Source organism: Littorina saxatilis, linkage group LG9 (genome assembly GCF_037325665.1).
Source record: "Littorina saxatilis isolate snail1 linkage group LG9, US_GU_Lsax_2.0, whole genome shotgun sequence".
In the NCBI taxonomy this organism is placed as follows: domain Eukaryota; kingdom Metazoa; phylum Mollusca; class Gastropoda; order Littorinimorpha; family Littorinidae; genus Littorina; species Littorina saxatilis.
Window position 1 is genome coordinate 22,434,301 of NC_090253.1, and position 144,179 is coordinate 22,578,479.

At 42.7% G+C, this 144,179-nt stretch overlaps 4 protein-coding genes across 4 annotated transcripts; 2 read left to right on the top strand and 2 right to left on the bottom strand.

The window, feature by feature from the left end:
- Positions 1–898: 898 nt before the first annotated feature.
- LOC138975605 (TRAF-type zinc finger domain-containing protein 1-like) lies at positions 899–21,507 on the bottom strand. Its single transcript, XM_070348328.1, has 13 exons — positions 21,097–21,507; positions 18,923–19,115; positions 17,840–18,458; positions 16,520–16,777; positions 15,013–15,080; positions 14,535–14,695; positions 13,777–13,909; positions 12,291–12,441; positions 11,150–11,374; positions 8,962–9,057; positions 8,250–8,337; positions 6,829–6,943; positions 899–5,198 (listed from the first exon to the last, which is right to left on the bottom strand). The coding sequence occupies exons 1-13, from the start codon at positions 21,138–21,140 to the stop codon at positions 5,169–5,171; spliced, it is 2,181 nt and encodes a 726-aa protein (XP_070204429.1). The 5' UTR covers positions 21,141–21,507; the 3' UTR covers positions 899–5,168.
- Positions 21,508–27,866: 6,359 nt separating this feature from the next.
- On the bottom strand, positions 27,867–38,395 carry LOC138975606 (transcription elongation factor SPT4-like). The gene is made up of 4 exons (XM_070348329.1): positions 38,221–38,395; positions 35,553–35,659; positions 29,957–30,012; positions 27,867–28,199 (listed from the first exon to the last, which is right to left on the bottom strand). Exons 1-4 carry the CDS (start codon positions 38,287–38,289, stop codon positions 28,078–28,080), a joined length of 354 nt encoding a protein of 117 aa, XP_070204430.1. The 5' UTR covers positions 38,290–38,395; the 3' UTR covers positions 27,867–28,077.
- Positions 38,396–41,266: 2,871 nt separating this feature from the next.
- On the top strand, positions 41,267–107,185 carry LOC138975607 (ATP-binding cassette sub-family C member 9-like). Its single transcript, XM_070348330.1, has 35 exons — positions 41,267–42,609; positions 45,350–45,724; positions 46,264–46,443; positions 50,803–50,859; positions 52,222–52,425; positions 55,662–55,814; positions 56,381–56,536; positions 57,381–57,515; positions 58,597–58,759; positions 59,157–59,197; positions 66,019–66,273; positions 75,808–76,094; positions 76,562–76,758; positions 77,089–77,194; positions 77,639–77,734; positions 78,660–78,744; positions 78,999–79,079; positions 79,754–79,891; positions 80,853–80,977; positions 81,832–81,925; positions 83,148–83,280; positions 83,766–84,085; positions 85,618–85,784; positions 86,286–86,355; positions 87,214–87,371; positions 88,906–88,998; positions 89,564–89,666; positions 90,424–90,537; positions 91,123–91,246; positions 92,960–93,090; positions 93,683–93,870; positions 94,342–94,445; positions 104,779–104,828; positions 105,137–105,286; positions 106,803–107,185. Exons 1-35 carry the CDS (start codon positions 42,421–42,423, stop codon positions 106,995–106,997), a joined length of 5,217 nt encoding a protein of 1,738 aa, XP_070204431.1. The 5' UTR covers positions 41,267–42,420; the 3' UTR covers positions 106,998–107,185.
- Positions 107,186–128,377: 21,192 nt separating this feature from the next.
- LOC138975609 (beta-1,4-galactosyltransferase 4-like) lies at positions 128,378–140,274 on the top strand. Its single transcript, XM_070348331.1, has 7 exons — positions 128,378–128,531; positions 133,928–134,141; positions 135,936–136,171; positions 136,842–137,032; positions 137,757–137,879; positions 138,378–138,473; positions 139,535–140,274. The coding sequence occupies exons 2-7, from the start codon at positions 133,931–133,933 to the stop codon at positions 139,758–139,760; spliced, it is 1,083 nt and encodes a 360-aa protein (XP_070204432.1). The 5' UTR covers positions 128,378–128,531; positions 133,928–133,930; the 3' UTR covers positions 139,761–140,274.
- The last annotated feature ends 3,905 nt before the right edge of the window (positions 140,275–144,179 follow it).

The window sequence follows — 144,179 nt, forward strand, 5'->3', positions numbered from 1 at the left end:
TGCTCGGTCGCGACTGCGGTGGTTTAGAGGTCGCGATTTTGTGTTTTGATTCTATTCATATTAATTTGTATTTTTTCTTATGGTTTCCTTTGTTTACATATGTTTCAGTCTTTTACCTTCACTTTACATTAAAGAATTTGGTAAAACTACCTGGGGCGTGATAAATGCAAGAATCCGCGAGCCAGGACAGTAAAAGAACTTCGTGGGCCACCAGTTCACCAGTTATGAAGAGGGTCGGCAGTAAATTTTTCACTGTGATCAAATAAAAGAGAAAGGCCAGTCACCACGCACATCCTCGGCTCGCATGCAATGTAGTTATATAGCAAAGGGAATGCCTGTAATTCACACAGAGCAATCACTTGGTCTTAAACGTGCACAAGACAAAAACTTTCAAACTGGGGGAGCGAGCCAGTCTGAAGAGTACTCGGGTCCAGCGTGAGCGATTTTTATTATCACACACTTTGTGTACTTTCTTATCTCTGTGTTTGTGTTTGCGTCAGTGTGCATAAAGTATGCAACTATGCAGTGTGTGCCTGTGACTGTGTGTGTGCATGTGCCCATACACACCTATTTTTATGTAGTGTGAGAACATTTATTATGCTGTTTTTTTAACTTTGTGTGTCTGTCTGTGTGTCTGTCTGCATCTCCTAATATTGAAACTGACATGTACATATGTGTGTGCCCACACATGCGTACATTTCAGTTTCAATATAAGTAAATGTGTGTGCGTGTGCCGTGTACGTGCAGGCATGCATATTCTTATATATATATATGTGTGTGTGTGTGTGTGTTTGTGTGTGTGTGTGTGTGTGTGTGTGTGAGAGAGAGAGAGAGAGAGAGAGAGAGAGAGATAGAGAGATGAACACAAGCACATTCAAAACAGAAAAAGGACACAAACTTAAAGAAATAGGTTCCCTTTATTACTAGTGTTGTACCTTCACTCCTTGCATGTTAAGGCATACTCCAAACAGTATTATTTTTCAAAGTAAAAAAAAGACGAAAAAACTTGACAATTTCACTTATTAACATTACCATTAATTTAAGAATTTGGCTACTAATTTCAATGAAAACATACTTACATAAACATATAAAATGCACACATTACAAATTTGAATTTGATAAACAGAGCCAGTGCATTTTATTATTTATAGCATTCAGAGAAGCTGATCAATTAATCATTTGGAAATGGCACAATTTTTGTTATAATTAATTTTGCCACTGATTCTGTTCCCAAAATCTTATCTGCAACATACAAGTACAGAGACAAAAACTATAAATAAACAAACAAAAACAAGCCTTTTCACAGTCCTTTACTTGAGAAATGCACTATACCTTCCATTGTTAACAATTTAACACAGTTGGTCCAATGGCAGGTGCTCTGTGTACAAAATGCCAATAACATTGTTTTACACGCCACTGAAGTGTCATTAACTCTGCCTTATTTTCCTTGCCCCATACTTCAAACTTCTTCCTAGCGTTATCTCTGCTTTCCCAGTTGAAGCTACTAAAAATTTTAAAAAGTGCCATGAAATGACACTGGGATTTAAAATTACATGTATGTACACAATCCTTGCTCTGGAAACCAGTAACAACCAGACAAAACCATTAGTTCATCTTTCTCAAGTTACATCAAACCAAGCACAGCATCATGCACTAACTAACTTCTGGGTTACCAACTCCTTTCCACTCTTTCACTAAACAATCCAAAAACATATCATAGAGACAATGAATCAGAGTCCCACTGATCCACAATACAGTAAGCCGTCAATAGAACACAAGTTTCTTTCTTTCTTTATTTGGTGTTTAACGTCGTTTTCAACCACGAAGGTTATATTGCGACGGGGAAAGGGGGGAGATGGGATAGAGCCACTTGTCAATTGTTTCTTGTTCACAAAAGCACTAATCAAAAATTTGCTCCAGGGGCTTACAACGTAGTACAATGTATTACCTTACTGGGAGAATGCAAGTTTCCAGTACAAAGGACTTTACATTTCTTACATACTGCTTGACTAAAATCTTTACAAAAATTGACTATATTCTATACAAGAAACACTTAACAAGGGTAAAAAGAGAAACAGAATCCGTTAGTCGCCTCTTACGACATGCTGGGGAGCATCAGGTAAATTCTTCCCCCTAACCCGCGGGGGGTGAACACAAGTTTAATGACAGATGAGACCTTGACATTCAGATTCACTGTATTTACATTAGACATATTGCACTACAGCGGTACGTACTAGTGGCAAATAGACACCTTTTTGAACCATCCAAAGTGTCCCTACATTGTAGATGGCTTTTCATGGGAGGGATTTTATGGGTTACATATCAAAATCAGAGGGGACAACACTAAGTGTCCTTTATTGAGAGGTGTCCTCTCATTCCAGGGGCCTGACATTACCAGACCATTATAAAAAAACACTTTAAAAAAGCATAGTGCTTATGATAATGATATCAATCCTGGGAGTTTTCTTTATTTTCACAAAATCCTGTGGGGGAAAATTAATGACAAATCAAGCAAGCAAACCTTTTCTGGTAAATTCATAAAATTACAATCAAAGAATATTTTCTCCAAAATCCATGACAATTAACAAACAAAGAAATATATTCTGCAAAATCAATGTAAAACTAAGAAAAACAAGCCTTTTCACTGTCCTATGCTTGAGAAATGCACTATACCTTCCACTGTTAACAATGTAAGCTAGAACATTCAAGGAGCATTTTCAAAAACAAAACAAACATAACAATCAAGAAGTATTTCAATGTTCTGCAACAATGACTGACCGCAAATGGCGAAGTCTTCACAAGAAAAAGTCCTGTGAAATCTTTACTCTCTTTTCAGAAGTCATAGCTGTGACCCTAAAGAGGACAAACAGCAATCTACCATACACATATTCTATGACCTGCTTCTATTTCTTGAAGCAACAAAAATGTCTTGTATTTGAACTGCAGTCCAGACGGGCGCTGTGGCGGGGTGGCAAGACGTCAGCCTCTAAATTGGAAGGTCGTAAGTTCGAATCCCGGCTGCGGCCGCCTGGTGGGTTAAGTGTGGAGATTTTTCCGATCTCCCAGGTCAACTTATGTGCAGACCTGCTAGTGGTTTATCCCCCTTCGTGTGCACACGCAAGCACAAGACCAAGTGCGCACGGAAAAGATCCTGTAATCCATGTCAGAGTTCGGTGGGTTATAGAAACACGAAAATACCCAGCATGCTTCCTCCGAAAGCGGCGTATGGCTGCCTAAATGGCGGGGTAAAAAACGGTCATACACGTAAAAATCCACTCGTGCAAAAACACGAGTGTACGGGGGAGTTTCAGCCTCGAACGCAGAAGAAGAACTGCAGTCCCAAATTCACCTCCGACAGGACTTTATCAGGTTATAGCCCTTTGTACACCAACAAAACGTACATGCATTAAAAGAGACTGGTCTTTTTATGACTTGTTGAAGCTGCTGTGTCCGTTATTTTTAACAAAAAAGTGAAGTCTATGACCCAGACATTCTTTTTTTCAATAGATAACTGCCAAAAATTGTGTTTAGCTGATAGCATGTGAAGAGCATATCCCCAATGATGGTTCTTCTGGTGTTAAACGCATGTCTTGATAGTAGGTAAAAACATGAATGATATCACTCAAGACCTTGAGCATTTACTTTCCTATTTTTACATACAGTGGTACCTGCCATGCGAGGCACCTCTGATGAGTGGACACCTCTCATGAAAGGATCCCTTCGTCTATCATCTTGACCAAAATAGACCTGTTATGACAGGCCACCTGCAATGTAAGGGCACTTTTAAACGGTCCCAAGGGTGTCCTTTCATCGCAGGTACCTCTGTACTAAATTCAAACAGGGATATACTTTCTTTCTTTATTTGGTGTTTAACGTCGTTTTCAACCACGAAGGGTTATATCGCGACGGGGCAAGGGGGGGGATGGGATAGAGCCACTTGTTAATTGTTTCTTGTTCACAAAAGCACTAATCAAAAAATTGCTCCAGGGGCTTGCAACGTAGCATGGATATACACATGTAATTCATAGTAAATGTCATCAGGGATGTATTCTTCACATACAATGCTCATACAGTACTACAATGCTACTGATTCGTCATGAGTATGTATCTCAAGATCAAGTCAACATAACATTATTTACTGGTACATGGACACCTCTTGAGCATGACAATAAATTATGATAAAATATAGAGATTTGTATGTCTTTGTACAAACACTTCCCAAAGTCATGAACACCTTACATTTGCATTACTGAGTTGTTCACACAAAAGGAAGAACTTAAGCTCCTGTTTGTATATTATGTACAAACAAAATGAAGAAAAACAAATTGTAGTTGGCACCTAAAATGTAATATATACATCAAAATGCACAGTGCAACAAAATAGTCATAAACTGCCATCTACTCTTTACACACACACACACACACACACACACGCACACACACACACACACACACACACACACACAAAATTTCTCTTCCTCATACACACACACGATCAATTAATTATGGATCACAGATTAACACATAATGATAAATATCAAGCCCATTGCATGGACAGTGGAACCCCCCTTTTAAGACCCCCAATTTAAGACTTCCTCCCTTTTAAGACCCTGTTTTCTCAGACTTTCTTTTCATAACCTCTGTAAATTTACCCCCATTTTAAGACTCCCTCCTTTTTAAGACCTAATTTTCTCAGATTTTTGGAGGTCTTAAAAGGGGGGTTACACTGTACTGTAATTGATAGAAACAGGGACAAATAACACGACAAACAACAACAAAGTCACAAACAGCAGAAAAACAGCCATCATATTACTGACATTTCATTGCTTTTATTGTTAAGAAAACAGGAATATCTTTCTGTACATCATTTCTGACAAATCTAGGGTGAGTTAAAAAATAAAAATTTACAAACCAGCAATGATATTCGTATCGAAATGTGTTGACAAATGAAAAGAAGAAAATATAAAAATGTATCGTGACAAAAAATTCAGAATTTCTTATGAGCAATATGATCAACAACACATGAACAATGCACACACACAGAATTTTAGAAGAACAAAATCCAGTATAAGACGACAATGTAAAACAAACAACAACAAAAATACACATGAAACTGTCACAGCATTTGATACACACATAGCAGAAAACCTACTTTCAACTACTGTAGCTCTATTCCGGTTGCTGTCGTTTTGAAGGCCTCTGAAATGATAGAGGATAACATTTATAATAATGATTAATTTGAAATTGATCTATGATAACCAGTTACATCAATTTACTGCAAATCTTTACATTAACAAGAAAAAAGTACAAGAAAATTAGACACATGTCAATTCAGCTAGTTAAAAAAATTCCCTAAATCTGCAATTTTGTTTAACATATGTGTGCATGTGTGTGTGTGTGTGTGCCCGTGCATGCATGTGTGTGTGAAGGCAAATAAGAAATTCATAGCATATTTAAATCTAGCTCTTCTACAGTGTCACAAAATTTGGTGTTACTCCAACATAAGCATGAGTCATACAGCAACAGTTCAAAAGGCTAGAGGAAGCTGGTGATCTTTAGTGCAGAAGTTGTGAGGCACAAATACTGAGACTGATCAAAGTTTGTTTTGTGACAATGGGTCCTGCATTGCAAAAGTTTTGATTATTTGTGAAAAGATGCAGTCCATGAAGCACTCTCTCTTTCTTGTTCTCTCTTACACACAGTCACACAACAGGTGCATGTTCAACAGCGAGCCAAACACTGATTATAGAGGGCCCCAAAGGGTTTAAAATCGTGATCGTGATTCGCGTTTTTTGACCTTTCTGTGACCGTGATTGCCGAAATTTCCATTTCTGTGATCGTGATGGGACTTTGCCCGTGATCCGTGATGACAAAAAAATCAAGTCTCGTGATCGTGATCGTCATTTGTTTTCGTGATCGTGATGGGAAGTATTGCAAAGCATTTTATTTTCAACGTACATTTTTCACAGCTGTTTCACTCTATGATCCTCTATTCGTCAAGGTGTTTGTGATCGTGAAAACAAAAATCAAGGTAACTGTGATCGTGAAAGCTAAAATTTCCCTTCCCGTGATCGTGATGATACCCCCCCTTTGGGGCCCTCATTATAACCAAGACTTGCTTGGAAGCACGCTATTCAGTTCAAATCTAGAAAATATGGATGATGTTGGAAAAGACTCTCTCTCTCTCTCTCTCTCTCTCTCTCTCTCTCTCTCTCTCTCTCTCTCTCTCTCTCTCTCTCTCTCTCTCTCTCTCTCTCTCTCTCTCTCTCTCTCTCTCTCTCTCTCTCTCTCTCTCTCTCTCTCTCTCTCTCTCTCTCTCTTTTTTTTTGGTACGTGCGTCCGTCTTTACGTGTTGTATAAAGGACAGGTTGGAAGAATAGGGTTTGCCTAAAACCTTTATCCTTTTGTAATAAAGTTCTGAGTCTGAGTCTCTCTCTCTCTCTCTCTCTCTCTCTCTCTCTTTTGGTACGTGCGTCCGTCCTTACGTGTTGTATAAAGGACAGGTTGGAAGAATAGGCTTTGCCTAAAACCTTTATCCTTTTGTAATAAAGTTCTGAGTCTGAGTCTGAGTCTGAGTCTGAGTCTGAGTCTGAGTTTCTCTCTCTTTCTCTCTCTCTCTCTCTCTCTCTCTCTCTCTCTCTCTCTCTCTCTCTCTCTCTCTCTCTCTCTCTCTCTCTCTCTCTCTCTCTCTCTCTCTCTCTCTCTCTCTCTCTCTCTCTCTCTCTCTCTCTCTCTCTCTCTCTCTCTCTCTCTCTCTCTCTCTCTCTCTCTCTCTCTCTAGCACAACCACAGGTAAACACTGTAGACATTCTGCTGAAAGTGTACATACCCGAGGTCTGTTTTGGGTGGCAGGATTTCGAAGATTGCCCTGGCTGTTGAAAAGGTGGTCCCCTCTTTCTCTTCTGTTAGACGTGTCTGCCTCTCCTTCCCTGGTGCTGTCATCTCTACAACACGCCCACAAACCAGAACAAGTCGCGAAAGGCGAAAATACAACATTTAGTCAAGCTCAGTCGAACTCACAGAATGAAACTGAACGCACTGCATTTTTTCACAATGACCGTAGTCCGCCGCTTGTGCAAAACGGAGTGAAACTGACGAGCCTGTTCAGCGCTGTAGTGGTTTCGCTGTGCTGCATAGCACGCTTTTCTGTACCTCTCTTCGTTTTAACTTTCTGAGCGTGTTTTTAATCCAAACATATCATATCTATATGTTTTTGGAATCAGGAACCGACAAGGAATAAGACGAAATTGTTTTTAAATCGATTTCGGAAATTTAATTTTGATCATAATTTTAATATTTTTGATTTTCAGAGCTTGTTTTTAATTCAAATATAACATATTTATATGTTTTTGGAATCAGAAAATGACGAAGAATAAGATGAAATTGTTTTTGGATCGTTTAATAAAAAAATAATTTTAATTACAAGTTTCCGATTTTTAATGACCAAACTCACTCATTAGTTTTTAAGCCACCAAGCTGAAATGCAATACCAAACCCCGGCCTTCGTCGAAGATTGCTTTGCCAAAATTTCAATCAATTTGATTGAAAAATGAGGGTGTGACAGTGCCGCCTCAACTTTTACAAAAAGCCGGATATGACGTCATCAAAGGTATTTATCAAAAAAATGAAAAAAACGTCCGGGGATATCATTCCCAGGAACTCTCATGTCAAATTTCATAAAGATCGGTCCAGTAGTTTAGTCTGAATCGCTCTACACACACACACGCACAGACAGACAGACAGACAGACAGACAGACAGACACACACACACACACACACACATACACCACGACCCTTGTCTCGATTCCCCCTCTATGTTAAAACATTTAGTCAAAACTTGACTAAATGTAAAAATGAATTCCCTCCTCAAACCAATGACAGAATAAATCTGAGTTAGAAAACTTCAGTCATAAGAATATTCTTGTGAATAAAATTTTACAACCATCTGTATGTCTTCCCTTTTTTTGTCTTGTAAATCACCGTGTTAAAATCCAAAACAAACAAAGGATTACAAAGGATTTTTCAACGTTCTCCTTAAAAAGTAACAACACGAGTTAAACAAAAGCACCAGGTCATATTTCACATCAGCACCTCCCCAGGGTGTATGAGCTTCTTACTGATTGAATTTTTGTCAAAATGTCTTGGAAGTAAAAGCAACTTGTCCTGTAAGACATTCCTCAGTCGAAAACACACACACACACAATAAAAAGAAAGGAAGGAACACAGAAAACAGACATTTGTGCTTCTAACCTTTGCTGCATAGATCTCATCACAGTTCTGGTTGATACCCCAGAAGTGGTAGCAGGTGCCCCTCTGTTGGCTGGCCTCCTACCGGAACCTACACAAGAAAAAGATTGCTTGTAAGATCTATAAGCATTTGCACATGTACAACACACAGGCTCACATAAGCTTTCACTCATTCAACACAGATGCATTCAAGCTCTACCACTGTCCAAATGTTTGAACACTGACACAACATAAAATGCTCACACACACACACACACACACACACACACACACACACACACACACACACACACACACACACACACACACACACACCTCATAAACTAAGTCATACATACGCTCCTCTGTCTCTGTCTGTCTGTCTCTAAAACACATACACCCTCAAAGAGTAAGGCATGCACAAACTCTCCTTATGTAAGTGGCCCCACAAGTGTTAAAGCATGACCCACACACGTTTGGGCCAAGATTACAGCCAAGCTCAACAACAATAACACATCCACCCTACCCCTCCTCAAACATGCGGATTACCCCCCCTCCCCCCGACTTCTCAAGAACACTCACCCTGCGAGCCTTGACTGTCTGTCACACGTTTGGGCCAAGATTACAGCCAAGCTCAACAACAATAACACATCCACCCCACCCCTCCTCAAACATATGGATTACCACACGCCGCCGCCCCCCCCCCCCCCCCCCCCGACTTCTCGAGAACACTCACCCTGCGAGCCTTGATTGTCAGTCCCTTCATCCGTCAGCAGAGCATCCAGGGTGTGTCTGGTACGGTTAGCGCTGTCTTTCCGCACAGGTCTCGACCCTACAATAGCAAATGAGATTGCAAGACTTAAATAACATGACAGGGGAGAAAAACAAACAAACAGTTGCAATGGCTATCTTCTAAATTGATCAGCAGCTGGAGGCCATGAGGTGTGCTGATACAGCAATGTCCGAACGCTTGTTACATCTCTCATTGTTTCCATTTCATTTCTGTCTTGGTTTCAGGGGAAGAAGAAGACTGGCAGATGGATGATGTTGATGACACACAGGGTGAGAAAAATCTCTGTATTTTTCTCTGCGGAAATAATGTCACATACTGAAAGGAGAATGAGCATGATGAGACTCATGCAACTTGACAAAGAAACTTACCTGCAACTAATTCTGGAAACTGATCGCCAAAAAGCAGAGTCAGTGGCCAGAAAAAAGGATCTAGAGTAGAAAGCAGACACAAAGACACACTTTAAGAGATGGACACACAGCTTTGTCAAAGAGTGACAATTTATATAAGTAAACAGAGGGACATATTTAGCCTTATTTGACCTGTTAAGTAGAAACATGTAGGATAAAAGGAGAACCCTCATTGGCAAATGGAATTACTTCCAAGTTTGCCGTCTCATTTCACAATGCAAAAAGATTTTTTTTTATAATCAGACAGTTCTGAGCGTTTGGGATTTACAGTACTTTAAAGGTGCCTTCTTTCCATGTGGACCATCTAGTGAGTCAACATGGATCTGTCCATTCTTTTATTTGTAATAAGAGTAGCATTACACACTCCAAAACTCTACAGCCTAACTTCTCTTGGTATTTAAAAAATTCACTCAAGGAAATCCAGGCTGCTATCCCTGGGGAATGGCTAGCATGTAGGGACAGAATCGCACGACACAATTTTTGGCTCACGTAAGTGTAGCCTATGCGATGCTAACTTTTGTCTGTCTGTGCGTGCGTGTGTGCGTGTGTGATAGAACTTTAACATTTGACTGAACACCGAAATACTAGTTTTACCGGGTTATTATTTAAGCAACAGCTTCAAAGTGTTGAAGCAATGATCAACATTTCGTCGGCACGTATGTAGATAAAGTGTGTATCCAAAGAAAACGGGTGGTGGTGGTGGGTTTTGGGGGGGTAAAAACAGGTGACTGGTTTGTGTTGTGTGTGGTATGTAGACCAGGTCAGGGGTCAAGGTTAGGTCAGATCGCGTGAAGGATTGTGGTATAGATACAGTTCTCACCCAGCTGCAGTTCGCTGATTCGGGGAAGACGATTTCACATTGTTCGGTTTCGTAGCGGCTCCAGAAAAAATAGATAAAGAAGATACCAAAGGAGATTTCCTACAGGTTGATCTGCACAGCGTATTTTCAGTGTCTGCGCGAGGAAGCGCTGTCGAAAGGGCAGTGTCGATCTCAGTGGCAGTCGTGTCCCCGTAAGTAGGCTACAGACAGACAGATCTAGATCTAGCGTCTCCCACTCTTGCACCGTGTCTATGCTTACTGTGTGTGTGTATGTGTGACGGAGTGATTGAGTTTGTGTTACTGTTTGTCGATTTCTGACGGGAGCCTTGAAGGCTTCGCCTCTTGTTTTTCATGCATGCGTGTATTTTTGTTTTCCAAGCCCTCAGACTTTCGCTGTAAGCTTGGGATCTTTATTGTGCGCATGCGGGCACAAAAATACTGAGCAATCTCCCCGCCCTCTCTGAGCAGAGAGGGAATTTCCTGTATTCTGAATTCTTTCCATGACTGAAACCTATGTCTCTCTGCAAAATTAATTCAGCAAAAAAGACTTTTTCTGGACAGACAGCAGCAGTGTAGAATTTTGGTATGTCTCTTAGTGGACCGATATGCTCTTATTTCAGGTGAAAGTGTGGAAAGATCATGATCAATTACATAAGAAGGAGGGCAATGTTAAAACTGGGCTAAAAAAATGTAGCGTGGATGACGTCACTAACACTCATTTCATGCAACTTTCTTCAAGAGAAAATCCACAATGGTGGCACCCATGTCGTAACTTTCACGAACAACTGTCCCCCCAAAAAGCAACCAGTTCTGACAATTCTTTCGGCTATGTGAAAGATAAACCTTGGAGGTCAAAAAGAAGTCCACACATTATTTTAATTTAGGTTCCCGTTGGAAAGCTCACCTCTGGGATTATGCAAAGAAAAATCCTGTTCTTCCTCAGCTGCTCTGCCAGAACCTCCACGGGCTTGCAGAACTCTCGAAGCGCCGGGGCGTGTCGAGTTTCCAGGCCTGCCAGACGCTGCGTCGATTGGGTTGGTTGGTCTCGGAGCGTTGGGTCTCTTCTTCGGTCTGATGTTACCCCCTTCGTTCTCTTGCTCCGCTCCCATGATCACGTTCCACAAGGCTTCTGAAATGGTGCAACACGAAGGCAGTCTATGAAATGACTGAAAATTTCAAACATTCCACAAGGCTTCTAAAATGGTGCAAAATGAAAGCAGTCTATATTTCTTCTTCTGCGTTTGTGGGCTGAAACTCCCACTCGTGTTTTTGCACAAGTGGAATTTTACGTGCATGACCGTTTTTACCCCGCCATTTAGGCAGCCATACGCCGCTTTCGGAGGAAGCATGCTGGGTATTTTCGTGTTTCTATAACCCACCGGACTCTGACATGGATTACAGGATCTTTTCCGTGCGCACTTAGTCTTGTGCTTGCGTGTACACACGAAGGGGGATAAGCCACTAGCAGGTCTGCACATAAGTTGACCTGGCAGATCGGAAAAATCTCCACACTAACCCCACCAGGCGGCCGCAGCCGGTATTCGAACCCTCGACCTTCCGATTAAGAAGGCCGACGTATTACCACCCCGCCACAGCGCCCGTCAAAGCAGTCTATGAAATGATTGAAAATCGAAAACATTCCACAAGGCTTCTGAAATGGTGCAAAATGAAAGCAGTCTATGAAGTGACTGAAAAGTTAAAGTGCATGATACAACAGTATGAGATGCTCCTGATATTCATACATGATGCTAATTTATAATAAGTAGAAACACAAGAGATGACAGTTTTGTGTACTGCTTCTTAAATATTAAAAAATATATGACTCAAGCTGATAAGCGTTCTGAAATGACAGCAGATGATCCATGACTGACTGGTCTCTGTAGGAGAAAAGCTCCACGCTCGTTTCTGGCATCTGGTTTGTAAAATGGTTAGTGTGAATACTGGAGTAATAACACACACACACACACACACACACACACACACACACACACACACACACACACACACACACACACACACACACACACACCATGCAAACACTGTACCTGTAGGATCTGGCTGTGGACGCCGGGAGCTGGGTTGAGCAGTTGGAAAGAAGTGGTTGCGGACTGTGGTTGGTGAAGTGGCTGATGACGGCTGAGCGGCAGCTGGTGTCAATACCCTTGGAGTCGCTAGAGGGTTTGACTCGCACATGGCCTTAAATCAGACAGCAGGGAAAGAGTCAAAAATCATATAAGTTACAAATACTGGTATAAATGTTATTCACACACACACACACACACACACACACACACACACACACACACACACACACACACACACACACACACACACACACACACACACACAATAAATGACAAATCCTTGTGGCCAGATTCACCTAACAAGACACCAAGACATCTGCCAGCAGCACTTTGTTGCAGAACTCACAAGCAGAGATGTTGTTTGGATTTGTTTTCTTTTGAAAATTTGCTTTAAAAAAAAGAGAGTTTAAGGCAGTCCTTGATTTCATCTTTCTCCTAACTTTCTCCCAAATGTCAGGAGCTCTGCTGGAATGACGTCAGAGTTTTGGACAATTTGAAAGAAGTTCTTGTTGTTTTGCAGACTGCCAATGCCAAATGAAATCCCAACACAAGGCAACATGATGTTCTGTCACACCAACTCTTTCTCTCTCTCTCTCCCCCCACTTTTCTTGCTCATATCCCACTGCACACACCTCTGTGCAAGGGCCCACCTGATGTTGTACATTTTTGGGGGCAGGCCGCAGCTCATTGCAGAACTCGCACAGCAGCACGATGTTCTGCCTCACCCTCTCTCTATCTCTCCCTCTATATATCTCCCTCGCTTATCCCAAAGCACAGAATGTTCAATCAATCAATCAATATGAGGCTTATATCGCGCGTATTCTGTGGGTACAGTTCTAAGCGCAGGGATTTATTTTTATTTTTTTATTTTTATTTTATGCAATTTATATCGCGCAGGGATTTATTTATGCTGTGTGAGATGGAATTTTTTTTACACAATACATCACGCATTCACATCGGCCAGCAGATCGCAGCCATTTCGGCGCATATCCTACTTTTCACGGCCTATTATTCCAAGTCACATCATCATGGGTATTTTGGTGGACATTTTTATCTATGCCTATACAATTTTGCCAGGAAAGACCCTTATGTCAATCGTGGGATCCCCAATGTAGTGTACACGAAGGGACCTCGTTTTTTCGTCTCATCCGAAAGACTAGCACTTGAACCCACCACCCAGGTTAGGAAAGGGGGGAGAAAATTGCTAACACCCTGACCCAGGGTGGAACTCGCAACCTCTCGCTTCCGAGCGCAAGTGCGTTACCACTCGGCCACCCAGTCCTTGTTCTTGCAATTAGACCCACATGATGCTCTTCAAGGCAATCTGCAAAACAGCAGCTCACTGCAGAACTCACATGGCAGCACACTGTTCTCCCACACTCTCTCTCTTAATCTGTCTCTCCCTCTCTTATCCAAAAGTACAGAATGTTCTTGCTATTAGACCCACCTGATGCTGTACAAGGCAATCTGCAGGCAGCAGCTCATTGCAGAACTCACACGGCAGCATGATGTTCTCCAGGCTGTTCAGCATGTGGTCCCCGTTATCCGTCAGATGGTAGCTCAACTCCTCTTCCGGTTCCCTGTGCAGAGAATGCAAGGAAAGCTTACACAAAATCTCACAGAACGTCAACATGTAGGTATTTGTGAATTTTGTGTCTAAAACCTCATTTAACTCTCTGCCACCCCAAAGACAAAATGACACAAAATCTCACAGAACATTAACATTTTTGTCTCAAACCTCATTTAGCTCTACACCACTCCAAAGACCAAATGACACAAAATCTCAACAAACAGCATGTTTGAAGACGTGCTTGTCAGTTTTCACCACCACTCTAACCCAAATGAATCCCAGAACACTTCCTGAACCTCTCTTCTTGTTTTGATTCCCCTCTTTCTGCTTCTTCTAGTCCCCCTGCAGGCTTGTACAGTGTATGCATACATTCAGTTTGATATGTACACACGTGTGTGTGTTTGACTAAGATCTACAAACAACAAAGCTTTCAAAATGGAGTTCTATGACTATGAGTCTCACTAGCCTTGCAATATTGCTAAATCACATGTGATTATTTTCATGATGATGCTGCTGCTGCTGCTGCTCATGATTATATGATCATGATGATGACGATGATAATGGTGGTGGTGGTGATGATGATGAAGAAGAAGAAGGAAGGGATGCCGATGATGAAAATAATATTATAAACTCACTCTGCTGGAAATGCAGAACCCAAGTTGTTGATGACCGGGATAGCTGGGGGTCGCACCACAGCAGGGGTCCACTCGTTTTCAAACAGGGTCTCGTTGTTACGACCCGCAGCCGGGGGAACGTCCTGACCCCACAGTCCTGACGCTAAGGGGTCACACACACTCTGAAAACAGTTTTTTTTTCAAACACTCACTTATGAAGACATAGGTTGTACAAATAGAAGAGTCATGGTGACAAGAAAGAATGAACTTCCAAACTGGAAAATGGAGAAGAAAAAATGAAAGGAAAAATGAAGACAGAATGACCCAAGGATAGGACTCACATGAGAGAACAACTTCAAGGAGAAATATTCCATTCTGTTCCTTCTCCTCATCCCTACCCCCCCCCCCCCCCCCCACACACACACACACACACATACACACACTTCCTTTCTGTAACAATTCCGTAATAATGACAGTGAATGCAACATTAATACCATACCTGATGATGCACAAGCGCAAAGGCAGGAAAGTTGTCACCACAAAACTCACAAGGAATCATGTCCTCGTCTGAAACAAACAGGAGCACATTGTGTCAGTGTCACTGTTCGTGCTGTCCATTCAAGTATATTTACACTATGGTCACAATGACCACTGCGAAGGATCCCAGATGAGTTTTTCTTCTGCATAAGTTACCTTTCCCTAATGACCTTCTGTCCATAATGACCACTTTTGGTCGGCCCTTTATTGTTTGCTTGTTTGTTTGTTTGCTTAACGCCCAGCCGACCACGAAGGGCCATATCAGGGCGGTGCTGCTTTGACATTTAACGTGCGCCACACACAAGACAGAAGTCGCAGCACAGGCTTCATGTCTCACCCAGTCACATTATTCTGACACCGGACCAAACAGTCCTAGCACTAACCCCATAATGCCAGACGCCAGGCAGAGCAGCCACTAGATTGCCAATTTTAAAGTCTTAGGTATGACCCGGCCGGGGTTCAAACCCTTGACCTTCCGATCACGGGGTGGACGCCTTACCACTAGGCCAACCGTGCCGGTCGGCCCTTTGTTGACTGTATATAAAACCCAACAAAGATTTAACAGAGTACAGGGGTGCCTGCGATTTGAGACCCTACAATAAGAGGAAACATCCAAATAAAAGGCACCTGTTGTCCTTTGGCATACATGTATAAACTTGACCAAAGTATATCTGCCGTGAGTGGACACTTGCAATGTAGGGCTAGATTAACTGGCTAGTCTCAAGGGTCTCCTCTCACCAGAGCTATCACTTTTCCTACAAACAAGAATATATCCTCAAAACAGGACTTGAACACTGATTTTACCCAGGCAACTTGCAAGACATACAAAATCTAACAAATCCTATCCAACTAATGAATAACAAACAAGTAAAATTCCCCTCCGTCCACTCCTCCTCCTCCTCCTCCCCCTCCCCCGTACCCCCAAACCAAGAGATTACCTTTCTCACACACAAGCAGGGATGTTGCTACAAATTCATACCTATAGGACAAATGTCCTAGCTCTTCAGCATGAATAGGACATTTGACCGCTTTCAGGAATTTCAATAGGACGTCAGAATTTTTTTCATTTTCAAGAATGACGCTCGCAAGACTTAGTCAGTTGGAGTTGTCTTCCATACTCCTAACTTTAATGTGCTGCAGACGGGTGTCACCCAAACGCAAGATCCACACTGTACAACTTCAGTGCACCTGTACGCGAGAGTGCTTGGTCGCTTTTTGAAAATGTGTATCTTGAAAGGAAAATTAACGAATATCACGCTGTCCGAAGGAATTGAGTTCTTATTGGACAATGCCAGCGCTCATTTCAAAACAATAGGACATCTGAGCGGCTATGTGAATCGGACATTTGAGCCTCTTAATCGGTCTATGTCCGATGCCTAACGACATCCCCGCACAAGTACTCACTTTCTCTCCCTCTCTTCCGCACCTCTCAAATTCACCAACATAAAAAAAAACTAATAAAAGTTCACCTGCAGCAGCGAATTCATTATAAGCAGGTGGGGGTGAGGAAGGCACAGAGGCATCATTGTCCAAATCCATGGGGATGGGTCTGATCGACAATGGCCGCGAGCGCTTCTCATAGTTGCTGATGAGTTGGTTCAGGTCAGCATCGGGGTCAGGGTCAATGTTTAGGATTTCATGTATATTGTCATCATTCTCTCCAGCCAGCTGCATGGCCAACATGGTGTCGTAATCCACATCAGGTGGAATGGGTGGTGGTGAGGAAGCTGTATGGGTGGAAGCAAGCAGAGATTAAGATAAAGCAAGTGTTGTGCTATTTATTTGAGTGTTTCCCCTTCCCACCCCTACCCCCAGACATTTACACAGAGTAAAGCATAGACTGATAATGATATGTCTCCAAACAACCCGAAACTATCCCACTTCTTCCACAGTGAAAGACAAAAAGAATGAATGGGTGTGTGAGGGATGGGGTTGGTGTGGTGGACTCTGGTCACAACAATTAATATCCACAGCCATGTGTGTCTTCTGCCTCTGAACACACACGCTACAGAGCTCGACTCAATGTGCGCAGTTTCGTATAAAAATTATCTTCCAATTTCCCCACTGTGTTTTATAAAATAATCATATTATGAAAGCACACACATTCTTATCTTAGTTTTTATGTATTCATTGTTAGCAAACATCGGCATTATTCATGTTTATTTTAAACGCAATTATTGTTATTTATAGATCACAGGCACCTGATGTAAAGTAGGTCACACACGTGTAAATGTTGTGCCCAGGTTCTGTTTCTGTCTCTGTTATTATTTTAGTTAGCAGGTCTATACTACTTATTTGCATGTGTGATATATCTGTAGGCCTAGGCTATACTAGTGATTACTGTGTGTGATACATGAAATGTGATATGAATGCTGTTTTTATATGTTATACTCTTACTTTCTGCCTATGTCTTAATCCCAAGCGCAAGACAAATTCTTCTATGTGAAAATTGAAGCCAATAAAATTTGAGTTGAGTTGAGTTGAGTTGAGTTGAGTTGAGTTGAGTTGAGTCTGTGCATTGGGGGTTGCTATAACATGAATCAACATTTGAACTCAGTTGATATGTAGTGTGCAACATTCATAATGTACTTGAACATGTTTATGCACATATATACACACATACATGCACTCTCTCTCTCTCTGTCCCACACAGATACTCACATGAAAAAAATGTACTTATCTTCTAACAGAACAAAATTGTAGCAAAAACCGTCTGCTGTGGCAAATCATACAAACTTCTTACTGAATTGAACTGTTCAATGATGATAGACACAGCAAGTGAAACTGACCTCTCTCTCTGTGGCGGTTGACCTCTGACCTTCTGTTGGTGGCAGCTTTGCGAGTTCCACCCCCAGTGTCGTTCTTCTTCTGTCCAGGTATCACAGGGGCGTTCCTCCCAGTCCCACCCCTTGCACCTCTCCCCCTCCTTCCCCTCTCCCTCTCTCCTGCAGCAGCAGAGGCGTCCGAATCCGTGACGACGGCACTTGGCATGACACGACCTTCATCAACCCCTCCTGGCATGCCACGCCCTTCACTGTCCCCTTCCAGAGCTCTCCGGATCGCCTCAAACTCAAAGGGATCGAAAGAGTCATCCAAATCTTGGTACATGACTCCGAACCCAGTATGACGAGGTCGGCCGAACTCTCTGAGATGGGGATTAAACATGTTGTCGTCTCCTCCTCCACGATCACGGAATCCGTTAGTTGTGTTGGTGGGAGGCTTGACCTCCGGATAGGCGCAGTTGCTGTCATTGTGTCGCTCCAGATCTTTGTGCATGATGAAGCCGCCGCAGCGGGGACAGGCTTCTGTGCGAGTGCCGCAGAACTCGACGTGAGGTGCCAGGTCGCTGTGTGGCACCTGAAGCTCGCAGTACTCGCAGGACACCTGCCTCTTAGAACACTCATTCTCCTGTGGACAAAATAATCAAGGTGTGTTTATTCTGGACTTGAAGGACTTCCCCTCCCCTTGGGAACAACAAAAAGTGTTCAACAGAAGAAAACATGTTAACTTTAAACAGTCCTTCTCAGTGTTTTCATTCAAAATTTAAAAAATCTCGACATGGAATCAGCAGCCAATTATAAATATTATCACTGTATACTTTTATCAATCCTGACAGTTATGCATGACAACATGACATAGAGAGATAATTCTCAATAGAAACTCATGTTGCAGTCGAACTTGTCTCTAGTATGATCATCTAAGGGACCGGCCAAAAGTGGTCAATATAGACGGACGATACCTATGGAAAGGCAAATTATAAAATCTCCTTGTGATGGTTGTTGTGGATAATTGGTTGTTATCGAGAGGTAGAGCAGATTTGACTGTACCATTATTGTAATTTTATGACAGTATACATGTACGTGTACACATACCAGGTGGCCATCAAGTTGATCCTTTTCCACTTCTTGAGTACACTGAGTGCAGGCAATTTTGGCATGGACGTCATTAAAGTGCTGGTCCAATTCTGTGCGAGGTACTGGTTCCTTGCAGTGATCGCACAACACCAGATGGCGCCGACAATGCACTTCATGCATCGTGAAGTTAGCAGCTGCAATATCTTTTTTGCTGAAACAACAAATGTTAAAATTTACATATATAATTTGATTTCGGGACAGTAATGCTCAGAGAAGATCAAAATGCCACAATACTGAGTGTGCTTGCCTCTTCTTTTCTCCAAAGATTAGTGAATGGTGTAATGAATGTAACTCTATGTGAGCTTTCTATGTGTGTGTATGTCTGTGTGTGTGTGTGTGTCACTATACAGTGTGTATGTGTGTTTGTGTGTGTGTCAGTGTTTGTGTGTGTGTGGCTGCTCAAGCCAGTGTGCACGCAAGAGTATGCACGTTTCTATTCATGCCTGTGTGTGCGACCACATGTGTGTCTGTACACCTTTGCATTTTTGGCTCACGTAAGTGTAGCCTATGCGATGCTAACTTTTGTCTGTCTGTGCGTGCGTGCGTGCGTGCGTGCGTGCGTATGTATGTATGTATGTATGTCTGTGGTAGAAACTTTAACATTTGACTGAACACCGAAATACTAATTTTACCTGGTTATTATCCAAGCAACAGCTTCAAAGTATTGAAGCAATGATCAACATTTCGTCGGCACGTATGTAGTTAAAGTGTGTATCCAAAGAAAACTGGTGGTGGGGGGTTTTGGGGGGGTAAACACAGGTGACTGGTTTGTGTCGTGTGTGGTGTGTAGACCAGGTCAGAGGTCAAGGTTAGGTCAGATCGCGTGAAGGATTGTGGTATAGATACAGTCATCACCGAGCTGCAGTTCGCCGATTCGGAGAAGACAATTTCACATTGTTCGGTTTCGTAGCTCCAGAAAAATAGATACAGAAGATACCAAAGGATATTTCCTACAGGTTAATCTGCACAGCGTGTTTCCAGTGTCTGCGCAGTGTCAATCTGGCAGTCGTGTCCCCGTAAGTAGGCTACAGACAGACAGATCTAGATCTAGTGTCTCGCACTCTTGCACCGTGTCACCTATTCTTACTGTGTCAGTGTGTGTGTGTGTGTGTGTGTATATGTGACGGAGTGATTGAGTGTGTGTTACTGTTTGTCAATTTCTTACGTGAGCCTTGAAGGCTTCGCCTCTTGTTATGAAATTATGTTTATGACAGTGAAAGGAAAGGATTTGTTATTGTCATCAGTCAAGTTATAATAAAAGGTGTTTTTTTCCCTCTAAATTTCTGGAGAAAACATGTGACCACAAGTTTAACATCATTGGAGTTTTGATGATTCATTTTGACATCTGAAATATTAATTTGCTTCCCAGATGAGTCATTGTCTGAATGTTTATTACTTTATATGTATCACTCCTCTTGTCTGTTAAAGGGCTGAACTCCCATCATAAGAGTAATAATCATACATTGTTAACTAATCCAGACCTAGACTTGCCCGGTGGAAATCACAGATCTTTTTTTTACCGGAATGCAGCCATAAGGATTTTACATTTTACAGCCTGCTGAAAACCCACATAGACTATATATATCTATATAGTAGTAGGTGCATAAAGTAGTTCTTCTTCAGTTTTCATCTAAACTATCCATAGCTATAGGTCTTTTCTCTTTTTATCACCTGTTTTTTCGACGTCAAATCCTTAACGGGGCAGAATATTTAATTGATACAACGATTGTGGCCGCCTAACGGATGACGATGTGGCCGCCTAACGGATGACGATGAAGACAAGGGAGTTGAGGGAAACTTCCACAAAACGGTAGGACTCGAGCTTAGTTTAACTTCAACTTGTTCAAGTAACATTACTACTAACAATACCCCTTCAAGTTACATAAAGTTTCACTCTTTATATGTTCTAGGAAACAAACATGTAGACTGTAAACAATTAATTTTATTAACTCACCATGCTGTAAGTGTAACAATCATGGTCTTTGTGGTTAAAATAGTTTGTCAGTACATGTACTGGGACTTTGGTATGGCAACAAGGAAAGTACAAAGCAATCAAAAATGCACACCCACACAAATCATGACTCAAATCAAAGACGTAAAGTGGATGCTAAAATTAGCTAAAAGTGACTTACCAATTACTGCAGTATTTGGTTTCAATGGCTGTTCCTGACGACATTTTTACTCTTTGGTGTGTAAATCCAGTCGCTGTCTTGTTTATCTTTTGTTGATTCAGCCTTAAACAACGACGAGGGCTGAAAGATCAGATGTATTGTTACTGATCTATAATTACAACAGAAAAACCCCTTCTTTTTACTTTCTGTTTCTTGACTCGCGTTGAAGTAACACTAACAGCCCGAAATGTGATAGTTAACGACGAAGATACAAGCACAAAACAATCTATATAACTTCTGGTCCCAGCCTGCTGAACTTGGTAAGTGTCGGAGACATGTTTCTCCACGATTTCAACAAATCTTAATCGATCATTCCTGAGTTGACAACAGAGAAACTTTACAACTGGAATCCCCACAGTACGTCCGTTTTCAACAAGTTGATTGGCTGATATTTGTTGAAAGGATCTAACTCATTGGCCCATTTGTTTTCAAGGGGGAATTACTCCTTATTTCCTGTTTCCACACGTGGGTTCGGTTTTTCTGCTAGGGGTCATAACTGTTTATTTTCCGAAATCGCTTCTGCGAGCTCTAACAAGGCAAAATGGCACAACAGATGAATGAAGCACAAATGAAGTTCGTCCAGGAACTGGAAATGGAGATGATGGCAGACATGTTTAACAAGTAAGGCTGTAAACTCTGAACGTTTTCTTACATTTTGTTAGGTCACGGTTGTCTCTGGTAAACTACATAAATCTAACTTGTGGTGAAATATGCTCACAGGCATTGGGGGGAATGCACCGTTTTCTTCACTATGATACATGTTGGTCATACCTTTGTCTTTGTCTTTCCATTACTGCCCACAATCAACAGTAGTGATTATTTCGGCACTTGATGGGATGTTGCGCAAGTCCAGTAAAGCAGCGTTTCCAGCATCCAAAAGTCCATTAAAGTTCACAGGTTGGGGAGTATGGGGGGGAGGGGACATGAGTCACAGTGGCTGCTGGTTTGCAAATGAACTTGTCAATAGAGTCGCGTAAAAATAATGTTAGTGGTTCTAAAAGTAAAAGGTAAAACTATAAAAATATTTTGTATAATTTAACAGGAAAAAAGTTTCTTCTGGCTCGGGTTAAGTTTCTCTTTCTAAACCAGAAAATAAGTTTTAGGTTTAACAGGGTCCTTTATATGCCTTTATTTAAAGGCATACTAACGCACTCCCGTGTTTACAAAGTGTAATTTGCCCACAATCGATGTCAAACGCACCATAAGACCATATAATGACGATACGTCACCATGCGCGGACCATAATACATGCATTACAGCTTGTTCTAGCCTCTGAAAAAGTGAGGATGTCAACAAAGCCGCGGTGTTCTCTCCCTTGCATCAACGTTACATGTGTTGCCAAATCTATAAATAGGACGATCCAGATCAAAATGAAAATTCAAATATCTCAACATTTAAGGGGTCCTAGACCACAATATTTTGCAGGGAACTTAATTTAGTCTGTCTCCAGCTGTTGGTAAAGCAATTAGCGTGTAGAGTCATCGAGTACATATGGCTTTAAGGAACAAAAGGGAATTTTCACATATATCATATATATTATATTATATCAATTATCATATTCATATATATATATCAGACTCGAGAGTTTGTTGTACATCTTCCCAAGAGTTTGTCACATATCTTCCCCAGCTACATGCACTTACATTCACTGATTCAGACGCGTGTTTCTTTAAGGCGAGATATGCTTGCGGAAAGGCCACTCGTGGAGCTAGAAAGTGAGAGTGTATGAAACGGTTTGATGGCCAGCTACACAAGAATAATTTAAACACCATTGGTTGATACCAAAAAGGTCGTCTGCACTGGTCGGTAAAGAGCCATGCGTGGACAGCCTATTTATAAGTAACTGCGTTGTCGCCATTTTTTCTCCCGTAGCGAGCAACCCGAAGGCTACCAAGCATTCGCTTGCCAAATCCTAGCATTCCTCGCAACAAGAATTGCCCAAGAAACGGTACTTCCTCACCCCACTCACCAATTCTCACCTTGAAAGAAACGGGGGAGGGGGGGGGGGGGGGGCTGATCTTGCATCAATGACCTTCACATGTTGTAAATCAATCATATTTTCCGATTTGTGTGTACAGAGTATATCTGACTTTCCAGCTAGGAAAATGAGTTAGTTTCAGAGGCTTTGTAATTAATCTGCACTTGGGTGGTTGGTAATTATTAGCATTATAGCAATCATTTTCTCATTTGTGTGGGTGTACGTTTTTTTAATTTTGTGTATTGTAGGTGCTGTAAAGTGTTACTTAGATAGGAGCACTTCTGAAAATAAGGTGGCCTGGTTCGCAGATTGTCAAGTTTCTTTACCTTATTACAACATATATTCATTATTATGCAACTCAAAATTGACGCTTCTTCCAGGCCTTAAATATGACTCGTGATTTTTTCATGATAATTTCATTCACTTCAACTTCCTGTCTTTCAGAATGTCCACTACCTGCCAGAAGAAGTGCATACCACCCAAGTACAGAGAATCAGAACTCACCAAGGGGGAGGCCGTCTGTTTAGATCGGTGTGTCGCCAAGTACCTTGATATCCACGATCGTATTGGGAGGAAACTGACATCTCTTTCCATGGCTGACGAAGATGCGACCAAAAAACTACAGACACAGTTACAAAAATAGACAATGTAGCTGGTTTTACTGACTGAAAGTGCAAGATGGTTCGTTTTCTGTGATGAAAGGACGTAAATGAGTATCGGTGTGTGTCGTTGGATTTGCGTGGTAGTCTAGCTGTTTGATTTTTACTGAATCTGGTGCAACTGTTGGAATACTAGATTTATGTGTACATGTATAAATGTATGGTGACAAAAGCTTCGACTGCCAGTCACACTGCAGTTTGTTGTGGTTCAGTTGATGTGTTTTTGGCATCATTAGGTTGTGAATGCATTTAATTTAAATGATTTCATTGTAGATGTGTTTCTTCTGGAACTACATTGCTGTAGATTTTGCATAGGGAAGAAAAGCTTTGACTACTATGTGTGTGTGTAGCTTGACTTGAACCTGTAGCGTAAACATTGGAGCACATGCAGATATATATTCTCCAGATATATATCTTGCAGCACTTTTATTTTCATTGTGACACTATCAACTGTCAGTTCAGAATTATTATACTGTACTCTTTGAACAAAGAATTGAGAGACAGCAACTGCAATGATTGTATTTGTTCTACATGCACACTGCGACCACTGCTAGTATTTAAGATCGAGTTGGAAGTTTGTTCTGTTTTATCCCTTTTGAGTTTTCTGTTAGGTACTCAGGTTTTCTCTTTCATTTTGTAAAATGAAGTTGTTCCTGCTTTGTTCAGTTATGTGATGGCTCATCATTCAGTGAGAGCTGCTTATTGGTTGTATATATTGTTAAGGGCACACTTACACTTGCCATAAACAAATACGCGTACCTTCTTGAATCAAAATGTGTGACAGAGACTGAGAATGATAAGTACATGTATGCAAGTGCTCAAGTGTTTTGTGGGATTTTCATTTCTCATGCTTGTGCGGAACAGGTAACAAAGGGATGTAAGAGCTTGGAACACAGAACAGAACATGTGAAGGTTGTGCGAAACCAGTCTGCACCTTAGACAAGAATAAATGTCGCATCAAAGCAAGTCTGTTCTGCCATTTTCCGCAGCTTGTGATTTTGAGTGGCAAGAATGTTGAGCAAGTTGAAAGTTACTGTAGTTTGAAATAGAAGTAAACAAACACAAATTAAAACAAAAACGCTAAAAAGATTATATTGTTATTGCAACTTTTAATCAAGGCAAAAACGAAACAATGTTATAATTACACGTTTCAGTATCTAACCTGTCTTGATTTTGGAATACCCCCCGCGGGTTAGGGGGAAGAATTTACCCGATGCTTCCCAGAATGTCGTAAGAGGCGACTAACGGATTCTGTTTCTCCTCTTACCCTTGTTAAGTGTTTCTTGTATAGAATATAGTCAATGTTTGTAAAGATTTTAGTCAAGCAGTATGTAAGAAATGTTAAGTCCTTTGTACTGGAAACTTGCATTCTCCCAGTAAGGTAATATATTGTACTACGTTGCAAGCCCCTGGAGCAATTTTTTTATTAGTGCTTTTGTGAACAAGAAACAATTAACAAGTGGCTCTATCCCATCTCCCCCCTTTCCCCGTCGCGATATAACCTTTGTGGTTGAAAACGACGTTAAACACCAAAAAAAAGAAAGAAGAAAGAAAGAAAGATTTTGGAATGTTAGCAGTCTATCGATTTCAATTTTTTTGTGGGGAATATATTATTATATTATAACTCAGTAGACTGTATGTCTTGTTAAAAGTTGTTGACCTGTTCAACCAGACAGTTGAGCTTAGCCCCACTTCAGCATGTCTTTCTTTCTTTGTTTGGTGTTTTACGTCGTTTTCAACCACGAAGGTTATATCGCGACGGGGGAAGGGGGGAGATGGGATAGAGCCACTTGTCAATTGTTTCACCTCGTACAAAGAAGCCAAGACTCTTCTACAACGGAAGAAGAAAGAAAACTGGAAAAAGAGAAACGGAGACTACAACCCACAGGAAGACCCCATCAACAAACTAGATCGGAGAAGCCAAACCACCATTTTCCGTCTAAGGACAGGGCACTGTGGACTGAAGAAACACCTCAAGAGACTGGGCCTTGCGGATGACGCACACTGTGAATGTGGCTCGGAAGAGCAAACTCCGGAGCACATTCTCCAGAACTGCCCCCATCTAGAGACAATACGCCAGAAGTTCTGGCAAGAAGAGACCAGTGTTGGAGCCAAACTCTGGGGTCCTGCCGACGAACTGCGCAAGACTGCGGACTTCCTGGCAGCCACTGGTCTGAGGATCTAGCACGGCCACCAACATCGAACGCAGAAGAAGAAGAAGAAGTCAATTGTTTCTTGTTCACAAAAGCACTAATCAAAAATTTGCTCCAGGGGCTTGCAACGTAGTACAATATATTACCTTACTGGGAGAATGCAAGTTTCCAGTACAAAGGACTCAACACTTCTCACATACTGCTTGACTAAAATCTTTACAAAAATGGACTATATTCTATACAAGAAACACTGAACAAGTAAAAGAAGAAACAAAATCCGTTAGTCGCCTCTTACGACATGCTGGGGAGCATCGGGTAAATTCTTCCCCCTAACCCGCGGGGGGTACTTCAGCGTGTTGACCTGAATGAAAAAGGTGTGTGTAAAGAAGGTACGTAGGTCGAAGCAATTGTACAAACTTTTTTTCTGTCTTTAAAATGCAGTAACTCAAAAGTCCAATACCATTTAGTGGGTGGTTTAAGCTTATGTGCGACAACTTGTACATCTTAAAACCATTATCCAATGTTACACTTGATTATAAATGCAGATTATGTTAATTTATTTTGGAATGTTGCAAAGTTGAATGTTTCGTAGTCATAGTTGAGTTAGGCTTTGTTTGATAATGATAAATGGAAAACGCTTCAGCTTCATAAGGTAATTTAATTATTGTTTCAATATTAATTGTACACAATATACATGCTTCTTCACCAAGGACTCAGTGCAGAATTACATGTACTAGTTTAACCAATAGTTGTTACCGATTGCAAAATTTGAGTTAGAAAAAAAGCAGAAATTACCTCTCTGGTGGTTGATCCCTTTGGTAGGACTCTGCAAAACCTGTCTTCCACAGGATATTTTGTAGTGGTATAACAATAACCACACTCTTTGTTGGACTACAGTACATGTTTTACTTTAGTGGAATCCATTCATCAAAAACTTTCTCCGAACAGGACAAAATATTGAAGTATGCAGTAACTTAAGTGGACTTTCAAAATAAGCAGTTTTTTTTTTTAGAAAGGTCAGGCATTTCAGTTGTACATGTACACGTACACTCACATTTTCAGTGAGTGGATTATCCCCTGACCCCCCGCGGGTTAGGGGGAGTCCCATATTGGTTGGGACGAGAAAGAATTTACCCGATGCTCCCCAGCATGTCGTAAGAGGCGACTAACGGATTCTGTTTCTCCTTTTACCCTTAAGTGTTTCTTGTATAGAATATAGTCAATGTTTGTAAAGATTTTAGTCAAGCAGTATGTAAGAAATGTTAAGTCCTTTGTACTGGAAACTTGCATTCTCCCAGTAAGGTAATATATTGTACTACGTTGCAAGCCCCTGGAGCAAATTTTTGATTAGTGCTTTTGTGAACAAGAAACAATTGACAAGTGGCTCTATCCCATCTCCCCCCTTCCCTCCGTCGCGATATAACCTTGAATGGTTGAAAACGACGTTAAACACCAAATAAAGAAAGAAAGATTATCCCCTGTTTGAATTGTATTTTGGGTAAGGAATGCTTTCATGGTGGGTCTAGCGCCATCAGTCATTTGGATGTAATAATCATTATGACAGTTTGGTTGACTTCACCACAAGATGTTTTGTGCATTCCTTATATTACAGTCGGTGTGCATGATTGAAGAACTGCAGTATGTGTTAGATGACAGATCTTTTGGTGTACATAGTTGCTAAAATAAATGTTTTTAATTTGAGTTTACATGCTGATTTTGTGTCTTTCTTTGAGCATCTGCGAAGAACCGTGGAAATGTGCCTCACAGTGGTGACACTTTAGCTTTCAAAAATCTCCAAACACACAGCCACTTTGGTTATCTTTTTGATGGACATGACAAACACATACATACTTTCTTCACTGTCCACTTACTCTCTGGCTCGCCAAAATATTCCAGTCATGCGCAATGTACTAGTGACACGCAGAATTTTCTGAAGACACATTAAACTCCATGACATTCTTTTTATTTCTGACACAACACTCACAGTATTTAAAACCCATTTCAAATCGACTCATTCATGATAAACAAACATTCTTCACACACACTTGACTGTCACCATCACTCATTCTTCTGACCCTTAAAAAATGTGTCTTCTCCACCTTGTCCCTATGATTTTTGAATAAAAAAATAAAATGATCAACGACTTTGAAGATCATGATTTTTGGCTGGTATCCCTCTGTCTGTACTCGATGCCTCTGCTGCGCAGGTCACGCACGACCCCTGGGGGAAGTCGGCCGGTCACTGACACTGCGTAGACACCTTTTGCAAAACGCTCTGAAACAGATCAATAGAATGGCATGAAATAATGAAGGCTATTATCTTCCAAGGAGAGAAATTTATTTAACCTTTACTGTCCTTCCTGGGACTTCCCACGGCCTAGAGCCTCACAAGAGTGTCTGTTGGGAGATTTTGTTTTAAGACTTCATGTACATTGTAATTCTGAAACACCATAGGACCTTTTCAACCACTACGTTTTAAAGGATTACCTTTGTAAAACAAATAAATCACGCAATTAGAATTACACAGTTCAGATGATGTGGGTTGTGTACGACCCATATGGAATGTGAGAAGGAGTTTTACTGTGTTTATCCTTATTCGAAATCTGTAAAGAGGCAGTAAAAAGTTAACATTTATTTGGATGGCCTGGGTCGTGTGTGACCCATACTTTTTACGTTGAATCCTTCTTTAGAAAGTACGGGTCGTACATGACCCACATCAAACCCGACTGTAGTCCATAGCGTGATCCGGTGAAAATTAAAGGCATCAGCTTATTACTCAGGATATGAACCTGACTAATCACAGCTAATTACCATCATTTCTCAGCCATTATTAGTGACTATAAACTCATTATTAGTGACTATAAAGCCATTATCAGCAACTTTATCAAAGTTCATTAAGCTTATTTCAGGCAAAAATTCCCATGTGTCCAATTGAAAGGATGCTCTTGTGCCATGCAATTCAATGCAAGCCCACTTTTAAGACACCCCCCCCCCCCCCTGCAATTTAGGATTTCCTCCCTTTTAAGACCCTGCTTTCTCAGTCTGTGTTCACAACCTCTGGAAACATACCCCCATTTTTAGACTCCCTCCTTTTTAAGACCTTGGTATGATATTTTAGGTATGATGTTGGCCCCCTACAAAATTAATGGAAGGAATGGACCTTTAACACTTCCTCATTCAAGCACCCTGCATTGATTAAGAGACACAAAACACTTCTACAAGCAAGGATGTCCTATTCAGGGCTGAGATGGTGTGCAGAAAAAAACACTTTCTGTGCTGAAAACACACACGATTTCAACAAGCAAAAAAAAGTCAACTCATTATGGCTTAGAAATTCAAGCTGAGGCCATACATGCACATCTGCCCCTAACCCTATCTTGGTCCCAAGCAATTCTAAAATTAGTGTTGAACATTTTTGAAACAAACAAAAAGGCTGATGCACAGCAGCACTACTGCTAACAACTACAATTGAAGAGCAAACCATTAGCACCAACAGTGTATCTGTTACAATGTCCTTTTTTTGCTTGAATACATTACTGATGACAGTGAAATTTGCTAACACACTCCATCTAACACAGCTGCACCTGCAATGAAAGGACAACAGACGATTTTCAGAATTAACTCTGCCGGGTTTGTATGAGTTGTGTAAGAGTGACCTTTTCTTGCAAAACCTCTGCCAAATATTGGAGGGGCCAATCACTTCGGAGGGGTGTGTGTGAACTACGTGGACGGGATCACGTGTTTACGACACTCCCGTCACTAGTGATTGGCCCCTCCAAGGTTTTGCAGAGGTTTTGCAAGAAGAGGACACTCTTCCACATTATACATGATATACAAACCCGACGGAGTTATTTTTGTAATTCGTCTACTGTGACCAACCAAACGTGTCCCTGCATCGCAAGCGCCCCGTCAATGTCACATCAGTTATAATTTTGTCAAGACAATGGACATAAGGACAACAGACAGTCTCCTTCCATGTGTGTCTGCACTACAGAATGTATCAAACAATATTATACAAGCGTTTCTTCTCACCTATTCTCTGCCACTTTGCTACCCAGCTGTCCTCTGGGGATATCATTGCAATCATCCTGAAATCAAAGCAAGCATCTGTGATCAAATATATATAGGAAGTAACTCATTACACAAGAGAAGGAAGGATTAAATGCCTTCCTACTGATTAAAACTTCTGCATTAAATGCATTATGAAGTGTGCATAGCACTTTACTCAATGCACGATCAAACAAGTGAATACACAGCTGTGGCACATGAATACATTCGTTTGCACATCAATGCAAATGTAATTTGTATGTGATTTAGAAATTGTTGCTCATCACAATGACTGTGCATGAAGGAGTGGGAGACACTGGAACACATGGACTGTCAAACATACACATGCACATGTACACAGACACATACAGACACACCCACACAAAGACAGACATGCCATTAGAATGCAATTGTTTATTGACACACAATCTTCTTTCTTCATACAGTGTGATCCTGGAGCCCAATGCATAGCCCCTCCATAAGAGCCTAAATTGATGACGTCACTGGGCGGGGATGTAGCTCAGTCGGTAGCGCGCTGGATTTGTATCCAGTTGGCCGCTGTCAGCGTGAGTTCGTCCCCACGTTCGGCGAGAGATTTATTTCTCAGAGTCAACTTTCTGTGCAGACTCTCCTCGGTGTCCGAACACCCCCGTGTGTACACGCAAGCACAAGACCAAGTGCGCACGAAAAAGATCCTGTAATCCATGTCAGAGTTCGGTGGGTTATAGAAACACGAAAATACCCAGCATGCTTCCTCCGAAAACGGCGTATGGCTGCCTAAATGGCGGGGTAAAAAACGGTCATACACGTAAAATTCCACTCGTGCAAAAAACACGAGTGTACGTGGGAGTTTCAGCCCACGAACGCAGAAGAAGAAGAAGAAGATGACGTCACTGCAATAAAGTCTGTGGACTCCATAAAGTCTCTTATTTCTAATGCATGGACCGCGCATAGAGCCTTATGCCATCCATAAAGTTTTAGCAGGCCCCTCCTTCCCATAACAGCTATAGCAGCGGCCATTCTTGCTATAAAAATGGCGGCTGTTATCATGCGGAATTACAGGATGCGAAGGAATTTGAGGAGAAACCGGATTTTTCTGCACCCACTAGAACAAAAACCAAGACCTACATCTACATGGGTGGGACTGAAAAATGTCATGCATCCTGAAGGCACCAAATGTTATGTAGTCTGCTATTTCGGACTTGAGTGCACCAAAGAGAAGAGAAAAACAAAAAGGCCATAATCGAATTCTGATTTCCGGCATACACCGGAAGAATCCCACCCATGCATTTAGACACCAGGTCTTAGCATTCACTTCATACATACGGCTGAGTAACAATCATTTTATGTGTCACATTTTACCCTATAATTATAGGCACCAATTGCACTTTAAGTTAAACTAATGAGCAAACGCCTTCAACATTTTTCACATGTGCTAAAATCCAAATTCCTCCACATGCAACTGCTTGTAAAAATCAGACGTATGATTCAATTTTTCTCTTTAAATGTAGGCTGTTGATTTAAAAAAAACAACCTGTTGCTCAATATTCACCAATCAAAAAACACATAATATACGTTATTTATATTTTTACCAAAATATGACATTTTACACAGATGGAGACAGTCAGTGTTCCTCATTTCTTATTATTTTTTCGATTTTTGTGTGATGCTGCTAATGAGAGAAGACACAGCTGTGCCTTTGCGCACATCTACATAAGCATCAAAGGCGTGTAGGAGTACAATTCAGCGAATCAATTAAATGAACACAGCAACACTATTGATCTCTGCTTGTCGCTGCATACATAAATCTTCAGCTTCCCAAACAAGAAAGGAATAAAGATAACGCCTTTAATAAATGTGCAAGTTCAAGTATTGATTGCACAGTCACCGGGAAATGTCACCGGCAAGCTTTTCCTCCCTCCATCATTTGCGCCGAGGGCTAAAAACGGCCCCCTAACAATCCCAAGCACATTCCTCTTTCAGATAAGGCAACAAAGAATCACAGGATCTGAACTTTGCCATTCGAGTTGCGTTCAAGCCAGTCTCTAAATATAACAGAGCTAAACAATGAAGCAAAATCAAAAGCAGGCGTCCTCACAACAGTTAAAAAGAAACACTGAAAGTAGAAAGGTCAAGCGTTTTTAATGGAAGACACTGTACTGCACACAGTTCTCACTTTCACACGGTTTATTACTTCCCACAACTGTATAATCTACACAGTAAGTACTTTGTTTTCAAACGGATTCTAAGACATGTTTTTTCCATGTCTTTGAGAAGCGGTCATCAGAAAGGTCGGAAGTTCAACGCCCTCACCGTCGCCTGAATCAGCAGAAAATCCAACCCTGTTAAATACATATGATTTCAGCTCCCTTCATTACTTCAAAGGAGCTGTACAAAATGACCTGTTATTAAGACGGGCGCAGTGGCGTAGTGGATAAGACATCGGCTTCCTAATCAGAAGGTCCGGCCGCCTGGAGGGTTAAGGGTGGAGATTTAGAAAGAAATAAGAGCATCTTTCCCTTTTGACATTTAAAAGCCTAGTGGTTTGTTTGTTTGTTTGCTTAACGCCCAGCCGACCACGAAGGGCCATATCAGGGCGGTGCTGCTTTGACATATAACGTGCGCCACACACAAGACAGAAGTCACAGCACAGGCTTCATGTCTCACCCAGTCACATTATTCTGACACCGGACCAACCAGTCCTAGCACTAACCCCATAATGCCAGACGCCAGGCGGAGCAGCCACTAGATTGCCAATTTTAAAGTCTTAGGTATGACCCGGCCGGGGTTCGAACCCATGACCTCCCTATCACGGGGCGGACGCCTTACCACTAGGCCAACCGTGCCGGTTAAGCCTAGTGGTAAGGCATGACCACGGTTTTGGGTTCAAAACTATGCAGCGTCCGGTGTGTTAAGAGTGAAGATTTCTCCAATGTCCCTGGTCAACTTATGTTCATTCGGTGTACACGCAAAAACAAGTCCGAGCATGCACGGAAAAATCAGTGTTATCAATGTCAAGGTTAGTGGGTTGTAGAAACACAAAACCACAAAGCATACATCCCCCGAAAACAGAGTATGACTGCCTAATTGGCAGTAAAAAAATGTTGATGTAAAAACATGAAGGGAGATGCAGCACACAAGGAGAGCACATGACAAAAAATCAAGACTGGCCTTTTTTTTCTTTTCTTCAACAATCATTTATTCAGGCAAGCACATATTTATAATGACACATTCAAAAGCAGTGACAAGTCACAGCAATGACAGAGCTGAACACACATGTGATATTCAGTAACTTCTTACATTTTCAGAGCACGTCGCAAAAATCAGAGGAATACATTGACTATTGTAATAATGTACATCACTCATCGTTATCGAACTGTAACTAGCTGTTGATACGGAATCCATTTTTTAATAAACTGAGTCTGTTTCATGAGAATATTGCGAGCATATCTATCAATTTAGTACAAATTATATAATTCTCTTAAGAATATTTGCATGTGGGGACGAATTTTTTTTATTCTGCATTTGTAAACAAAAAACTTTGCTGTTAATAGAATATAATCAAAACCAGCGTCTGTTTTCATGTGGTTTTCATGGTTCAATAATACCAGTGTTGGGGTAAGACTGGCCTCTTTTTTGTGCAGAGAGGGAATTTGTTTTGGCTTCATTAATTTTGTAACTGAGGAAATTCTTCAAGGACTACAGTGGTACCTGCGATGAAAGGACAAACATGGGGCCAGCCAAGTGTCTCTAGAGTGCAAGTGGCCTATCATGGCAGGTATATTTTGGTACAGACAATGAAAAGGGACAACAAAAGGTGACCTTTCACAAGAGGTTTTCTCTCATCACATTGCAGGTACATGTACCACAGAACACACAAATAAACAAAAAATCTTAAAACTAAACAAAGGGAGTCTTTAAAGTACACGTTCTTAAAAGTAACACAGAAGTTTCACTCATAGTGACTACCTATGATTTGGTTGAAAACAAAAATCATAAAAGCAGTGAAAAAAAGTGATTTTCACATTGTAAGCATTATTTGGATTTTTTACAAAAAATACACCTCCATTCAAAACTGTCATCTGAGAAATGCTTCTTGTTGTTTTTCTTTTTCATACCAAAGACCTTGCTTTTTCACACTTTCTGTTCATAACCTCTGTAAAATTACCCCCATTTTAAGACTCCCTCCTTTTTAAGACTCGATTTTCTCAGATTTGTGAAGTCTTAAAAGGGGGGTTCCACTGAATTTAGTCTGGATAGTCTTGGACTGCCAGAATAAACCAAAATCAGTTTTGCCCATTTTTAAACTAGAGACACCTTCCTTCCTTCCTGGGTATGCAATCATATAGACCATCACACAGATGTGTCTGGACAGGCTTTTACATTAGGCCTAAAAAAAAAATAGGTGTGGTTACGGTAACCCGACCTACCCTATTTTTAGGGGCCGATCCTATAACTTTTTATTACATTTGTAAAAAAAAATAAAAAAAAAAGTGCAAAAAACGCAATGAAAGCGAAAGCGCCCAAGTCGCACACTTATTTCCCTCAAATTCCCTGTCAAGTAGGTTTAATTTGTACACATTAGAAAAAAAAGTTAAAAAACAAAAAAAGTGATTGCCTACCTACCTACCCTATTTTTTTGGGCTATGTTACCGTAACCACACCTATTTTTTTTTTTGGCCTTAGCATCCTCCCAGTTCCACTTGGATACAAGCTAAAAATCGATAACCTGTCTTCTTCTTGACACAGACTTGTGCAGCTGGTGTGTGTGTGTGTGTGTGTGTGTGTGTGTGTGTGTGTGTGTGTGTGTGTGTGTGTGTGTGTGTGTGTGTGTGTGTGTGTGTGTGTGTGTGTGTGTGTGTGTGTGTGTGTGTGACTTCATTGATATATAATATATTGTAGCTGACACCCAATGTATCGATTGAACATTGGATTTCCCTTCTTTGAGCCATGTGACATTAGTGTCCGACAAAACCTCATATAAAGGCGGTTAGCCGAGACTACAAAAGAGTGCATGTTTGTGTGCGTTCAATCCTGAATACATGAGGAATGAAGGAATTCTAACTAAAATCAATCGATATATATAAATGTTATTTGTATTGTTGACCAAAATATGACATTATAGTACACATAAGTCGACAGTTATTGTTCACGGTCTCGGAGGTACACAGACTGTCTTGATCTGTGTAAAATGTCATATTTTGATCAACAATACAAATAACAAATCATATAAATTTTAGGAAATTTTTTCGGCAAGAAATTTCCATTCAATACTCTGTGGCAAAGACAACAGTCTTTACAGAAGTTAACTTCAACTTGACGGGCGCAGTGGCCTAGTGGTAAGACACCGGCCTCCCAAGAGTTCGGTGGGTTATAGAAACAAAAAATACCCAGCATGCTTCCTCCGAAAGTGGCGCAAGGCTGCCTAAATGGCGGGGTAAAAATGGTCGTACACGTACAAATCCACTCGTACAAAAACACGAGTGAACGTCGGAGTTTCAGCCCATGAACACAGAAGAAGAAGAAGACTTTACCTATAAGATAAAAAAAATAAAAAAATTCAAACTGTCTGTAAACTTACCCATCAAAGTTTGCGCTGGTGCAGTCGTACACAACATCACGGTTGCCTTTCATGTGCAAGTAGTCTTCACAATTGTCACAGCCATCAAATTCGTACTGTTCGATAGTCTGCACATACACATTCTCTTATTATGATTAGCAATTTCATAATTAAATAATTTAAAGCCAAAAATAGCGAGTTAACAGAAACATAAGTAAGATGATTAGGACATTTAATTTACAACAAAAACTACCAGTGCCAACGAGTTTAACTAAAATGAAAAGTGCTAAGGCCTAAAAAAAAATAGGTTGGTTACGGTAACCCAACCTACCCTATTTTTGGGGGCCGACCCTATAACTTTTTATTACATTTGTCAAAAAAACACACACAAAAACAAGTAAACGAGTGCAGAAAACGCAATGAAAGCTAAAGCGCCTGAGTCGCACACTTATTTCCCTGTCAAGTAGGTTTAATTTGAACACATTAGAAAAAAAAGTTTAAAAAAAAAAAAGTGAGTGCCTACCTTCCTACCCTATTTTTTTTGGCTATGTTACCGTAACCACACCTATTTTTTTGGGGGGCCTAATGTGTGTCACTGTCAGTCTCACTGTCACGTACATGTATTGATCATGCAATGCAAATACACATTTACCAAGAAATTAGGTTAAAACCTGGGGAAATTGAAAAGGCTGAAAGAGGGTTTTATATTGCTGTTCAATGTAAAGCCTAAAGGTGTACTATTGAGGAGCCATTTTGGGAAAGTTTTCTGGCGAATTGGACCTTAAAAAGTTGGCCGTGGCTGCAGAACCAATGAATCGGTTATGGAGCCCCCAGGCTCGGGAACCAGTGAGTTGGTTACGATCAAAGCCCCTAGCTAAAGACTGTTAGTGTTAAATTTAAGGAAAAGTACCATGCAAAACCAGGCTTCAACCCACGATCCCTCGATCCATGGTGCCGAGCACTAACCACAGTGCAATCATATACATTTAACTATCAGGGTGAACGAAAACTGGCAGTGATAGCGCTAAATATCTTACAAACCGGTATGACATAATGAGCTGATCACAATGCTCTCACGTAAATCAGTCAATCATTTTATTTTTATTATTGACACCAAGGCTCATTAACTTCCCCCCACGACAATGGCAAAAGTGTATCATTTTACCAAATGACACCTTCTCTCTCTCTCTCTCTCTCTCTCTCTCTCTCTCTCTCTCTCTCTCTCTCTCTCTCTCTCTCTCTCTCTCTCTCTCTCTCTCTCTCTCTCTCTCTCTCTCTCTCTCTTACAGACAAATGATTTTCTTTTTAGTCTTTATTCCCCCCCCCCCCCCCCCCCACCACCACCACCCGGTCAAACCAAATAACAATCGGTACGTCTGACCGAGCACCCATCTCTTAATCGGTATTGGCGAATCTCAATCGGTAAAATACCGGAAATTACCGGTAAACGCGATCCCTGACTGGGAGCTCTATTTTCAAAGTTACTGGTGACTGTCCGTTCCCGAGTCTGGGGGTTCCATAACCGACTGGTCGGTTCACAAACCACTCTGTAAAAAGTTCAAGGGACCTTCGCTGTGCTACCATTTAAATACACCAACAACAATTTGCTCTAAAGTGCTCCATAACTTTGCTAATGAATCAGTGAGCGGTTTTATTCAGCCAAACTCCTGGTGTATATATATATATATTTAATTTCTTGGTTAAAACTTGTCTAAATTTCTAAATTCTTTCTTAATAAATATCAATTCTACACTTTGGCCTTAAATCAAAGTGTTTCCCTTCACAGATATCCTCTTGGGGTTGTCAGATGAGGGTAGTCTCCCATGCCAACAGAAGCTACCATTCAGAGAATGGTTTGCTTCTTAGTTGGATACCATGGGTTGACAACTCTCGCCATCAGTACCACCTGACCACTGATGAGACACAATAGTGTCGAAACACGTGTCTGGTCCAGGTACAAATACAATGGTCCTCCTCAGGACTAGATTACCTTGCGATACGTCCCCCACAAAGGGACTTTGCTCTGTAAATCTCGGTCCCCCTTGAGGAGGGTCTGATGCTCCCAATAGGCTGTCTGCGAAGGGATACTTACTTCTCTCTCTATCTCTGCTAAGAGATTTTAACAAATCTCGGAAGAAAGTCTCTGCTGACTTTCAATTGTTTCTTTCACAATTTCTGATGTTTTATATATATATATATATATATATATATATATATATATAGCCGAGACTACAAAATAGTGCATGTTTGTGTGCTCATAAAAACTAAAAGGAATTCTATTTCTAACCAGAATCGATCGATACAAAAATGTTATTTGTATTTTTGACCAAAATATGACATTTTACACAGATCTCGACAATCATTGTTCAACTCGACCGCTAGCACGGTCTCGGAGGAACACTGACTGTCTCGATCTCAGATCTGTATACAATGTCATATTTTGGTCAAAAAAACAAATAACGATTCAGTCCTGTTGGGTACGCATTCGTCGAAGCAGACAAAAAACTCTGACAAACAGAGACAAAATGTCAACAGAAACCGTCTTCAGTTGTGAAGGTGTAAAATGCTGAACTACAAATTTGGACACCAGGTAGTGTAAGGGTTGAAAGACTAATTCGAGTAAAGATGCAAAATGAGGGTCAAAATGAAGCTAAGTATTTCCATTAATTCCAACACTGTGAAAACATACCTTTACAAGAGAACACAGAAGACAAGCCCGAAGGTTTCTCAAATCCTTGGGCACTGTTTGAAGGGACATTCTTAAATTCTTCCTTGATATTCGTACAAAATACAGACTGAAAATAATATAGATATTTTCGAAATGTGGTGAAGAAAACTACTACCGGAAGTAGCCGGAAGTAAAGTATCGAGTGAATAGCCGCACGGCTCCGTGTGTGTGTGCTGCACGCCGAGTCACCACTCCATACACAGGCACGTGTATCACATGTATGCGTGCACCGCGAATATGGCATCATCAGAGACATAGATAGAATGTATGTATGTCTCTGGCATCATGTATGCATTTTCGATTTCGTTTTGTTATGAATTTCTTTACTACTTCTTTTTAAATAAAGTCAAGTTTTGACTAAATATTTTAACGTAGAGGGGGGAATCGAGACGAGGGTCGTGGTGTATGTGTGTGTGTGTGTGTGTGTGTGTGTGTGTGTCTGTGTGTGTGTGTAGAGCGATTCAGACTAAACTACTGGACCGATCTTTATGAAATTTGACATGAGAGTTCCTGGGTATGAAATCCCCGAACGTTTTTTTCATTTTTTTGATAAATGTCTTTGATGACGTCATATCCGGCTTTTCGTGAAAGTTGAGGCGGCACTGTCACGCCCTCATTTTTCAACCAAATTGGTTGAAATTTTGGTCAAGTAATCTTCGACGAAGCCCGGGGTTCGGTATTGCATTTCAGCTTGGTGGCTTAAAAATTAATTAATGACTTTGGTCATTAAAAATCTGAAAATTGTAAAAAAAAATAAAAATTTATAAAACGATCCAAATTTACGTTTATCTTATTCTCCATCATTTGCTGATTCCAAAAACATATAAATATGTTATATTCGGATTAAAAACAAGCTCTGAAAATTAAATATATAAAAATTATTATCAAAATTAAATTGTCCAAATCAATTTAAAAACACTTTCATCTTATTCCTTGTCGGTTCCTGATTCCAAAAACATATAGATATGATATGTTTGGATTAAAAACACGCTCAGAAAGTTAAAACAAAGAGAGGTACAGAAAAGCGTGCTATCCTTCTTAGCGCAACTACTACCCCGCTCTTCTTGTCAATTTCACTGCCTTTGCCATGAGCGGTGGACTGACGATGCTACGAGTATACGGTCTTGCTGAAAAATGGCAGCTACTTGACTAAATATTGTATTTTCGCCTTACGCGACTTGTTTTTTCTTTCACCGGCTATACTGACATGTCTCTGGTGGAACTGCCGAGGAACCAGATAGAACACAACTTGATTGCAAAAACAATATTGTTGAAAAGTATGTGTGCGTTTCAGTTTGACCGTTTTTTACCCCGCCATTTAGGCAGCCATACGCCGTTTTCGGAGGAAGCATGCTGGGTATTTTCGTGTTTCTATAACCCACCTAACTCTGACATGGATTACAGGATCTTTTTCGTGCGCACTTGGTCTTGTGCTTGCGTGTACACACGGGGGTGTTCGGACACTACCGAGGAGAGTCTGCACAGAAAGTTGACTCTGAGAAATAAATCTCTCGCCGAACGTGGGGACGAACTCACGCTGACAGCGGCCAACTCAGTGGATACAAATCCAGCGCGCTACCGACAGGCTGAGCTACATCCCCGCCCTGCCCCAGCTGTGATCTAAATATGTTCTGCTCTTGATGTAATCATAACATGATCGTAAGTAAGTGCATGGCTTTAAGGCCATCGGCAATGTCATCATTATGTCGATCGACGTCACACTCCCGAGAGGTGGATCAGTCACTGCATGTGGACGTCATCGAGCAGCAGACTGCCACACGCACATTACCGTGCTGCTAACAGTGCACGGAATAAATAAACATGAAACGAATCAAGTTGCACGCCATCTCACGCGATTTTTTTAAATTATAGCTGATAATCTTTAAATTACACCATCAGACAATTTTATGTAGATTACAGGATATATCTATTTGTGATATGAAATATTTTTTGGGAAGAAGTTACGGACCGCTGTGAACCCTCTCGTACAAAATCCGATCCAACATATTGATTGTCAGACTGTGGAAATTCAGTCCCAGAATTTCAAGCGAGTGCCAGAGCTTGATTGCGAGAAAGATTAAAACCATAAGTACAAGCTCTATGGTCTGAGATGGAGTATGGATATTCTGTCTTCGGGCGAGGGGCTCGCGTTCTGTTTTATGCGTATCGATTTCTCAATCAGCGTGCTGAAGTAGCATGCTTGGGGAAAGCTTCTTGGCCAAAATAGCAGAACAGTGAGTCCCCCAGTGAGTGATGGCTGTGATTTTGTGAGTCAATGAATTAAATCTGATAAACGGAAACCGTGTGTTAATTACTAAGAATTTTGATTTTTGTCAGAACAACACGAAGGGGCCACATATTAAGCTCTGCGATCATCAGCATTTTGTGGTGTTTGTTTACCGGTCGAGAGATGTGAAATATGATCGCAAAGAACGTCGTCTGCTTCAATCAATCAATCAATCAATATGAGGCAATTAGTCTATATCGCGCGTATTCCGTGGGTACAGTTCTAAGCGCAGGGATTTATGATTTTATTTTTTTATTTTTATTTTATGCAATTTATATCGCGCACATATTCAAGGCGCAGGGATTTATTTATAGCTATAATTAGATTTGCCGTCGAAGTACAGCTGACCGGCCGACCTTCTAGGACTGCTATCAGTATCAGTATCAGACTAGTAGTACTAGAGTAGTCTGTTCATAGAGTTGAACAATAAGGACCTGCAATCTGCCGCAACAGTGCATGTCCTCTTAGTAAGTAGCCTCTTACAAGTTACAAATCATTTAAAGGTTTGCAATGTGTGGGAGGTGGATTTTTTACTATGACAAACTTGTGTCACCTGAGTATTTTGTGCACATACACTACAGTGCATCTTCTACTCTCAATGTACATGCAGTTTCTCAGTAAGGAAACTGTTTGAAGTTTCTTACATTGAATGTGATAGGGGCTTGTCAACACATTTAAGTGGAAATTTAATCCGGTCCTTGGAACTGCACCTATTTGGAATGCACTTGCACCATCTGTAAAAAAAACACAATTAAAAGCGTAAAATTTCTACAAGAAATGAAGAATCGGTTGGATGAAGATATCCACATTTTAAAAATTAAATTTGATTTTGACGAATGAATTGAATACAAACTATATATCCTGAATAAGTTATGCTGATCCAAATAAAACAAAATGTTGAACAATATTGATGGGACATTTATGGGCTTCACGGCCTACTATAGCTGCCCCCAGGGACTAAACTAAAGAAGGCATCAGGAATAATCATTCAAGAAAATATTGCTTTTGGGGTTGGAAAATTATACTGGAGGTATTCCTAATTGATATGATTACTTTTGTTAACTTTGTGTTTCATCAGGTTACCTGTGTGTTTTGCTGTCACCTGGGGAATTTAAAAAAGAAACAAACAGAGAACAACAACAACTAAGGACAGCTGTTGCAACACTGGTATCAGTGAAATATGTTGTAATGTACCCCCACTTGTGGCAAGATGTTCGTCATGATCACGTTGAGCACATCATTCCGCAGCCTCTTCCTTTAGCAGTGTAACATTAGGCCCCCCAAAAAATAGGTGTGGTTAAGGTAACATAGCCAAAAAAAATACGGTAGGAAGGTAGGCAATCACTTTTTTTTTTAAACTTTTTTTTTTATGTGTACAAATTAAACCTACTTGACAGGGAAATAAGTGTGCGACTCGAGCGCTTTCGCTTTCATTGCGTTTTCTGCACTCGTTTTTAAAAAAAAAAAATTTTTTAACAAATGTAATAAAAAGTTATAGGGTCGGCCCCTAAAAATAGGGTAGGTCGGGTTACCGTAACCACACCTATTTTTTTTGTAGGCCTTAGCAGTGTAACATAACAACAAAGTTCAACAACAACCAAGGACACCTGTTACAACACTGAGGTACCAGTGAAGCATGTTTTAATGTACACCCACTTGTGGCAAGATGTTCGCCATGATCATGCTCAGCACATCACTCCGCGCAGCCTATTTCTTTAGCAGTGTAACATTATAACATAAACTGTATGATAAAGTGTGTTTCTTCAAATACTGTCGTCAAATGGCAGTTGACTTCTTCATGCTCAAATGACCTGACTGGCAGTGTGTAGCTTTGTGTTGCTGGAAAGCCAGGTGTAAGGTTACAAGCAGACAAAATGGCTTTCTGTGGCTCGAGGTCGGATGCCATGAGCGTCAAGGAGGGCGTGCTTCAGAACGAGTGTTTTGTGGACGTGCTCAACATCATTCCCCATGCGACGCTGTCTCTCATCGGCATCTTCATTGTCACAGTGTGGAACCATTCTATCATGGGCAAACTCAAGGCAAAGACCTGGGTGCATTTTCAGGTAGGTCTGTTGTACATAAGCCAATATAGCTATTCTGATGGAAACGTGGGGGAATTCGGGGGCTGTGATTGGATGGTCTCTTCCGATCATCAAAGCATAATGCTATGGAAGTCGGCCATTTTTGCCAATATCCAAAAGCATATTGGCAATAACAAAGACGCATGATTCCGGTTTAATCGACAACAGCATAGGCCTACACTGACAACTTGAAATTCTTCTCGGGAATGTTTTTCAGCTTTACAAATGTCGATAGCATACCCTTTTCTGCTAACTTCCCGATGAAACAGGACTAAACCAATTATTTTCTGTCCCAAAACACCACAACATGCCCAAAGTCGAAAGATGTAGTACAAACAGGAGAGTAAAACGGAACAGCCGTTTTTGTGTGCCTGTGTGAGCTCGGTTGCCGACTGACACAAACTTTCGCATTCGGCTTTTCTTATCTCGTAACTCCACACTAAATACCCCACTTCCCCTCTGAAGTATTGATGTACAACCCATGGCACTAACATTCATGTAGTCGTTTATAACTGAGGTTGAAAAATTCGCTTCATGACGAGACAAGTATAAATGCCATTCACCCAAACTGAAAACTTCGCTGCCGTCTGCTCGCGTTGTACGGATTAGCTGTTCTCTTCTCCTCCCCTTGTTGCATCCTAGTTCTTCAGTTGTTTCTAGTTTTCCGTTGATGTTGTGTTTTGGTCTTCTTCATTAGTAGTCTTGTTCAAAATTAAAAAAAACTCAAACTTCTTTTTGTTGTATACGAATGAACTAATAAAAAGCTGTTTAACAGCTGTGTTGTCAAATCGAGGTTTTTTTCCCAAGTCAGTGTGGCGCCTGCGCAAAACTAATGCGCATAAGAAACGGCGTCTGCTATCAAAACCTGAGATCAACGCATCGACGCAAAAACTGTCATTTTGTAAGTTTGGAACAACAAATCAAGGTCAGAACAGCTTTATAATCGCTATTGTATTTTCAGCGTAGCAATAGGGTCCGATATTTAGACTCGAACAAGTATAATGCGACTCGTCTTCGACTCGTCGGCATTGTAGTAACTTGTCTCGTCTAAATATCGGACCCTATTGCTACGCTGAAAACACAATAGCTGTTAATATTTGACTAAATGTGTTGTGGTAGCTAGACTGGGAATGGAGAGGGTATGTGTGTGCATGTACATGCTCATCCTGAACTCCGGTCAAAATGAGTTCGGCTCATTCTCTCCCTGACAGGATGCCTTGAGTTTCCTTGTCTGGTAAGGAAACTGATTTTTTTTTACATATATTTAGAGCTTTTTGTAATGTATTATTGATATATAAGCAGATTCGCGATCGTCGATAATGATTTTTCATGGTGTTTTATAATTTTTTAATTACAACTTTAGGAATTGATATGTAAGACAGTTTCAAGCGAGCTATTTTTCGCGGCTGTATTTACTGTGCAAACAACTCTAAATATGGCAAAAGTGTCACGTGATAATCAACCGTTTGGTTTCGGCGCTAACTGGAGCAGACGATTTTTTCTGTAACCAGTTGACAGTGATGAAACCATATATTACGGTCTCCTTCCGGCAGCAGTCCCAAAATTTCGACTTGTTTTGACCTTAGAACGATGTCTTTATCGTAACTGTGAAGAACAGAGCGGAGATCACTGTCGAAGTTGGCCAATCTGCAATCATTTTCGTCTCGCGAACACTGATCTCAAATTTAGATCAGTGCTCGCGAAAACCATATGGGAGATAACTCTGTATTTTTGTTTTGATAGATTCGCGTAGGACTGTAGCGTCCGGTCAGGGAGAGAATGAGCCGAACTCATTTTGACCTGAGTTCAGGATGGTACATGCAGTGCAATTCCCAGAAAACTACTAGACAGATGTATACATTTGATTTTACATGTGAATTATTCCAGATCATTCATGACGTTTTTCTTCACATTTTGGGGGTTTAAAGTGTTTGAATCTTTGATGACATATTTTTTGCCTATTTGCAAAGTTGAGGCGGCACTGTGGCGACCTCATGCATGTATTTGAATCAAGTTTTTTTTTAAACTTTTTTTTTTTAACCAGATTTAGGGATGTGTCCATGTTGATAGGAACAGTAAGGAGTGATGTGAGACTGTACCATGTGAAAGTAGTAGTAGTAATGTCAGCATCCCCTACTTTGCTTTGGAAAGAGTTCTCTCTGTCAATAGTTATATAGCTTATACTCGTTTACATGCAGTGAGATTAAAAATGTTGTTGTCTTTTTTCGTTTCTTTGTCACAGAATATATATATATAGAAAACCATATCGGGTGTAATTTTCTTGGGGGGGGGGGGGGGAGGACTAGGGCATAAAAAAAAGTCTGTTTACGGTAACATAGGCCCAAAAAATAGGGTCGGTAGGTCGGGATTTTGTTTTTAATTTTGTTTATTTAATTTTTTCCCAAAAACCATATTTTTAAGTTATTTTGCCAAAAAACAAAGATTTTTTTCTTCTTTTTTTCTCCCCCCAAATGCCAAAAAAAGTCTAGGGTCGCGCAAAAAAATAGAATCGGTTGGGATACTGTAAACAGACTATTTTTTGTGTGTGGCCTTGGCAGGGGTTCAGTTGTTACCATCAGCTCAAAAAAGTTGAAAACCATAACAAGGATGGACTAAATTTGTTGTTCATGATTTCTAGAGCTAGCTCCAACAACTGACACTTGAGTTGTAAACTTGTACTTCATCTTTACAATACATTCATCAAATATATTGATCATACCAGGGCCACAACTTCCGGTGGATCCTCAACCTCATGCTGCTGACAATTCTCATCATCGAAGTCGCTGAGGGTTTCATTTCGGACGCCAACGACCCCGACACCACCAACTACCACGCCTTTGTCCCACAGTGCTTGGCCTTTCTTGGCTCCTTGGTCGGGATCATCTACTACCACAAGGTGGAGATCTGGAACTCTCCAAAGTTTCTTCTGGCGTTGCTGTTCTACTGGCCTACGTCCTTCAGCCTCAAGTTCCTGAAGGTGTTCTCCATGTACAAGAACGACATCACCTGGCTGCACCTCAAGATGTGGCTGGCTTGGGTGGTCATCGCCCTTTACATTGCTCTCTTCATCGTGGAGCTCAACCTGTTAAGACTGCAGGTGAGATGATAGTAAAAATTGGAATGTGTGGGGGCAATGTAGGCAGAAGGGTGGCTATAATTCGGGTAGGATGGGTGTGTGTGGAGGTGGGAGGGGATTGTGAAAGGGGTGAGAGGGTGTGTGTGTGTGTGTATCTGGGTGTGTGTGTTTTCGCATGCATGTGTCTGTTTGACTTACTGTTTCTGTAATTGTAAAAGTTGTGTGATATTTGCATGTTGGCATTTAACTTGTGTAACATATATTTAAAGAGAGATACACCCGAGGAAAAAGTTATGAGGCAGCTGCCTGTCTGCTACTTCTTCTTGTCCAAGATAGCCCAAGATAAGTATTCTCGGAAGAATACTTGGACTCTTGATGGGAAGGGTTGTGTGTGGGGGGTGTGTGGGTATTTGTTTATTGACATTGAGTTTAATTATACAATTATAAATGACAGTGGTAATTTCTGGGAATCTTAACTCTTTACCATACATCCTCAACAAACTCACTCACGGAGAGTTATATGTACATGTATTTTTTTTAAGCTGACCCATCTCTTGCAGAAATATGCCTTCTTTTCAAGAAGTTGTCGTCTGAAACCACCCAAGGACCTAGAACAGACAAAGTACATCCAGTCCTATGTCAACCTCCTCTCTAAAGCAGTGTACTGGTGGATAACCGACGTTCTTGTTCTGGGCTACAAGCGACCGTTGACTCTCAGCGATTTGGGAGAACTGCCAAAGGTTGGAATATGTATGTGGTTGCGCACGGTATTGGGCCAAACTACTGTAAAATTACCTACTCATGATTCTAGCAAAACTAGCTAGAAATGTATCAATAAAAACCAAAGTTTTCATACTGCATCTTGTTCTCTGTTTATTTAGCTACATTTTCATACCCATATTGATAAAAAAAAGTTAATGACTTATTTTATATAATTTGTTGTTGTTGTCGAATCCTGTCAAAATCCCGACTGAAAAGAGGACACACGAGGGTAACACATTTCAAAGCCTGATTGCAAGGCTGCCGATGTCAAATAAGAACTGAAAATAAGTTAAAGCTAAAAACAAAGAGTGTTTTCATTCATAAAAGAAGGTGTTCCATTTTGTTTCACGGGCAAAAGCGTGTGACGTGATGCTGAAAATTGCATGATGTTCGTCACTAGCCGTGTCCACTTTCGAGTTCCGTTTTCCCTCGCCCAGTGATTGTATTCTTATCAAGGCTTCGCAAGTATATACAAAGTAATTACAACAGGCCAAATCTTCAAATTAAATCAACCATAGTAAGTTATGATTCGAAACCTTCGCGCTTAAAGCCATATGTACTCGATGACTATACACGCTAATTGCTTTACCAACAGCTGGAGACATGCTAAATTAAGTTCCCTGCAAAATATTGTGGTCTAGGACCCCTTCAATGTTGAGATATGTTAATTTTCATTTTGATCTGGATCGTCCTATTTATAGATTTGCCAACAGAGGTAGCGTTGACGCAAGGGAAATAACTCCGCGTCTTTGTTTACATCCAAAGTTTTTGAGACTCTAAAACAAGCTGTAATGCATGTATATGGTCCGCGCATGGCGACATATCGTCATTACATGGTCTTATGGTGCGTTTGACATCGATTATGGGCAAACTACACTTTGTAAACACGGGAGCGCGTACATATGCCTTTAAGGGGATGAAAGGTCGAAAAAGTGATTTGGTGTCTGATGGTTATGAACACAATGTTCCGCTGCTCTCAAGATACCTTGCACTTGGAGCAGACGACTTCAGTTGAAACGAACGGAAATCGACAAAGTAAAGCTTATATTCAGCACTGAATAGCGAGAAAGCTTCTGATTGGTTGAAATTAACCGAAAACAGTGTGGTGTCCGCCATTTTTTTCATGTTACGGACGGAATACATATGTGAGGCAATGTTTGCTTCTCTCCGACGCTCAAGGTGTCCAAACGCCAAAAACAGGTATAGTTTTACACTTTTATTGATAAAGAATACATATTTTATTTAATTGAAGTACTGATCTTTCAAAAATATGATGCATTAGTGCATTCAAACCCACGTAGTTTCACTTTGCTTTGCCGAGAAAGGAAAATGGCAGCATGTCCGATGTTACGAACGTCATCAAAATCTGGATGCACTTTAAGGAGGTATTGTATTTTGATCTCAAGCATTTTTTTTACTGAATTATTTAACACTTTGTCAATCAATGTTCATCTTTGCTGTCATGATTGATAGGAACCTTCTGTTTTCATGTTCTCATGACATTCATAACACTGACATATTGTTTATTAACACATTAATTTTTAACCAGTATCTATCAAAACATTTACATGGTATCATTGAAGTATATTTCCCATGTCTGAGTGAATAAACACTGTTTTTTGATGAAATAGAACTGCAATTGACACAAAAACTACAAAAAAAAAGTCATTAATTTTGGATAACTTCTCTTTGGTGTCTGCGGCCCTATGCTCCACAGGGAGTCTACAGGAATAAGTCAAGTCTCTTTGGTGTCTCCGTTACTTACGTCACTCACTTGTTTCAGAAGGACTTCTTGCAGATTTTAATCACATTTTTATTTGCACATTACTAAGGGGTCTATTAATATCAGAAACATTCAAAAAATCGATCAATACACTCTGAAGGCAGTTACATAGTAAACTTTTTTGATACAGAATGACGTAAGTAACGGTGTCCACCTTCAATGCCTCCAATATAACCTTAATTTTAATGTCTGAAGATGAAGTAAAGACTCGGTTCCTTTGACATTTGAGTACTTATTTATCATGCACAATTACAGTTTTGTAGTTTTAAAAACTTGCCTGCTAGGACAGCAATGAAAAGTGCGTTACTTACATCATATTTCAAAGGTACCTCTATTAACATCTATGATTATGTAAAATCCGGTACACAAAATGTTCGTTTTGCTTATTTTGTTATTAGAGCCATATGTCTCCTACATAAAAACATGTTAAAAGCATATTTAAGCACTTTTAAAATTGAGTGCTTATGTCCCTGATATTTGGCCCAATACTGTGCACAACCACATATATATATATCATAAACTTGAATGTACTTACTAGACTCTTGTTAAGATTCCTTTTTCCATTTTGTACATAATCGATCAGCACATAATTACATTTTGTTAATGATTCACTGAGTTTTAGTGCACACACATTCCACAATAAATATATATATATACAGATGTTACTTGTTTCTGTGTATCTGTATGTATTGTTTGTGTGTATGCATGTGTGTGTGTGTGTGTGCTTGTGTGTCAATCTGTTTGTTTTCTCTGTGTGTGTGTGTGTGTGTGTGAATCTGTATGTTTTTGTGTGACAATGTGTGTCTGTGTGTTTTTGCGTGTCAGTCTGTGTGTTTGTGTTCAGAGTGAATGTGCCTGTGTGGCGGTGGGGAGGTAGGCATGTTATAGTGAATGTTCTATGTGTTTTTGTGTGTCAGTCTGTGTGTGTGTGTGTTTGTGTTCAGAGTGAATGTGCCTGTGTGGTGGTGGGGAGGGAGGCATGTTATAGTGAATATTCTATGTGTTTTTGTGTGTCAGTCTGTGTGTGTGTGTGTGTGTTTGTGTTCAGAGTGAATGTGCCTGTGTGGTGGTGGGGAGGTAGGCATGTTATAGTGAATGTTCTATGTGTTTTTGTGTGTCAGTCTGTGTGTGTCTGTGTTCAGAGTGAATGTGCCTGTGGGGAGGTAGGCATGTTATAGTGAATGTTCTATGTGTTTTTGTGTGTCAGTCTGTGTGTGTGTGTGTGTGTGTGTTTGTGTTCAGAGTGAATGTGCCTGTGTGGTGGTGGGGAGGTAGGCATGTTATAGTGAATGTTCTATGTGTTTTTGTGTGTCAGTCTGTGTGTGTGTGTGTTTGTGTTCAGAGTGAATGTGCCTGTGTGGCGGTGGGGAGGTAGGCATGTTATAGTGAATGTTCTATGTCATGTGTTTTTGTGTGTCAGTCTGTGTGTGTGTGTGTGTGTGTGTTTGTGTTCAGAGTGAATGTGCCTGTGTGGTGGTGGGGAGGTAGGCATGTTATAGTGAATGTTCTATGTGTTTTTGTGTGTCAGTCTGTGTGTGTTTGTGTTCAGAGTGAATGTGCCAGTGGGGAGGTAGGCATGTTATTGTGAATGTTCTGTGTGTTTTTGTGTGTCAGTCTCTGCGTGTGTGTGTGTGTGTTTGTGTTCAGAGTGAATGTGCCTGTGTGGGGGTGGGGAGGTAGGCATGTTATAGTGAATGTTCTATGTGTTTTTGTGTGTCAGTCTGTGTGTGTGTGTGTGTGTTTGTGTTCAGAGTGAATGTGCCTGTGTGGTGGTGGGGAGGTAGGCATGTTAATTGTTATAGTGAATGTTCTATGTGTTTTTGTGTGTCAGTCTGTGTGTGTTTGTGTTCAGAGTGAATGTGCCTGTGGGGAGGTAGGCATGTTATTGTGAATGTTCTGTGTGTTTTTGTGTGTCAGTCTGTGTGTGTTTGTGTTCAGAGTGAATGTGCCTGTGTGGTGGTGGGGAGGTAGGCATGTTATAGTGAATGTTCTATGTGTTTTTGTGTGTCAGTCTGTGTGTGTTTGTGTTCAGAGTGAATGTGCCTGTGGGGAGGTAGGCATGTTATTGTGAATGTTCTGTGTGTTTTTGTGTGTCAGTCTGTGTGTGTTTGTGTTCAGAGTGAATGTGCCTGTGTGGTGGTGGGGAGGTAGGGATGTTATAGTGAATGTTCTATGTGTTTTTGTGTGTCAGTCTGTGTGTGTGTGTGTTCAGAGTGAATGTGCCTGTGTGGTGGTGGGGAGGTAGGCATGTTATTGTGAATGTTCTGTGTGTTTTTGTGTGTCAGTATGTGTGTGTGTGTGTGTGTTTGTGTTCAGAGTGAATGTGCCTGTGTGGCGGTGGGGAGGTAGGCATGTTATAGTGAATGTTCTATGTGTTTTTGTGTGTCAGTCTGTGTGTGTGTGTGTGTTTGTGTTCTGAGTGAATGTGCCTGTGTGGTGGCGGGGAGGTAGGGATGTTATAGTGAATGTTCTATGTGTTTTTGTGCCTGGAACAGATAGTGCAAAATTCCATTGAGCTTGGAGCACCAATCCTTTCTTTGCTTTCATTTTGCAGAGTGAAAGGGCCATCAAACATTACAAGAAACTGCAGATGATTTTTGAAGAGGAAAAGGTAAAAGGACAGCGCTTTGTGTATAAGTGTGTTTGTCTACGTCTGTCTCTCTCTGTATGTCTATTAGAAAAAAACATGCACTTGCTCATACAAGCAATGATTCAATTGCTGTTCTGAACATAATTATGCACATCAGTGATGTTCCTAGGACTGGAGGGCAACAGGACAAAATGTCCTGAATCAAAAAACTAATAGGACATCATGTCCTGACTACAAAAAAAAACAATAGGACATTCAGATCAAGCGAACCAATCATGGCACCTAACCTTTTTAGATGACTCAGAATATATATGAATAAAGGCAAATAAAAAGTGAACAGTTCCAAATTTATTTTATTATTTTAAATGCAAGTGTTCAGTAGGGTTACTTTCACACACACAGACTCATGCTTCAGAATGTCATAAGTGATCTTTCACACACACACACACACGCACACACACACACACACAGCTTCAGAATTAATGTCATAAGTGACAAGTGATCTTTCACACACTTCAGAATGTCACACGTGATCATTTTCAGTGAGCTTGAACAGCTTTCTATCCTTCTTTAACTTCCATGGCGGGGTAAAAACGGTCTGCAACTTGACTGTCCGTGTCGTCCTTTTTTTAACAAAGCCACTAAAAAGTGTCTGCCCTTTTCCCACGCAAACCTTTTTCTTCGGCGGCATCTTTGCAGAAATGTGGCGGCGGAAGTGTGTCGCTGTCAAAAGTAGCGAGAGTTGTGGCTCTTGTAATATTGTTCGGTCGAGAGTTGCGTCCCTTGTGTTATTGTTCGACCGAGAGTGAAAATTGAAGTTCAAGTAGGCCCCGATTCGAACTCGTTTTAACGGGGTTTGATACTTCCGTTTGTACAGATTCTTCTTGCAGTGACCGCTCTAGACGTAATACTATCGGACAATGACCGCTGACTTCGCGATCGGATCGGACATTTGACGGGACAGAGGTGTTTGCAATCGGTCATTTTACAACCTAAATCGGTCTATGACCGATGACCGACGCCTCGGAACATCACTGGCACATGCTAAGATATGCAATAATGCATGCAAACGCACGCATGTACACACACACACACACACTCACACACACACACACACATACACTCATGGATGCACATCACACACAGACACACTCTTTCTCTCTCTCTCTCTCTCTCTCTCTCTCTCTCTCTCTCTCTCTCTCTCTCTCTCTCTCTCTCTTCTCTCTCTCTCTCTCTCTCTCTCTCTCTCTCTCTCTCTCTCTCTCTCTCTCTCTCTCTCTCCCTGCTTCCCCCTCTCTTTCTCTCTGCATCTCACCCCACTCCCTCTCTCTAAGTTATTTGAAATGCTCGTTCTTTGACCGTTCTTTTCCCTAAATTTGACAGGCACGGGCAATCCAGGAGAAACGGGCCCCTTCGCTTACCAAAAGTTATCTCAAGGCATTCTGGAAACTTCTGCTCCTTGCAGCTTTGTATCGTCTGCTTGGGGATTTGCTGGCGTTTGTTGGACCCATCTGTATTGAGCACATCGTCAACTATGCTTATGATGTGAAGGAGAAGGAGTCATTTGCAAACCACACTGTCAAAAGGGTGAGAATTTTGAAAGTGAAGAATGTGTGGAGTGGAGGAGAAGTATTGTCTGTGTACAGTGGAGACCCCCTCCCAACATTGTCAACTATGCTTATGATGTGAAGGAGTCATTTGCAAACCTCACTGTCAAAAGGGTGAGAATTTTGAAAGTGAAGAATTTGTGGAGTGCAAGAGAGGTACAGTGAAACCCCCCCCCCCCCCCCTTTTTTTTTTTTTTTTAGAAAATTGGGTCTTAAAAAGGAGTGAGTCTTAAAATGGGGGTCATTTTACAGAGACCCCCCCCCCCCCTTTTTTTTTTTTTTAGAAAATTGGGTCTTAAAAAGGAGTGAGTCTTAAAATGGGGGTCATTTTACAGAGACCCCCCCCCCCCCTTTTTTTTTTTTTTTAGAAAATTGGGTCTTAAAAAGGAGTGAGTCTTAAAATGGGGGTCATTTTACAGAGACCCCCCCCTTTTTTTTTTTTTTTAGAAAATTTGGTCTTAAAAAGGAGTGTCTTAAAATGGGGGTCATTTTACAGAGACCCCCCCCCCTTTTTTTTTTTTTTTTAGAAAATTGGGTCTTAAAAAGGAGTGAGTCTTAAAATGGGGGTCATTTTACAGAGACCCCCCCCCTTTTTTTTTTTTAGAAAATTGGGTCTTAAAAAGGAGTGAGTCTTAAAATGGGGGTCATTTTACAGAGACCCCTCCCCCTTTTTTGACTCACATGCGAAGCAAAAGTGAGTCTATGTACTCACCCGAGTCGTCCGTCCGTCCGTCCGTCCGTCCGTCCGGACGTCCGTCCGGACGTCCGGCCGTCCGGCCGTCCGGAAAACTTTAACGTTGGATATTTCTTGGACACTATTCAGTCTATTTGTACCAAATTTGGCAAGATGGTGTATGATGACAAGGCCCCAAAAAACATACATAGCATCTTGACCTTGCTTCAAGGTCAAGGTCGCAGGGGCCATAAATGTTGTCTAAAAAACAGCTATTTTTCACATTTTTCACATTTTCTCTGAAGTTTTTGAGATTGAATACCTCACCTATATATGATATATAGGGCAAAGTAAGCCCCATCTTTTGATACCAGTTTGGTTTACCTTGCTTCAAGGTCAAGGTCACAGGAGCTCTTCAAAGTTGGATTGTATACATATTTTGAAGTGACCTTGACCCTGAACTATGGAAGATAACTGTTTCAAACTTAAAAATTATGTGGGGCACATGTTATGCTTTCATCATGAGACAAATTTGGTCACATATGATCAAGGTCAAGGTCTCTTTGACCCTTATGAAATGTGACCAAAATAAGGTAGTGAACCACTAAAAGTGACCATATCTCATGGTAGAAAGAGCCAATAAGCACCATTGTACTTCCTATGTCTTGAATTAACAGCTTTGTGTTGCATGACCTTGGATGACCTTGACCTTGGGTCAAGGTCACATGTATTTTGGTAGGAAAAATGTGTAAAGCAGTTCTTAGTGTATGATGTCATTGCTAGGTTTAGGTCAAGCATGTGAGTCGTATGGGCTTTGCCCTTCTTGTTTTTTTAGAAAATAGAAAATTGGGTCTTAAAAAGGAGGGAGTCTTAAAATGGGGGTCATTTTACAGAGATCATGAACAGAAAGTCTGAAAAAAACAAGGTCTTAAAAAGGAGGGAGTCTTAAAATGGGGGTCATTTTACAGAGATCATGAACAGAAAGTCTGAAAAAAACAAGGTCTTGAACAGGAGGGAGTCTTAAAATGGGGGTCATTTTACAGAGATCATGAACAGAAAGTCTGAAAAAAACAAGGTCTTGAAAAGGAGGGAGTCTTAAAATGGGGGTCATTTTACAGAGATCATGAACAGAAAGTCTGAGAAAAACAAGGTCTTGAAAAGGAGGGAGTCTTAAAATGGGGGTCATTTTACAGAGATCATGAACAGAAAGTCTGAAAAAAACAAGGTCTTGAAAAGGAGGGAGTCTTAAAATGGGGGTCATTTTACAGAGATCATGAACAGAAAGTCTGAAAAAAACAAGGTCTTAAAAAGGAGGGAGTCTTAAAATGGGGGTCATTTTACAGAGATCATGAACAGAAAGTCTGAAAAAAACAAGGTCTTGAAAAGGAGGGAGTCTTAAATTGGGGGGGGGGGGGTCTTAAAAGGGGGGTCCCACTGTACTGTCTGTGGACAGTGGAACCCCGGGTTTGAGACCCCCAATTCAGGACTCCTCAATTTAAGACTCCCTACCTTCTAATACTTTTTTGGCTCAGATTTTCTGTTCTAATACGTCTGTAAATTTTCCCCTATTTTCAGACTCCCTCCTTTTTAAGACCTGATTTTCCTGATCTGATCGCCATGAATACACGCAGACCTGATTTTCTCAGATTCGTTGATGTCTGAATGGGGGGGCGTCCATCGTATGTGTGTTTTTAGATTGGCAGTGTCTGGCTGTAGAGGTGGGGAGGTTAAGGCATGGTTTTTTGTGTACAGTTATAACTAAGTACAATCGATCCTATGGCTTGTTTATTTATTTTATGCAGCTTGTTATTGCGCGCATATTTCAACATACGGATTCAAGGCGCAGGGATTTATTTATGCCGTGTGAGATGGAATTTTTGTACACAATACATCACGCATTCACATCGGCCAGCAGATCGCAGCCATTTCGGCGCATATCCTACGTTTCACGGCCTATTATTCCAAGTCACACGGGTATTTTGGTGGACATTTTTATCTGTGCCTATACAATTTTGCCAGGAAAGACCCTTTTGTCAATCGTGGGATCTTTAACGTGCACACCCCAATGTAGTGTACACGAAGGGACCTCGGTTTTTCGTCTCATCCGAAAGACTAGCACTTGAACCCACCACCTAGGTTAGGAAAGGGGGGATAAAACTGCTAACGCCCTGACCCAGGGTCGAACTCACAACCTCTCGCTTCCGAGCGCAAGTGCGTTACCACTCGACCACCCAGTCCTGTATAGACAGGTTCAAATGTTTCTCTGTCTGTGTGGGTGTCTGTCGTGAGTGTGTGTGTGTGTGTGTGTGTGTGTGTGTGTGTGTGTGTGTGTGTGTGTGTGTGCGTGTGCGCATGTGTGTGTGTGTGCGTGCGCGCGCAGGTGCGTATCTTTCTGTTTGTATGTGTTTGTCTGTGTCTTACCCTCTCTCTCTCTCTCTCTTTCTCTCAGTCTGTATTAACCTTCTTTTTCCTCCGAGTCATGTTAAGATAGTGTATAAATTATAATCTCACAGGGAAACTTTCTTTCTTTTCTTTTTTTTCAGACGCATCCTACTGTGACGGTGGAGCAGTTTTTCTGGAATGGGTACACTCTCTCGGTGATGTTGTTTCTTGCATCAGTTTTGCAGAACACGTTTCTCCAGAACCATCATTTTCTTGTCATTCGCGAAGGGGTTCGCCTTCGCTCTGCCATTCAGGTGAGAACGTTTGAAACGGGATAATGTTGTATTTGATGTTTTGGATCATTTTATCCCTCAGCTGTTAAGTGACCTTACTTTTGGGACTATTATGTGCAATTTTGTTAGTCAACCCCTGCACCCTATTGACTGGTACCAACTTGTGTATGACTAAAGAAGAGTGCACATGTACCCGCATCGATTAACATTACATTCCCTCTGTAATGATATGCAAGTTTCTGCTATCATGACCTTGGCATCACAATCGTTGTTGCATAGTGTTGCACCTTATTTAACAAAGTGCCTTGTAGCCTTGAAAATATGACATTCTCTCTGTGTGACTGTCTTGCTTCCTATTTATTTTTCTTGCTCTCTCTAGCTTTCTCTTTCTCTTGTTTTTTTGTGCTATGTCTTTCTTTCTGTTTCTGTCTGTCTGTATCAGTGTATGTCTGTCTTATTGATTATGGTTGTTCATTTGGAGATGAAACCATATGATACAATTTGCTGCTGGCCAATGAGAAAGTCAAATGATGATTTCTTTGTTGATTAATATCTATAACCATTGGTCTTATTTTTTTGTCATCTAGGCAATGGTGTACAGCAAATCCTTGAGGATGTCTTCACTAGTACTCAGCAACGGGAAGCTTACAGTCGGGCAAATCATGAACAACATGTCCGTCGACTCTACTTTCCTCATGTACTTCTTCTTCTTCGTTCATTACATATGGGCAGTTCCAGTACAGGTACTTTTATTTTTGTGATAACTTAGTGGATGAGCTAGAGTGTTTGAGTTAGCAGGGAATGGATTATCATACCTGTTTATGGCCTCTTACTGTAAGATTTTGCTTGCACAAAAAAGCGTAAGAAATGTGTGAAAACGCACAAATAATGACAACATCAAAAACAATTAAACAGATTTTCGTGCTTGTATGTCCAATGTTTGCATCCTTATTTTTGCTTTTGATTTTATTAGCGAGGCATGCCACTGATGTATCTTTTCTAACTTGTGTGAACTGTGGTCCTCTTGAAACATCACATTCCTTCGTGCTGATGTTTTCCCGCTGACATTTTCCGCTGACATTTTCTGCTTTTGCAGCTGTGCATTGTAATTGAGAACTCATTTTAAGCATATTTTGAGGAGGAGAGTGCTATACAGACAGACAGCTGTTAATTGCCATGTTAGAATGGAATGACAGACAGCCTGCAGGCATAGGAATTGTCCGCCGAAAGGCAAATTTTCGCTGAATTATTTTTTTTTCGCCGAAAAAGCAAGTGTCCGCCAAAAAAATAAATGGGGGAGACAAAAATGGTTCTAATAACTGAATTTAATGGCAAACTTGGAGCTCAGATGACACCAAATTGCACCATTTGGGTTCTTTGGAGAGAAAAAATTCCCCGGACCCCCCTGGTAAGCCTAGGCGCTTTGCACCGTCGACTTTGCTATTACTTACATATTTTCAGCCTTTTTGACTTTTTTCGATTCCCATGCCTGATATACAGACAGACAGCTGTTACTTGCCATGTTTGATTGTGAGCCTATAATTCAATTCAGTGCCCTTTTGACAATAGATTCCTTCTTGTTTTCAGGTGACCATCGCTCTGGGGATTCTGTACTGGAAGTTGGGAATCAGCGCTGTGATTGGTGGGCTGTTCGTTGTTGTCTGCGCTCCTGTCATGTACTTCCTGGGAGTCTGCATGTCCAAGATGCAAAAGAAAGTCTTGGTTAGTGTTGTTCTTTGAATTTTAGGTTTATTTCTTAACACAGTGGTACCTGTGATGAAAGGACACTTTGGGGACGAGCCGAAGGTGTCCCTACATTGCAGGGGGCCTGTCGTGACAGGTGTATTAGACAAATGGACAGGGGCGGGGATGTAGCTCAGTCGGTAGCGCGCTGGATTTGTATCCAGTTGGCCGCTGTCAGCGTGAGTTCGTCCCCACGTTCGGCGAGAGATTTATTTCTGAGAGTCAACTTTGTGTGCAGACTCTCCTCGGTGTCCGAACACCCCCGTGTATACACGCAAGCACAAGACCAAGTGCGCACGAAAAAGATCCTGTAATCCATGTCAGAGTTCGGTGGGTTATAGAAACATGAAAATACCCAGCATGCTTTCTCCGAAAACGGCGTATGGCTGCCTAAATGGCGGGGTAAAAAACGGTCATACACGTAAAATTCCACTCGTGCAAAAAACATGAGTGTACGTGGGAGTTTCAGCCCACGAACGCAGAAGAAGAAGAAGAAGACAAATGGACAAAAGAAGGTGTCTTCTCCCGGGAGGCATCCTTTCATCGGAGGGGCCCTACATCACAGGTACCACTGTAGTAGAAAATACAGCGATTTTGGTTGAGTAATATGTGCAAAAGTGTTGGAGGACAGTTTCAACTTCTTTTAAGACCATATGTTTCAAGATCGCTTCTCTTTTAAGAATTTTTTTTTATCAGATTTTATTAACCCTTTATTAAAACCTGTAAACTTACTTGCATGATACAACTATCTTTCTTTTAAGGTCTCATAGTCTCAATATTTTTAGTCTCAAAAGAAAGGGTCAGTGTTTCAGTTTCTTTTTGAAATTCTGCAGCTTGGACAGTCCTTTTTAACTGAAAATATAATAGATATACTAATGACTCAAATGAGAGTTGAAGCACACTGTTTGTCAGTGTCATAAGTTGTATCCAGAGCACTGTTTCCTTCAGAAAGTAGGTGCTATATTCTGCTTATTATAACATACATATCAGATGTATATAGGCTCCCCCTAACACATTTGACACCTCCTCATGTAACAGTTATTTGTTTGCTGCCCTTCAGGTTCAATCAGACAAGCGTGTGAAGAAAGTGAACGAGCTGATTCAGGGCATCAGGGCGGTGAAGCTTCTGGCGTGGGAAGAGGCCTTCATTCAAAGCGTGGAACACACTCGCTCTGACGAGATTCGCTATCTTATACCCCATGCGTGTCTCAAGGGACTTATGGGTAAGATCCAATGAAGGCTGTTTTCGAAAATAAAAATGGTAGAAAGAATTTACGAGGAAGAGTATACAGGGGTAGATGGTGGTCTGGTCTGTGGGAAACCAGTGTATATGCCTTCCAGTCATTGTTAAAGGTTCATACGTTACTTTACAATGATATGTAATGGAGTTATTGTTGTAATCAAGATTTTCATTTTACAGTATGTGTAGATCAGAACTTCCATTTGGTGGGTTCAGATTCATTGGAGAGAACAAAAAAATGATAAGATTTATACACATCCCGCTACATGAAAAAGAGTGTTACTTTGTTATAATGGTTGTAAAAGTAACAAACAATTTGATAGATAAAAGATTATTTATAATAGTGTTGTTGAAACTGTTGCTTTTCTTTTGGTTTGCAGGTGTGATTGGCATGGCTGCTCCTGTCATTGGCGCGATGCTGGTATGTATGTAACCAATATTGTTATCAAAATGTTCCCCTCCCCCCTTTCTTTTGTTTGAGTGTGTGTGTGTGTGTGTGTGTGTGTGTGTGTGTGTGTGTGTGTGTGTGTGTGTGTGTGTGTGTGTGTGTGTGTGGTTTCTGTGTGAATGTAAAGTTCTCATTTTTCACATGAGAAGTATTCCTTGTAAGATTCTGTAGATACCCCCCGCAGCACTGCAATGAACGTGCAATGGCTGTGTGAACATTAGCTAGACATTTATGTAACATTGTACACAAGAATGATGTCTCAGTGTTTAACTCAATTAAAAATGTGTATTTTGGTGTGTCTGTGTCTGTCTTTATTTATGTCTATGTTTGTGAATGTTTATGTGTGTCTGCATCTGTGTCAGTGTGTGTCCTATGTCTATTTCTGCATGTACCAGTCACATATGTCAAATTATTGTTTTCATGTGTGACAGTAAAACCATAAACAAGCAAATACCAACAACTTTATGGTTTAGATGGTTGTTTTCCACTCTGAAACAAACGTTTATCACACTCCAGACAGAGAGAGAGAGAGAGTGGTTTTTTTGGTATGAATACAGTCATGGCATACATTGTTTGTGTTGTTCAACACTGCATTCTGATAGTGATACCTTGATCAACACCATACATTCATTCACGTCAACTCTTCTTCTTCTTCTTCGTTCATGGGCTGAAACTCCCATTAAATTACATATTCTTACTCCGAATCACATAAAGGGTGACGCTCGCTTTTTGGTGTCGTTGATGGCCGTCGGCGACGATTTCCGGGGAGGATCTCCTTGCTTCTTTGTCTTCTGCCTCCGTGGTTGACACTGCGGTAAGTCGAACTGGTCCATCGGCCCTCGTGAGGCTACCGGATACTCCCTTTTGGGACACAGTTCTTTGGTACAGGATCACAACCGGCAAACTTCTGTTCTGACTCCCCCAATTCACATTGCGTGCACGGGTGTTTCAGAGCAAAGGCGGCTTCCGTTTCCGGTAGTCGCGCTTCTGGCTTTTCCCGGAAGCGAAGGTCCTCCATCTCATGTACCCGCAGTGGTCTTGACTGGAGTTGACCGTGGACTGGCCTACGGGCGCTCGGGCTTCCGGCCCCAGTCCACTTCTGTTCTGACCTCACCTTTGCCTCGTCGTGGGGATTGGCGTTTTCAGAGCAAGGGCGGTAGCCGTTTCCGGCACTGCGCTTCCGTTTACAGGAAGCATAGGTCCTCCATTGCAAGTACACGTTGCGGTCTTGACTGGAGTTGACCGTGGACTGGCCTACGGGCGTTCGGGCTTCCGGCCCCAGTCCACGCAACCTTCGCTTCCGCATTGTGCGGCTTTGTCTGTTGCGTTTCCGGCTCTGTCCGGATACACTGTTCCTCTTCCTGACGCTTCCTCTCGAGTGAGTGAGGAACAGCGGCTGGCCTACGGGCATTCAGGCTTTCAGCCTCGGCCGGGACAGTCGTCACTTCACCTGTTGGGTGTTGCGGCTACTGCCTATTCAGTTCTGGTGGCTTCGGATGTTACCTCCTCTTACTCTTACCCTCATACAGTAGGGGTTGAGTCAGGACGGTTTCCGGGTGGACGGGTTTCCGGTCATGTTCTGGATTTCCGTCGAAGCTCTTGGCTGCTCTCGAAGCTGCTGCGGAGGTTACTTCCAGATACTTTCCGGAGGGTACATCGGCTTCGGCTGCTTCCGCTTTGGTTGCTCAGTCGGCGATGTCGGACTTCCGTTCCGCGAAGGAGGAGAATTCCTACTTCCGGTTCGAGAGTCACCTTCGGTGTGTACCACCTTTCGCAGGTTTTGGCTAGACCATCTCCTCCCGGAAGTGGTATCCCCAGTGTTCCGGTTCTGCTGCTCGTTCATCACGGTTCAGTTCCGGAACACGCTCAGCCTTGGCTGGCTTTGGCTACACAGGCTTCGACTTTTGTTCCATCTTGTCATAAGAAGTTCACTTTGCCGAAGCCGGGTCGGAACTTGTTGTCGTCCTTTGCTCTTCCGCGTACACCTTTACCGGTAACGCAGGAACTTCTTCCCCTGCTGGTGAAGCAGGTTTTAGAGGGACTTGGGTGTTGTGTTCACATACAACACCCTTGTCGCTTCGGAGGAATTTGGACGTCAGCTTTTGGAACTTGCCTCAATCTCGGAGATGATCATTAGAGCGCTCTCTCGCTCTCTCACGGAGTCACTGAATCCTTTCACACTTAGTGTGGATCAGGACGCTGATGACATCTCCACTCTTTTGGTCAGCCCTTGCTAGGGTGAATGAAGAGCAAATGAGGCTGTCCTCCCTTCACTACGCTCATACAGTCATGTGTCGGAGGGACGTGTTTCTCTCGTATTCTCAGTTTACCGAGCAGACTAAGAGAGACACCTTGAGAGCTTTTGCCCATGGTAGAGGGATCTCTTTTGAACATCTGGTGTTTGATACCAGAAGAAAGGAGATCCAGTTGAACATAGATCAGCAGTTCTCCGACTTCTCTCTGCAAGGGTTAAAGCAGAGCTAGCCTCCTCAGGAGAAGCAGGCTCAGGCCTCTGGCCAAGCTAAACCGGCAGCCAATAGGCTGTCTCTGACTGGATCTCGAGTTTCGAGGAAAAGATCAGTGTCAGGCAGGGGGAGGGGCAGCTCTAGCAGCAAGCCTTACCCCCAATGAAGTGCTCCCGAGCTCACCCCCCCTCCGCCCTCCACTTTGGTGATGGCGGGGGTCCCCTCCCTGCACTTTCTCATTGGATGGTCTGTGTACACAGTCAATGGATGGTGGGAGTGGTGAGGTCGGGCGACTTCAATCGATCTGACGGATGCATATTTTCACATTCTTATGCATCAGTCCGATCTTAACACAGCGAACAAGGTCCATCAGCTCGAGCACCTGCCGAGGTCTCTTCTGGTCGGATCTAGGGCTGGCCTTCGGGCATACTGGCTTCCGGCCTCAGTCAGTGTAACAGTCGTTTCAGCCACGGGCTGCTTCTTCTGTCGCACTTCCGGTTTTAACCGGAGAGGTTGTTCCTCTCACCGACTGTCAAGTAGGTACGTCAGGGTTTTTGGAACAACGGCTGACCTAAGGGCATCTAGGCTTTTAGCCTCAGCCTGTGCAACAGCCATTCCACCTGTCGGCGGTGGTGGTTGCTTTCTCTGTTCTTGTGGCTTTGGATTTCGACAATTCTTTCCTTATTTCTCTTCCTATGCAGGAGATGAGGCAGGACGATTTCCGTTTGGGTGGGGTTTCTGTCTTCACGTTGCCCCGTTCACCCTTTCTTGCCACAAGCAACTGGACTATGGTCCTTGTTTGTCTTTCGCCGAGTCGGACTCTGTCTTTCTCTAGCGAGCGGACGCGTTCTGGTGTTTCGTCCACACTTAACCCCTTGACTGCCGCGATTTTTTTCATTTGCTGCATTCTATATGCCAGGGACGAAAGTCATAACACAGTATACTGTTACTAAAAGTGCTATAATTTTTTTATTTTTTGAATTAGAGATGTCAAATTTTACACAAATGTTCATCAGATATGTAACTTTTAGAAAATAAAATCAAATAAAATAAACACATCACTAAAAGTGTGATTCTGCTTGAAAGCATGTGCATTGTGTAAAAAAAAATTAAAAAAAAATTTAAAAAAATTAAAAATTAAAAAAAAAAAAAAATGGGAGGTTTACATTAGCTGTTTACTCACCAAGTCACTGCCAGAACACAAACTTTGTGTGGAAGCACTCGGACAGACACAAGCCTGGTATAAAAATCCCCATCACTGGATGGCAGTGATGCACATTCCACGTTTCACTACCACCGAGGTCCGCCATCTTTGATCTTTGTTTTGGTATTTCCGAGAAATCTAGTTCAATTCGCGGAAATATCAACTGAAACCAGATTATTAAAGGTTTGCAACTCCTCCCCAACTGTTCTTCCAACACTGGGAGCACTTGCCTCCCTTTAACCGTGTTTGTGCTTCTCATACACCAACGACGTGCTGAGCACGAATGTGACTCGTAGCTGGGCGTCTGGGATATCAAGTGTACCTACGAGTGACACTCGTAGCAGGCAGTCAAGGGGTTAAGGTGCGCTTGAGTTGACCTCGGAGGTAACATACAGATTTTCATGAGGGGGCATTGTCTTTGGCAATGTATGTTTGAGGAGTCATCCTTTGTGGCTTACCACCTCTCTCAAGTTTGGCTAGTCCTCTCCTTCGGGCAGAGGGTTAGCTAATGTTCCGGTTTCTTTGCTGTGGGCTCATAGCCCAGCATCTTATTTGGCAGCCGAAACTTTCGTTTCATACGTTTACCTGCGTACTGTGGGTACTTCGGAACAATGGCTGTCCTACGGGCATCACGGCTCTCAGCCTCGGCCTGTGCAATAGTCTCCTGCCTGTCGCTGTTTGAATATGGCGTTTCCGGTTCCTGTGACTTCGGATTTCGACTCTTTCTATCTTCAATCAATCAATCAATATGAGGCTTATATCGCGCGTATTCCGTGGGTACAGTTCTAAGCGCAGGGATTTTTTTAATTTTTTTAATTTTATTTTTTTTTATGCAATTTATATTGCGCACATATTCAAGGCGCAGGGATTTATTTATGCCGTGTGAGATGGAATTTTTTTACACAATACAACACGCATTCACATCGGCCAGCAGATGGGGTGAGTCAGGACGACTTCCGTTAGGTCGGGTTTCCTTTTACAGTCACCCTTCTACCACAGGCAACTATGACTACGGCGTTTGCCCGTTGATCTCCGCGTCTGGCCCTCAGTCTTTCAGAGGTAGACAGACGCGTTTTGGTTTTTCACCCAAACTCAGGAAGGCTCTTGATTTGGCCGCGAAGGTTAACTTCCAGTTTTTTCCTGAGAACTCTTGTCTCGGGAGTCTTATGACTGGTCGGCTTCATGGTTTTCCGTGCATGCTTACCAGTCTGGTTTTCTGTTTTGGGTTTTTGATTCACATTCAATTACCTACAAGCAGACTGAACTGCGAACACTCTGGCTTTTAGCCATTTTGTTCATGGTCACCGGTCACACCAGGCTTCGACCACTGTGACTTCCGCACTTCCGGTTGCTTACGCACAATCGTAAGTCGCTGCTTCCTCGTACTATCTCTCTCTGCTTTCGCAGGGACTGGTAGAGGATAACTGGCGACCATCTCTTTTGAGGGCAGCTAGATTGCTGGTTACGGCACCCTTCTCAAGCATGCTTTATGGGTGACGATGTCAAAGATAGCAGCCAGTTTCTTTCTTTGGCGTTTTTCTGTCACTACCCAGGAGTACTATGTTTCTTGTCTTGGTTAGACTTGGACTCTAACGCAGAGAAGCAGTACAGCGTGCATTGGAGGGTGAGCGTTTCTTCACGTTCTTGGAATTTTAGGAACGCTTTTTCAGGCGTCTCTATCTCTCATTGTGTGGAGATCGGTCACTCTTCTCTTGAGCTGACTTCTATCTCACAGGCCTTTTTGGTCTTCACTCCATCCCAAGGTTTGCATACTTTGGCATGATTGTCTTACGGTCACCTGGAGGGTTCGTCCTACTCAGCACTGAGTGGACAACCTTATGCACGGATCGTTCCAGGGCATTGACATTTCCTTCCAATAGAAAAGGGGGGGGGGGCAGCTTGTCTTTCCCCTCGACTCGGCTCGGGTTCATTAAATCCAGGGCTTGGGTCTCTTCCTGGGTCGTTTTACGGTCCGGGAGATTGGACGAAGTGCTGGGCACAGCTTACTGGCTCTCTGAAGTTGTCTTTAGCAAGTTTTGCCTGAGAGACATCGCGGCTGTCAATCAGGACGGTTCTCGGGTCCCTTCCTGGCAAGGGTTTTAGAGTGAGTTCGATTTTTCTTTCCCACCGGGCCCTTCCTGACTTGTTGGCAGCGGGCCAGTTTCTGGCAAGGATTTTTAGAGTGAGTTAGATTTTTCTTTCCCACCGCCTTGTTGAAGCTATCTGCTTTATGTGATTCGGAGTAAGAATATGTAATTTAATCGAAAATTTTAATTATAAATTTTCATTTGATTAATATACTTACCCGAATCACATAGTTTATGCCCTCCCACCAACCCCGTTAAAGCCGTATGATCTTGACCACGTGTTGAGGAGCGGTAGTGATGTAGTACACACCAATGGGAGGTAACTCCCCGGGTCTGGTCATTACCAAGGCTCCATTTACACTTTTTGTGGTGGGGTTGCTTCCCTTTAAAATTGTTTAAGACGGGTAGCCTTTTCAGACCTTAGCATCTCAGACTGCGTCAATGCTTTATGTGATTCTTCTTCTTCTTCTTCTTCAGCGTTCCAGAATTGTTCTGGTTACGTGTGAGCTCGTTTGCCCATATGGGTTCCCCACACTATACTCTGAGAGCATAGTCAGCTTCACTCCGCTTTCGTTGAGTAGGCATGCTGGGTATTTTCGTGTTTCCATAACCCACCGAACTCCGACATGGATTACAGGATCTTTTCCGTGCGCACTTGGTCTTGTGCTTGCGTGTACACACGAAGGGGGTTAAGTCACAAGCAGGTCTGCACATAAGTTGACCTGGGAGATCGGAAAAATCTCCACTCTTAACCCACCAGGCGGCAGCGACCGGGATTCGAACTCACGACCTCCCGATTAGGAGGCCGACGTCTTACCACCACGCCACTGCGCCTGTCTTTATGTGATTCGGGTAAGTATATTAATCACTCCTGTTTTTGCACGAGTGGGATTTTACGTGTATGACTGTTTTGGGTTGGATCAGACAGGGAGACGGATCAAAATTACTCTTGAACCCGTCTGTACTGATAACCCAAGGGACTTACCAACATTTTTTTTGGGAAATCAACTACCCTATTACCCCAATTCTCTTGTACAGACGTTCGTGATTCACCCAACGCTGAGTGAAGAACCCTTGACCGCTGGCGTTGCTCTGACCATCCTTGCCCTGTTCAACCTTCTCTCTGGACCCCTGCAGCTCCTCACCCTCGTCTCGGCAGCCGTAGCCAACGCCAGCGTTAGCAGCCGTCGTCTGATGCCGATACTGTTGGCACAGGAAATATCGCGCCACCCATCGGCATCCATGGCCAGCCGGAGGTTTACCACCATTGTGATACCTGACCCCACTTCGGAAGTTTCGGTGAGTTTGTTTTGCTTTGATTTGTTCAGTCTAGAGACATAGTGCTTGCTGCCGCGCGATCCTAGAAAATTGTCCCTCTTTATCTTTACTGCGCTGGCGGCAAAACCCCTCCGCGCGGAGGTGTTTCCAAACACATCGTTCGTAGGGTGTGTTGGTTACGTTGTTATTTTGTGTGTTAATTGTTTCTGGTGAGATGTTAGAAAGGAGAACCAGAGGTGTTGGTGAGACTATTGCACTGTAAGCTATATACATCAAAACTAAAACTTTGCAGCTCTGCAAAAAGAAAGCACAACAGCAAACAGTTTTGGTACATTATTTATCAAACTTTTGTCAGACAGTCGCTGACTTGATCAGGATGGTAAGGATAAGTAAGGAATGAACTTTGCATCTCTTTCAAGATAAGTTTGACAGAGCAAGCCAAGGGATAGGCAGCCCAGAGACAGTCCTTCTTTGATATCATCAGAACAAGTTTTACACAATGATCAGCCTCGACCCAGACAGCGGCAGCCCAGAGACGATCCCCTTTTACTCTCACTTGTAGCTAGAATGACAGACACTTTGCCTCTCTATTTCCAAGACAAGTTTGACGCAGTGATCAGTGTAAACCAAGAGATCAGCAGCAAAGAAACAATTCCCCTTTGCTCTCACTTGTTGCTAAAATGACACTTTGCCCCTATACAGTGGAACCCCCCTTTTAAGACCTCCAAAAATCTGAGAAAATCTTAAAAAGGAGGGGGTCTCAAAACGGGGGTAAATGTACAGAGGTTCTGGGCAGAAAGTGAAAGCAAGGTCCTAAAAGGGAGGGCGTCTTAAAGGCATATGTACGCGCTCCCGTGTTTACAAAGTGTAGTTTGCCCATAATCGATGTCAAACGCACCATAAGACCATGTAATGACGATATGTCGCCATGCGCGGACCATATACATGCATTATAATTACATATTCTTACGCCGAATCACATGATTTGCATTGACCCACTTCGATGCTTAGGTTATGATAAAAGCTACCCCGTCTAGGTATAAGGGGAGCAACCCCAACTAAAAAAGTGACTGCACCAGCATGACTGGCACCCTGGGTTACGTCCCATGCAGCACACTACGTCATCAATGGTGCTGGTCACGTGATACCCCTTCAATCGACTACTATCACTCAAGGGTGACGGTTGTGTTTGCTTTTGCTCTGGCTTGTTTTGTGTCTACGGCACCCACTGGCCTCGGCCCCCGTCTACTTCTTGCTGGCTTGCAGCTGGTGAGATCGTTCATATTTTCTTGTATGTTTTATTGCTTCTGCTGTGAATTTCACATGTCCGTTGGACTCTGAAGTTTTCAGCAGTTGTTTGGCTTCCTCACGGTCGCCATTTGCATTAGCACGTTGTCTGGCTTCTGTTGTTTTAGTCCGTGTTCGGTCTATTAACGCTGTTGTAGCTTGCTTTGTAGCTGCCGTCGGTAGCTTTTACGCATGTGCTTTTCTATTGCTTGCTTACTTCTGAAATGTTTGTGTCTGTACGGACTTGATTATTTTCAGACTTGTGGCTTCCTCCTTGGTCGCCATGTTTAGTTAGCATGTTGTTGTTATGTTGATTTTTTCGTCCGTTCTCGGACGCTTAACTCTTCGTATAGCTAGTTGTTTAGCTGCCTTTGGTAGCTCCTAACTGGTTTTAGCTGCCCTCTTTGCTGGCTTCTGAAAGGTTGGCGTCCGTTCGGACTTTGCTAGTTTCAGTTGTTTGTTTATTTTTCTCTCGGTGCTTACATGGCCGTTAATGAGAATTAGAGGGAGCTAAGGCCGAGGGTTGGGGCTTGGGCCCTGCTAAGCTCTATCCCTCAGCAGCCTCTTCTTTTGAAGAACTCCGTTGTTGTTCATGTTGGCACAATTTTAGGCAATTTTTACGTTGTTCTGTGCCGTTTTTTCTGTTACGGACGATTGGCCGTCTGGCTCTCAGCCGTCCGTCTTGGCCTCTAAGGCTGTCGTTTTACGTCTGTTTCGGCTCCAGAGTCTAGGGCTCTGGGGTCTGCCCTTATCTTTTGCTTATTTCCAGAAATGGATTCCCTCGTTCGCGAGGTTTGCCGCGGCGGACTTCGTCGTCAGCTCTGCCCCTCGCCTGGGGGTTAGGCGACGTTCTCTCCTTCAGACGCTGGGTCTTCTCCGGACCAGGCTGCTGTCCACCGTGATGTTTCTGGACGGTCCCGTGGGGATCTTCTTCTCCTCTTCCTGGCCGGCATTTGTTGCCTTCCGCTGGCGGTAGCGCAACAGTGCATGTCCCTCCGGGGATCCGGCCACAACAAGGTTGGTGTCTGCAGCAGCCGTTTACGGCAGTTGCACTTCCGGTTTCCGGAATCGGATGTTCTCCTGCTAGTGAGCGACTTGCGTTCACGTCGGGTCAGAACCTCTCCGTACTCCAGCAGTCGGTTCCGACAGCTGGGCTTCCTGCTTTCGCAGGAAGTAGGGGTTCACCGTCTAGTGAGCGACTTGCGTTCACGTCCGGACCGAACCCCGCCTTACACCAGCAGTTGTACGCGACAGCTGGGCTTCCGGCTACGGCCGGAAGCAGTGGTTCTTCCGCTCGTGCGCAGCTTGCTGTCACGTCCTGTGCGTCCCACATCTTACCACAGCAGTCAGTTCCGGCAGCTGTTCTTCCGGCTCCGGCCGGAAGCAGTGGTTCTTCCGCTCGTGCGCAGCCTGCTGCCACGTCCGGTGCGTCCCACATCTTACGTCAGCAGTCGTCAGCGACAGCTGCTTCCGGCTCAGGCCGGAAGTAAAAGGCTCACTGGCTAGTGTTCGGACTACGTTCACGTCCGGTTTGAGCCTTGCCTTACGTCAGCAGTCGTCCGCGGCAGCTGCGCTTCCGGTTCCGGCCGGAATTGTAGGTTCACCGGTAGTGCACAGGCTGCTGTCACGTCCGGTTTGGGCCTTACCCTACGTCAGCAGTCGTCAGCGTCAGCTGGGCTTCCGGTTCCGGCCGGAAGTGTAGGTTCACTGGTTAGTGCTCAGGTTGCTGTCACTTCTGGTTCGAGCCTTTACCTACTTCAGCAGTCGTCCGCGACGGCGCCGCTTCCGGTTACGGCCGGAAGCGTAGGTTCACTGGTTAGTGTACAGATTGCTGTCACGTCCGGTTTCGAGCCTTGCCCTACGGCAGCAGTCGTACGCGACAGCTGTGCTTCCAGTTCCGGCTGGAAGTATTGGTTCACTGGTTAGTGCACAGGCTACTGGCACGTTCAGTTCGAACCTTGCCTTACGGCGGTGGTCGTACGCGACCTCTACGCTTCTGGCTGCGGACGGAAGCGTGAGCTCACCGGTTAGTGCACAGGCTGCTGTCACTTCTGGTTCGAGCTTGCCCTACTTCAGCAGTCGTCCGCGACAGCTGTGCGTCTGGTTCCGGCTGGAAGCGTAGGTTCACTGGTTAGTGCACAGACTACGGTCACGTTCGGTTTGAACCTTGCCTTATGTCGGCGATCGTACGCGACCTCTGCGCTTCTGGCTCCGGCCGGAAGTGGGGGCTCACTGGATAGTGGACCTGCTATGGTCCCATCTGGTTTGAGTCTGGTTTTTTCGTCAGCAGTGCCCTTTGGGCTTGCAGGCTCCCTGCCTCAGGCGGATTAGCAGCTACCACACACTTCGGTAGTGGGTTCTGCCGTTCTTCTCACTTCCTGTGCCTTTGGTCTTCGACGCCTCTCATCCTCCTCTTAGTCAGGGGTGAAGTTTGGCCGTTGACTTGCAGGAAAGGGGCTTCAGGCTCCGGCCTTCCCAGCTTCAGGACATTAGCGGCTCAGAGGAAGTTGCCTTTGCCCAAGATGTCCCGGAATTTGCTGTCGTCTTTTGCCCCTCGGCGTGCACCTTTGCCGGTCACGCCGGAACTTCTTCTTTGGGGAACGTTTCGAGTCCCCTGCTCTCTGAGCAGACTCTCTTCCCCTCTGAGGAAGTGGGCAGACAGCTTTTGGAACTTGCTTCCATTTTGGAGACACTCCTTTACGGAGTCCTTGGCGCCCTTTACACTCAGTAAAGAGCAGGACGCAGGGGATGCTTTCTCCACCTTTGCTAGGGCGAATTTAGAACAGAGAAGGCCTTCCTCTCTGCACAATGCCCATACGGTCATGTTCAGACGGGACTTGTTCCTCGCCCATTCCTAGTTTGTGAGGAATCAATGAGAGACACCCTTAGTTCTTCACCCTTGGTGGATGGGTCTCTCTTCGGCCTCCTGGCCTCTAAGGCCTCCTGGCCTTCAAGTCCTCCTGGCCTCCTGGTCTCTGAAGCCTCCTGGCCTCTAAGGCCTCCTGGCCCCCAAGGCCTCCTGGCCTCTAAGGCCTCCAAGGCCTCCTGGTCTCCAAGGCCTCCTGACCTCTAAGGCCTCCTGGCCTCTAAGGTCTCCTGGCTTCCTAGGCCTCCGGGCCTCTTAGGCCTCCAAGGCCTCCGGGTCTCCAAGGCCTCCTGGCCTCCAAGGCCTCCTGGCCTTTAAGGACTCCTGGCCTCTAAGGTCTCCTGGCTTCCAAGGCCTCCTGGCCTCTAAGGCCTCCAAGGCCTCCTGGTCTCCAAGGCCTCCTGGCCTCCAAGGCCTCCTGGCCTCTAAGGCCTCCTGGCCTCTAAGGTCTCCTGGCTTCCAAGGCCTCCTGGCCTCTAAGGCCTCCAAGGCCTCCTGGTCTCCAAGGCCTCCTGGCCTCCAAGGCCCCCTGGCCTCTAAGGTCTCCTGGTTTCCAAGGCCTCCCTGGCCTCCTGGCCTCCAAGGAAATTTAGATTTGTAGGGACCTTCAGGTCTCTTCTTTTGCTCTTCAAGCTTTGAAGCAGCAAAACGGGCTCTACCTAAGCAGACTCAGCTTTTTCAGGCTAAGTCCTCAGCTCTGGTTTATCCGGAGAGGTTCTTCCTTTCACAGACGTCTTAGTCGGTGTTTTTTGGGAACAACAGCCGGCTTTAGGGCTTCCGGGTTTTTTAGCCTCGGCTGGTGCAACAGCCATTTCATCCGTTGGTGGTGTTGGTTGTTGTTTGCTCTTTTGGACTCGGTCCTAGTGGGTCTTTCGCCGGTTTTGACTCTGTCTTTCTCTAGCGATCGGACTTGTTCTGGTGTTTCGTCCAAACTTAAGGTTTACTTGAGTTGGCCTCGGAAGTTACTTTCAGATTTTACTGAGTTTGCATTGGTTTTAGCAATGCATGGTGAGGGGTCATTCTTGTGGCCTATCACTTTTCTCAGCTTTATTGGCTAACCCTCCCCTTTCGGTAGAGGTCTAGTTAATTTCCTGGTTTCTTGGTGCGGGCTTTCAGCCCAGCATCTTGGATGGCAGGTCTACGGGCGTTACGGCTCTCAGCCTTAGCCCGTGTAATAGTCTCCTGCCTGGCATGGGCGACTACGGTCTCCGTGTCTCTAGAATTTGTGTCTTCCTCTTCTCCCTCATCCTGCCATGAGGCGAGTCGGGTCGACTTCCGGTGGGGTTGGGTTGCCTGTTACGGTCACCCCTCTACCACTTGCAACTATTACGGACTCTTGCCTGTTGTGTTCCGTGTCTGATTCTCGGTTCTGAGGTATCAGACGTGTTTGGTTTTTCAGCCAGACTCAGGAATTTTCTGGGCTCGGTCGGCCGCGATATTTACTTCGGGCTCTTCTTCTTAAGGCTGGTTAGCTTCACGGTTTTCTGTTTCCAGTCTCGTTTCTGTTTTGGGTTTTTGATTTTCTTTCATTTACCTACAAGCAGACTGCTTTGTGAACACTCTGACTTTAGTCATTTCGGTTAGAGTCACCGGTCACATCAGGCTTTGGCCACCGCGATCTCCGCCCTGCTGGCGGCTTACACTTTTCGTAGGCCGCTTCTTCCTCTGTTTACCTCCCTCTATGCTTCTGCATGGACTGGTAGTGGACTTCTGGTGACCGTCTCTTCTGAGATTTTTTCTTTGAGTTTGACTCTGGTTTTTTGTACTCAGACGTCTCTCTCTCTTTCTCGGAAACAGGTCACTCCTCTCTGGAGCTGACCGTTATCTCTCCGGCCTTTCGGGCCTCTCTCCATGCCAAGGCTTTTAACTTTGGCATGATTGTTTTACGGTCCTGGGGAAGGTTGGTGCTTTTCATTTATGATCGGTCAACCTTACGCTTAGTCTTTTCCAGGGTTTTTGGCATTTCCTTCCAAGAGTAAGGGGGGGGGGGGGGCAGCTTGTCTGTCCCTCTACTCGGCTCGGGTTATTCAAGACTTGAGCCCCTTTCTGGGCTGTTTTTTATGGTTCAGGAGATGGGAAGAAGTGCTGAGCACAGCTTACGGGCTCTCTGATGCTTGGCGTAGCTATCGGCTATCTTTCCCCCAGGCTCAGCCCGAGCTCTTTTTCCAGGGCCTGGGCCTCCTCCTCGGCCGTTTTACGGTCTGGGAGGTTGGATGATGTCCTGCACACAGCTTACTGGTGCTCGGCTTTTGTCTTTATCAGTTTCATAGGGAGACATTGCTGCCTTCTGGCAGTATGGATCTATCTGTAACGATGGATCTAGGTCCCTTCCTGCTTTGGTGGCAACGGGACAATGCCTCTCCAGAATTTAAGAGTGAGTTTGATCTTCTTTGATCTTACCCACCGCCTGGTTGAAGTTATCTGCAAATCATGTGATTCGGCGTAAGAATATGTAATTATAATCGAAAATTTTTATCTAAATTTTGATTTGGTTAATATACTTACCCGAATCACATAAGTAATTCCCTCCCGCCTGCCCCGCTCGATCTTTTTGATATTCTATTAGTCGATTGAAGGGGTATCACGTGACCAGCACCATTGATGACGTAGTGTGCTGCATGGGACGTAACCCAGGGTGCCAGTCATGCTGGTGCAGTCACTTTTTTAGTTGGGGTTGCTCCCCTTATACCTAGACGGGGTAGCTTTTATCATAACCTAAGCATCGAAGTGGGTCAATGCAAATCATGTGATTCGGGTAAGTATATTAATCAAATCAAAATTTAGATAAAAATTTTCGATTACAGCTTGTTTTAGAGTCTCAAAAACTTTGGATGTAAACAAAGACGCGGAGTTATTTCCCTTGCGTCAACGCTACCTCTGTTGGCAAATCTATAAATAGGACGATCCAGATCAAAATGAAAATTAACATATCTCAACATTGAAGGGGTCCTAGACCACAATATTTTGCAGGGAACTTAATTTAGCATGTCTCCAGCTGTTGGTAAAGCCCTTAGCGTGTATAGTCATCGAGTACATATGGCTTTAAACTAGGGGGTTGCAAAAAGGGGATACCACTGTACTGCCAGGGAAAGTTTGACAGACTGATCAGCGTAAACCAAGAGAACAGCTGTGGAGAACAACCTATCTTACTTGTAGCTAAATTAACACTTTGCCCCTATTTCCAGGGTAAGTTTGACAGACTGATCAGCGTATGTCATTTGAGCGTTGATGCGGTAAGCTGCCGTTATGCGCCATACAGTGGAGTCCAGCTATAACGAACCTGGGTATAACGAAATCCCGCTTTTAACGAACTGCCATTGATTTCCCGGCAGACAGCCTTCTATTTCTTACTTGTTACTTTCCGACTACAACGAACCTTTTGAACTCATTTGCATAACGAACCCCTCTTATAACAAACACGTTTTCATCGCCCCAGAGCCGTTTTGTCTCTAAAAGTCACAAGGCCACAACGAACTGATGTCAATAATTGTCTCCAAAGACAAAAATACACAAACACAAGTGCACATCGCGTGATGAGCGAACTCTGAACAAACCGCGGGAGGTGCACGGAACAGCCACAGCCACTGTGTTTTCACTATTCCAATCAGCTGCTAAGCAATGACTGTGCTCAGTACACACCAGTACACATCGGGCACAAACACGTTTTCATCGCCCCAGAGCCGCTTTGTCTCTAAAAGTCACAAGGCTACAACGATCTGCCTGTGCGGCGAGATCACAGGGCAGCTGGGTGGCCTTGTTTATAGACACTCAGCGACCTTCTTCCCAGGGGTCATTGACCTAGTTTTAGCTATGAGAGGTGGTTCTCCTTTCATATATGGCTGGAGGAAGGGAGAGAGAGAGAGGGGGGTAGCTGGCTAAACTCAGTGGGGTGTCTGGTGTCACTGTCAGCAGGAAGATCATTGGAGAGAAATAGAGAGGTGCACTCTTCCACACAGTTTCCAAGCATAAGTTGTCACGGCTTTAGGGTAGGCAGCGAGGGAGAGTGAGAGTTTAGGGTAGGCAGCGAGGGAGAGTGAGAGCGGTGTTGTGTTTAGTGTATTTCCGACTGAAGAGTGAAAAGTCACTGCCACAAGATCGGCATGCAGTCAATAAAGCCAGACAAAAAGAAAATAGATAACTTGATTATGACATGCAGCTCTATGCTGCTTTTTATTCAAACTGGTTTTCAAGGTTATTCTCGCAAAGCATCTGCACATGTGCCTCTGTGCTGTGTTTGTGTGGCTGCTTTCGTATGTCAGTGCATGGTGAGTGCGGTCACTGCCTTGAGGATTTATTTTATCTCTTCTTTTCAACACCATTCATACAAATCATTTTTTACAGAACGTTTAAAGAAATATTAGGAGTTTGTTGTTATTGTTTAGTAGCCACAAGAAGTGGTTAGCATAGACTCAATCCTGTTGTTTGTGTGTCTCTGTGTGAGTGTATGGGGGAGGGGGTGGTGTGGTCACCCCTCTCGTGAGGTTGAAAACTCTACAGCGAATTACTGATATAATGAACTAAAATGCATCTCCCTTGAGATTCGTTGTACCCGGACTCCACTGTACATGGCCCAGCTCATCCGACTTCAGCGTGTTTTTATATCGGAGTGGTCCTTCTCCTAGACTTGTGGCTTTACAGGGCTGTCGAGTCCAGTCTACCCGGCTATTTGGCCATAGCTGGCTGGTTTGTTTATCTGAGGTGACCCTCCCCAGGGCTAGAGCTTATAATGCGGTTCTTGATTGCATGGTGCTCCCGTAATTGGACACCTGGGATATTTCTTGAGTGTAACAGTGCCACCTGTTACCTCGCCCCATCCTGCTGGAAGCACTGCCATTTGTGACCCTCCACCACGAAATGAGTCGCATGTCACCTCGCGCGGTTCTACGCTAGGCTTAATATAAGTCCGGGGAGTGTATGGTAACAGTGTGAGGGTCACCTTAGTCACAGGCTTATAACTCAAACAGTTGTCGCTCTTTTCTTAAACGGGTTTCACCACTGGATAGAGCATAAAAAACTCTTCGGGAAAATGTACAAATATGAAATTCATGCAAAGGTGACATGCGACTCATTTCGTGGTGGAGGGTCACATTTGGTCCGCGACTGCTTATTCGTCCTGGCAAGCCTGGCTTATCTCACAGCTAACCTCCATATCTGAAGGCCACCCCACTATCCGCCACCTGTGGACGCGCCTGGTTGGGGGTGGTCCCCCTACTTTTCCAGGCGTATAAGACAAGCTGCAGAGAAACAACCCCCCTGTCTCACTTGTAGCTAAAATGACACTTTGCCTGTATTTCCAGGGTAAGTTTGACAGACTGATCAGCGTATAAGACAAGCTGCAGAGAAAACAACCCCCCTGTCTCACTTACAGCTAAAACGACACTTTCCCCTATTTCCAGGACAAGTTTGACACCATGATCAGTGTAGACCCAGAGAGCGGCAGTCCAGAAACGATCCCCCTTCGCTCTCACCAGGGGGACGACGACTCTTGCCGCAGCGGCAGCATCATCTCTTTCAGCAGTGCAAGCGCCACCCACCGGACCCACAGTCGACAGAATTCTGGAGATTCTCTTCTAGATGTCTTTGAGTTGAAGCCTGGGAGCCTGAACCGGAACGCTACAAGCTCTGAGCTTCTGGATGTAAAGCCGTTGACTTTGATGAGAAAGTCTAGCGCTCCTGTTTTGAGGTATAGGATTGTTGGTAGAAAGTTAAATGTCTTTCTGCCTTGTTTTTTTGTTTTAATTTTGTTTAAAGCTAGAAGCCCCAAGTGCATCATCCAGTGTTATTGATACTGACCTCAGACTGATGCGTGATCTCAAACTGATGAGAAAGAATGCTTTTGAGAGGAGAATGATTCATACCTGTCAACCTGTACGGGATTCTGGGGGGTAAACAGGCCTAAAGCTGGTTTTTGTATTTAAAAAAAAAAAAAGTTGGTGTGTAAGGGATTGTTACCTTGAATACAGTTTCTAGTAATATAAATACAGGTTGGCCTTGGAGGGGGTTGACAGGTCTGATGATTATGTTTTTTCAGAGCTATTAATTTGCACAGAAAATTGCATGCAACAAATGTTGCATATAAATACTGGAGAAGAGCTTAGTTAACAACAGCACGTTCAATGAGTCCTGACAGATACATTATTCTTTTCCCAGCTCCTACGACGGACAGGGGGAATACAAGCGCAGACGGCATCACAGTGGGGTCTCTATGGGAGATTTTGAGGAGGGGAACATGGATCTTGCTTTCTTCGAGCTGCGCAACTCCATTGAAATAGTCAACGGAAACTTCTCTTGGTACTTGGAAACCAAGGAGCTAGCCTTGAAGGACATCAATGTTAAAATTCCTATGGGTGAGAACATTTTAATTTTTTATTTTTCACATGCAATCATATGTGCTTGTGCACACATGCACACACACGCAAGCCTGCGCATAAGCATGCTAGTACGCACATGTACGCACGCACAGACAGACAGACAGATACACACACACACACATACACACACACACACACACACACACACACACACACACACACACACACACACACACACACGGTCTTAAGGGAGGGAGTCTTAAATTGGGGTATCGTTTAAGGGAGGCAAAATTTCTCTCCCCCACCCTTGCAATGGACTTTGTGGTTTTTCTTTGTGTTAAATTTCTTGTCTGTTGTGTGTTGCAGGCAAACTAACAATGATCGTCGGTCAAGTGGGGATGGGGAAGTCGTCACTACTGGTGGCCATGTTGGGGGAAATGGTCAAGGTCAGCGGACGTGTTGAATGGGCAAGGTCAGTATGAACAAAAATAAAACAACCTTTTGGGTTCTTTGACTGTTTCTGAGTTCTCTTGAGAGTGTTTTGGAAAGGATGGCAGTAGATAGGTTCATTTTCCAATTTGGATGTGAATTCCTTGCAGTGGCAGTTTGAGCTAACAGACGTTTTCTGGAAATAACTCTGTGTCAGTATTTTTAAGTGGTGTGGCAGAGTATTAAGAGCCCCTTTTACAGGCAAGTAGCCTGCCAGTTGCTTTGCCTCACTTTGAAAAGCTTGGCTCAGTAAAAAAAAGTCCTGTTATTTCCGAACATCGTCTATTGAGCCATAGTGAAACCCCCCTTTGCAGGAAACCAAAAGAGGAAATCTTATAATGAAAACAAATTCACAGTTATTATGAATGGAAAATCTGACATATCAGGGTCTTATGAAAAACTCGTTCTTTTTCTTCCTTTTTATCAGTAATGTTGGAGTTGCCTACGTTTCTCAGACGCCATGGCTGCTCAACACCTCGCTGCGAGAAAACATCTTGTTCGGAGCACCTTATGTCTGGAGAAAGTAAGCATACTCTTTACTCTTTCCTCACTGAATTATGCTGTGATGCTAAACTGACATTTGTTTTCGAACTCTGATTTTAGTAAGCATACAAACTACGTCTCACTCGGAGCAAGAGAATGCATGCGCAACACTTAAGACTTAAGTATAAGTATAATCAAACGTGGACTGATACAACTCAAGTGAATTCTTTTATAAATGCAGGTTTGACCAGGCTTTTACACCCCTGGCTTGGCAATTGTAAGACATGCTAGTGAATGTGCAGGGAAGGCCTCATCATGAAGTGGTTAACAAAAAGTTTATCTGGATGGTCTGTCTGCTAAAGACAACATACGACCAAACCATTAAAAAACATTTTGATCTTACTTGCAAAGTTACATCAGCAAAAATGCAGCTCCAGTTCACCTCAGTATTCTTCTTCTTCTTCAGCGTTCCAGAATTTTCTGGTTACGTGTGAGCTCGTTTGCCCATTTGGGTTCCCCAAACTATACTCTGAGAGCATAGTCAGCTTCACTCCGCTTTCGTTGAGTAGGCATGCTGGGTATTTTCGTGTTTCCATAACCCACCGAACTCTGACATGGATTACAGGATCTTTTCCGTGCGCACTTGGTCTTGTGCTTGTGTGTACACACGCAGGAGATTAAGTCACTAGCAGGTCTGCACATAAGTTGACCTGGGAGATCGGAAAAATCTCCACTCTTAACCCACCAGGCGGCAGCGACCGGGATTCGAACTCACGACCTCCCGATTAGGAGGCCGACGTCGTACCACCATGCCACTGCACCTGTCTACCTCAGTATTCAAAAACTAGACCTATTGCCTATCGTCTTTAAAGGTAACCTACTAGGCTGTGCATCTGTTGTATCAATTCTTTTGAAACATCAATGTGCAAGTTGTTCAAATGCTAATGAAAGTGCTGTATGTTCAGGTACAAGAAAGTGATTGCAGCATGTGCCTTACAACCAGACTTGGATCAACTCCCAAACTCCGATCTCACAGAAATAGGGGAAAAGGTGAGAACACAGTCATATTTCTAAGATACTCTTAAACATATGAGGCAGAGCACAGTGCTACCTGCACTCTTTTGTAGTCTCTGCTAGCCGCCTAAATATGAGTGTTTGTCGGACTCTGACGTCACATGGCTCAAAGAAGGGAAATTGAATGTTCAATTGATACATTTAGTGATGTACGTATTGTTTGTAAGTTGAGAGCTATATATGTTAGTGCTTAAGATGGTGCGGTAATGTCCAGTATGTTGTGTTTTCAGGGCATCAACCTGAGCGGAGGACAGAAGCAGCGTGTGGCTATCGCCAGGGCCCTGTACTCCACTGCAGACACTGTCCTCATGGTGAGGCCGCAAAAAAAAAAAAAAAGAACAAAACAAAAGAAAAAAAAGAAAGAAAAAAGGAATTGGTTGAAGAGATGGTGTAAGTAGAGGAAGATGGGAGAGCAGCAGTTTGAACTCAAAACTGGGAAACTTGGCCTCGATACTGAAGGATTAAGAGACGTAACCACAATTTTACGGAAGGAAATTTGCGGCACACACTCTTTGGCTCGTTTTCATGGACTCAAAGGTTTAAAAACAGACAGGAAAACAAAGTCTGGACCCAAAAAAAGAAAGAAAAGTATTCCTTGCACACCTAAAATCCTGAAAGAGAAATGCGTATGAATTAGGGGTCTCTTTGAAGACAAGACATTGGGTGAGGTATTAATGAAAATATTAAACATTTTGTAAATGTTATGTTTGGAAACTCTTTATCTGTTAAACGTTTATGGTATGCAGAGTTTGTAAAATCAAATTTGTTTGTGAAACTTTTGAAAAATGAGGATGACGATGGCTTATTATCCAATAACCTACCTTTCTTATTTATTGATTCTTCATTTCAATGCTTGTTAATTATTCTCTCAGGTGCCAGGAGATTGGTTTTGTATAACTCTCACTTACTCTTGTTGAAGTCTATATTTAGAGCACTTTCGTCCTTTTGTTTCTCGGACGTGTAGCTATAATTCATTGTTTTTCAGGATGACCCCTTGTCGGCACTGGACTCCCACACAGGGCGTCACGTTTTTGAGGAGGCCATCATGAAACGCATGGTCAAGCGTCGGAGAACGGTCATCCTGGTGTCCCATCATGTGCAGTACCTACCTCACGCCAGTCAGGTAAATTAACCTTTGAAGAATGGAGAACTATCCCCAAAAAGTAGTTACATGACTGCCTCATCCGATATTTCCTGCCCAGCTTTTTATCCCTTCCCTCTCCACCCCACCCCCCCCCCCCCCACTCCATGCCCTTCCTCCACTACCATGATATATATCATTTTGTCCAACTAAAACTAGTCATGCAAAGTTAATTTGGATCCAAGATTTGATGTTACAGTCGAACCTGTGTATAAGAACCACGGAAGGGACCGACCCAAAGTGGTCGTTTTAGACAGGTGGTCACTATTGACAGGTGAATTGTTATTACAGTTGAACCTGTGTATAAGAACCAGCGAAGGGACCGACCCAAAGTGGTCGTTTTTGACAGGTGAATTGTTATTACAGTCGAACCTGTGTATAAGAACCACGGAAGGGACCGACCCAAAGTGGTCGTTTTAGACAGGTGGTCACTATTGACAGGTGAATTGTTATTACAGTTGAACCTGTGTATAAGAACCACCGAAGGGACCGACCCAAAGTGGTCGTTTTAGACAGGTGGTCACTATTGACAGGTGAATTGTTATTACAGTTGAACCTGTGTATAAGAACCAGCGAAGGGACTGACCCAAAGTGGTCGTTTTAGACAGGTGGTCACTAAAAACAGGGGAATTGTTATTAAACATTTTTTTAAAATCTCATTGGGGATCCTTTTGGGTTGTCCTAATGGGCAGGTGGTCGTTATCAAGAGGTGATCACAAGGGCAGGTTCAGCTGTACCGATGTTTTAAGGTACAGTGGAACCCTCTTTTAAGACCCTGTTTTTTCAGACTTTCTGTTCCTAACCTCCGTAAATTTACCTCCGTTTTAAGACTCCTTCCTTTTTTCAGGTCTGATTTTTTCAGATTATATTAAGGTCTTAAAAGGGGGGTTCCACTGTATTCTTCGTGGTGATACATGTGACATGACGTGACGTGTGTTTGCAGGTGGTAGTGATGGTGGACGGCACGGTGTACTACCAGGGCAAGGTGGGGGAGGTGAAGAAGTTTGACCCAGATCTCTACGAGTCCTGGCGCAAAACCATCAAGGATGCCAGAGCCGCTGAACACAAGTCAGTACATTTTGCTTGGGAGACCGTTTTCTCCACAAAGGGGAGAAGAGAGAAACGGGAGAGTGTGAAAGAGAAAGCATGTATGAACGAACAAACGAATGTTTTTTTGCTTAGGCCGTTAGCCCATTGCAAAGGTAACAGTGGGACAAGGAAAGGGAGGAGAGGGGGATGTGGGTCACGAACGAAAACGAAAAACCAAGAAAACCATGTCCATGATTCTGAGACATTATTCAAGTCTTTGACTGATCACAGTCCAATGTTTTTTGCGAAAGAATTCCGAAGAAAGAGTGTGAAAGAGAGAGGTGGAAGTGAAAAGAGAGTGTGTATACAAATAAGGGACAGTGGAAGATGCAATGAAACAAATCAGAGGCAGAACAACAAGAAGAACCATTTAGCTGTAGGGGTGGAGTGGAGCAGAGTGACACCCCTCTTTTCAGAAAATCAGGCTAAAAAAGGGAGGGAATGTTAAAACAGGGACAAGTTCACAGGGTTTTTGAACAGAAAATGTGTGAAAGCAAGGTCTTAAAAACAGGGAAATCTTAAAAGAGTAGTTCTGTGTTGGGGAAGAGAAAATCAAAAAGAAACGGAGAGATCAGTTGAAAAAATCACTCCTATGTGTCCTTCCGTCATTCTCAGACCTTTCTGCAAGACAAGTCGACAAATTCACTAAATGTAATAACTTTGCTTTCTTCCACTTGGTTTTAGTTTCAGGTTTTGGCATCCCCCCAAATTTGAGAATTCATGCAAATGCCTGCCTCTTCCTTCCATCTTTGTAATGGGAACCATTGTCCCTTCTTCATGCACCTTTGATTGTTACACAAGTTTATTGAAATGTACTGTCTATCTATTTCCAGGGCAGAGACAGGGGAGCATTTACCATTGGAACGGAAACACAGTGGCAGCAGTGCAGTGGGACACGATCTCCTGTCTCGACCAGTGTCTGTACAGGTAGCTGTGTTTCTATTGGATTTGGGTATTATTTTTTTCCCACGAAAGTGGCGTAAGGCTGCCTAAATGGTGGGGTAAAAACGGTCACACACTTAAAAACATGGGAGTTTCATCCCATGAACGCAGAAGAAGAAGAAGGTATTATTTTGGTTGCTAAAGCAATCTTCTTCTTTTTTGAAAGCCTGCGCGTGTAGTAATGCAAATAGAAGCCGTGCTCCTTGTATAGCCTGCTGTATCCAAAAGAAACAGTTGCAGATGTGAAGACTACTCATGAAAAACAGTGTTGAAAGCTTTCTTTTGACACAGAATGTGAGAATAACCATCTTCTTTCTCCTTGTCCTCTTCTTGTTATTTTCTTCCACGTTCATCTATTGAAAAGCTGTTTTTGTGTCCTCAGTTTGGAAATGGTGACACACTAAAGAATCGCCTGCAGATTCTTCCCTCGAATGAAATTGCTGTGATGTTTAATGACCAGTACCCAGAGAAATTGTTTTCTTCCGTCCATGATAGACCAATTGTGGAAATAACTCTGTCAGGGTTGTATGGGTTTTGAAAGAGTGAATTATCTGGGAAAATATGAGGCAAATGGGCGGTTCTGGTGAGGTTATGCCCCTTCTTTCTTTCGGCTGGTAACAGGCGGAACCTCGCTGCAAAATCACACGAGAAAGGAAAAAAACATGCATTGGTCCCAAATAGCATGTCGCTTTGGTAACAGTTCGTGTGTAAGTCCTGCATTTTATACGGTAAAAAGACAATGGTAACAGGCGGAACCTCGCGGCAAGATCACAGGAGCTGTCTCGCGTTATCACCTCAGAAGCGCTCATTGCTAGCGAGGGGTGTGTCTCCCAATGGTCCTTGTCCATGTATGGAGACAGGCTGCTCGCTAGTAAGTGGCCTATAATGTCAGGCAGGAAGGCATGCCTAATATTTTCTAAACGTGTTTACTCTTACACAACCCATACAAACTTGACAGAGTTATTTCCCCAAATCGTCTACAGTGGAACCCCCTTTTAAGACCCTGTTTTTTAAGACCTTCTGTTCATATCCTCTGTGAAAGTACCCCCATTTTAAGACTCCCTCCTTTTGAAGACCTGATTTTCTCAGATTTTTGGAGGTCTTAAAAGGGGGGTTCCTCTGTATTACCAATGTATTTCATCAAGGTGTGGGCCGTATGGAACAGCTTTTCATGTAATTTTATGCGCATCCTCATCATGTGTTTCAGTCCCAGCTGAACGTGCCTGTGGTGACGATCAACGCGCGCAAGATGTCGCAGATGTCACACATGTCTGTCATGACGGAGGCCAGCAACGAGGAACAGGCAGACCAGGAAGAAGAGGAGGAGAAGGATCCACCTGGTAAGATGGAAATGCTCGTGTATATAGTGTGGATGTGTGTGTGTGTGTGTTTTGTGCGTGTGTGTCTGTGCTGTGGTTTTGTGTGTGTGTGTTGTGTTTTGGTGTGTGTGGTTGTGCCTGTGTGTTTGTGTGTGTGTGTGCTTGTATGTATGAGTCTGTATGGTTATGTTTTACTGTGTGTGACTTTGTGTGTCTGTCTGCCTCCATGTGTGTTTGCATGTGTGTTTGTGTGTGGCTGTGGTTAAAGCTGTGTGTGTGTGTGTGTGGCTGGCATGTCTGCACATTAAGAACAAATACCTTATCAAATGTTTTCTTCAGATTCTAAAGTAGAAAACACAAACTGCAGCTTTATCACCAGAAGTTGACTTTGCTATTCTCAGTATATGCAGAAAAGCAGCAATACTTCAATAACCAGGAATCACACAGTCCACAGGTAAATTGTCAAAGTAATTCTAATCAAACCAATTTTTTTGTTCTCAAAGCAGACGTCACAGATGAAAAGGGTCACATGATCAAACAGGAGCACAAAGAAACGGGCGCCGTGGCGATGTCGGTCTACTTTCGCTACTTCAAAGCCTGTTCCATTCCACTCTGTATCGTCAGCATCATCTTCCAGATCATCTATCACGCTCTGCTGGTTTTCGCCAACTTTGTGCTGGCCAAGTGGTCCACAGAGTCAGAGAAATACGTGCGAATGAGCCGAGATGGATCTACCGCCTCCGGTGGTCTTCCGTACGTTGCGAATGGGAATGGGAGCGGAAGCGTTGTCGTGTCTTGGAACATCACCACGCCGTCACCTGTTCAGGTTTGTTTACTGTGTGTGTTGATGTGAATTATACAGTGGAACCTCTCTTTTAAGACCTGTATAAATCTTGAGAAAATCAGGTCTTAGAAATAGGAGGACATCTTAGAATGGGGGTAAGTGTATTTTTTGTTTGTTCGTTCATGGGCTGAAACTCCCACGGCTTTTACGTGTATGTCCGTTTTTACCTCGCTATTTAGGCAGCCACACACCGCTTTCGGAGGAAGCATGCTGGGTATTTTCATGTTTCTATAACCCACCGAACTCTGACATGGATTACAGGATTTTTTCGTGCGCACTTGGTCTTGTGCTTGCGCGTGTACACACGGGGGTGTTCGCGGACACCGAGGAGAGTCTGCACACAAAGTTGACTCTGAGAAATAAATCTCTCGCTGAACGTGGGGACGAACTCACGCTGACAGCGGCCAACTGGATACAAATCCAGCGCGCTACCGACTGAGCTATATCCCCGCCCGGGGTAAGTGTATGGGTGTTATGAACAGAAAATCTGAATAATCAAGGTCTTAAAAAAAGATGGTCTTTAAAAAAGGTGGTCTTGAAAGGGAGGTTCCACTGTATTATACACTGTTTTAAGTATACAGGGAGGGGGAGGGTGTTGTTAATTTGATGGTCCTAACCAGAGAATTGCAGGATAATTTGAGGTTGTGAAAGTTGGGCAAGTTAGTATCAAACATTCTCATGCACTTTTCACTGTGTCTGAAGATTTTTAGGAAAGTGGAGCATCATAGTAGACTGGCCTGCAGCATGTTCTGGCTATTGTCGTATTGATAGAACCTATTTTGGTGTCTCTTTTGCACTTTTCACTGTGTCTGAAGATTATAGGAAAGTGGAACATCACAGTAGACTGGCTGTAGCATGTTCTGGCTAATGTCGTATTAATAGAACCTATTTTTGTGTTTCTTTTAAATATTTGATGGAGAAACCAAGGTTAGCATTTTGACACGGAAGTTAAGCACAATTGGATTAGATGGCTTGAAGATGCGTTGGTGATCCTTGAGTGATTCTGATATTGTTTATGACTTGTGCTCTCGTTGTTTTCATCAACAGTCTTTGATGTGTCTTGAACATGACTGCAGCTCACTGCCAGCTGGTATATTTTAATGCTTCAAGTTTTGTATAATGTTGTACATTTTTTTGAGAGTTAATAGTTCTGTTATTTGTTATACTTTTTTGAGTTTTGTTCTATTTGAAACTTTGCCATCCAGAGAATGGAGGCTTCAGTTATGCATTCACAGTACAATGTACTGGGTTTCAGATCATTAGCAGATACACACTTATAACACCCAACACACCTCTGTAACCCCCAACTCCTATCATGCTTTTTTCTTGTGATCATCAATACTGTGCTTCAATTTTTCTGACACATTCAGATCACACACAATCATTTCTTGTAAAGTGTGAATACATCCGGTTTCCTCTTCGCCAATTAACATGCAGGTTAGCTTTTGTCCTTTTGTACAGTACTGAAAGTTGTTCAGTTTCAGGATTAATGTATTTTCTGTTGTCTTTTTCAGGGTGAATCCTTAGATCCTTCTTACTATGTCATTATTTACTCGACCGTATGTTCAACATCTGTCATCGCTGCTTTTCTCGCTACTTTTATCGTCCTCGTCTCTGGCACCTATGGTGGCAAGGTGCTCTACATCAACATGCTGCGTAACGTCATCCATCTCCCCATGAGGTAAGTGTATGATGATGAGTGTTTGGGATGTGTGTATCTCTCACCAACATGCATGCTCACACGTGTATGCGTGTGTGTGTGTGTGTGTATGTGTGCGTGCCTGCATGTGTGTTTGTGTGTGTGACCGTGTCTGTGTGACTCCAACATGCATGCACACACGTGTGTGTGTGTGTGTATGAGTGTGTGTGTGTGTGTATGCGTGCCTGCATGGAACATGATGTGTGTTTGCGTGTGTGACAGTGTGTGTGTGTGTCTCTCTCGCCAACAAGCATGCTCATGTGTGTGTTCATGTGTGTGTGTGTGTGTGTGCCTGCGTGTGTGTTTGTGTGCGCGTGCCTGAGTGTGTGTGCATGCGCGTATTTCTGCATGTGTGTATGCGAGCCAGGCTACTGAGCCTTATTTGTTTGGCCTTGTCATCGGAAACAAACCTCTTTGGGTGGTGACAGCACTGTGTGAATTTGTTTTTATGATGTTCTATTTTCTCAAATGTCTGTGTTTCAGGTTCTTTGATACAAACCCAAGTGGGAGAATCCTCAACCGATTTTCTGCTGATATCACCGCAATAGATCAGGTTAGATTCTTTAAAATTCTATTTGTGATGAGTTAATTTACATACAGGTAAAGATTACATCAATGATACACCTCTGCTCGGGTAGGTTTGCGGTGATGGGAGGATGGGTTGGCCGGTTAGTGACAGGGCTTGCGCTCTGAGTATTCTGAACTAGAGAATGCTTCAACAACAAGATCACAATGGGGTTTTGTTTTAAGTTCCTTGATCATGTTCCTGCATACTGATTCTGAATGTTAGAACAACGTTTCTTTAACTTGATCAGGCTTCTCTGTCTTTGTGTTTCCTTTCCTCTCTCTCTCTCTCACTCTGCCTCTTTATCTCCATCTCTTCTTTTCTTGTTTTCTTGTTTGTCTTTCTTGCGCTCTCTCGCGATCTCTCTCTCTCTCCCTCCCCCCCCCCCCCCCCCCCTCTCTATCTCTCTCTCTCAGTCAGTTCCCCTCTCTCTCTCTCTCTCTCTCTCTCTCTCTCTCTCTCTCTCTCTCTCTCTCTCTCTCTCTCTCTCTCTCTCTCTCTCTCTCTCTCTCTCCCCCCCCCCCCTCCCACCCGCACTCTCTTTCAGTCAGTTAGTCTCTCTCTCTCTCTCTTTGTGTACTGTACACTTTTACACATTGTTCATAACAAATTGCAATGCATTTTGCAGAAACTAGCCAGTTTCATCGAGAACTTGCTTCACTGTGTTGTACTGCTTGTCTGCTGTACGCTTTTACACATTTTTCATACTCATAATTTATTGCGATGCATTTTTCAGAAACTAGCCAGTTTCATCGAGGACTTACTTCGCTGTGTGCTGTACTGCTTGTCTGCTGTACGCTTTTACACATTTTTCATACTCATAATTTATTGCGATGCATTTTTCAGAAACTAGCCAGTTTCATCGAGAACTTGCTTCGCTGTGTGCTGTACTGCTTGTCTGCCGTCATTCTCAACTGCGTGGTGACGCCATGGTTCCTCATGGCCGCCGCCCCCCTCGCCATTATCTACTACCTGCTGCAGCGATTCTTTAGGAGCACCTCAAGGTGTGTGTGTGTGTCTGTGTGTCTGTGTGTGTGTGAGCTCTCTCTTTCTCGTGTGTGTGTGTGTGGGTGTGTGTGTGAGCTCTCTCTTTCTCTCTCCTTTTAACTGTATATAGGTGGGTGGAAGTTCGCACAGTGGTACCACCCTTTGAAGACCTCCCAATTTAAGACTTCCCCCTTTTTTTAAGACCTTGGTTTTTCAAAAATCCAAAATCAGATTGACTGCCAGCGTTCCAAAATTCAGATGTAAATCGTCGTCGTTCTGGAATTTTGCCGTAACTCGATTCTTGTCGATTTTGGTTTTGTGTGTGCTTTCGACTAAGTAAATCATTCTCCATGAGAAATATTCTCTAAAATATGATGGACAATACATGATTGAACATTCTTTTATCTTTCTAACCATACATGGTACAAATATAAACACTATTGCATTTATAATAAAATTAATCAGTTTTGGCCTTCTGCTGAAAAGCTATTTAGAATGAGACAAAATGTAACGTTTTGTTTTGTCAACAATCAACGTTCCAGTTATCTACCATTCTTTCTTTTTTTTTCTTGGTTTTTCAGATTGTCTGTCCATAACCTCGCAGATCCACCCCTGTTTTAAGAATTCCTCCTTTTTATAAACTGATTTTCTGAGATTTGTTTTAGGTCTTCAAAGTGGGTTCCACTGTATTTGGGGGGGAGAGCTGGGAGATACAATCTCTTCCCCTTTAAGATCTTCAGAAGATCTTCTTCTTCTTCTTCTGCGTTCGTGGGCTGAAACTCCCACATACACTCGTGTTTTTTGCACGAGTGGAATTTTACGTGTATGACCGTTTTTTTACCCCGCCATTTAGGCAGCCATACGCTGTTTTCGGAGGAAGCAAGCTGGGTATTTTCGTGTTTCTATAACCCACCGAACTCTGACATGGATTACAGGATTTTTTCGTGCGCACTTGGTCTTGTGCTTGCGTGTACACACGGGGGGTGTTCGCGGACACCGAGGAGAGTCTGCACGCAAAGTTGACTCTGAGAAATAAATCTCTCGCCGAACGTGGGGACGAACTCACGCTGACAGCGGCCAACTGGATACAAATCCAGCGCGCTACCGACTGAGCTACATCCCCGCCCCTTCAGAAAATCTGAGAAATGTTTTGGCCTAAAAAGAGAGCCAGTCTTAACCCTTTTCCCCCAGAGCGCCTAATATCGCTCGCTCGAGCTTCAATATATATAAGCAGAACCCTGTAACACGCGTTATACATAACGCTACCCATAACACATATCTGTTTCCATTTTTACTGGTGTTTGAGCATTTATCTTTTCGGAAAACTCACAGTTGTTACTTTGTTGTGATTTTCTTTTCAATTTTGAAATTGACTGAGTTACTTTTTTGCCATAGGGGGAAATGGGGAGGGGGTCAGCAGGTGGGTGATCAATATTAAACACTTCCATGTCTGGTCAGTGCAACTCTTGTTGCTCTGAGCTTTCCACAGGCAGGAAGCGACCTGAATTTCTCAGCAGTGGAATAATAATAAAAGTTGTGTATGTGTTTCAGAGAGTTGCAGCGGCTTGACAGCGTCACCAAGTCACCTATATTCTCTCACTACTCTGAAACCTTGTCAGGGCTGATAACCATCCGAGCTTTCAGGTACAATGCACACACTGCACTCTTCATTCATTTTCTTTTGGGGGGAATGCTTACTAAATGTTCTGTTAAAACTAGATTTTTTTGGTGGTATTCCAACACCTCTACTTTGTCTTTGACTAAACTGTAATCTCGCGGTACACGGCATATTTTAAATGCTGTAATCTTCTGTGAAAGAGCCAGTCAGAAGTAAAGGCCAATTCTTCTTCTTCTTCTTCTGCGTTCGATGTTGATGGCCGTGCTAAATCCTCAGACCAGTGGCTGCCAGGAAGTCCGCAGTAAAAAAGGCCAATTGAATGTCCAAGTTACGATGAAAGTTGCTTGTTCATTCAAAGCTGCCTATCATCTAAGGTGCCGGGAGACGGATTCAGCATAGCATGTGAACATTTAGTCGTATATTTAGAATGTTTATGTCTCAATGTTGTTTTTATCTAATTGTCAGCAACTTGAGCATTAAGTGAGCTTTTCGGAAAGTAAACCTTTTTGTGTGTGATTGAAATAGGATAAATATAAATCAAGAAATTGATAAAGATTAAATTACGTAACCTGTGTGTTGTTCTGATGCCAGGGCGGAGCGAGAGTTCTGGCGCCGTGCGATGCAGGCCATCGACACGAACGTCACTCCCTTCCTCTTCCTCCACACTGCTAATCGCTGGCTAGGCATCAGACTGGTGAGTTGTGCTGATTTGTGTCCAAACTCTTGTCTCTATGCTTGTGCAAGCCTGTGCACAGAGCTCTGCCTTTTGGTTTTGACACTTTTCTTATTTGTGGACAGGGGTATACACAAGTTACGCAAAGGAATAGACAGGCAGACCCAAAAAGATGCAGACGGACAAAGAAACGGATGTATCGACACAGACATGCAGACACACATTCTCTCTCTCTCTCTCTCTCTCTCTCTCTCTCTCTCTCTCTCTCTCTCTCTCTCTCTCTCTCTCTCTCTCTCTCTCTCTCTCTCTGTCCTTTCCTCTCCCCCCCCCCCCCCCCCCCCTCTCTCTCTCTCTCCCCCCCTCTCTCTCTCTCTCTCTCTTTTTTTTTCTTTTTCTTTATTTTCTTCTGTTTGTTGACCCTATATTAGGGCGAGGGCTGGATGTAAAAAAGCAATATTCTTGCTTATCTATTACCCTCGATAATAAAGATTTTGTCTTGTCTTGTCTTGTCTTGTCTCTCTCTCACTGTGCAGTTATTTAAGCAATGTCTTTTCCTTTTTTAAATTAATGAAAATAGATAAGATTTGCTGACTTCTTTTTATTTTTTTAATTTTGAATGAATGATTTTTTGTATAAACTTTACCAGCTACAACAATCTTTTCGCTCAAATACATACCGTTAAATTGAACTTTGTTTTGATATTGCTGAGTTATCAACCTCTTCTTCGGTCATATGATAGAAGAAGACTAATATCAATTCTGTGCTAAATGTGTTGCAGGACTACATGAGCTGTTTGCTAGTGTTTGCTTCAGCCACTGCCAGTCTCAGCGCTGGTATCACTCACTACATCGAACCTGCCTTCATTGGTCTCTGTATCACATACGCTTTGATGGTGAGTCTGTCTCTGTACGTCATCTCTCGAACTTTGTGTATGTGTTGGTCTGTCTGCTTTTTTTGTCTGCATGCATGAACGTTTGTGTGTGTATGTCTCATTCCTGGTTCAATATATGTCCATATGATGTGACAAGTGTTTCTCAGTCTGTGTGCAAGAAAATCTACAACAAAAGCAAAGAAAATGGAAATAAATAAAATGCAAAATAGTGATCAAAGGAAAATGGCATAGCTTCTAAACCTTATAGCAGAAAGGTTGGAAGTGTTGATCGCCTTGCTGCATGAATGAGTTTGTGTTTGTTTTTGTTTGTGTCCCTGAGTGACTGTATTATAGTGGCGTACAGTCACACCTGTCTATAACATATTAACAACCACCCGAGGAACAATCAAAAAGTGTTCGTTAAAGACAGGCGATCACTATGGAATCCTGAATTATATAGAGACATAAAACATTAAAAGTTTTGGAACCTTAGTATGAGTGGTTGTATTGAACAGGTGGTTGTTATCGAGTGATGGTGGCCAGGGAAGGTTCCACTGTACAACAGTTACATCTCTTTTCAAAGCTCTGTGTTTTTTTGTTTGCCAGGTGTCGGGTCAGCTGAACTGGATCGTGAGGATTTCTACAGAAGTAGAGATGGCCATGAACGCCGTAGAGAGGGTGTTGGAGTATACTGATATTCCTCCTGAAACCACAGACACAGATGGAGAGAGTGAGTTGCTTTGTAGTGTCTGTCTGTCTGTCTGTCTGTCTGTCTGTCTGTCTGTTTATTTGCATCTGCTCGTGCGAATGCTTGAGTGTATGAGCCCACACCCTCGGGTCAGGGAAAGTCAGCAATCAGGTCACACGTTAAAGGACACACTGCAATGAACAGTTAATTAGTTAAGTATGGAGAATTAAACCAGGCATTCTTAATATTTTTTCTTGTTTAAGCTTTTTATACTGGATAAGAAACTGTCAGCAGGTCAGACCTACTGTTTATATCATTCGACAGCTGTAAAAAGTCTTCAGTCCTTTGTGTAGACTACATGACAGTACAGTGGAACCCCCCCCCCCCCCCCCCCCCCCCCCAATTGGAGACTCTCCCCCTTCTTTTATTAATATGTAAAGCGCGGAGAGCACAGTTCATTGTGGTTCGCGCTATATACTGTGCACCTTGAGTCGCCTTGTGCTGAGATATATGCGCCTTACAAATTCTCGTATTATTCTTAAAACCTTCATTTTATTCAGATTTTCTGTTCATATCATCTGTAAATCTATCCCCATGTCAAGACTCCCTCCTTATTAAGACCTGGTTTTTCACAGATTTTTTTGGGGGGTTCCACTGTTCATGTATTGGGTGGCCGAGTGGTAACGACTGGGTGGCCGGGTGGTAACGACTGGGTGGCCGGGTGGTAACGACTGGGTGGCCGAGTGGTAACGACTGGGTGGCCGAGTGGTAACGACTGGGTGGCCGGGTGGTAACGACTGGGTGGCCGAGTGGTAACGACTGGGTGGCCGGGTGGTAACGACTGGGTGGCCGGGTGGTAACGACTGGGTGGCCGAGTGGTAACGACTGGGTGGCCGAGTGGTAACGACTGGGTGGCCGAGTGGTAACGACTGGGTGGCCGAGTGGTAACGACTGGGTGGCCGAGTGGTAACGACTGGGTGGCCGAGTGGTAACGACTGGGTGGCCGAGTGGTAACGACTGGGTGGCCGAGTGGTAACGACTGGGTGGCCGAGTGGTAACGACTGGGTGGCCGAGTGGTAACGACTGGGTGGCCGAGTGGTAACGACTGGGTGGCCGAGTGGTAACGACTGGGTGGCTGAGTGGTAACGACTGGGTGGCCGAGTGGTAACGACTGGGTGGCCGAGTGGTAACGACTGGGTGGCCGAGTGGTAACGACTGGGTGGCCGAGTGGTAACGCACTTGCGCTCGGAAGCGAGAGGTTGCGAGTTCAACCCTCGGTCAGGGGGTTAGCAATTTTCTCCCCCCTTTCCTAACCTAGGTGGTGGGTTCAAGTGCTAGTCTTTCGGATGAGACGAAAAACCGAGGTCCCTTCGTTGTACACTACATTGGGGTGTGCACGTTAAAGATCCCACGATTGACAAAAGGGTCTTTCCTGGCAAAAATGTATAGGCATAGATACAAATGTCCACCAAAATACCCGTGTGACTTGGAATAATAGGCCGTGAAAAGTAGGATATGCGCCGAAATGGCTGCGATCTGCTGGCCGATGTGAATGCGTGATGTATTGTGTAAAAAAAATTCCATCTCACACGGCATAAATAAATCCCTGCGCCTTGAATATGTGCGCGATATAAATTGCATAAAATAAAATTAAAAAAATAAAATAATAAATCCCTGCGCTTAGAACTGTACCCACGGAATACGCGCGATATAAGCCTCATATTGATTGATTGATTGTATTCTGCTCTGCTACAGAACCAGATGTCTACGATGACTCCTGGCCCTCTAAAGGCAAGGTGGTGTTCCGACACGTCACTCTGACGTATGACGAGGAACTGGACCCTGTGCTCAGCAACGCCTCCTTCATCATCAACCCAGGGGAAAAGGTTGGTACAGTGCTACCTGTCATGAAAGGACACCCTTGGGGTGAGCCAAAAGTCTCCCTTCTTGGCAGGTGTCCTTCCGTAACAGGTACATTTGAATAGAGTTGATAAATAAAGGGACAGCAGGGGTCCTCTATTTAGAGGCGTACTTTCATTGAAGGGGTCTTACGTACAAGAGGTAAAGTTAGTTGTAGTAGATGATGGGAGAAGTAGCCTTGTGGATAAGACACCGGCCTCCCATGCGGAAGGTCGCGTGTTGAAATCCAGGCTGGCCTGGTGGGCAAAGGGTGGAGATGGATTTGATCTCCCAGGTCCTCTAATGTGCAGATTTGCTAGTGGCTTATCTCCCTTCGTGTGTACACGCAAACACAAGACCAGGTGTGCACGGAAAAGATCCTGCAATCCATGTCAGAGTTCGGTAAATACCCACCATGCTTTCCCCGAAAGCGGTGTATGGCTGCCGGAATGGCAGGGTAAAACCGGTCATGCACGTAAAAACTGACTCGTGCAAAAACATGTGTGACTGTGGGAGTTTAATTCAGCCCATGAACGTAGAAGAAGAAGAAATATCAGTTTATTTGTATTCTGTCTTCAGGTGGGAGTGTGTGGACGGACAGGCAGCGGGAAATCGTCAACAGTGCTGGCGCTGTTCCGAATCCTGACAATCTCTGGCGGCGAGATCCTCATCGACGACACTGACATCTCTCGTGTACCCTTGCATCATCTTCGTTCTCGCCTGTCCATCATCCCACAAGACCCTATGCTCTTCTCAGGAACTTTACGGTTGGTAACTTTTCTTTCTGTGTGTTCTTGGCTGAATGGTTTGTTCTTTGTCTCTGTTCTGTCTGTCTCACTTCTTCTGTCTGTCTCACTGTGTTTCTCTCTCTCCCTCTCTCGGTTTGTCATGACATGATTTGTTTAGGGGGGGGGGGGGGGTGGGGGAGGGGTGCGTATAAGGCAATAATTTGTGTTGAGTCGAGCCCAAAATCCCTGTAACACCTCAGGCACATACATCACCTCTTTTATTTTACTCCAGTTCGGTGGTGAAAGGATTTTGTGACAAAGAAGTTAGAAAGAAGTGTCTGTTCTGAGAGAAATTGGGGTAGTGCTGGGTTGGGGATGGGGATGGGTGGGGGTGGAGCAGGGGAAATGGGAGGAGAGTGTTAAGTGGATGAGGGGGGTGGGTGAGTAAGAAACCACTTGAAAGAAGATTAGAACACAACTTGTCAAGACGAAAACAAAATTTGTTTTCAGGTTCAACTTGGACCCAGACAACAAGTGGACGGACGACAGGTTGTGGCAAGGGCTGGAATCTGTACAGATGAAAGATACCATACAGGCCTTGCCAGAAAAACTGGGTTAGTGCCACATGCACTTGTTTTCTTCTCTCTGCATGGGTGGGATTCTTCCGGTATATGCCGCAAATCCAAAATCAATTATGGCCTTTTTTCTTTCTCTTTACATTTAGTCAAGTTTTGACTAAATGTTTTAACGTAGAGGGGGGAATTGAGACGAGGGTGTGGTGTATGTGTGTCTGTCTGTCTGTCTGTCTGTCTGTCTGTGCTAAACTACTGGACCAATCTTTATGAAATTTGACATGAGAGTTCCTGGGAATGATATCTCCAGACGTTTTTCATTTTTTCGATAAATGTCTTTGATGACGTCATATCCGGCTTTTTGTAAAAGTTGAGGCGGCACTGTCACACCCTCATTTTTTAATCAAATTGATTGAAATTTTGGCCAAGAATTATTCGACGAAGGCCGGACTTCGGTATTGCATTTCACCTTGGTGGCTTAAAAATTGATTAATGACTTTGGTCATCAAAAATCTGAAAATTGTTAAAAAAATTTTTTTTAGATAAAACGATCCAAATTTACGTTCATCTTATTCTTCATCATTTCCAGATTCCAAAAACATATAAATATGTTATATTTGGATTAAAAACAAGCTCTGAAAATTAAAAATAGAAAAATTATGATCAAAATTAAATTTCCGAAATCAATTTAAAGCTGTGGTCTATTTATGACTTTCCGGGGCTACGAGGTTGAAAAATAGGGATACAATCATGTACAGAATTCTGTACAGCAAACGCTTGAATTTTGCAGGGATAACATCCGGTTTGCTCTCTCAAGACTGATCATATTATATCTTCAAGAGAGATCAAGGGGAAAAAATAAACGCCCCGGCGAAGATTCGAACTCTCGACCTCTTGACCTCGAGACTTCGTGTCTCATGACCTAACCACTAGGCTACTGCGCCAATTGAGAAAAAGAAGGAAAAACATTAATATGAATTCATGTTATGTTATTCTTGAAGCAGCATGATTTATGTCAATATAACACTTACCTCGACAGTACTATTCTTGCACATTATCTATTATAGGCCGAAAAAATTGGACAAAACGCTGCGTGGGTACAATTATCTCCCATAACCATGCGCCACCGTGGATCCCAAGCACTGTCTGAGTGCTTCCCCCTTACAGGATGTAGGTGGCGCGTCCTCTTTCTTTTTTCGCGCGTGACAGTAGGCTGTGTTTCTGCTGCGCTCCCGGATTATTTTGGATTCTAGAGTCTTCTTTTCTGTGTGGATTACCACCTGTTGGATTTTTGTGTGTTATTCCACTTCTGGCTTGAGGCTACGTTGTTTTTCTTCCAACTTGTGCCTCCGTTGTTGTGTGGCGGACTCGGCGTGCCTACCGTCCTACTTCGTGGTGACCGGTCGTCTGCTTCTCGTTTCGCCTCATTCACTTGAGTATTGACCTAATTTTCTTTGAATTTTGTTAATTCTCGATTATTTAAGGGTACGTACAGGGCGAGGTAGGATGTCTCGTCTTGTTTTGGGCTCTGGTTCTACGGAACCAGAGTCTGCCGGGGGCAACCCTTCTCCGGGCGCACAGCGTCATGTTTTGCGCACGGACAGGGGGACCTTTCGGCGCTCCGACTCTCCCTCCCCAAACGCTTTGCGTTTGCGGCGAGGGAGGGCGGAGAAAGCCTGTTTGAGCAAGCTCAATGCGAGCTTGCTCAAACAGGCTGGGCTTGAACCTGGGACTTCGGGCGGGGCTGCGCCGTCGAAGGTTCGGGGAAGGTCGAGGGGAAAGAAAAAGCGTCTTTCTCCTTCTCCTTCCGTGGAACACGCTTCCCCCCCTTCGACGCCGTTGTCCGGCCCTCAGTCTCAGGCTTCAGCTCCTCCCGGTTTCAAGCCTGGGGGGAAGGTTTCCTTCTCCTCCCTGGCTCGAATCCGGGGGCGGGTCGATTCCCAACCCTCTTTGGGGGTTGGTGAATCTGATCTAGGGGCTACGGGAGAGACTCAGGTTTCGACTTCTTTCTTTTCCGGTGCCTCTCCTGTGCCCTCCTCGGTTTCCACCGCTGTGGAAGCCAGGAGGGACACGGGTCCTCCTCTGAACTCCCTCGCTGGGTCGTCTACTGCTGTTTCGACAGTAGTCTCGGACTCATGGGGGGGGAGATCGGAGGAGATGACGGGGTCTATGAATTCCCTCCCCGCTGGGGTTGGGATGCGAATTGACCCCGTTCAGGGCGGTCCTGTGGGGGCAGGGGTTTCAGGCATCGTGCCTACGACCACTGCTACTACGGTTCCCTCTGACGTCCGTGTGACTGGTGGCTGTCCCTCTATGAAACGCTCCGGCCGACTAGTTACTGGACGTGGAGGTGTTCGACAGAACGTGGTACTTCTGTCGAATGGTCAGGGCGACGGGAACATTGTTTCTGTTGCTCAGACCGACACCTCCGACCGGACCGTCTTGACCCCACGCCATTCCTTAGCGTCTGGTGTTCGGGTGACGGATGGTCCGGACCAAGGGTCCGGAACGGTCCAGGCTTACGGGTCGGGATCGAACCGGACCCACGGGTCCCGACTGGACTTGACCTCCGGGTTTGGTCCGGACGGGACCCATGGTACGGGACCGTACCGGACCTTAGGGTCCGGTGCGGGACAGTACCTCTGGCCCTTGCCGGACCCCCGGACCTACGGGTCCGGATGGTACGGTACGGGACCAGTGGTCCGGTCGGGACCGGACCACCCGACCACCTCTGTTGGTCCGGGTGGTCTGGCACCGAACCGGAACACACCGGACCACCGGACCTACGGGTCCGGATGGTACGGTGTTTCCACGTCCGGACCGAACCACCCGAACACTTTTGTGGGTACGGATGGTTCTGTGCCGAACGGGACCTCCGGATGGTACGGGACCGGACCGGACCACCGGACCGGACCGGACCACCGGAACACCGGACCACTCGACCGGACCGGACCGGACCACCGGAACACCGGACCACCCGACCGGACCGGATCGGCACCCCCGACCGGACCGGACCATTTCTTTTCTGATCAGACCCGATGGGTCCCTGTTCAGTCTATAAATGGCGGGGGTTCGTTGGCTGGACTGACCCAACAGTCGCAGGGTTTTTGTTGTTCTCTCCCTTCGGCTGCTGGAGACGTTTCGTCTTTGGGGCAGGGGTCTTCGCGGCCTCTTGCTTCAGTGGGCGTTTCGTCACAGTCTACTTCATCACTTTCGGCTCCTCCCCCTCAAGCTTCCTACACTCCTGCTGTTGAGGAGTTGTCGGGAAGTGAAGAGGAGAGTGAGTCAGAGGACGATGGGGAGGAGGATCAGGGTCGCCCTGAGGTTAACACTGATCCTCTACCCTTGCCGGTTTCTGATGGAACTTCCGAAGCTATGCTTCGTACTTTCCAACAGTACATGACAGACATCACGCGGCGTCTTGACGCCACGGATGCCTCTCTTAAGCGTCTGTCGTCTAGTGTTCCCAACCCTTCGGTTGACACACAGGACGTGGAGTCTGAGGACGAGAGGCAGGAGGCTCTCCCTCGCACAGCTAGAAGGACGTTTGAACAGTTTCAGGACGTCCTTCCCTCCGACGCCCTCTCGTCCTTGGAGTCCGCTTCGGCCCGGGCGCGGGAGGCACACGCCGCGTCTGCCGGCGGCTCGTTTTATGAACGATCCGGCCGCCAGCAATTCGCGTTCCACCCTAGTCTTAGTGCCACGGTGGAAGCGGCAGCACATCGCCTGAGGAGTACAGATTCACGTGCAAACGCGACCTATGTTCCTCGGGAGGACGCGGATTCAGTGCCGTGCTTTCCTTCGGGAGGCGCACCTCCACTGTTTCCTCGTGTCCAATCTGTTTCGTCCCTCCCTTTTCCCTTTGACTCTCGAACTCTCCCTTTCCAGACTTCGAGTGTTCAGGGTGGGGCTGACGGTGATGTGTTCGTTGGGGAGGTGCCTTCGGTCAAGAAGGTGGAACTGAGCTCTGCTTCGTTCCACAATCTTGAGGCCACCGTTTCTTCCATTGTCGAGGCCCAATCACAGGCCTTGACATGGATGAGCACGCTGTCCACACTGTTGGACCCTCCCGATCGGGCAGAGTCCGATTCCACTCGGGTCCTTGACACGGTTCGAGTGGATCGGGCTTTGCATGCCGTGCGATCGTGCGTGACGACTGCGGCAGAATTGGCCATTGGAACACGGGTCCACTTGTTGGCCCTGTTCCGTGATCATTTTCTGGCTACTTCTTTAGTGCCTCCGGATATGAGGAAGAGTCTGAGGAACACGTTTCCTCAGCCTTCTTCCCTTTTTCATCCGGGCACTGTCCGTTCTGTGGTGGAGTCCACACGCCAGAGGAACACTGATTCTCTGATGGTTGGCCTCGCTGCTTCGGCGACGTCGGCGGGGAGTAAGAGAAGTGCTACAGTCACCTCCAGCTCCCAGCCTCAGAAGAAGAAGAAGAAGAAGCCAGTTTCACTGCCTCCTTCTTCCTCCTCTCAGGCGCCTGTCGCGTTCCCCCCTGCGGCCCCGGCTTCTCGTGCTCCCAAGCGCAAGAAGAAGGGTGCTCAGACAGGGTAAGCAGCACCACCAGGGGGGTGGTCGCAAGCCTGCGCCTGCCCGCCAGCAGAATTTTCAGTGAGTCCCGGCCCTACGTTGACGCCCCCTCAAGTTGCCCCTCTTTCGTCCGTCGGTTCCCTTTTTCGGGCCCGCGACATGTGGGGCAGACTGGTCTCCAACCAGTTTATCTTGAGGGTGGTGGGGTCGGGGTTTTCTCTACCGCTGTCGTCACAACCTCCATTGTCCGCTCTACCTTTGACGTTCCCCCCTCCTCGAGACCCTGCCAGATGGCAGGCTCTTCAAGACGAGGTGAACTCGTTGGTCGAGAAGAAGGCTGTCTACCCCCTTTTTCAGCCTTCTCCGGGGTTCTACTCCCGCCTGTTCACCGTCCCCAAAAAGGACGGCAGGTTCAGGCCGGTGTTGGACCTCTCCACCTTGAACTTGTACCTTCGCAGGTGCAAGTTCAAGATGGAAACCCCTTCGTCGGTCCGGTTGGCCATCCGGCCAAACGATTGGGCCACGTCTGTGGACCTCCAGGATGCTTACTTCCACATCCTGGTGGCCCCGGGGTACCGACATCTGCTCCGGTTTGTTTGGGAGGGCACAGTGTTCGAGTTTCGGGCCCTCCCATTCGGCCTGTCCTTGGCCCCGCTGATTTTTACAAAGGTGGTCAAGGAGCTGGCGGCGTTGGTCAGAGCTCAGGGTGTGCGTCTACGTCAATATTTGGACGATTGGCTCACCCTGGCCCAGTCTCGCGATCAATGCCTCCAACACACCCGGCAGGTCCTGGAACGGACCCATGCTTTGGGGTTCCAGATACAGTGGCACAAGTCAGACCTCGTGCCAGCCCAGCAGTTTTGCTACTTGGGGATGGCGTTCGACACAGTGCTTTACACTGTGTCTCCCTCCCCGGACAGAATCCTCTCCCTGAGGCGAAAGATCCTCTCCATTCAGGCTTGCCGCGCTGTTCCTCACAGGCGGCTGGCGGAACTGTTGGGTTCCATGGAGTCTGTCGCTCTGCTGCTGCCCCTTGCAAGGCTACACAAACGTCCCCTGCAACGGGCAGTAGCAGATCGGACTTCCAGGCCTCTCGATTACACCGAGTTGGTCCAGATCGGGCCTTGGTTTCACGAGGCTGTAGTCCAATGGCTGGACCTGATCTGGCTCAACTCTGCGGTGCCTATCCAACCGAGACGGCCGTCTCTCTTCCTGTACACCGACGCTTCTACGCGGGGTTGGGGGGCCCACCTGGACCTGCACGAGGCCCAGGGGGTCTGGACCCAGGAGGAGTCCCTCCTACACATCAACTTTCTAGAGTTGGAGGCGGTTCGTCGGGCTCTGCTGGAGTTTCGCCTCCTGATTCGGGATCAGGATGTGTTGGTCCACGGGGACAACACCACATGCCTAGCTTACCTTCGCCACCAGGGGGGCACCAATTCTCGGTCCCTCTCCCTGTTAGCGGAGGAGATTCTGCTCTGGTGCCAGACCAATCAGGTCCGGATGTCAGTCCAATTCGTTCCGGGGAAACTGAACGCCCTGGCCGACATTCTCAGTCGGGGCGATCAGGTTCTCCCCACAGAATGGACCATCGCTCACAACGTTCTACGGCGTCTGTGGGCAAGGTGGGACCGTCCTCTGATCGATCTGTTCGCAACTCGATTCAGCGCTCGGCTTCCCAGGTACGTCAGCCCCTTTCGAGACACGAATGCGTTCCACGTGGACGCATTCACTCTCTCGTGGAGGCTCCTCGATGCTTACGCCTATCCCCCGACATCTCTGATTCCGAGGGTACTGGCAAAGTATCTGCAGGAACGGCCAAGACTGATTTTGGTCGCGCCTTACTGGCCAACAGCTCCGTGGTTTCCAGATCTTCGCGGTCTCACCCACGTAGACCCTCTACCTCTGAATCTGGACGGGGGAAGTCTGCTCCAGCCTCGATCAGGCCTCCCTCATCCACGTCCAGAGAGTCTGTGCTTGACCGCATGGCTCTTGTGCGCTCCAAACTGCTTGCACTAGGATTGCACAAGAGTTCAGTAGAGTTTTCCTTGAACGCTAAGAGGCGATCAACTAATCAGCTCTATGACTTACGCTGGAGAGCTTGGGCCTCCTTCGCCTTGTCCAAGGGGATAAAGCCGCTTTATCCCTCAACACAGGACTTGGCCAACTTCCTGGTGGAAGTGTATCAAAAGAAGAGTCTTTCTTCTAAGACTCTTCTTGGATACAAATCTGCCATCACTTCCACGATTGCGGCTGCTACTGGTCGCAGACCTGAACACTTGATCAGTTCCTCCCTCATTGCTAATGTCCTTTCGGGTATTAGCAATGCAGCGGTGTCTAAACCTCGGGTTTCATTTCCCAAGTGGGATGTCTTCCTGGTTCTCAAACTCCTGCGTAGCAAGGAGTTTGAACCCCTGGCAGGCATTAGTATCAAGTTCCTGACTTTTAAGACTGTGTTCCTCATCGCTTTAGCCACTTGCCGTAGACTCAGTGGTATTCAAGCTTTGAGTGGCCTGGAATTTGACATTGAGTTCACCACACATCAGGTGACGTTGGCTTTCCTACCAGACTTTCGAGCCAAGAATCAGAATGCCTCGGAGTTGTCCAAACCAGTAGTCATTCAAGCCTTGGCTCCCACTCTTGAACATGATGACCCTGATCGCTTCCTCTGCCCAGTACGTGCCCTTAGAGTGTACCTGGATAGAACACGTAGCTTTCGGTCTTCTAAGCGGTCACTGTTTGTCTCGCTTAATCCGAAGTACCAATCGGATATTTCTAGACAAACTTTAGCTCGTTGGCTGACCTTGCTTATCAAACAGGCTTATGTTCATGCTCAAGTGGATGTGGTCCCTGACATCAGGGCACACGAGATTCGGGCTATCGGCTCCTCGTTGGCGCACGTGCGGGGTGCCTCGCTCCAAAGCATAATGGCGGTCGCGTTCTGGAAGACTCCAGCCACGTTTATTAACCACTATATGCGAGACTTTTCCAGTCTCAGGCTTGACCAGTCGTATGGCATTGCCAAAGCAGTGGTTGCCAGCATGGTCACGTCAGTCTAAGGTATTTTTCTTGGGTATATTTTCTTTTACAGTAGTACTGTTCGAAAATTGCCTGGGTATCTTAATCCTTGGATTTAAGTGATTTTGATTAAGGAGTTTAATACTCTACATATCACCCTCACACCACTCTGGTATTCTGTGCAAGAATAGTACTGTCGAGGTAAGTGTTATATTGACTGTAAGGCTTCTTTTTAAGCCTACTGTCTATATGATACTTACCGAGACAGTACTATTAGAGTTTCCCTCCCGCCTCCCCTCTTGATATGTTATGGGCTTTTTGAGGGTCTGCAGCTCATAAAGAAAGAGGACGCGCCACCTACATCCTGTAAGGGGGAAGCACTCAGACAGTGCTTGGGATCCACGGTGGCGCATGGTTATGGGAGATAATTGTACCCACGCAGCGTTTTGTCCAATTTTTTCGGCCTATAATAGATAATGTGCAAGAATAGTACTGTCTCGGTAAGTATCATATAGACAGTAGGCTTAAAAAGAAGCCTTACAATCTCTATCCGCCCATTGTTCAAAAGTGAATACATGTATAACTATTTCTTAGATGTCTGGTTTCAACTGCACAGAGCTTTGGAGAGATTCACTTACTGTTCTTGTCATTTTCTTGCATGTTGTAAATAGAGATATCGCAGCTATTTGCATGGCGCGAATGTCGTGTAGCATGACGGTGTAAACATGTACTGCGATTCCGTAAAACATGTTTGCAAATAAAGGCAAATTTTAATGTCAATTTTTACGTTTTTGCAACGCATGAATGGTAATTCAAGCGTTGAATGATATAAAATTATCAATTTTTTATTTTTGACAACACTGGTGAAGTGGCCTAGCGGTTAAGACATCGGCCCCGATTTTTCGCGGCCCTGAGGCCTTGAGTTCGAATCCCTGCCAAGTCGTTTATTTTTTCTGCTCGATCCTTCTTGACAAATATGCTCAGCTCTGCGACAGCAAACCGGATGTTACCACTGCAAAATTCAAGCGTTGACTGAAGCTCTCAAGGTCATACACGCCGTATAGGTAGGGTTTCGGGTAGTGTTTGCTGTACAGAAATCTATACATGATTTTGTCTCTATTTTTCAACCTCGTAGCCCCGGAAAGTCATAAATACACCACAGCTTTAAAAACACTTTCATCTTATTCCTTGTCGGTTCCTGATTCCAAAAACATATAGATATGATATGTTTGGACTAAAAACACGCTCAGAAAGTTAAAACGAAGAGAGGTACAGTAAAGCGTGCTATGAAGCACAGCGCAACCGCTACCGCGCCAAACAGACTCGTCACTTTCACTGCCTTTTGCACTAGCGGCGGACTACGTTCAGTTTCATTCTGTGAGTTCCACAGCTTGACTAAATGTAGTAATTTTGCCTTACGCGACTTGTTTTTTCTTTTTTTTGGTTCAGCATTCATGACATTTTTTAGTTCCAACCATGTCTCTGTGTTTTGCTTACTTTCTTGCATACAGGGGGATGGGGAAAATTGCAGGACATTGTAGTGATAGGTCCTTTTGAAAGCATGGTGTGTAAAATAGAATAAAAAACGCTGGCGCTGGACCCGAGTACTCTTCAGACTGGCTCGCTCCCCCAGTATGAAAGTTTTTGTCTTGTGCACGTGGATTTAAAAAAAATAAAAAAATAAAAAAAATTTATTAACACAATTAAAAAAATTATTAGAGTAAAATAAAACATTAAAACGTTCATAATAAACAAAAGTAAACAAGAATTAAAAAAAAAAAATTTAAAATTAAAAAATAGACCGCCCATGCCGGGAATCGAACTCGGATCACTTTGGCACAGTATAAAAGTTTTTGACTTGTGCATGTGAATTAAAAAAAAAAAAAAGTATTTATTTTACACAATTAAAAAAATTATTAGAGTAAAATAAAACATTAAAACGTTCATAATAAACAATATTAAACAAGAATTAAAAATAAAAAAAAATAGACCGCCCATGCCGGGAATCGAACCCGGATCCCTTTGGCCACCAAGCCACCACCTTGAATCACTGACATGTCCCTGTCGCTCTCTCTCGTGCTCTCTGTCTCTCTTTCAGTCTCACCGAGACCAAACCTGCACTGTAGTTTCTTTGCCGAGACCAAATTAATCCCCACCCGCTGGCTGGCTTGCAAATCGTCTCGCATGCGATACGCATGCTTTTCTTGACGCACGCGTTCGGCTGTTCTATCAGCTCAATGGCTGGCTGTCGCTCTGATTGAATTCGTCCAACCGTCAAGAACTTTTGTGTTTTTTGGGGCATTTAGGTCCCAGGTAACATTATGAAGTTTTAATACGATCAATCGGACCTATTATCAAGTTAGTGTATCAACTTTTGAACGAACTGCGCCCAGTAGTTTCCCAGCAATAAGCTGTTAAGTCGAGACAGACAGACAGACAGATACACAGACACACAATTAAAGTCTGCTGGACCCTCCTACTGTGTACTCGGGGATAAAAGTGACACATAACAGTGTGTGTGTGTTTCTGTTTATGTGTGTGTCTGACTGTGTGTGCCATTATTTGAAGTTGAAACCATGAGCAACTATTTGAGATGAAGAAAAATGTGATGTGAAAAACATTTGGAGACTTTTCTGCTTAGTTTGTCACTTATAAAAGAAGCAAAAACAAAAGACGCGACAAACAAACGAACCATCTGTTAATTCTTTTACATTTTTGCCATTACCCATTTAGGGATCGTGATCCTAGCACTCATGATGATTGAAAACGTTGTCGGTTGAAAAGACCAATTAAAATGCATTCTGCTCATTTTGTATTTCAGAGACAGAAGTAACGGAAGGAGGCAGCAATTTCAGCGTGGGACAGCGACAGGTTGGTGTTGCACACTTGTTGCAAGATGTTTTCATGCAAATGTTTTGGTCATTCTGTGCGATATCTTTTTTAGCATCCTTTGTGGTTTGTCTCACTAGCTCAGACATACTTCATTCTTGGGATATCTGGATTGCACAATTTTGCATTCGTTTTAGTTTAAAGGGAGGAGGGACATGCTTTTAAACTGTTGATTGATTTCATAATCTCATGCCTGATCTTTTTTCGGTCAAATTTTTTTTTATTCCATGTATATGAATGTGTGTGCGATCAGTGTCCTTAATTAACTTAGCATTTTCTATTTCTTCAAGCTTCTGTGTATGGCAAGGGCTTTGGCTCGCAACTCGCGGATCGTGATTCTTGACGAAGCGACAGCCTCCATCGACCACACAACAGAGGGCGCTGTGCAGGACATTGTGAGCAGCAACAACTTCCAGGGTAGAACTGTCATCACCATCGCTGTGAGTTCAATCAGTAGCACAGTGGGACGGGCGCTGTGGCGTGGTGGTAAGACGTCGGCCTCTTAATCGGAAGGTCGAGGGTTTGAATCCCGGCCGCGGCCGCCTGGTGGGTTAAGGAGTGTGGAGATTTTTCCGATCTCCCAGGTCAACTTATGAGCAGACCTGCTAGTGGCTTATCCCCCTTCGTGCGTACACGCAAGCACAAGACCAATTGCGCACGGAAAAGATCCTGTAATCCATGTCAGAGTTCGGTGGGTTACAGAAACACGAAAATACCCAGCATGCTTCCTCCGAAAGCGGCGTATGGCTGCCTTAATGGCGGGGTAAACACGGTCATACACGTAAAATTCCACTCGTGTAAAACCACGAGTGTACGTGGGAGTTTCAGCCCACGAACGCAGAAGAAGAAGAAGAAGTAGTACAGTGGAACCCCCCTTTTAAGACGTCAAAAAATCTGAGAAAATCTTAAAATGGGGTACATTTACACATGCTATGAACAAAAAGTCTGAGAAAACAGGGTCTTGACAGGGAGGAAGTCCTAAACTGGGGGGTCTTAAAAGGGGGTCCCACTGTATGGCAAAGTCCCGAATTAACCCCGTGAAAGGGAAGTCATGAAATATGACCTACAGGGGTTGTTATAGACAGGGGCTTGCTGTGGAAAGGTGAATTATTTAAAGATAACTTGTTGGGTATCCTTTGAAGTGGTCGTAATGGGCAGGTGGTTGTATTCCTTTTTTCTCTTGCTCAGTGTGTTTCTACGAGTGCATATGTATGTACCATATTTGACGGATTACAAGCCGCACCGTTTTATAAGCCGCACCCCCGACTTTTAACAAAAAAAATTGGGACGAGCCACGTATTGGCCGCGTCACTATATTAGCCGCCGTCGAAAAAAATATAATCAGATCGTGTCAATCAATCAAAACAACCAGGCAAACGAAAGTACGGTATTTGGCGAAATCGGCTCCGAGAATAAACAAGTGAAACAAAGAAGAAAAGTGAAAAAGTTTGAAGAAAAATATCACACACACAATTTGTAACCAACTCACACATGTAGTCCTGCCCAGAATAAGCTTTTTTGGGATGATTTACGACTTTTGCGCACATTTCGAGCAGACGAAAACACAACATGGCGGCTCTCGCTCCTCCAACTATCGCGAGACACACAAAAAACGAAATCTCGCGCACGCGAGATCCTGATACATGCGGTGTTTCTCTGTACGCTATCTTGTCACGACGACTTGTTGACAAACGAAGATTCGCGAAAGAAAGAGAAAAGCGCTGAGTCTTGAGTAGAGAGCTAATAAAGTACCGCTAATCGAGCGAAATGAAAATCCGCGACGACTTCCATTAGGTGAATGCTATTCAAGTTTAGGTAACGTTTTAGCCGCATCTTTTTATAAGCCGCAATGCGATTTTTTTTTTTTAAAAGTCGCGGCTTGTAGTCCGTCAAATACGGTAAGTGTGTGTCTTAGTAATTACATCTTTTCAATTTACTTTCTTTTTATCATTGCAGCATCGGATCTCTACAATCAAAAACTATGACAGAGTGATGGTTCTTGACAGCGGTTTCATGCTAGAGTTTGCTCCCCCGAGCGAACTGTTGGCGGATCCCCACAGTCTGTTTTATTCATTGGCTCACTCCGGCGGAGACATAATTGACACGGCAACCAATCATCGAATGCCTGTGATTAATTCGCACAAGGAGTAAGACAATAAAATGTTAAGTGCTTGTGATCCAGTGCTATGTGGATATATTGAAGCGGTGCCATCGAACGAACAAAGCTTTAACCTGAGGACAGTGCAAAAGTTTTCTTCATGACATTTGTGTACACATTTTGTGCATGAAAGTGTGTGTGTGAGTGGTTAGATTTTGTGTTTTGAAGAGAAAATAGAGTGTGTGTGTGTGTGTGTATGTGTCTGCATGTAATGAAATGTATATCAGTGTGCACGTGTATATAATTATGCTTGCGTGTGTACACGATTGTACACATTTTTCCTGTAACACATGAATGTGATACTTTATGTCAAGTTGTATGCAGAGAACTGTTGGGATTGGGAAAAATGAAAGTAATGTGATAGGGATGGTTTCATACCACCGAATAGAAATGTATTCATGTACAGTGTTAATTTGCGTTTATATTGGTAATATTTAAATCTGTATTCACAGTTGTAAAAAAAAACAAAAATGGACGGCCATGACTAAGTGGTAACTTTATTTATGTTTGTTTCGTTCTAATGGCGCATTTTGTGAGCCTTACTGTATGAGTGCGTACTTATAAGTACAGGTACTACCTGTGATGTGACCGGCACGGTTGGCCTAGTGGTAAGGCGTCCGCCCCGTGATCGGGAGGTCGTGCGTTCGAACCCCGGCCGGGTCATACCTAAGACTTTAAAATTGGCAATCTAGTGGCTGCTCCGCCTGGCGTCTGGCATTATGGGATTAGTGCTAGGACTGGTTGGTCCGGTGTCAGAATAATGTGACTGGGTGAGACATGAAGCCTGTGCTGCGACTTCTGTCTTGTGTGTGGCGCACGTTATATGTGAAAGCAGCACCGCCCTGATATGGCCCTTCGTGGTCGGCTGGGCGTTAAGCAAACAAACAAACAAACCTGTGATGTGAGGCCCTACTGATGATAGGACACCTGTAAGATCAGGACACCTGCAATGAAAGGACATGTTTGTTTGGTCGTTGTAGCAGACACTTTAAGACTTTAAGAGTCTTTGTATCACTTGTTTGTTTAATTTGTTTAATGTTTTTTAATAGGGTTGTCTTGATGTTACGAAAGCATTTGTCTTGCCTTTATCACATGTTTATGGTATCAAGATGTGATACGTCCCCTTGGGCAGTGTTACACCTCTTTTTCATATTCTCCTTTTTTTTTCTTCTTTTTTTTCCGATTACACAGCCTTAACCCAGATTTTTGCACCTCCACTTTAGTGTATGTGACAGCAGTAACATTTGTATAATGCACTTTTTATTCATGAGTAGGTCACAGGGTACATGTCCTTCACATTATATACCTGCGTCTCTCCAAACACCTCAGACACAATGAAATGTGCTGACTCTGATCTGTGGGGTTTTCTTTATCTTTTCTTTCTTTTCTTTGTCAACGAAGTGAATCTCATGTTCTCTGTTCCCTTGGTGATTTGTTACACAACAGCTCCAAAGCCCTTTGAAGAAAGCAAAATCACTCATGTCATTTGTGAGCACCGATCTACTTCAGTTATATCAAAAAGTTTGTGGTGTTTTTTTCTTGAGTCTGCAAAAGATGTGTGTAGCATCATGTTAACACTGCAATGAAAATCAGACTAATATTAAAGGTTAAACTCCACATTTTTGATGGGATATCGTGTGACAGATTAACTTATGAAGGTACCTGAGTTAACACTTTCTACCCCACCTATGTTGACCAATTTTTGACTCACATGCGAAGCAAAAGTGAGTCTATGTACTCACCCGAGTCATCCGTCCGTCCGTCCGGACGTCCGGACGTCCGTCCGTCCGTCCGGAAAACTTTAACGTTGGATATTTCTTGGACACTATTCAGTCTATCAGTACCAAATTTGGCAAGATGGTGTATGATGACAAGGCCCCAAAAAACATACATAGCATCTTGACCTTGCTTCAAGGTCAAGGTCGCAGGGGCCATAAATGTTGCCTAAAAAACAGCTATTTTTCATATTTTTCCCATTTTCTCTGAAGTTTTTGAGATTCAATACCTCACCTATATATGATATATAGGGCAAAGTAAGACCCATCTTTTGATACCAGTTTGGTTTACCTTGCTTCAAGGTCAAGGTCACAGGAGCTCTTCAAAGTTGGATTGTATACATATTTTGAAGTGACCTTGACCCTGAACTATGGAAGATAACTGTTTCAAACTTAAAAATTATGTGGGGCACATGTTATGCTTTCATCATGAGACACATTCGGTCACATATGATCAAGGTCAAGGTCACTTTGACCCTTATGAAATGTGACCAAAATAAGGTAGTGAACCACTAAAAGTGACCATATCTCATGGTAGAAAGAGCCAATAAGCACCATTGTACTTCCTATGTCTTGAATTAACAGCTTTGTGTTGCATGACCTTGGATGACCTTGACCTTGGGTCAAGGTCACATGTATTTTGGTAGGAAAAATGTGTAAAGCATGTGAGTCGTATGGGCTTTGCCCTTCTTGTTTTGTTAGCCAAGACCAGCTGTGCTGCAGCAGGTCACTCAGAATTGTAGTAGCTGTGTAGTAACTGTGTATCAACACGCTGGAATGCAGGTGTTAGTTGGACATTACAGGAAGCGACTGAAGCTAACAGTCTGAGCGAATATATCCGTACCTGGTCAGATAGAGCCAAATGAGTGGGTCAGGATATATCCGTACCTGGGAGACAATGAGTTAAGGTACCTGAGTGAACTTACTTCAAATTTTATGACATATGACAAGTTTTTGAGAACGATAGACACTGGTTGTGTGAGAGCTATAGTAGCATCCCTCATATGTCATCAACCTTCTTCTGAGTGTAAAGACTTATATTGATTGGGTGAAGTCGACTTCATGAAGCTTGCTGCACAAAGCTTTGGCACTGAAATTTCAGTAGAAAGACTTTGTGAAGTCTTCTTGAAGTCAACTTCGGGCTCAATTAAGAAAGGCCTTTACATGTGGGTGAAACATGTTCTGCATCGATATAATAAATTACGTGCTACATTGTGATCGGGAGGTCGTGGGTTCGAACCCCGGCCGGGTCATACCTAAGACTTTAAAATTGGCAATCTAGTGGCTGCTCCGCCTGGCGTCTGGCATTATGGGGTGAGTGCTAGGACTGGTTGGTCCGGTGTCAGGATAATGTGACTGGGTGAGACATGAAGCCTGTGCTGCGACTTCTGTCTTGTGTGTGGCGCACGTTATATGTCAAAGCAGCACCGCCCTGATATGGCCCTTCGTGGTCGGCTGGGCGTTAAGCAAACAAACAAACAAACGTGCTACATTAATGGAGAAGATGATACACCAGGTACCTGCGATGAAAGGACACCCTTGGGACCAGTTAAAAGTGTCCTTATATTGCAGGTGGCCTGTCATGACAGGTTTATGTTGGTCAAGATAATACAAAAAGGGACTCCAGAAGATGGCCTTTCCCGGGAGGTGTCCACTCCTCAGAGGGGCCTCACATGGCAGGGACCATTGTACAGTGGTATCACATGTGAATATTCATACATGTATGCGCATGTCTTCTTCTCAATATGAACTTAATATTACAATTCAATCACATCTTATGCAAGACATTAACATCATGTTCTAATTAAAGATTATAAACAGTAAACAAAAACGGAAAGAAAGTGAATGGAACTGTAACGGTAACTGTTCAGTGTATGCTCATATTTATTCATTTATTTTATTTTTTTCTTCTTCTTATTGAGGGGTACTTGCAGGGAGTTGATTATCTCGCAATAATGACACACATGTGCTGATAACTTGAGCTGTTTTTTTTCAACTTTAACTATGCAAAATCCTACATATGTATTTCAGTAAAACAAACTGCTTTCTTCCCAGATGTCTGTTGAAAAGATATTATTGAAATATTCTAGGCCTTTAAAATGCATAATACAAACTGTTATCTGTTCTTAGCAGAGTGAATTCTTCCTGGTAGTTTTTTTCATGAAATATCTGCATGTTGTACTAAGAACTGGTAGTGTCCTCATTTAGCAAAATATAGCGTAGAAACAGGAAAGTGCTTTCAGTCTCAATTTCTGTTAATTAAATCCAATGATGAAATCTGTATCTTTGGAATTTTCGTAAGTTTTGTTATGTCCTTGTATTATGCGTGCAAGTCTTTGCCGTTATCACTGTGTGGAAAAAACGTGTGTTTTCAAATCAGGTATTTTCTGGATATGTCTATCATTTTGCTTTTCCGCTGACTACCGTAATTGTTTGTGAGGGTACTATACTCAAAAAGCTGGTTTTGATGTAGACTTAAAGATACAGGTGTGCAGCTGCACAATGTTATTTATTTACCTGTTGTGTTTATTTTGATGATTTGATATGTAAGAATGATGGAGTTTAGAGAGAGTGGTCATGTGGCAATTCTTGAAAAGTCCACCAACAAGGGCTTAATTTTGTTGTTGTTGATTTTAATTACGGCAGTCCCTGAGACTGCTTGTGGAAGTCATTTAATGTAAGTCCAACATAGTAGCTATGCCAAACAGAAATTTCAAAATGAACACACTGTAACAAAACAGGTTTCCTTTTGTAGGACTCATTGAGCTGAACAAAAATTTTGTGAAAATTGGTTGAGCGGTAAAGGAAATACAACCATTTTAGTGTCGAAATTTTGGCCTAAAGTTGGATTTCTTTTTAATACACACACAAAAAGTAACTGTGACAGTGGGTTTTTTTTTTTAATTGATACAAGAGATTGCAGAAGCCATTATGAACAAATGTTATGTTTCTGTCTGAGTCCTTTTTAATCATATGATATTTTGGTTCAGTTACTTGAAACTCACTTGCATTGAATCTCAGAGGTTTCATGCTCTCAGGTGAAAAGTATTTATTAAATTAAAAGATGCAGAGAAAGCAATGTCAACGTATTCACAGGTATTGTGAGATACTCGCTGATATCCCTTAAAAAAATGAAAATTTAAATCGCTGCAATCTGAAGAGATCGCGGGAGCAAGTTGCAGGCAGTGGCAGCTTCCCGCAATGTTGTGGCAAACATCCCAGGTTGCCGCGACTTTGAGTTGCAGCTAGATCACAGCACAGTTAAGTGGGTGATGGTATATGTGTCCCAAAGGTTTTCCTTACAAACTTTGTCTTGGCAAGTTCTAAACCTGGATCTAATGTTTTGATTGTATACATGCATTGTGTTCTGTGGTCATTTTACTTTGCTCGAAAGTAATCAAAAACTTATTTTTTTCAAAATGTTATTGTGGAGAACAATTTTTATTTCTGGTTTACTTTGGTTTGTGCCTCAGTTGAATTTGTGTGTTTGCTGGTTGTGAATTGAGTTTCAGTGGATTCTATCCAGTCATAAGGTTTTGTGACATGGTTTTATGAATGGTTGATGTACATTTATTGGTCTAAATTATAAATGGCGGAGAGTAGAAGGGAAGACAAACAAAGGGCTTGATCTTTGTAACAAAACTTCTTTTTTTTTAATGATCTGAGGGGTTTTTTAATCAAAAAAAAAAATCAAATTTCTGTGTTGCTGATCTTTTGTTTGCTTTTTAGGTCTTTTTACATTTAGTCAAGTTTTGACTAAATGTTTTAACATAGAGGGGGAATCGAGACGAGGGTCGTGGTGTATGTGTGTGTGTGTGTGTGTGTGTGTGTGTGTGTGTGTGTGTGTGTGTGTGTGTGTGTGTGTCTGTCTGTGCGTGTGTGTGTGTAGAGCGATTCAGAGTAAACTACTGGACCGATCTTTATGAAATTTGACATGAGAGTTCCTGGGTATGATATCCCCAGACGTTTTTTTCATTTTTTGGATAAATGTCTTTGATGACGTCATATCCGGCTTTTTGTAAAAGTTGAGGCGGCACTGTCACACCCTCATTTTTCAATCAAATTGATTGAAATTTTTGTAAAGCAATCTTCGACGAAGGCCGGACTTTGGTATTGCATTTCAGCTTGGTGGCTTAAAAATTAATTAATGACTTTGGTCATTAAAAATCTGAAAATTGTAATTAAAATTATTTTTTTATAAAACGATCCAAAACTACGTTTATCTTATTCTTCATCATTTTCTGATTCCAAAAACATATAAATATGTTATATTCGGATTAAAAACAAGCTCTGAAAATTAAAAATATAAAAATTATGATTAAAATTAAATTTCCAAAATCGATTTAAAAACAATTTCATCTTATTCCTTGTCCGTTCCTGATTCCAAAAACATATAGATATGATATGTTTGGATTAAAAACACGTTCAGAAAGTTAAAAAGAATAGAGATATAGAAAAGCGTGCTATCCTCCTCAGCGCAACCGCTACCGCGCTTTTCTGGATTGTTAATTTCACTGCTTTTGCCACGAGCGGTGGACAGACGATGCTACGAGTGTACGGTCTTGCGGAAAAAATGCAATGCGTTCAGTTTCATTCTGTGAGTTCGACTGAGCTTGACTAAATGTTGTATTTTCGCCTTACGCGACTTGTTTATCTTTGGTTTATGTGTATTAAGTTTTGCTTTTTAACACGGAAGAGTGCAGTAAAGAGACAGAGGAGTAGTGAGTACTTTTTTTCCGCTTCATGGTTTGTTTTTTAAGTCTAAGTACTATATTTATGAACACATATTTTACAAATAATCTGTGATCCAGGTGCTGTTTTTGCGTTGATATGCTTTTGTTTTATTTTTTCATGTTATTTGTTAAATTCCCTTAGAATCCAGTACTTCAGTGTTCAGTGACCTGAGTGGCATAAAAGTAATGTTGACACGATTAATTGAACGAAAAAGTTTTTGTACACATTTATTCACGACTTGCAGTAGGGTTTGGGACTAGCATATGGTGTCCGCCATTATTAATCTCAGCTTTCCCCTTTGTTGGGGGACAACAAACTTCCGGTATTTTTTTTTTACAAGAATTAAGAAAAGTGTCGTCCTAACTGCGTCAAATGTACCATTTTCATGTTTTTAAACACAGGGACGTAATCCCTTCACCTTTTTTCCACAGCTGAAAGTGATTGGGAATCTCTTGCTGTCTCTGCGGAAAGAAAAATCGGAAAGGGTAGAATATATTTCTTACGCGATGTAGTGTGTAAGAATTTTGTGAGAGAACGTTTTACCGAGGATTAATTTACCTTGCAAAGTGAGTAGCTGCAGCTAGGTTACGGCGAACAGCTAGATCTTCTGTGTGCTGATCAGTCCTGCGAAACAATCCATGTTGCAGTGAAGTTTCCATGTGTTTTGTCCACGTGTTTCTAACCGGAAGTTCATTGTCCCCCAACATTAACCTTCACCTTGGGTCTGTTAATTATACTGAGTCACGGGGTCCTGCAAGTCGTGAATAGACTGAATTAAACCTTCTTTTTACACTGAAAGTTATGGAACAAGTCGCGTAAGGCGAAATTACAACATTTAGTCAAGCTGTGGAACTCACAGAATGAAACTGAACGCATTGCATTTTTTCACAATGACCGTAGTCCGCCGCTTGGGCAAAACGGAGTGAAACTGACGAGCCTGTTCAGCGCGGTAGTGGTTTCGCTGTGCTGCATAGCACGCTTTTCTGTACAGCAGTCCCTCTCATGAACGGACACCCTTGGGCCATAGCAAAACTGTCCGTACATTGCAGGTGTCCGGTCACGGGAGGGGTGACCACACCACCCCCTCCCCCATACACTCACACAGAGACACACAAACAACAGGATTGAGTCTATGATAATCACTTCTTGTGGCAACTAAACAATAACAATAAACTCCTAATACTTCTTTAAACGTTCTGTAAAAAGGATTTGTATGAAAAGTGTTGAAAAGAAGAGATAAAATATATCCTCAAGGCAGTGAACACACTCACCATGCACTGACATACGAAAGCAGCCACACAAACACAGCACAGAGGAGCGTGTGCAGATGCTTTGCAAGAATAAGCTTGAAAACCAGTTTGAATAAATAGCAGCAGATAGAGCTGCATGTCATAATCATGTAATTTATTTTTTTCTTGTCTGGCTTTATTGACTGCATGCCGATCATGTGGCATGGCAGTGACTTTTCACTCTTCAGTCGGAAATACACTGTACATAACACAGCTCCCATTCTCCCTCACTAATGCCTACCCCGTGACAACTGATGCTTGGAAATTGTGTGGAAGAGTACACCTCTCTATTTCTCTCCAATGCTCTTCCTGCTGACATGAAGTGACACCGGACACCCCACAGAGTTTAGCCAGCTAACCCTCCACCCCCCCCCCCCCCCCCCTTCCTCTCTCTCTCTCCCTCCCTCCAGCCATGTACTGTTGGGGGCTGTGGCCAGAGAGGCCAGCTGCACTGTTCACTCAGAGCAAAACCAGTTGACAGTGTCGTAACTTTTGACAAAGCAAGACAACTGAAGGGTTCATAGATTAGGCAACCGACTCACTGGTCAAGGCTGAGGGGAAACAAGAGTATCTTGTCAATGAAAGAGGTTATGCCTACACACAGACACACGATGCTGAGAACTGTGGCCGGTTTTTCACTCACTTTCGCTCAGGACCTTCATCGACTGTGGTTTCTGTTGTTTACGTCCAACAGACAAGAATAAAGAGCTCAGTGCAGTTTCGTGTTGGCATCTTCGCATGTACTCCACTCCTGACCAAAACTACCCCCCCCCTCCTCAGTGATGGGTACACGTGCACTCAAGTTATCAGTGACTGTCGTCACGCCATTGCGGCTGTGATCTTTGTACCAAGAACCGGACTGCTCTGTTATCGATTTTGTTGTGGTGAAAATTTGACGATGGTCTGTCCGTACATTGGAGGTATGACCTGCTGTTGGGACCGAAAATGAGTGTCCGCGTCCACGTTTTGCAGGTGTCCGTTTAAGGGGGGGCAAATATAGAAGGAAAACACTCCGTGCCGAGCAAATGTGTCCGTACATGTCAGGTGTCCGCTCACGCCGGGGGCCGTACATTGCAGGGACTGCTGTACCTCTCTTCGTTTTAACTTTCTGAGCGTGTTTTTAATCCAAACATATCATATCTATATGTTTTTGGAATCAGGAACCGACAAGGAATAAGATGAAATTGTTTTTAAATCGATTTCGGAAATTGAATTTTGATCATAATTTTTATATTTTTAATTTTCAGAGCTTGTTTTTAATCCAAATATAACATATTTACTTGTTTTTGAAATCAGGAAATGATGTAGAATAAGATGAACGTAAATTTTGATCGTTTTATATAAAAAAAAAATTATTACAATTTTCAGATTTTTAATGACCAAAGTCAATAATTAATTTTTAAGCCACCAAGCTGAAATGCAATACCGAAGTCCGGCCTTCCTCGAAGATTGCTTTACAAAAATTTCAATCAATTTGATTGAAAAATGAGGGTGTGACAGTGCCCCCTCAACTTTTACAAAAAGCCGGATGACGTCATCAAAAGTAATTATCGAAAAAATGAAAAAAACCGTCCGGGGATATCATTCCCAGGAACTCTCATGTCAAATTTCATAAAGATCGGTCCAGTAGTTTGGTCTGAATCGCTCTACAAACACACACACACAGACAGACAGACAGACACACACACACACATACACCACGACCCTCGTCTCGATTCCCCCTCTATGTTAAAACATTTAGTCAAAACTTGACTAAATGTAAAAAGGTCTTGGTCCCTACAGTTAACTGTAGGTTAATTTTGTTGCTGAGGTTGGGATCTAGCTCTTGACACTTGTAGTTCAGATGAATTTTACTTTTCAAATTCCAGTTCATAATAATTTTGATTCTTTCTTAAAATTAAAGTGTGAATTTGCAATAGGGTAAGAACCATTGAGCTTCAAGCAAGCACATTTTGGGGTATACAAATTTCATGCATTTAAAATAAAGAAATATGAATGTTATTTCTTTTTTGTTGTAGTGACATCAAGAGTACTATTCCTCAGTCTAGAACGTTTTACTCGGATACGTGCAGATATTGCACGTTTTGATACATGTATATTGCTACAGATTGAAACAGGCTGTGAATTTGTTGGAATTTTAATTTGTCTTTATGGAAATACTTTTCCTTCACTTTTATTGAGAATTCTTTTATTCGTGATGATTTTGTCTGCATGTATGTTTTATATCCTGGATAAAGGACCGATAAAACCTGCATTTCATTCAGAAAGAGAAACAGAAAAGAAGTTTGAGTGATATCATTAGATATTTGAGAATAAGATGTTTTGTAGAACACATGTTTTAGCTGTACATGTAATGCTGGAAAAGTGCCATCTTGAATTTTCTTGATGTATCTTGGTTTGAAATCATGTACTTTTTTTGTCTAATTTTTATTTGTTTTTCTCTCAGTATTTCAGGAAGTGCATTTAACATCTCAAAGTCTGAACTCAGTTGTTTTGTTTGTAATCAATGTGTCAATGTGTTCATTGTGTTATATTCTCATTTATGACGTACAAATCAAGAGTTCTGTTCTTTGTTGTTGTTGCTGCTGTTGATATTGTTGTGGTTGTTATTGTTGGTGTTCAATGTACATGTATTCTATCTGCATATATATCAAGTCAGGAGCACTGGTTAGCTTGTTTGTTTTTCACTTTTCTCTTACAATAAACTTCTCAGGCAGTATTTGATCAAATCTTGTGTACATAGTGTTGTCTGCATTTTTATGCATCACGAGGAAAGCACTTTTCTGAGAGCTTGTTCTATATCAGTCTGTATTGTACATATATTATGTTTCTGTGTGATTCTTGTACTGCATATCACACTGTTATCATTGATTTGCAGCACCTCTCTGTCAGCAGAGGATGCGTTTGCAGAGCTAAAGGCAATCAGTATTTTCTGAAATTGGCAAGGCAATCATAGTTATAAACAAAGGCAATCCGTATATTTTGAAATTTTCTAGGCAATGATATTCATATAAACGTAGCCTTTATGTCCGGAAACACTTGCAGTTTTTCAAGCTGATATGCTAGCTCAGCTCTTAAATAATTATGTGTACATTCTTGTCTGAGTTCGTACTCCATAGCGGCTTTTAGTTTGCTATTAAAGTAGCTGTTAACATACTAGGTGCAGCCCTTAAATAATTGCATGCTGTGCTTCTTTGAATGAGTTAAGAATTCTTTCCTGAGTAAGTGTTTACAAGTAGCTTGAAATTCGCTTACAAAGCTCTTTACATACTTGGTCACAAGAACAAGGTTGTATTATACTATAGTATATTTTCTTGCAGTGTATCATAGCATTATTTTCTTCGCACAATTGCTGTAGCATGGATAATTCGGCAGTAAGAACGTAATTTTAGTCAGATGAAATGTGTCAGTTTTTCATTGTGAGTGCATACAGAAATGACATGTATGAGCTGAATAATTGATGTTTAATGTACTGTACATTGTACGTGACACTGTACAGTTTGCTTTGTCAAAAACGCACAACAATATGTCAGAGAAAGAGGAACAATAGTAACTAGGTGAATGTTTACTAGTGTGTGTGTGTGTGTGTGTGTGCATGCGTACGTGTGTGCATCAAATGCTAAAATGTATAGATGGTGATTCGTTGTTTCTTGAAAAAATTAAACATGGTAAGAGCTAGTATATCACATTTACTGACTTTTGTCTTTGTATCTGTTCACAATAATACACTGTGTAAAAATAACTGAGTTTTTCAGCCACCATGATGTACTAGAAAAGTGTGAAGTGCTCTACTACTTTTAACAATAAGCAAAATGGGTGTATTTTTCTACTTTGCATTTATCATAGTGTATCAAAATCTTTTCATCATACGTTCACTACCGCTTTCCTATTCAAAGACAGAAACTTTTGAATAAAGAAGACTGCAGATAATATTTTGTTTGCATTCTTAAAGTCATTTTTTACAATATATTGCGAAGAACTGTAGAACCAGAGTATCTGCAGAACTAAAAAGATAGCTGTATGCTAAAAGATAGTTGCAAAAAAGCTTTTTCGCTCAGTGTCAGGCCCTTACTTGTTCATAAGGGGCAAATTATACCTGCACAGAGTCAGCGGCGCTGCATGCTGCGATAGGAATCAATGACGAGTACTTGGCCTGTTTTCTTTTCGCGCAACGTGTAGCAGCTAGGCTGGAAAAAAAGAATTACCTCAATAATCTGCAGTGCCTCATCTGTGCCGTAGACTCTGCGCAGATGTAATTTGCCCCTAATGGGCAGAATATACCTGCGCAGTTTCAGTGGCACAGACGACGCACGGCCTATTATTTGTGCCGCGGTAGGGATTATGACGAGTACTTGCCCTTTTTTTTTCCTTTCATGCAACGTGTAGCGGGCAGGGATAATCTGCAGTGCGTCGTCGGTCCTGCTGAAGTTGTACATAGGTGAGCGGAGCCCCTAACCAGGGTCCCCACAGACGTGACCCACATAGAGGATCCCGGGACCCCCAACTTAATTTAATGTAAAATTTTAGAGGGTCTGAAGACCCCAGGTTCATATTCTTGCTTTCAATTAAAATGCCCCTTCCTCACCCAGACAGGATCGTTGTAGCACTCATTTCAACTTCCATTGGTACCTGCGATGTGCAGCCCCTCTGATGAGAGGACACCTCCCTTAAAAGGACATATTCTGGGGTCCCTTTGTCTATTATCTCTACAAAAATATACCTGCCTTTGGACCAGCGAAAAGTGTCCCCCCCCCCCCCCCACCTGCAATGTAAAGGGACACTTTTAGCTGGTCTCGAGGGTGTCCTTTCATCGCAGGTACCACTGTAGCCCTTCACAAAAACGTTACGGTCGTGTCTGTAAATTTGCATGAGTAAGTTTAATACAGATCCGGCTGAACATTTTCTGAAGCACTACAGACGATACTTATGATAAGCGATTTAGTGCATCATGGGACCCCCTCCATGTATTTCGAGTACGTTTTTTTTAATATTTCTAGTGCATAATTATAGTACGCAGGGACGCAGAGTTTGGGAAGCACAGTTACAATGCAAAGACTTGTTATTTTTTTCTGCTAGATCTTTTTTTTTTTTACGTAATTTTTTTTTAGAGTATGCATAGCAAGGTACTAGGTGTTTAAAAAAAAATCTTTTACCTTTTATGATTTTATATGTGCAATTGCTGGTCAAATTTTCTGTTTATATATCACTCTGATTATTCCAAAAAATACCTGCTCAAACCAGCACTTTTATTCTTGTTTTGTGAAAGTGATGTTCAAGTCAGGGTATTAATTTCACGCACTTTTGACACAGTACTGTATATACCTGTACACTTGGAATTGGCAGTTTTTAAATCCATCAGTAGTAATTAGGTTGTGCTTCCTTGCTTATGCACTGTGCAAGTATTTTGCTGGCAAGTTTTTAATCTATCTTAACCAATAGAAACGTTGAACATGTAAGTTGTGTTTTGTTGAAAGTATGTAGATTGACGTGTACAAGAACGTGTTTTTGTCATGATTTCTAAATTACCTCTTGCTGTTAAAGGCAAATTTTTATTGTGAACTCACCTTTTTTGCTTTTTGAAACCATGAAATCTGATATTTTTGGGTGTTGTTGGTGTTTTTAATTTATTTCACTACAGTGGAGGCCCATCCCCCCCCCTTTTTTTTTTGAAGACCTAAAAAAATTTTAAACATGAGAAAATGAGGTCTTGGAAAAATGGAGGCGAAGTGTGAACAATTAGATATGAAAAGGGAGTAGGTTTTTTGTTTCTTATGATGGGGGTTCCACTGTATTACTCTTTGATACTTTTATGTATATTCTTCTCTCATCTTGGTGTTCAATGTGCTTTTTTTCTGCACAGTTTTAACTATACCCCCCGCGGGTTAGGGGGAGTCCCATATTGGTTGGGACGAGAAAGAATTTACCAGATGCTAACCAGCATGTCGTAAGAGGCGACTAACGGTTCTGTTTCTCCTTTTACCCTTGTTAAGTGTTTCTTGTATAGAGTATAGTCAATGTTTGTAAAGATTTTAGTCAAGCAGAATGTAAGAAATGTTAAGTCCTTTGTACTGGAAACTTGCATTCTCCCAGTAAGGTAATATATTGTACTACGTTGCAAGCCCCTGGAGCAAATTTTTGATTAGTGCTTTTGTGAACAAGAAACAATCGACAAGTGGCTCTATCCCATCACCCCCCCCCCCCCCCCCCCCCTTTCCCCGTCGCGATATAACCCTTCGTGGTTGAAAACGACGTTAAACACCAAATAAAGAAAGAAAGTTTATAGAAACCATGAAATCTGATATTTTTGAGTGTTGTTGGTGTTTTCAATTTATTTCACTACAGTGGAGGCCCATCCCCCCCCCCCCCCCCTTTTTTTGGAAGACCTAAAAAATTAAAAAAATGAGAAAATGAGGTCTTGGAAAAATGGAGGAGAAGTCTGAACAATTAGGTATGAAAAGGGGGTAGGTTTTTTGTTTCTTATGATGGGGGTTCCATTGTATTACTCTTTGATACTTTTATGTATATTCTTCTCTCATCTTGGTGTTCAATGTGCTTTTTTCTGCCCAGTTTTAACTATACCCCCCGCGGGTTAGGGGGAGTCCCATATTGGTTGGGACGAGAAAGAATTTACCCGATGCTAACCAGCATGTCGTAAGAGGCGACTAACGGTTCTGTTTCTCCTTTTACCCTTGTTAAGTGTTTCTTGTATAGAATATAGTCAATGTTTGTAAAGATTTTAGTCAAGCAGAATGTAAGAAATGTTAAGTCCTTTGTACTGGAAACTTGCATTCTCCCAGTAAGGTAATATATTGTACTACGTTGCAAGCCCCTGGAGCAAATTTTTGATTAGTGCTTTTGTGAACAAGAAACAATCGACAAGTGGCTCTATCACATCCCCCCCCCCCCCCCCCCCCCTTTTCCCCGTCGCGATATAACCCTTCGTGGTTGAAAACGACGTTAAACACCAAATAAAGAAAGAAAGTTTATAGAAACCATGAAATCTGATATTTTTGAGTGTTGTTGGTGTTTTCAATTTATTTCACTACAGTGGAGGCCCCATTCCCCCCCCCCCCTTTTTTGGGGGGGAAGACCTAAAAAATTAAAAAAATTGAGAAAATGAGGTCTTGGAAAAATGGAGGCGAAGTGTGAACAATTAGATATGAAAAGGGAGTAGGTTTTTTGTTTCTTATGATGGGGGTTCCACTGTATTACTCTTTGATACTTTTATGTATATTCTTCTCTCATCTTGGTGTTCAATGTGCTTTTTTTCTGCACAGTTTTAACTATTCACACTAAGAATATAATTTGACGTTTTATTGCTGGCATGCCTTTTTTTTTGTTAATTGTGGATTTTCACTGTATGTGTTGTGTATTCAGACTGAATTGTTGTTGCTCAGACTGACATTTAAGCAGACAGGTTACTGGATGTGAATTTGAGCATTATTTTCGTTGTTAGTAATCTGAATGACTAACCAAGCTTCACCATTACAGAAAGCTTAGTATTGTGTGGATTTTAGTAACAAGTAGATCATTAGTTGTGTTTTTGTTTATTTTTGAAACTGTGACTGTGTGAACTCAACGACAAGCATTCACTTCTTATTTGAATGAAAATGAATTGATGAAGAATCTGGTTTGCATTTGATATGTGTGTTGTGAGTTTTCTTTCTTTCTTTCTTTCCTTCTTTCTTTCCTTCTTTCTTTCCTTCTTTCTTTCTTTCTTTCTTTCTTTCCTTCTTTCCTTCTTTCTTTCTTTCTTTCTTTCTTTCTACTGCTCCTCTTCCTCATTTCCCCATGTTCTTCTCGTCTTTCTCTTCGATTCTAAAAAAAAAACATGTTAGTTGTCTTTTGCTCACTATTGATTTTTTTATTGCAAGATAAAACGAGTGACATGCATTGAGATGATTCGAGACGATTCGAGAAGAACGCTTATCCCCGTTCTGATCGATCGGATTCATAAAGCCGCCATCTGTTCCCTAATGAAGTGTTTGCCAGTTTAATGGATATTGTTAATTGATCGCACAGGCACTTGAATGCTGAATATCCCGTGTCTGCGTACAGCTTTTGCGCCCGTGCTGTGTAAATGTTTAAGACAACAAAGACATTAAAGGCACAGTAAGCCTCCCGTAAACCATCACAGATACTGTCAGGCTTTTACACACAGTATAAACACCCTTCCATTTGAACACTCACCGAACGGGAACATCCTAGGTGCCCTACGCAAAGAGCTAGCAATTTTCAAAGAATTAATTTTGCGGATTGTCTGTCAGACAATCGGACGGTGCTTTTTTTGCGCTTCTGACCTAACTTTTGAAATCTAAATAATAAATTGACAGCTTGTTACACAAACATTCTTAAAGGCACAGTAAGCCTCCCGTAAACCATCACAGATACGGTCAGGCTTTTACACACAGTACAAACACCCTTTCATTTAAACACTCACCGATTGAGAACATCCTAGGTGCCCTCCGTAAAGAGCGAACAATTTTCAAAGAATTTATTTTTGCGTGGTTTATCTTACCCCTGAGCCATCGTGAACCCGTGTGATCCAGTTTCCCTTTTTCACAATGTAGTCGTCAGTTAGTCATTTGAATGCGACTCGATGTGAGCTTATCTACAATAGCACGTTTTTATGCACGAAACAAACGACTGTGGTTCACAAGAACTCTAGCGATGGCTTTTGACTGTTGAGAGGAACGGCGATATGCATAAACCGTCGTCTGCTACTACCCTTGCGTGACCCTGCTTCCGGGCTTTTCTTTTTTCAAACTTTCACAACTTCGAATTGTACTGATCTTGTCTTGATGAAAAAAGAATTCTTTTATGATTAAAGAATGTTTGTGTAACAAGCTGTCAATTTATTATTTTGATTTTAAAAGTTAGGTCCAGCGCAAAAACGCACCACGGTCCAAAAACATTCTGATAATCATCGATCCACAGCTATGGCCAGTTTACATCGATAGAATGAGACCCGAAGGGAAGTAACTCATTTTTGACCTGAGTTCAGGATGGGTCCAAAAAGTGTTCGAGACAATCTGCAAAATTAATTCTTTAAAGGTACTGAACTTGTCAAATCCAGGTGCACGGAGCCCCTGGGGCTTTTAGTCATACCTCAGGCAGCTATCCGTTAGAAGAACTACCAAGTTTCATTGACTTGCACCCAAAGAGTCAAGAACTGCGATTTTTTTACGAATTAATTTCGTACTTGGACCCAGCTGGTCTTGACCTATTTTTGGATCTAAATTTAGATCAGGTAGATCACCACATCATGCACAAAAAGACACGTCACCAGCAAACTATGTCAGACGTCATCATGAGTTTGTGTAAAACAAAATGGAGGCCGGAATCACTCAGTTGAATCGAACTCCGACCAAAAACAACGTAGGCTAATAACTAGGTTAATTTATGCACTAGCGTGAACAAGAAACTGTCGAGCTTCACAGATGTTGTCGTTGGGTAGTTTTGGGTTTGTTTTACTACCATAGGAGGACTTTTGAACTGTAAATGCACTCAGCTGCAACAAAAACGCAAAACGAAGGCTGTGAGCTGCACTGTGCCTTTAAAAATTGCTCGCTCTTTGACGTAGGGCACCTAGGATGTTCCCGTTTGGTGAGCGTTCAAATGGAAGGGTGTTTGTACTGTGTAAAAGCCTGACAGTATCTGTGATGGCTTACGGGAGGCTTACTGTCCGGGCGTGATTTCAAGTATTCGGAATATTCCTAACAGCCGTCCAGCACCAAAACGAGGCGCCATTGTTGTAGAGGACCAATTATTTGAAAATTTCTCACGCTCGACAGAAAGCAGCCAGGATGTTCCCGTTCGGTGAGCGTTCAAATGGAAGTATGCTTGTACTGTATGTAGACGCTCGGGGAGCTCTGTGATGGTTTACGGGAGGCTTACTGTGCCTTTAAATCATAAAAGAAATCTTTTTTCATCAAGACAAGATCAGAACAATACAAAGTTTTGAAAGTTTAAACAAGTCGCGCAAGGCGAAATTACTACATATAGTCAAGCTGTGGAACTCACAGAATGAAATTGAACGTAGTCCGCCGCTTGTGCAAAAGGCAGTGAAAGTGACGAGCCTGTTTGGCGCAGTAGCGGTTGCGCTATGCTTCATAGCACGCTTTACTGTACCTCTCTTCGTTTTAACTTTCTGAGCGTGTTTTTAATCCAAACATATCATATCTATATGTTTTTGGAATCAGGAACCGACAAGGAATAAGATGAAAGTGTTTTTAAATTGATTTCAAAAATTTAATTTTGATCATAATTTTTAATTTTTTTAATTTTCAGAGCTTGTTTTTAATCCAAATATAACATATTTATATGTTTTTGGAATCAGAAAATGATGAAGAATAAGATGAACGTAAATTTGGATCGTTTTATAAAAATTTTTTTTTTTTAACAATTTTCAGATTTTTAATGACCAAAGTCAATAATTAATTTGTAAGCCACCAAGCTGAAATGCAATACCGAAGTCCGGCCTTCGTCGAAGACTGCTTGGCCAAAATTTCAATCAATTTGATTGAAAAATGAGGGTGTGACAGTGCCGCCTCAACTTTTACAAAAAGCCGGATATGACGTCATCAAAGACATTTATCGAAAAAATGAAAAAAAGTCCGGGGATATCATACCCAGGAACTCTCATGTCAAATTTCATAAAGATCGGTCCAGTAGTTTACTCTGAATCGCTCTACACACACACACGCACACACACACACACACACACACTCACACGCACACACACACACAGACACACACAGACACACATACACCACGACCCTCGTCTCGATTCCCCCTCTATGTTAAAACATTTAGTCAAAACTTGACTTTTGACTAAATGTAAAAAAGATAGCCCGGAAACAGGGTCACGCAAGGTCGTGGTTCTCGTAGCAGATGACGCTGCCTGGCGCCCTTCCTCTGAACCGTTGACCGCCACTGCTCTAGTTCGCACCCGTTACAATGTTGCATTTCAGATTCAAAGGTACACAATAACGTGCTATTGCAGATAAGCTTACAGAGATTTGCATTGAAATGACAAACTGTCGGCTAAATTGTGAAAAAAGGGAAACTGGATTACACGGGTTCACGATGGCTCAGGGTAAGATAAACCACGCAAAAATAAATTCTTTGAAAATTGCTCGCTCTTTACGGAGGGCACCTAGAATGTTCTCAAGCGGTGAGTGTTTAAATGAAATGGTGTTTGTACTGTGTGTAAAAGCCTGACAGTATCTCTGATGGTTTACGGGAGGCTTACAGTGCCTTTAAAAACAAGTGTTGACCTTAACGGGGTCAAGAAGCCGCCTTTGGTAATATGGGGTGGGACACGGAGACAGACAGAGGGAGGGAGATTTTGTTTTAAATGAATAAATTATAAAAAATAAAAAAAAATTTAATAAGTAAATAAATAAATTTTTAGAAAGAATTAATTAAAAAAAATTAAATGAATAAATTAATAAATAATTAAAAAAACAATTGACCGAGCTCTTTACACGTGGTGACATGGTAGACAAACACCTGAAACCCGGACAAACAGACAGAGCAAATCCAGTAAGCACCCTTTACAAGGCGGCTTAATAATCCAACGCATGTTCGCATGCTGTCAGTGATAGAAGACCCGAAGGGAAGTAACTCATTATCGCCTCTTTTCAAAGTAAATGACGTACACACTTTTGCGTCACTTGACCTTCACAGTACCAATGATATTACTCATGAACGGCCCATACTTTCTAAAGAAATATTCAACATAAAAAGTATCCTTCTACACAACCCACGCCATCCAAATAGAAATAAACAAAGTAAAATGCCTTCTTTAAATTCAAAAGTGGGTCGTCCACAACCCACCACATATAGACTGTGTAGTTCAAATGACGTCACTATTTATTTGTTTATTTACGGAATAATTCTTCAAAAATCGGTCGTTCTGAAGGATCTATGGTATTTGAGATTTACATGAAGTCTGGATCAAAAATCCATTCTTTCTTTATTTGGTGTTTAACGTCGTTTTCAACTCAAAAATTCATGTCCCACCCCATATTACTAAGGGCGTCTTATTGACCCCGTTAAGGTCAACACTTGTTTTTGTCCGGAGTTTTGTCCGGAGTTCTAGTCCAACGCATGCTGTCAGAGAACGAGACTCGAAGGGAAGAAACTTGGAGTAAGTTCTGGGTGCGGGAATTCCCGCAAACGTATCAGTCTGTCAGTGGGTTTCGTCCCCTGGCTCGGTTTGTAAAAGCGTTAAAAGCTAATACTGATCTTCCGTTTGACTACCGTTAGAAATGTAATTTTTTGCATACACCCGTCTAACCCTATTCCTAACAATTTCACGAAATTTGAGCTTAATTGACCCAGAGATACAAGTCTTACCCGACAAACACCGCCCGCCCGCCCCGGCGCCCGCCCGCCCGGGCCCGCCCCGCCACAAACAAACAAACAAACAAATGGCGGCTTAAAAAGAAGAGGACAACGTCGACGGCGACGAAGAAGAAATAGAAGAAGAGAGAGTTCCACTGTTGAAAATCGAAAAGGACTCATCTACTCAACTTGAGAGAGAGAGAGAGAGAGAGAGAGAGAGAGAGAGAGAGAGAGAGAGAGAGAGAGAGAGAGAGAGAGAGAGAGACTGAGAGGGTGGTAGTGGTGGTGGTGGTGGTTATTTACTTTGTAGAAAGAGGGTCGGTCAATCGACTGTAATGAGCAACAGTTTGAAGTGTCTGATTGTTTATGACATCAATTTGACATTTTTATCTCCAAATAATACAAAAAAGAATAGGATATGCGACAAAGAAAAGGATCGCACGGTCGGGTTTACCGTAAACGTATTTTTGGGGGGAGTGCTTCGGTTTACAATCTTTGATTTTTTTTCATGTACCTGTGTATGTTGCATTGTTAAAACGTGTATCGTAACTTTTCAGGTGTATGGACGAATATAATTCAGAATGCCTAATTTGAAAATATTTCTTCGGTACAAAATTGCCATTTAAAGCCGAAACACTGCTTACAGATCCCCCGTCCAACCCCCCCCCCCCCCCCCCCCACATACACATTTACACATACATATCTAGATACTGTCGCCTGTATATTAATTAAACTCGATCTTTGTATTCCTTCTATTTTACAATACTTGGTGGAAAATAAAGTCTTAACATATGTATCAATGAATGTGTGTGTGTGTGTGTGTGTGTGTGTGTGTGTGTGTGTGTGTGCGTGCGTGTGTGTGTGTGTGTGTGTGTGTGTGTGTGTGTGCGTGTGTGTGTGTGTGTGTGTGTGTGTGTGTGTGTGTGTGTGTGAGACTAAACGTATGTGATTAGGTAACTTTTACACACTTCGCAGACCAAACAACTTCCCCTCCCCCCCCCCCCCCCCCCCTCCCCGTCTCCTCCGCTGTACGTTACACACAATCTGACACTACACTAAATGATCTATATACACCATTTAACAGCTTTGTTAGTCGCACCTGAAATCTAACACCATTTAACAGCTTTGTTAGTCGCACCTGAAATCTGAAGATCAACGCAATACGAGCCATACAAATCAACGAAACAACGTAGACACAAGCAGGCATCTTTTCAAGGTGTAGATCCAACACCTGTGCTCACAAATCAATGGCAGAACTAATTAGTTAATTTGATGGAAGAACCTCAGTCGTGATAACTCCAACGTACAATACACACGTACAAGTCTTGCCGGATACCGGGTTTGAACACACGTCACAATCTTCTGTGGTTCAAAAAAGGTTAGTGTTTTAAGGTGTGATATTTATTGAATTTTTTTTTCAAATCATAGAGGGGTCAGTAAAACAAAACAAGATTTGGTTTTATTTTCTTTCTCTTTTTACATTTAGTCAAGTTTTGACTAAATGTTTTAACATAGAGGGGGAATCGAGACGAGGGTCGTGGTGTATGTGTGTGTGTGTGTGTGTGTGTGTGTGTGTGTGTGTGTGTGTGTGTGTGTGTGTGTGTGTGTGTGTGTGTGTGTGTGTGTCTGTCTGTGTGTGTGTCTGTGTGTGCCGGCGTGTCTGTGTGTAGAGCGATGATTCAGACCAAACTACTGGACCGATCTTTATGAAATTTGACATGAGAGTTCCTGGGTATGATATGCCCGGACTTTTTTTTCTTTCGATAAATACTTTTGATGACGTCATATCCGGCTTTTTGTAAAAGTTGAGGCGGCACTGTCACACCCTCATTTTTCAATCAAATTGATTGAAATTTTGGCCAAGCAATCTTCGACGAAGGCCGGACTTCGGTATTGCATTTCAGCTTGGTGGCTTAAAAATTAATTAATGACTTTGGTCATTAAAAATCTGAAAATAGTAAAAAAAAAAATTTCTTTATAAAACGATCCAAATTTACGTTCATATTATTCTTCATCATTTTCTGATTCCAAAAACATATAAATATGTTATATTCGGATTAAAAACAAGCTCTGAAAATTAAAAATATAAAAATTATGATTAAAATTAAATTTCCGAAATCGTTTTAAAAACTATTTCATCTTATTTCTTGTCGGTTCCTGATTCCAAAAACATATAGATATGATATGTTTGGATTAAAAACACGCTCAGAAAGTTAAAACGAAGAGAGGTACAGTAAAGCGTGCTATGAAGCACAGCGCAACCGCTACCGCGCCAAACAGGCTCGTCACTTTCACTGCCTTTTGCACTAGCGGGGGACTACGTTCAGTTTCATTCTGTGAGTTCCACAGCTTGACTAAATGTAGTAATTTCGCCTTACGCGACTTGTTTGATATTACTTTTTCATTTCTGTTTTTTGTTTTCCGTTTTCTTTCGTCCTTTTATTTAATTATTTTCTCCTCTTTCTACCTCTTCCCCCCTTTTCAGTCTTTAATTTTCATTTTTTTTCCCAAAGTTATTCGTTTGTTTGTTTCTTTCTGTTCTGCCTGCCTGTGTGGTTTTTGTTTCTTTCTGTGCCTGTGTATGCCGGTCTATCTGCCTGTTTTGTATGATTCTTTCTTCTTCTTCCGCTTTTTTTCTTTTTCTTCCCCATCTATGTTTTTTTTTACAACAAGATCCCTTATGAAATGAAAATATTTTGATATTGCTTTTTATTAATTATACCTAACACTTTACAGCTATTTGTTGGTCCTTTAGAAGTAATTTTCAAATGTGGGGAATGAGGATATTAGTCACTTGAAGTTGTCGTTTTTTGTGTGCCTAAAACTAAGGTCGTAAGATAATTTAGTCCATCGTTTATGTAATTAATTTTATTGCGAGCGTCAATACCATACAAATCAAAAACTTATCTGAGGAGTAGCCTAGTACGTAGGCTAGAATGTAGCCAACCAATTGGACCTGATTTGGAGCTAAGAGTAGCTTGGTCACTAATCATGATTAAGTCACAGTGTGGTATCAGAAGAATAGCTAGTAGACAAAATTGTAAGGGGGTACAACAGTTATGCAACAATAAGCTACACAGTCTTTCGTACCTGTCACTTACAAATAAACTAACTCACTCACTCACTCACTCATTTACTCCCTAACAAGCATACTAATCAGCAAATCAACTAACTGCATTACCATGCAATTAACGAAGTAACCATTTGACTGACTAGCTAAACTAAAACCCAATAAGGCCACAAAAAAAATAGGTCTGTTTACGGTAACCCGACCGACCCTAGTTTTTTCGCGCGACCCTAGACTTTTTTTTGGCATTTGGGGCAAAAAAATAAAAAAAAAAAATCTTTTGTTTTGTTTGCAAAATAAAGTAAAAATATGGTTTTTTGGAGAAAAAAAAAATCCCGACCTACCGACCCTATTTTTTGGCCTATGTTACCGTAAACAGACCTATTTTTTTTGGCCTAAACAAAGTATACAATGAATGAAATGGTAAATAACAAGCAGGCCATACTGTTCATCGCGTGTTCAGCACTGTTACAACATTTGTTTTGCCAACGATCAAGGGCTTGGACAAGCTGGACTGTTCGATAGCCGAATCAATAGGTTTTCATTTTCTTATGAAAATTTAAAAAAACAAAAACTCGACGTAAACAGTACTTCAGCGGCAACAGCGTTTACCAGTCATTGACGAATCTATCATCATACGAATTAAAGCCGTGAGATGCTGGTGTCAAACTACGTCGGATCAATAGGGTATTCCAACAGCATGCACTCTGCAGTTGTGTTTCACAATCATTAATTGGTAAATTTATTCAAGGTGGAGAACATTCTGATAATAATCGCTCCACGGCTATCGCCAGTTGTCTCTCTGACCGGACGCTAATTTCCTCCGCAAATCTATCAAAACAAGAATACAGAGTTATCTCCCATATGTTGTTCGCGAGCAGTGTTCGCGAGACAAACATGATTGCAGATTGGCCGACTTCGACAGTCATCTCCGTTCTGTTCTTCACAGTTATGATAAAGACATCGATCGTTCTAAGGTCAAAACAAGTCGAAATTTTGGGACTGCTGCCGGAAGGAGACCGTAATATATGGTTGCATCACTGTCAACTGGTTACAGAAAAAACCGTCTGCTCCAGCGAGCGCCGAAACCAAACGGTTGATTATCACGTGACACTTTTGCCATATTTAGAGTTGTTTGCACAGTGAATACAGCCGCAAAAAATAGCTCGCTTGAAACTGTCTTACATATCAATTCCTTTGTAATTTAAAAATTACACAACACCATGAAAAATCATTATCGACGATCGCGAATCTGCTTATATCCATAACACATTACGAAAAGATCTAAATATGTAAAAAATCGATTTCCTCTCCAGACAAAGAAAACCAAGGCATCCTGCCAGGGATAGAATGAGACCCCGAAGGCGGAAGTAACTCATTTTTGACCTGGGTTCAGGATGGGTGGAGAACTGTTTTAAACAACCTACGTACGTTTTAAAGCTTAAAGTCGTAGTTTGTCCGTTGTTCGGGGAGATACCACATTAAAAATACATTTTTTTCCCCTGCGTTTACCATCATGTCAACCATCACACATCTGTTCATGATTCTGTATTTGATCAGAGCATCATTCCACTTGCATACATACCTCAAGTCAACAACCGGACCGCTTCCTGTAATGCGCGGAGTGGGAATTTGTTTTGTGCTGAATTGAAATAGCAGATTGTCAAAGGTGTCACTAACTGAATACTTTTTTTTTTAAATCCTACCCTTATGGCTTATGGTGTTTCGTAAGTATCCCAGCATAAGGATGCTGTTATTACATGCAAAAGACAGGATAGATCTGTGATGTTTGTAGACCGTGGCTTACCAGGGGCGGATCACATCCTTTTTAATTAAGGGGGGTTTCCACATTTCTTTTAGGGATAATTCGACGACGCAAAGCGTTCATCAGTTGAGGGCGCGAAGCGTTCGAAATCTCCTAGGGGGGTACGGGGGAATGCCCCCCCCCCCCCGGAAAATGTTGATAAAAACAAGGAAAATGGAGCAATCTGGCGCAATCTGAGCCAAGAAACTTCCCCTAATTCACCTTCCAAAAAGTAAATTTAAGAAGACAAGTTTGGATCAAAACAACAACAATTGAACGACCTGTTGCAGCAGAGCGAACAAATTACCCAATTACTATCCAAAACCGTCACTTAGAAGACATGCAAAGGCCGGCTCATAGGGGGGTCCGGGGGCATGCTCTCCCGGAAAAATTGGATGAAAATCGGGAAAATTGAGCAATCTGGTGCTATCTGAGCATCAATTTTTCTTTATTTTCCAATTATTTCTTCTTTTTATTTTCTCTTCTTTTTTTGTATGGCTAGGGGCGGGGGGGCCGGAAACCCTTCCTGGACCCGCCCCTGCATACACGGCAAGGAATGTAACTTTGAAGTCAACAATCCACGAAAAAAATCCTTGCCAGGAATATGACCCAAAGTTTTTCAGACAAGTCTCTATATATCATTTACTTCATTTGTCTCATAATTATCTGTTTTTCTGCTCACCATAACGACCATTGGGTCGACGTTCTCGTGAATGTCTTGTCAGTTTTGTCATTAATTAAAAGTTCCATATACTTACCTTTCTTGTTGACATTTTAATTCTAACGATGGCGCGGTAATAGTTAGAGACTTGGACTTGCTCAGTATTGTCGGAGGGGCCGTTCTCGTAAAACCAGAGTAACACGACTGAGAGGTCAGTGTAAGCGATCATGGTCATCTGTTACACGAATATTGATCGACCCGCGGTAAAAATAGTCGCTTTAAAAAGGAGACAAAAACAGCTGTCGGCTACGTGATCAATCATCATCATTATGTTTTACCAGCCCTTTGTCAGTCAACGCAAAGTTGATCCATTTATTACTGATATTTATAACGGACATTATACTTAAAGTTATTGTCTAATTCCTTGTATATTTCTTTGATGTTGGAGTTATCTCCTTCTTGGTCTTGTTTAAAAAAAAATCATCAAAACACCAAAATATTTAATAGTTATTTTTTACGATGGTACCTGACGGACAAGAAAACGCGAGAGAAGGGGGGGGGGGGGGGGGTAAGATGCTTTAATTTTAGACAGACTTGAAGTTTCTTCGTCGCCAAGCAACATGCTTTATTGTACCTCCATATTCTTTCTTGCGTTCCTTGACGTTGCTCAATATTTCTCGCTCTTCTCATTAGACCTTGTTGCCATCGGCATTGACTTACTTTCAGTGCCATTCTGTCTGATTCCACTTACTTACAGACTGATTTTTGCCATGTGCAGTAGAGTATTTTTGTTCGGGGAAGTTACGATAAAAGTCGAACGAGGTTACAAACACGAAGCAGATCACGAAGTCCGCATGAGATCGCACACACAAAATAAAACTGTCTCTTTCACATCATTCTTCTACAACGAAGAGAATAAAACGGCCTAATTGAACACCAAATAAACAAATCAAATAGAGGTGTAGAAGAGTATGCGTTCTTTTTGTTGTGTAAGAACAGTTGTGACAAAGAAAGTTTAAACATGTGCAGTAATAACGTTCAGCCATCTCGTAACTCCTTATATCTCCGTAAAACACCTAGACCTTCTGAACCTTCCGAAGTAACCACCTTTTACACATCGTACTGAAGTATCAGCCAATAGTTTTGTCGAGGAGAGCTCAAAAACTCTCATCTGAAAAAAAGTGACAGATTTAATTTGTTGACTAATCAATTTAACTGACCTATTTAACTGATTGATTGCAGACGATGGGTCGACGAGCGGTAGACACGACCATCAGCCTGATAGTCTCGGTGGTGGTGATGTCAGTCTTGGTGTACTTCTTCGTGTACGCCGTGGCCAACGTCCCCGTGGAGAACAGCAAACGAGACTCGGAAGAGACCGGGGAATTGAAAGACAACTCCAGTGACAGCAAAGAGGCGGAACTACCTCTGTGTCCCAGAAAGCCCGAGTTCTTCAGTAAGTCCGATAAATTTTTTGTTTGTTTGTTTGCTTAACGCCCAGCCGACCACGAAGGGCCATATCAGGGCGGTAAGTCCGATAACTGATATGGTTAAGTGTTGGTTAATAAGCAATACGGGATTGTACACAGCCAAAAGAAATCAATAACCTCATGAGTGTAGACGTTTTTTTGAAAGAATGTGAGTGTAGGCTACGTTAATGAGTGAGACGCTGAGGACACACAGGATACCATGAAAACTTCACTCAGACTGTGCTGGTGGTTGCCGCTTACTCGCGCACAAAACAACTCTCTGTTCAACACCCTCCCTTTAATTAAACATACTTTTTTTGTGTGAGGTCTTACATTGTACGATCGTTTTGTGGTCTTCTTTCTGTATCTTAGTGCTTCCTATGTTTTAACCGTTATACCCGTATTGTATGTGTCTGGATCTGTGATCATAACACAATCAACTTTGCCTTGTCTTGACTCACTGACTCACAAAATAAAATATTAGCTATGACAGAACTATCAGTTGATTCTTCGCTTTTGTTCTGTTTTGACTCGACCTGCACCCAACGTGTAAAGATAGACGCTTTGTTTTTTGAATCGCATACCTAAAAAAAATTATATAAAAAAAAGGTATGACAGAACTGCTTGCAGTCTTGCACCCGATACATTATCTCTGAAGTTTCTTGAAACACGTAGATCCTTCGATCGAGCCTTTTCTGAATATAGGGGAAGGGCTCCTAATATGGATCGGCTCCTAATATGGACCACCTCCTGTTCTGACAAACAGTAACGGCGCTAGAGCGCTCAAAAAGTTTTATTCGCTGTATTTACCCTCTCTGGATAACTTGCACATGTCAAAACACAAATCTCAAAACCGTTAGGCTTTTGCCCTTTTTTTTCACTTTTAGCAGCGTTCACTCTAAATGTGCCGCCTAAAACGGACTCGTTTCTGTCCACAGCCAAAGCTTTTATCACACGAAAATTGCTATAGGGCCTATATGACAACTAAGACCGCATTTGTTACATTTTAGCAATGTTGACCCCGAGTTTCTACTGCAAACAAAAAATAATAGAAAAATCTCAAAGTATGTGTGAGTCCCCTAATATGGACCACCTTCAACAAATCGAAAAAAATAAAAGCTAAAGGCTATTTTCAATAATTCATTAAGAAGTTTGATAGAAATAACCTATAACTAGCCCTCGAGATTTAAAAAAAATATAAGAAAAAGTCTTCTTTTCGTGGAAGTTGATAATTTCAGTTATTTTCACTCTGTTTTTGATAAGCTTCTTTAGTTTCCTGGTGTGCTTTAAATAATGCTCTCATCAACCCGAAACAGATTAATCTAAAGCATATTTGAATTAGTCTGACTTGTACACTAAGTTAAATCATGTTATTTTGAAGAATAGGGGGCTTTTTACAGTGATTCGTGAAGGCCGCCTCACTGGTCCATATTAGGCGCCCAGGCTCCTAAAATGGATCATTTGTGATTTTTTCTGTATTTAATTTTTGCTAAATGTCTATCAAAGCTATTTCACTCTAATTAGGCCTAACGGTTAACCTAAGAGAGAAGGACTACCAAACACAAAATGAAACTTCTTCGCAAGAAAACAAGCTAGTTATCAGCATTAAACAAAAGGTGGTCCATATTAGGAGCCCTTCCCCTATTCGATCTTTCGATAGATGTCCCTACCTCCAACACACAGCCACATCTCTGAAGGCTGTTTATTTCTATACCCACTCATTAAGAATAGAATCAAAACTGATCAAGTAAATCCAATCTGTTTCACATCTTCCTTTCCAGTTACTAAGGTCAAGGTCAACACGACACCCGTTACGGACTTTGCCGAGTTGAATCGAGCGTTTCCGGATATGTTGCCGGGAGGACGTTTTGTTCCGAAGAACTGCAAGTCGCGCCAGAAGACAGCGGTTCTCTTCCCTTATCGTGACAGAGAGCGTAACCTGTTTCTCGTGCTCAACAACCTCATTCCTTTCCTCATGCAACAGAACATCGAGTTTCAAGTCTTCATTGTTGAACAGGTTAGCCTCCCTTTGAAGACACCCCCCCCCCCCCCCCCCCATTTTAAGACTCCGTCCCTTTCATTAAGAACCAGTTTTCTCAGACTTCCTGTTCAAAAGATCAGTAAATGTAACCCCAGTGGCGAGATGAAATGGGACAATAAAAAACAAGAACGACGGGACAAGACAAGATGATAGTCTGCTTGTCGAGATGAGATGAGAGAATGCGGAGTTTACGAGACAATTTTGAGTTTCTCCTTGTAAGACAGTGGTTAAAAAAAACCTCAGTGAATCAAGAGCTAGATAATTATAGAGTAACTTGCTCATCGTCCAATCAAAACACGGCGAGCCACCAATGAATGTGCTTGAGTTTCGCAAACATAGCAGAAGTCTTCAAGAACGATTTCAGACTTAGTTCCTTATTTTCCTTCCAACGACTGATTTTTGTTGTTGACGCCATTTGTTTATTCTGTAAAACATCTGTGTGGACAAAGATGTAAGACAAGACATTACAGTGGAACCTTCCCAAAAATCTGAATAAAAGGAAGGGGTCTTCAAATGGGGGGGGGGGGGGGCGGGGGGGGGGGGGGGCGGGGGGTTCCACTGTAAGACAACCCAAGAAAACACAAAACACGGCACAAATGTACAGCGTATATCTTTAAATTGCTAACGCTTTCTCCCGTTCTTTCAGGCACCCTGGTTCGACTTCAACAAGTGTATGATCATCAACATCGGCTTTGTGGAGGCGCTGAAGCAAGGCAACTTTGACTGCTTCGCCATTCACGACACGGACTTCGTGCCCAAAGACTTCCGCAACTACTATTACTGCGGCAACCAGCCCCGACACATGGTGGTGGATAGGAGCGACAGAGCCAAGCGAGGGTATGTCCCACCACGAAAAGAGATCAGAGAAAGTCAGGCAAGACAAAACGAGACAAGACAAGGCAAGACAGGGATAATGATGAAGGATTTCATTATGTGCGTCTTGCTGTTTTTTTCTCTGCTTGTTTGTCGGTCTGACTCTCTTGTTTTGTCTGGTCTAATGGTCTAAACTAAAACACTTGTCTTGTCCTATAAACTAACCTTAAATAGTCTGATTTTCCAAGAATATCGCAGGACGCATGCAATTGGTGCTTGCGAAGGATATGAGACCTTCAAAAGGCCTACTCTGCACCTGGCTGTTTGTCTGTCTTGTCTTGCCTTGTCTTGTCTTGCCTTGTCTTGTCTTGCCTTGTCTTATCTTGCCTTGTCTTATCTTGCCTTGCTTGTCTTCGCTTGCCTTGGCTAGGCCTTTCTTGTCTCGTCATGTTTTGTCTTGTCTTGGCCTTTCTTATCTTGGCCTTTCTTTTTTCGTCTTGTCTGGTCTGGTCTGGTCTGGTCTGGTCTGGTCTTGTGTGTCCGTCTACCATCCCCCCCCCCTTCCAAATCATGCAACCCTCTTGCGAACGGATAGATCATCGGTATGGGTGGATGCCTGATATGAAACGCAGTATGGCATTCAAGGGGTCAGTTTAAAGAATGACGTCAGATACATGTTTCATATTTTGTTCTGTCTGTCAAGTTTATTTCTTCGTTAATCTGCACTGAAAACTTTTATTCTGAACAGGTTGGGTTACTATCGGTATTTCGGAGGCGCCATTTTGGTGTCACGAGAGCAGTGGGAGAACATCAACGGCTGCTCCAACCAGTACTGGGGCTGGGGCAACGAGGACGACGACATGTACATGAGGTCAGTACCTCTTTGACCATCAGCGACAGTTACAACGACAATTATGACAGTATCGAGTCCTTATTGGGGAGAGTTGGACACACACACACACACACACAGGGACACTGCACACACACACACACAGGGACACTGCACACACACACGGCAAATATCACACACACACACACACACACACACACGCACGCACCGGCGCACGCACGCACGCACACACGCACGCACACACACACACACACATCCAGGCGCACCCCCCACACACACACACATACAGACACACGGCAGACACAGACATGCAGTACACGCGATCGCACCACACTAATCTTTTCATAGAAATTGACGGGCTTCATTAACAGACTACGAACATAATTATAACTTCTCCCTTTCCAACTCATACATAGGCCTACCATCAGAATCTGCAACCTCCCCCTCTCGCACATTTCACGCAATTACCGCTGCCAAATACTCAATCACTATTAACATCATCCGCTCGTTTTGTTGCAGGTTTATCGCAGAAGGGTACACCATTACGCGCTACCCCATTAAGATCGGCGCCTACCTGGCTTTCGAGCATGAAACACAGTCCAAGAACATGAACAGGTGAGGAATTAACGACAGTGACGATGATGATGAAGATGAGGAGGAGAATACCGAGGAGGCGGAAGATGAAGATGATAATGATGATATTTGCAATTGCATAAATGTAACTTTAGGTTACCTTAATTCTTTTTGTTGTTGTAGCGGCTAGTGCTTTATCTCAGATTTACTCAACCGGGAACGCATCATCATTTTAGAAGCGGGGCCATGCGTGGAGCTTATTCACAACAGCGGGAATCAGACATTTCTAAAAGAAAGATTGACCTGTATGTGGCGATTCACTTGAAGGTCACTTCTTCCGCGTTCTCTTGGAACTAGCCAATGTCCATTTCAAACTCACTTGTAGACTGCTCGTTCGTTACATCTGTTTCGTGAAGCAATTCATGCGAAGACAGGATTTTTTTTCTCATGTACGCCCACAAACCTATGACGGGTTTAAAACATTTTCAGGAAAAGATTGCATGACATCTGTGTGTATGCCTATAATTATCAACATTTTTTACCTGAAGTAAGTCTCGTATAATTATGTAGGCATATGATTTTGAAAGTTTCAAGAAATCCGCTTGGTTATTGCTGAAATACAGCGCTTTTTGTCACGGTATCCCTCAAAATTTACACAAAAACCTCGTTTTTGACTACTCATGCGATCGACACCTGCATCAGTAGGAATGCCATAACACAAGAAATACGCAAGATAGCAAAATAAAACAACCTGTTCTGCATAGATGATTGATTTGACTTTCTCCTCGTGTGCAGAAGTTGCCAAGTTGTGCCTATTATGAATTTTCGTCGATTTTTTAATTGATACCATACGTTGTTGTCAGATCGATTTTGGGGGTACCCTGATTTGGGCGGCGGTCACGTGACCCCTGTCAAAGAAATCTTTGTTCCGAAAAGTGTGCCAGACAGCCAAAATACTTGCTTTTGATAGCTTAGAAATATTGAATGAAATGACACGGAATGAATGTTTTAGTTGGGGTACGACAATGGGCGCAATAATGTTTTGGCATATAAGTTCAAGTTATTAAAAAAGAAAAATTCTCCTCTTCTGCCTCTGCTTTTAGAAAAGAGCTGTTCGGCTCCAATACGGAGCGCATGCACGAGGAGGGTCTGAACACGGTCAAGTACGAGGTGCTCAAGTACAACAAGACCAACGTGGTCACCTGGATGATGGTCAACCCTTACAAACCCAACGACACCGACTCCGCTCAGGCCCAGGAGGACGCCAAGGCGGCCGCACGTGCAGCGGGCGAGGCAGAGGCTGCGGAGGCTGCTCAGGTGTTGGTGTAGATTGCTTGCTGGACGTTAATTTAAAAGAGAACTACATATCATAAGGATGTTTGAACTTCGATACAGTAATATCAAGTGGATGTGAAGTTGGTCCATCATTTTAAAATTGTCCTCGAATTTTTATGGTAAAGTAATTTTTTAAGGAGTTTGCCTTTACTAATATCTGACGTACATAAAAAGATGTTTTTAAAACTGAAGTAATAAATAGATAAATAAAATCAAAACAAAAAAACACACAAACTTCCTTTTCCACATGCAATAGTGCCAACCCTCGTTTAGTCTGGTTTTACCATAACTGGAACTATAGCCGCGAATCTAGTTTTGCCGGGACGCTTGGTCTCATATTCATATACTGAAGCTTATATATAATTATATAAACCGAAGTGGCTGAGTGGAGCATTGTAGATATGTAGGTCCAGGTATGTAGAATACAGACCCATTATCTGTAAAAGCTTTGATTCACGTTGTAGGAAGGAATACTGTACTGATGAAATAAATATACACAATATGGTTACTCCGTCTTTGAAAAGGTGGGTTTGCAGTGTGTGTGTGTGCCAGTGTGTGTGTGTGTGTGTGTGTGTGTGTGTGTGTGTTATAGTGTGTGTGCGCGCGTGTGTTCAAATTGTGTGTGTGTGTGTATTTCACGATTTTGTCAATCTTGCCTTTGTTTTTTTCTTCTTTTTAAATTTAGTCAAGTTTTGACTAAATGTTTTAACGTAGAGGGGGGAATCGAGACGAGGGTCGTGGTGTGTGTGTGTGTGTGTGTGTGTGTGTGTGTAGAGCGATTCAGAGAAAACTACTGGACCGATCTTCATGAAACTTGACATGAGAGATCCTGAGTATAGTATCTCCAGACGTGTTTTTCATTTTTCTGATAAATAGCTTTGATGACGTCATATCCGGCTTTTCGTGAAAGTTGAGGCGGCACGGTCACGCTCTCATTTTTCAACCAAATTGGTTGAAATTTTGATCAAGTAATCTTCGACGAAGCCCGGACTTTGGTATTGCATTTCAGCTTGGAGGCTTAAAAATTAATTAATGAAATGAGTTTGCTCATTAAAGTTGTCATTAAAATCGATTTTTCGCAAACAGATTTAAAATTGATTGCATCGTATTCTTCATCATATTCTGAATCTAAAAATATAATACGTATGTCATGTTTACTCTTAAAATGTGATCACAATTAACAAAAATAGATTAATTAGTCTTACGATAAAAATTTAGAAATCGATCCAAAAATGATTTCATCTTAGTCTTTATCATTTCCTGATTCCAAAAACATATAGATATGATAGGTTGAGTTCAAAACAAGCTCCGAAAGTTAACAAGAATACAGAAAAGCGCGCTTTCCTGCTTAGCACAATACGCTACCGCGCTATTCTGGCGTGTTAATTTCACAGCGTTTTGCACGTGGAAGGTGAGCGATTTCCTTCTCGCGGGGATTGACAAAGCTGTACTGTCTTGGTGAAAAACTACAGTGCGTTCAGTTTCATTCCGTGAGTTTGACAGCTTGACTAAATGTAGTAATTTCGCCTTACGCGACTTGTTTTAATTTTAATCCTGTATATGATTTGCTGTAGAGTCTTTAAAATGTTCTGTTTGCTAATAAACAGACACAGATACACTCACACACACACACACACACACACACACACACACACACACACACACACACACACACACACACACACACACACACACACACACACACACACACAGGGACACTGCACACACACACGGCAAACATCACACACACACACACACACACACACACACACACACACACACACACACACACACACACACACACACAGTGTCCTCAATGTGTAAGGACAGTGTATTTACGCAAGCAACCAGACATCAAAACAAGTCGCGAAAGGTGAAATTACTACATTTAGTCAAGCTGTGGAACTCACAGAATGAAACTGAACGCACTGCATTTTTTCACAATGACCGTAGTACGCCGCTTGTGCAAAACGGAGTGAAACTGATGAGCCTGTTTAGCGCGGTTGTGGTTTCGCTGTGCTGCATAGCACGCTTTTCTGTGCCTCTCTTCGTTTTAACTTTCTGAGCGTGTTTTTAATCCAAACATATTATATCTATATGTTTTTGGAATCAGGAACCGACAAGGAATAAGATGAAATTTTTTTTAAATCGATTTCGGACATTTAATTTTGATCATAATTTTTATATTTTTAATTTTCAGAGATTGTTTTTAATCCAAATATAACATATTTATATGATTTTGGAACCAGGAAATGATGTAGAATAAGATTAACGTAAATCTGGATCGTTTTATATTAAAACAAAATTTATTACAATTTTCAGATTTTTAAAGGAAAAGTCCAAGGTTTTGAAGTAGCTCCAAAAACTTGAAAATCGAATGCCAAATGTTACAAATCAGTGTTATCGCTCACGGCCACTGATCAGAACAGACCACTTGACATTGACACCATCCAGATTTTCCTGTTGACCAGTCCTGCTGTTCCTGTTACTGCTATCCAGAATCACCACAGGAGAAGACCAATGTGCCATTCGTTGTAAGATTTGTGTTTTGATTTGAAGATCAGTGCCTTATTCTAACTTTGCAAAAAAAAGAGATACAGTGTCTTTGGCAGATACCATCCAAATAATACAATTTAGAACAAAGTCAAAATTCATTTCTCCTCATGTTAATTGTCTATATGCTTTTTGTGCTGAGTGAGATGTTTATTGAATTTCTTTCATAACTCACGTTTCGTCAACCTGCAAATTTATATCTATAGAAGTAGTCTCAAATTAAGTTAGGTATGTTTCCGAATAATAAAAAACAAGTCGCGTAAGGCGAAATTACTACATTTAGTCAAGCTGTGGAACTCACAGAATGAAACTGAACGTAGTCCGCCGCTAGTGCAAAACCGGGCAGTGAAAGTGACGAGCCTGTTTGGCGCGGTAGCGATTGCGCTGTGCTTCATAGCACGCTTTACTGTACCTCTCTTCGTTTTAACTTTCTGAGCGTGTTTTTAATCCAAACATATCATATCTATATGTTTTTGGAATCAGGAACCGACAAGGAATAAGATGAAATAGTTTTTAAAACGATTTCGGAAATTTAATTTTGATCATAATTTTTATATTTTTAATTTTCAGAGCTTGTTTTTAATCCAATTATAACATATGTATATGTTTTTCGAATCAGAAAATGACGCAGAATAAGATGAAATTGTTTTTGGATCGTTTAATAAAAAAATAATTTTAATTAATAAATAATATTTAATTATTAGTTTCCGATTTTTAATGACCAAACTCGCTCATTATTTTTTAAGCCACCAAGCTGAAATGCAATACCAAACCCCGGCCTTCGTCGAAGATTGCTTTGCCAAAATTTCAATCAATTTAATGGAAAAATGAGGGTGTGACAGTGCCGCCTCAACTTTTACAAAAAGCCGGATATGACGTCATCAAAGGTATTTATCGAAAAAAAGAAAAAAAAAAACGTCCGGGGATATCATTTCCAGGAACTCTCATGTAAAATTTCATAAAGATCGGCCCAGTAGTTAAGTCTGAATCGCTCTACACACACACACACACACACACACACAGACAGACACACATACACACACACACACACACACACACACACACACACACACACACACACACACATACACCACGACCCTCGTCTCGATTCCCCCCTCTATGTTAAAACATTTAGTCAAAACTTGACTAAATGTAAAACAAGTCGCGTAAGGCGAAATTACAACATTTAGTCAAGCTGTTGAACTAACAGAATGAAACTGAACTCACTGCATTTTTACAGCAAGAGCGTATACTCGTAGCATCGTCAGTCCACCGCTCGATGCAATGGCAGTGAAATTGACAAGAAGAGCGGGGTAGTAGTTGCGCTGAGAAGGATAGCACGCTTTTCTTTATCTCTATTCTTTTTAACTTTCTGAGCGTGTTTTTAATCCAAACATATCACATCTATATGTTTTTGGAATCAGGAACCCACAAGGAATAAGATGAAATTGTTTTTAAATCGATTTCGGAAATTTTATTTTAATAATAATTTTTGTATTTTTAATTTTCAGAGCTTGTTTTTAATCCAAATATAACATATTTATATGTTTTTGGAATCAGAAAATGATGAAGAATAAGCTCTGAAAATTAAAAATATAAAAATTATGATCAAAATTAAATTTTCGAAATCAATTTGAAAACACTTTCATCTTATTCCTTGTCGGTTCCTGATTCCAAAAACATATAGATATGATATGTTTGGATTGAAAACACGCTCAGAAACTTAAAACGAAGAGAGGTACAGAAAAGCGTGCTATCCTTCTCAGCGCAACTACTACCCCGCTCTTCTTGTCAATTTCATTGCCTTTGCCATGAGCGGTGGACTGACGATGCTAAGAGTATACGGTCTTGCTGCGTTGC

What these genes read in the sequence shown, in the direction of transcription:
- LOC138975609 (XM_070348331.1), top strand. Translation starts at nt 133,931, where the DNA reads ATGGGTCGACGAGCGGTAGACACGACCATCAGCCTGATAGTCTCGGTG. An exon ending in AAGTCTTCATTGTTGAACAG is followed by an intron (nt 136,172 to 136,841) that starts GTTAGCCTCCCT and finishes CCGTTCTTTCAG; the next exon opens with GCACCCTGGTTCGACTTCAA. An exon ending in AGCGACAGAGCCAAGCGAGG is followed by an intron (nt 137,033 to 137,756) that starts GTATGTCCCACC and finishes TATTCTGAACAG; the next exon opens with GTTGGGTTACTATCGGTATT.
- LOC138975606 (XM_070348329.1), bottom strand. Translation starts at nt 38,289, where the DNA reads ATGTCCCTTCAAACAGTGCCCAAGGATTTGAGAAACCTTCGGGCTTGT. An exon ending in TTCTGTGTTCTCTTGTAAAG is followed by an intron (nt 35,660 to 38,220) that starts GTATGTTTTCAC and finishes GTGTATGTGCAG; the next exon opens with ACTATCGAACAGTACGAATT. An exon ending in AGCAAAGTGGCAGAGAATAG is followed by an intron (nt 28,200 to 29,956) that starts GTGAGAAGAAAC and finishes GATCTGTTTCAG; the next exon opens with AGCGTTTTGCAAAAGGTGTC.
- LOC138975607 (XM_070348330.1), top strand. Translation starts at nt 42,421, where the DNA reads ATGGCTTTCTGTGGCTCGAGGTCGGATGCCATGAGCGTCAAGGAGGGC. An exon ending in GTGTCTCAAGGGACTTATGG is followed by an intron (nt 58,760 to 59,156) that starts GTAAGATCCAAT and finishes TTTGGTTTGCAG; the next exon opens with GTGTGATTGGCATGGCTGCT. An exon ending in CTCGACCAGTGTCTGTACAG is followed by an intron (nt 81,926 to 83,147) that starts GTAGCTGTGTTT and finishes CATGTGTTTCAG; the next exon opens with TCCCAGCTGAACGTGCCTGT.
- LOC138975605 (XM_070348328.1), bottom strand. Translation starts at nt 21,140, where the DNA reads ATGTCGTCAGGAACAGCCATTGAAACCAAATACTGCAGTAATTG. An exon ending in TGACAATCAAGGCTCGCAGG is followed by an intron (nt 8,338 to 8,961) that starts GTGAGTGTTCTC and finishes TTTCTTGTGTAG; the next exon opens with GTTCCGGTAGGAGGCCAGCC. An exon ending in CCACCCAAAACAGACCTCGG is followed by an intron (nt 5,199 to 6,828) that starts GTATGTACACTT and finishes CTATCATTTCAG; the next exon opens with AGGCCTTCAAAACGACAGCA.